Genomic DNA, 135,557 nt, shown 5'->3' with positions numbered 1-135,557 from the left:
TGGATTAGAGAGAAAGGGAGGAGAGATGGGAAAGAGACTCCCTGTGGGAGGGCCTCTGCACCAACCGGAGCTCTTGCGTCTTGCATTGGAATTCTGGAAAACAGGAGAGTTGGGGATCTACTGCATCGCTACTTAAGTTTGCAGGGGCCAAGCTTGAAACAAAACCTGAGATCCATTCATCCTGATTATATTAGCATACTACCCTGTTATCACATTGTCTCATTTAAAATAGCAAACAGTTCGTTAGCAGGTGAAGCAGGAGGTAAATTCTCCTACTATACATCCTTACCTCTGTGAAATGCTGCCAAATGCTGCAATTTGAATAGGTTATTATCTTAGTCCAAATCAATAGCTTATTATGTTTTTAAATTTCTTTATTGATTAAGGTATTATATATGTGTCCTTATCCTCCCATTAATCCCATCCCCCCCAACTCATGCCCTCACCACCACCACCACCCGGTGTGGTGTCTGTGTCCATTGGTTGGGCTTATATCCATGCATACAAGTCCTTTGGTTGATCTCTCTCCCTTACCCCCACCCTCCCCTACCTTCCCTCTGAGGTTTGATGGTCTGATCGATGCTTCTCTCTCTCTGGATCTGTTTTTCTTCATCAGTTTATGTTGTTCATTATATTCCACAAATGAGTGAGATCCTGTGATATTTATCCTTCTCTGACTTGCTTATTTCATTTAGCATAATGCTCTCCAGTTCCATCCATGCTGTTGCAAAAGATAAGAAGTTCTTTTTTATAACAGCATAGTATTCCATTGTGTAGAGGTACCACTGTTTTCTAATCCACTCATCTGCTGATGGGCATTTGGGCTGTTTCCAGATTTTAGCTATGGTGAATTGTGCTGCTATGAACATAGAGGTGCATATATCCTTCCTAATTGGTGTTTCTAGTTTCTTGGGATATATTCCTAGAAGTGGGATCACTGGGTCAAGTGGGAATTCCATTTTTAGTGGGAATTCCATTAAAAACTCCATACTGTTCTCCACAGTGGCTGCACCAGTCTGCATTCCCACCAGTAGTGCAGGAGGGTTCCTTTTTCTCCTCATCTTCTCCAACACTTGTCATTGGTGGATTTGTTGATGATAGCCATTCTGACAGGTGTGAGATGGTACCGAATTGTCATTTTGATTTGCATTTTTCATTTGATTTGTTTTGAGCATTTTTTCTTTCTATTTTTTTAATCAATCTTTATTGTTCATATTATTACAAAAGTTCCTCATTTTTCCCCCCTCCACCAGGTTCCCACCCCACCCTCTGCCCTTTACCCCCCCCCCATTGTCCTCATCCATAGGTGCACAGTTTATGTTCAGTCTCTTCCTGCATCCACTACTCCCCTTTTTCCCGAGAATTGTCAGTCCACTCCCCTCCCGTATCTCTGATTCTATTATAATCAACAGTTAATATTGTTCATCAGGTTTTTTAATTTCCTTGGTTTTTTGTTGTTGTTTTTTAAATTAATAAACTTTTATATTTTTAAGAATAAATTTTAAAATCTAATAATTTTAAACCTTGTTTTTTCTGCCCTGGGAACTGAGAAGCAAAGGCTATCAAAAGGCATAGCCATTCAAATGTAAATGAATGCATTGTTTAAAGATAGCTGCTGGTACCTGTTCTGGGTGGGAAGGGCTTGTCCTCCCCTTTCTCCATTAAAATTAAGGTGTTAGCTTTAAAACCTCTTTTTGGCAAGAGACCTTAAACTTTCAGAACTTTAAATTTTTCAGGTAACAAATCAATTACTTAGGATTTTCTCAAATCAATAATACCTCCACATTCCCAAGTATACATTTCAAACAAAAGACACATCCAAATAGATCAACCAACCTCATCCCGACCCCACACAAGGCACTCACAGATCAACACCCCAGCGCTACAACAACTCACTCAACACATCCAGATCTAAGCCTTCATCACTTGATTCAGCAGACCCTCAAGTTCCCGCAAAAGTTTCCAGCCATGTCTGAGAGGCAGCCCTGGGGCATGGGCAGGTGAGGAGAGAGCTGTTCCGGGCCAGCTGCTCCGGGCCTGGCCTCTGTTGCTCCAGGCCACTCCACGCCCAGCTGCTCCGGGCCTGGGTACTGCTGCTCCGGGCCTGGCTGCTTCCGACCTGCTCTGGGCCCTGCTGTTCTGGGTCTGGCTGCTCTGGGCCCAACTGCCACTGCTCCTCGCCCAGCTGCTCCGGGCCCGGCTGCTGCCGCTCTGGGCCTGGCTGCTGTTTTAAGCATGTTTTCAATATCTCTTGGCCTTCCTTCTGTCTGCTTTCAAAAAGTATCTATTTAGGTCCATTGCCCACTTTTTGATTGGATTTTTTATCTTCCTTTTGTTAAGTTGTAAGAATTCCCTGTAAATGTTGGAGATTAAACCCTTATCGGTGATAACATTGGCAAATATGCTCTCCCATGTAGTGGGATTTCTAGTTGTTTTGTTGATGGTTTCTTTTGCTGTGAAAAAGCTTTTTATTTTGATGTAATCCCATTTGTTTATTTTCTCTTTAGTTTCTATTGCCCTAGGAGCAGTATCAGTGAAGAAATTGCTTCAGCATGTGTCTGAGATTTTTCTGCCTGTGGATTCCTTTAGTATTTTTATGGTTTCCCATCTTATGTTTAAGTCCTTTATCCATTTTGGGTTTATTTTTCTGTATGGTGTAAGTTAGTTATCTAGTTTCATTTTTTGCTTGTATCTGTCCAATTCTCCCAACACCATTTATTGAAGAGACTGTCTTGACTTCATTGTATGTTCATGCCTCCTTTGTCAAATATTAATTGAATAATGAACTTACAGAAAGAGAGACTAAAAAAGCAATACTACTTACCATCGCACCAAAATAATAATAATAATAATAATAATAATAATAATAATAATAAGATACCTAGGAATAAACTTAACTAAGGAGGTAAAAGACCTATATGTGGAAAACTACAAAACACTGAAAAAAGAGGTAAAGAAAGAAATAAACAGCCCTGATCGTTTTTGGCTCAGTGGATAGAGCGTCGGCCTGCAGACTGAAGGGTCCCGGATTCGATTCCAGTCAAGGGCATGTACCTTGGTTGCAGGTGCATCCTCAGTAGGAGGTGTACAGGAGGTAGCTGATGGGTGTTTGTCTGTCATCAATGTTCCTAATTCTCTCTCCCTCTCCCTTTCTCTCTGTAAAAAATATCAATAAAATATATATTGTTTTAAAAAGACATAAACAGATGGAAGAATATACTGTGTTCATGGACTGGTAGAAACAACATCTTCAAAATGTCTATACTACTCAAAGCAATCTAGAAATTCAATGCACTCCCCATTAAATACCAATGGCACATTTCACAGACCTAGAATGGACTTTCCAAAAATTCATCTGGAATAAAAAATAAAAAAAAAGACCCTGAGCCCTAACCAGTTTGGCTCAGTGGATAGAGCATCAGCCTGTGGACTAAAGAGTCCCAGGTTTGATTCTGGTCAAGGGCATGTACCTTGGTTGCAGGCCATTCCCAGTAGGGGTGTGCAAGAGGCAGCTGACTGGTGTTTCTCTCTCATCGATGTTTCTAACTCTCTATCCCTCTCCTTTCCTCTCTGTGAAAAGTCATTAAAATATTAAAAAAAAAAAGACCCCGAATAGCCATAGCAATCCTGAAGAAGAACAAAGTAGGCAGGATCTCAATACCAGATATCAAGCTGTATTACAAAGCCACTGTTCTCAAAATGGCCTGGTACTGGCACAAGAACAGACATATAGATCAGTGGAATAGATTAGAGAACCCAGAAATTGACCCAAGCCACTATGCCCAATTAATAGCTTATTACTGAAAATAATAGTCAATGCAATTTTAAGGCCTGTGAATATTCCCTATGCATAAAGAGAAACAGACTAATAATTACTGAATTTATGACCTTCTGCTTATTTTTAAAGTGGATATTTTATTCCATGATAGTTTATTAGAAAATTTGATTGAGAATCACCGATTCAGAATGTATCGATCAGGCAAGCTAAGCCATGTTGAATGTGTGTGTGGGAATACAGACACAGATTGGAACGATGATGAGGATGGTAATACTGAGCAAGAGAGACTGTGTGTTAACTCCAGAGATGGGGCACTTAGGAATGGTAGGAGAAGTTGAAGGAAATTGGTATATTAAAAACAACCAAGACCTGCCAGTGTGGCTCAGTGCTTGAACATCAATCTATGAACCAGGAGGTCAGAGTTCAATTCCCAGTCAGAGCACATGCCTGGTGCAGGTTCAATCCCCAGTGTGGGGCATGAAGGAGGCAGCCAATCAATAATTTTCTCACATTATTGATGTTACTATCTTTTTCTCTCTCCCTTCCTCTCTGAAAGCAATACAATTTTTTAAAATAATTATTTTTAAAAACCACCAAATGACCCAAATTTGTCTCAGTGGTTAGCACATCTGCCCACAGACTGAAGGGTCCCAGGTTTGATTCTGGTCAAGGGCAATTACCTTGTTTGCAGGCTCAATCCCCAACCCAGGTAGGGCATGTGCAGGAGGCAGCTAATCAATGTGTCCCTCTCACATCGATGCTTCTCTCTCTGTCTCTCCCTCTCTCTTCCACTCTTTCTAAAGATCAATGGAAAAAGATCCTCTGGTGAGGATTAACAACAAAAATAGCAAACAAAAAGCCCCACCAAATTTTCAACATCCTCAAACAGCTAAAAATAACTGAGCAAGAAGCAGTTTCCCATAAGCATCTCTTCTCAGTTAGGCTGTGACCCTCCGCTGTGACTCTGGGCTTCCCCCGCCCCACTTCTCAGGTGAGAGGGGGCTGGAGGAGGTCAAGTTTCCCTTTCTGTCCTCAGCACCTGCCATTCCAATGAAGCTGCCTCCTGTTCGGTCCCCAGAGGTGCAGTAGTGCACGGGGGCCGCCAGGTGGCGGCGCCCGGCTCGGTGAGCTGCTGGTGGAGCCCGGCTGCTGGTGGACAGACTCCAGACTCCCCTTCCAGGCTTGGGTGGCAAGGGGTGCCCTGCCCACTGCAAGTTCTCTGTGTGTTTTTATGAAGGTAGCGTGTCGGGCTGAGAAAGGGTGAGTTTTGTCCTGATGTATCCATGTTGACCAAGGTTCTCCCAAACAGCAGGGACTCGCTGGCTGTTTTCCAGGGCTGTTAGTCACATAACGGACACAGGTTCATTTGCCATCTTTTAAAGGGGAAACATGTTTCCTGGAAGGCTTAGAATGAAGAAGCATTAAAGACATCCTAAAAAGAAACACACCAGACTCTTCAGGACTCCCCAAAATATGGCAGCAGGATCCTGTACCCCAAACCTGCCTCCCTTCTCCCACGCCACCTGGGGAGGGCCTGGAGGGCAGGGGCACTGCCTCCTGGCAGCAAGGGCTACCCCCCTCCCACACCCCCTACCCCCCACCTTCCACCCACCCCCGATCTGGGGACGCATGGCAGCTTCCTTTCCTGCAACTGGACAGGGACTGGACAGGAACCTATAGGGAAGTCCTGGTAAGAACAGGGCGGATCTGAACCTGCCTCCTGGCTGCCTGGGCCCCGCCCAGCTGGGGGGGGGGTGGAGAGAAGGGGAGGGAGAAGGGCAGCGGGACCCCAGGCAGAATGACAGGGAAGAGGCCTCGCGCCCTCCTGGCCTGGTGAGGAGACACCATTCTCATGGGTCTCGGCTACACAGCAAAGAACATCCTGGCTGGCGCCTTCTCTGCCTTGGAGGGCGCAGGGTGCTGCGGGGGGTGTCAGAGGGCATGGGTGCTGGGGGAAGATTGAGGGGGGCCCACGGGGGTGGGAAGTCCAGGTCCAAATCTGGGCGCCTGTGTCCCACGTGATTGCCACAGTGGCCTCCTCAGAGTGGCCTATTACAAGGACAAGGACTTCCCTTTTTTCTTTCTTCTTCCTTCCTTTCTTCCCTTTCTTTTCTTTCTTTTTCTTCCTTTTTTCCTCTCTTCCCTTCCCCTTCCTTTCCTTCCCTTCTAACTCCTCCCCTCTCCCTTCCCTCTCCTCTCCTTCCCCTCCCTTATTTTCCCTCCTCCCCCCTGTTCCCTTCCCTTCCTTTTCCTTCCCATCACTTGTCTTCCCTTCCTGAATTCCTTTCTTCCCTTCTGTTCCCTTTCCCTCCCCTATTTTCCCTCCCCCTCCCCTATCTTTTCTACCCTCCCCTACCATCCCCTACTTTCCCTTCCTCCCTTCCTTCCTCCCTCCCTTCCTCCCTTCCTCCCTCCCTCCCTTCCTCCCTCCTTTCCTCCCTTCCTTCCTCCCTCCCTTCCTCCCTCCCTTCCTCCCTTCCTTCCTTCCTCCCTCCCTCCCTCCCTCCCTTCCTCCCTCCCTCCCTTCCTCCCTCCCTCCTTTCCTCCCTCCTCCCTCCTTTCCTTCCTCCCTCCCTTCCTCACTCCCTCCCTCCCTTCCTTCCTCCCTCCATCACTCCCTTCCTTCCTCCTTTCCCTCCCTTCCTCCCTCCCTTCCTCTCTCCCTCCCTTCCTCCCTCCCTTCCTGCCTCCCTTCCTCCCTCCCTTCCTCCCTCCCTTCCTGCCTCCCTTCCTCCCTCCCTTCCTCCCTCCCTTCCTGCCTCCCTTCCTCCCTCCCTTCCTGCCTCCCTTCCTCCCTTCCTTCCTCCTTCCCTTCTTCCCTTCCTTCCTTCCTCCTTTCCCTCCCTTCCTCCCTCCCTTCCTCCCTTCCTTCCTTCCTCCTTTCCCTCCCTTCCTCCCTTCCTCCCTTCCATCCTCCCTTCCTTCCTCCCTCCCTTCCTTCCTCCTTTCCCTCCCTTCCTCCCTCCCTTCCTCCCTTCCTTCCTTCCTCCCTTCCTTCCTCCCTCCCTTCCTCCCTCCCTTCCTTCCTCCTTTCCCTTCCTTCCTCCCTTCCCTCTTCCCTCCCTCCCTCCCTTCCTTCCTCCCTTCCTCCCTCCCTTCCTCTCTCCCTTCCTTTCTTCCTCCCTTCCCTCCTCCCTTCCTCCCTTCCTTCATCCCTCCCTTCCTCCCTTCCTTCTTCCCTTCCTTCCTCCCTTCCTTCCTCCCTCCCTCCCTCCCTTCCTCCCTTCTCTCCCTTCCTCCCTCCCTCCCTCCCTTCCTCCCTTCTCTCCCTTCCTCCCTTTCTTCCTTCCTCCCTCCCTTCCTCCCTTCCTTCCTCTCTTCCTTCCTCCCTCCCTTCCCTCCTTCCTCCCTCCCTTCCTTCTTTCCTTCCTCCCTCCCTTCCTCCCTTCCCTCCCTTCCCTCCTTCCTCCCTCCCTCCCTTCCTCCCTCCCTCCTTCCCTCCCTTCCTTTGGGCCCTCCAGGAAGGGAACCAGGGCGGGAGTAGGGTGTCCTCGTGGCACAGCCAGGCCCTCTCGCCCTGACCTAGGACCAAGGACAGCGGCCTGGGAGGAAGGGGAGAGATTTAAATTGGGCTGACAGGACAGTTTAACCCGTATGGTTTCCCTGACAGAAGGAAAGGCTGGTGGGGCAGAGGGTGGGAGTGCCTGGTGGAAAACCAAGCTAGGGAAATTAAATGGCTCATGGTCAGACCTCCCCTGGATGGAGACCTCCCATGTACGTCTACTGGAAACTCATCTCGGGTTACCTTGGAGATGCGTTCCCACAGCATGACGTATCGAGATTTTCACCGTCAGTTGGAACCCACCTCCATAAGGACCTTTGTCACTCACATGGAGCACATACACAGCAGTGATGAAGTGACACAGTAAAAATTTTTTAAAGAAAGATAACAATGCCTGACCTTTACTTGTGGTAAATAAGTAATAAAAAACATAAAGCACATATGTACAAATGTCAAAATGACAGAATTTTTTAAATAAATACTATAAATGGGAGATGGCGATGTAACCATGAAATGACATACGTTGAGTCCAACATAACCCAAGGACTGCCGGTAACCCTGAAGTCAGCCCCAGTCTTCATAGCCGCAAGTGAGGGGTCATTGTGAGAAACAAGCAAAGGAAGAGAAACCGGGGGGGGGGGGGGGGGAGGAGGCTGTGCCAGCTGGAGGAGGGAGGTGGGGCCACAGCCAGGGGTGGCTCTGAGGGACCAGAGGTGGGTAGGTGGACAGACAGACAGACAGGCTGAGATAGCCAACATGTGGATACTCACCATGCAATTCTTTCAACTCCTCTGTATGTTTGAGACATTTTATAACAAACTAGTGGCCCAGTGCATGAAATTCATGCCTGGGGGAGGGATGTTCCTCAGCCTGGCCTGCACCCTCTCCAATCTGGAGCCCTTCAAAGGATGTCCTACTGCCAGTTTACAGGGATCGGACCTAAACCAGCAGTCAGACATCCCTCTCCCAATCCGGGACTGCTGGCTCCTAACCACTCGCCTGCCTGCCTTCGTGCCTGATTGCTCCTAACCACTCTGCCTGCTGGCCAGCTCACCCCCAACTGTCCCCAGCCTGCTTGTTCCCAAATGCCCCTCCACCAGCCTGCTCACCCCTAACTGCTCCCCCTGCTGGCCTGCTCACCCCCACCTTCCCTTCCCACTGGCCTGCTTACCCCAACTGCACCCCTGTTGGCCTGCTCACTCCATACTGCCCCCCCCATCCTAATCACTTTCAAATGACCCCCATTGATGGCCTGCTTGCCCCCAATTACCCTGCCCCCCACCAGCCTGATCACCCACAACTGCCCTCCTCCCTTGGCCTCTAACTGCCTCTACCTCAGCCCCACCACCATAGCTTTGTCCAGAATAACATTTGGAAGGTCTCCCAGTCTAATTAGTATATTACCCATTTATTAATATAGATAGAGGCCTGGTGCAGGGTGGGAGCTGGCTGGTTTGCCCTGACGGATGTCCCAGATCAGGTTGGGGGTTACCTTGGGGCATGGGGCAGCTTGGGTGAGGGGCCTGTGGTGGTTTGCACGCCAGCCACAGCCCCCCGGTGACCCAAGCTCCCAGCCCCTGCTTTTTTTCTTTGTTTTTTCAGCGCCTCCTTGAGCAGAGGCCAGGGCTGGCTGGAAGCAAGTATCTGGGATTTATTTATCTTATATAATTGAAACTTTGTAGCCTTGAGAGAAGCCAGGGCTGGCCAGGGCAGGCAGGAAGCTTGGCTTCCTTCATCACCAGGAGCAACCCGAGCCTCCTGCTCATTCCAGCTCTGTGGCTGCCGCCATCTTAGTTTGGTTAGTTGGCATACTCGCTTCTGATTGGCTGGTGGTCTTGGCTTGTGTGTGTAGCAGAGGTACAATCAATTTCCATGTTTCTCTTTTATTAGGATGTTGGGGAAATGAGAAAAGTGGACCAGCAGCAAAAATGCAAGTCACTGCTGACCGAGGTGCCCGCTCTCTGACATGTCAGAACTGAAGACCATTGACTCAGATGACAAGAAAATGACTCCTCTTATCTCCAGGCATGTTTTCAATGTCTCAGACATTCTGTCTCATCTGATGCTTCAGTGGCCCATGGTTTGATCAGATAGTTAGTTCCTATGGCTTAGTATTTTGAGTCAGCCACCAAGAGTTGGCCAGAAATTGTTCTATAAGAGATTTTAATCTGTTTTTAAAAAAAATTTTATTGATTTTTAGAGAAAGGAGAGAGATAGAGAGAGTGAGACATCAAAACACTGATGTGAAAGCAGAACAGTAACATCGCTCGGCTGCCTTCTGTGTGCTCCCACCAGGGATCAAACCACATCCCAGGCAAGCGCTGACCGAGAATGGAACTGGCAACCCTTCAGTGCAAGGGCGACACCCAACCAACTGAGACACACCAGCCGGGGCAAGACTTTAGTCTCTTGCCCCTATTAATTCAAGTAATTGTTATAAGTGAGCAACTGTGTGGGGGGGGGGGGGGGGCTGCCAAACATGACAGATTGGCGTGCTGTCACTTTGTGCAGGTGTGGTATAAGGCCAATAATATTGATAATACAATTACCAACCTCATTCCTCAGTCTTTCATGTATCTGAACGGTTTTGCGCTCATTTAGGGAAGGAGAGGGAAGATACAAAGAGAGAGATTTGAGGCTGTTTCGGTGTCTGCTCCCACATCTAAGCCATCCTGTGGCAGTAGGACATCGCCTCCTGCGGCTAGAGCCCCTCGGTCAGCGGGGCGACCACTTATCCCTGTGTGTGAGCCTGCGAGGTCAGAGGAGAGCAGGTGGCGTCGGTGCCACAGGCTGGCTGCAGGCAGAGCCCGCGTGGTGGAGCGGGCAGCCTGGGTCAGCCCAAATGGCTGCGGCATAGGGAACAGACTTCCTTTTCCTGAACTGGCCTGGACACACCCTCTGAAGCTTCCAGGGCACAGCGATGCCTGGAGCTATAGGAATCTCCATGGATACCCCCTGGAAGGACTCAGAGAGGAACACTCATGAGTCAGAGCCCCTAATACCACCATCCAGGCCTCTGGCACCACCATCTGGGCCTCTGACACCACCCCCCGGGCCAGTGGACACCTGGTCTTTAAAAATAAAAGTGTGAATGTTGAGGAAGATGGTGGACATGAGCACTGCACTCAATAGCACTCACTGCAGCAGTTTGTCAGAGCGCCCTGTTTGGAGCCCGGGCCAGCGGCCGCCTTGGGCGGAGAAAATAGCACAGATAAGCAAGGCTGTGGGGCGGATGAGGGTGACACGCTGTCAGAGCAGTGGGCCCAAACTTGCAGGCACTGAAGGGCCAGAGAAGAGGTTTCTGGACCTTCGGCCCAAGACCCTGTGAGATTGCACTTAGATTCTGCAGGGATGGACACCCCTTCTTGTGGGGGGAGGTGGCTTTCCCTCTGCCTCTGGTTGCTGGCTGAGAGCCGCACCCTGTCATAAAAGCAGGTGAGCAGGGAAGAGCAAATAGGAGCTAATCACGTGTGTGTTCTGTGCACCTGGGAGACACCCAGGCCCTGAGGAGCTGGGAGTGGCCCGGCTCCACCTGGAGAAACGGGGAGACTTGTTGCTTTTATGACGTTGGATCAGAGGCAGCTGCGAAAAAACAGGCATGTGGTGAGGCGAGAGAAAGATAAGAATTCTTCAAAATAAAATCTGTGGAAGCCTCCCGTCCCAGCTCCTCAGCCCTGCTGATACGGAGGCTGCTTTCTTTCTGGATCAGGGGAAGCTTTCCACATAGAGTTCTCATCTGCTTCTCAGAAAGAGAGAAAGGTAGGGGGTTCTTGCATTTACTGCTTTTCAGGTGCCTTTACCTGCAAGTCACTACGCCCACGTGGTGGATGGACGTGGCCCCCTAGCGGAGCCGAGACAGCCGGAGCAGGCTCGCAGTCTGAGCGGCCCAGCATGAGACTGAGCTGTAACTAAAATGAAACTGGCGAGAAAAGAATGTGTGACTTCAGTCCCAGAGTGTGCTCTTTACTTAGTGTCACTCTGTGTGGTCACTCTGTACCACACTCCAGAGTTAAATGACTTGTTCAGTGCCAGCAGGTGCTGAACACCCCGTACCACTGTGAAAAGTCAAACTGAGGGATATTAAAAAGTTTAAGTTTAATTGAGCAAAAATTGGTTCAAATCGGGCAGCACCAAACCCACATGGTTAGGAGCCCTCCTCAGATAGGAGCTGAAGGTACACATGCAGCCTCCGTTTCTCTGGAATATCACCCAAATGGGAAGAGTTAGAGTCATTATTGTCCCACTTTTTAAATCCACGTGTCCTTCCCAGTGTGCTCACAGTTATTTCTTAGCAGGGGCTCTCTCGGGAGTTTTAGAGGCTGGTGCTTTGCGTTGTGTGTAACCTCACTGAGCAATGCTCTGTGCACACGAGTTTGTGATGCTAAAGCAACCAGAGGAGGCGGCGCTGACTGACGGGTCCCATACCTGGCCAGCCTAGTGAGCACCCCAGGACGCAGGCCAGGCAACTCCCACCAGCGCCTGCAGGAGCCGCGGGCAGCCCGCAACAGGCAGCCAACAGGGCTTCCCAACAAGGCAGCTGCAGGAGCTGCCCCAGTCATGGACTTTCCTGTCTATGAAATCCTGGCCCAGCTCCTATCTGAGGAGGGCTCCTAACCATGTGGGTTTGGTGCTGCCCGATTTGAACCAATTTTTGCTCAATTAAACTTAAACTTTTTAATATCCCTCAGTTTGAGAGAAGTTTGAAGACCCCTGCTAATGGCTTAAAACCTTTAATATGGTAAGTTTTCAAACCACCAATAAAAGGTTTTGTTTTTTTTTTAATTGTGGTGAAAAACAAGACAACAGGTCTAAAATGGAGTTGCTCTTGCTAAGCCCGGACTTCATTAAATTGACACTAAATTACAGTTTCCACTCCCCTAGAAATGGCTTTTTTTTTTTTTAAATCAATCTTTATTGTTCATACTATTACAAAGGTTCCTCATTTCTTCCCCCCTCCACCAGGTTCCCACCCCACCCTACACCCCCTCCCCATCCCCCATTGTCCTCATCCATAGGTGCACAGTTTATATTCAGTCTCTTCCCTCATCCACCACTTCCCCTTTACCGAGAACTGTCAGTCCACTCCCCTCCCGTATCTCGGACTCTACTACAATCAACAGCTAATATTGTTCATCAGGTTTTTCAATCTTTTTGTTGTTGTTGTTGTTGTTGTTTTAATTAATAAACTTTTACACTTATAAGAATAAATTTTAAAATCTAATAATTTTAAACCTTGTTTTTTCTGCCCTGGGAAGTGAGAAACAAACTTGTTTACATGTAAACTTGCCCTTAGACTATCAAAAGGTGTAGCCATTCAAGTGTAAATGACACATTGTTTAAAGATAGCTGCTGGTTGGAATTGGATTACCTGTCCTGGGTGGGAAGGGCTTGTCCTCCCCTTTCTCCATTAAAATTAAGGTGTTAGCTTTAAAACCTCTTTTTGGCAAGAGACCTTAAACTTTCAGAACTTTAAATTTTTCAGATAGTAAATCAGTTACTTAGCATTTTCTCAAATCAATAATACCTCCACATGCCCAAGGATACACTTCACACAAAAGACACTTCCAAATAGATCAACCAACCTCATCCAGGCCCCACACAAGGCACTCACAGATCAACACCCCAGCGCTAAACTAAATTAACACATACAGATCTAAGCCTTCGTCACTTGATTCAGCAGACCCTCAAGTTCCCCCAAAAGTTTCCAGCCATGTCTGAGAGGTAGCCCTGGGGCGTGAGCAGGCAAGGAGCGAGCTGTTCCAGGCCTGGCTGCTCCAGGCTTGGCCTCTGTTGCTCTGGTCCGCTCCACAACCAGCTGCTGCTCCACAACCAGCTGCTCCGGGTCTGGCCACTGCCACTCCTGGCCTGGCTGCTGCTGCTCCAGGCCTGGCTGCTCCCGGCCTGGATGCTGCTGCTTAGAAATGGCATTTTTCAACCAGCCAATCAGGAGTCTCCTGATCAGCACAGGCAGGTCATCTGCCCAACAGATCCCTGTGGGTGAGCTGGCAACCACCAACCATGGAGCTGCACAGTGTAATCCTGTTCCCGCCCCTCCTGCCTTACAAGCCTTTCCTTCCACACAGCTCCTCGGAGCTCCCTTCCATCTGCCAGAAGGGTGCTACCCAATTCATGAATCATTGAATGAAGCCAATAAGGTTCTTAAAAATTGCTCGGTTGAATTTTGTTTAATGCCCCCAAAGCTATGAGCAGCCACTAACTGGTAGACTCAGAGGCATAGATCTCATTGTCAGAGGGAGCTGAGAAGAGGAGCAAAGGGCCCCTCACAAGAACTGGTATGGTAGCTGCTCAAAACTGCCCACCCCACCCCGCCGCCTGGCTTCCAGTTTGAGTGTCAACCCATGAACCAGGAGGTCACGGCTCATTCCTGGTCAGGACACATGCCCGGGTTGTGGGCTCGATCCCCAGGACGGGGCATGCAGGAGGCAGCTGACCGATGTTCCTATCTCATTGAAATGCACAGCCCACCCTGCCGCTGTGGATGCTGCTTCATGTTAGAAGGGAGCTGGGCCAGCCTCTCCTCAGCACCTCTTTGATGTAGCCCAGGAGAGAGGAGGAAGACCCACAGGAAAGCTGCATTGAGAGCAAAGCAAACCATCTCAGAGAGTCCAGACAGGGTTTTTCTACTGTCCACTGATCTCGGGGAAAGGAAAAATGCAGATTCACAGAGACACAGAGTATCTATTTTATTGTGTACAAAAGCAAGCATACAATAGTGATCCTAATAGCAAACATGCTGAATGTTTTCCGGCTGTTTGGAATGGTCTCTGTCCATGTCATGAATAAATAATACTTCTCTGTTACATGAAATACAGTACCACCAAGAGGTTTATATTTTTACGTAGCTGATCAAGTAAGTGAGCATAAAAGAAAGCATAAATGGGCAATGTTTATGCCGTGGAAGGTAGAAAGTCTTACGTCTTTTTGGAAAGGAAGAGGCCTGGGACCACTCCGAACGTCTTCCTGTAGCTGTTAGCTGTCACAGGCCCACAGTAGCTTCTCCCCATCTCTCTGTCTTTAGCACACAATGCCACCCAAACTTAATCGACTCAACCTTCAGCCAATTTAGTCAGTAAAGTTTTGAGAAACCATCTAAATGTAAACAATTGTAGATAATTCTGGTATATTTTTGTAGATCATTTTTATGTTAAAACTTTCCCCACTGCCTGATCTAAGCCTAACTCATTCTTCTTACATTCTCTCAACTTTTTGGTTACTTTGTTTCCCTTTGGGTTGTTTTAATTTGTCTAAATGCAACTTGTATGTAAACAACTCCCCAGATATGAGAGGCACTTATTAGAAACACATGACTATTCACTAGGAAACTCAGTGGCTTAGACTTGAACTGAATGAGCTCACACTTCCACTTTCCCACATTACCCGCTTGAAGACCACGGCAGGGCATTCATCTGTGGCATTTGGTGCATTCAGACGTGTTAGATCTGTGGTCAGAAATCATAAAACCAGCTGGTGTGGCTTAGTGGGTGAGCAATGACGCATGGGCCAGGAAGTTGCTGGTTCGATTCCCAGTCTGGGGACGTACCCAGGTTGTGGGCTCCATTCCCTGTGAGTGGCAGACAGAAGGCAGCCGGCCGATGCTTCTCTCGCGTCGATATTTCCATCTCTCTATCCTTCTCCTTTCCTCTCTAAAAATCAATAAGTAGATATTTTTAAAAAATTATAAAACCAGAAGTGTGCTCATGTTCGCTAATCACCTGCATAGTCATTAGGAGCTCTGACCCCATGGCAACAATAATGATTAAAATAAACCATCAGCCTGAGGCAAAAGGGGAAGCAAGCCAACCCACTTTTTCAGTCTTTAAAAACTGCCCTGTCATGTGACATCATGACTGCTCCCCAAATTAAGTAACCACCTTCAATTCACAGAACACATGTAACATCCGCAATGTTACCTCTAAGTTTCTTAAGTGTGATGGACCTCAGCTCAGACCGCAGGCGCCAGCAAAGTGAAGCAGGTTGGCCTCCCCCTGCAGGTGCCCGGAGACACCCACTTGGATGGACACCATGCCAGGCTAGGCATCAACTCTGCGTGAACCTTTCCATGTTAGCATCAGGAGCACACACGTGTGTCACGGGCTTACAAAGATTTATTGGCCGGAATCTCCTAAAGAGCTGGGTAAAAACCTGGCAGAGAAGGAAGCATGAGCACCTGCTGGCCTGTTTAAAGGACCCCTAACTACCGCGCTCACAGGAGCAGGGCAGCCAGCGGGGCAGGGGGTACACTCGGGAAGCCCAGGAAGAAAGGAAGGGTCTCTATGCTTTCAAACACAGCACTTAGCCTGGGACAAAAGGACGCTAGTGACTGGGGAAGTAATGTGTACGGCATGTCTGTGTAAAACGGTGTAAGATCTCAGGTAAGAGCTTGCCTTTCTCGGGGGGTGGGGGGGGGGTAAAGAATATAAGAGAGGATCTGGAAATATGTGAAAATAAAGTCTGGGAAGAAAAAAAACCTATCATAAAAATTTTATCTGTTATTTAGTATGACAAATCAGATTTAAAACAGGATCTTAATATTTAACATTTGCCTCTTATTTTAATTATGTGTATTTTGTCCTTATGCTGTTAACTTAGAAAACACCTTAGCTGACATTGACTGCTAAGGGAAAAGTCTGCAAACTATTAGATATTTTCAAATGAGAGAGCCACATTTTTCATCTGCCCCAAAGGTGAAAACATAGAAACATGTAAACAGAATATTCTTTTAAAGGGTTAAAATCAGCTACCATCATTAAACATACATGCACAGTATTAGACTAAAGTGAAATAAACCAGTCAGAGAAAGACAAATACTATATGATCTCACTCCTATGTGGGATCTAATGAGCAAGATAAACTGACAAAATAGAAACAGAGGCATGGATACATGAACAGACTGACAGTTGTTGGAGGGGAGAAGGAGGAGGAGGAGGGGGACTGGATGAGAGAATGTGAAGGGCTTAGCCTCAGAACACGTATAACTGAGGCTATAACTTCCGCATAACTCATAGACACAGGCAACAGCGTGGTGATGGCCAGAGGGAAGGGGGAGGGGGCAGGGCGGAAGTGGGCAAAGGATGAGGGGAATGGGGACATCTGTAATAGTGTCAACAATAAAAAATTTTAAAGGTAAATTTGAAAACATACTGTACAGCAAAAAGTAGTCAAACAAAGGTTTGAGAGCTATTCCCACAAACATCAGCAGGACCTCACGGCACAGTCCAGGGACACATGGATGAGGCGGAACTGCAGTGAAGCAAGAAGCCTCAGATGTCAGCAGCCACGGGGCCAGTAAGGTTGCCAGGACCTCCACCCTCACCCACTGCCCACTCTGCCCCCACCTGAGCAAGGTTCTGAAATCCTGCTCTTGTGAACTAAAAAGATCATTACTTTGAGGTCAGACAGCAGGATCTGGGCCCCAAATTAGTACTGTAATAGCTGTTACACTCCAAGTGGTTCCATGCGTTTCCAGCTCATAGGCCCTTCGTCCACAAACTCTTACCCCGTGGCGCCTCTTCAGGGTTGGGGTGCCACATATCCCATGCTGGCTCTCCACACAGCATGTCACGCTCACTCACAGACCTCCCACCCACCTTAGAGAACACAAATTTAAGATGTTGCTTTTTTAAAACTAATGTCCAGGAAAATATATGAAAACACTAGATTCTGTGGTCTCTGTATAGCAGGTGGCTTTGTAATAAATGATTTTGCTCAAAATCCATGCTCCCCAATCGACTGAGTTGGACCGAGCTTCTGCTTGGCTGGCTCATGCTGGGGACAAAAGAGAGTGCCCTGACCATCTCGGACACTAACGTCTGGCACTGACCACCTAGGACACTGCTGCCGGGCAGTGTTAGACTGCGGGCACTGTTCTCATGAAGGGCAAGTGCAGCTCAACATCTGGCTCTGCTCTCCTCAGCTGCCCACCGGCTCCGTTACCTCTCCTCGGGGAGATGTCACTTCGCTCCTTGTCATGGCACAGACCTGGGTCAGTTCTATCCAATGGCTATCATTTGCTTAAGATTATCGACATGAAGGAAGGCTTCCCAAGACGCCTTTGGTAGGAGCACACCGGAAGGGGTACTGAAGAACCAGGCGCCCCGAAGTGGCAGTCATACTGTTTCTTGACATTCACATCCTGTCACTCTCGGGGGGCCTCCATATTCAGGGTTCTGCGGGTCTTCGCAGTTCACCATCTCGGATGTTATTTGAATTTGCGTGGGTTTTGCTTTCCTCCATTTGTTTTGAGTTTTTTCTCACCGGCCAGGGAGGCCTGACCACAGTTATCTGCGCTACCCTTTTTCCTCGGATTTGCGTGTGCTTGCATTCTGGAGGCCTTGGGGGGGTCTGCTGTGTCCAGGCTCCCGGGGGGCGCCGGGCCGCGGAGATTACTGCTGCTTTCCAGCCGGCGGCTGCTGTTGCTGCTGGCCAGGTCGGAGCGCGGCCGCGGGCTCCTGCCGCTCCTCTTCTCTTCTTCCCGAGTGCCCAGGGCATGCTTCTGAGGGCACAACCTGCTGGGGCCCGGCACAGGCACATCCGGGGACTTAGCGGATGTCTCCAGCCAGCAGTAGGTCGGGTGGCCCTCGTGGGGAGCACCTTTCTTCCGAGAAGAGCCCGACCTGGGGGCGCCGTCCTGGCGGGGCTTGGACCCAGCGCTGCCCAGGGGCTTGCTTCTCCCTGGGCTCTTCAGAGGCCCCGCGGGCCCAGGCAAGGTCCCGGGCGCGGGGGACAGCCGGGCTTTGGCTGCCCGTGCTCTCTCGCCCTGGACAGTCAGGATTTGCAGCCACTCGAGCTGCACCAGCCGCTGCACGTACTTCCCCAGAAGCCCTCCTGCTCGGGGCCCAGGGACCGGCCTGTGCTCCGTGTTGGCGAGCACAGCCATGTCCCGCAAGTCCCAGGAGTTGCAAGGTGACGGGAGGAAGTCGGGGTAGTAGTATTCCGGCCTGGCGTGACCCTGGCCTGGTTGAAGGTCAAGGTCGAAGTAGACCGGGTCGATTTCCTCGGCACGCAGATGTAGGTCTGGAGGTGAGCGTGGGGAAGGGGGGACAGGGACCCGCTCCGAGTCCGAGAGGTCGCTGGCGCTGTCCTCCTCTGAGTCCTCTTTCATGAGCCTCAGCGACTGGAAGTCCAGCAGCAGCTTGTTCCCCGAGGCTCCCCGACAGCCGGCCCCCCGACGACTCCTTTCGGCTTTACCTTCTGGGGAAATGCATTCGCCAAGCTCCTCCCCAGCCAGAGGGGAGAGGCGGGGGAGGCTGCCCTTTGGCCTGGAAGGAGCAGAGAGGCTTCCGGACTCGCTCTGCCTTTTCCCTGAAGAATTCTTCCAACGTGGCACTTTATTCCAAGACCGGCCGGCTTCCATGCTGCTGTGAGAAACAAAACTGCGGTTCTTAGTACCCAGTACCAGGACAGACACTGCCTGCCTGCCCCTCCCCTCAGAACCACCTGGCCAGCAGATTCTGGCCAGGGCCAGGGCCAAAGGCAGGCCCTGCAGCTCCCTGGCAAGCAGGCCTAGTCAATTTACATCCGGTTCTGGAAAGGCCATACAATCAACACAGGTGTCACACATGCCTGCACGGATTCTATTTTATATCATTTACCAGCATTTCTTAAGGGCTCAGATTATTATCCTAGGCCACTGTGTGTACTTTGAAAACCGCTGGTATGGAAAGAATCTGTTGAAGAATTCTCAGCCTGTTCTGTTAGTGATGAGCGATGTTTAATACTGTGTTTCCCCGAAAATAAAACATCCTCCGAAAATAAGACCTACTTACAGGTTTTCTTCTGAGTGAAATATAAGGCATCCCCCCGAAAAAAAGGCCCCCCCTAGGCTCTGTCTCAGAATGAAAATTAATTTACCATAAACTGGTCACTAGGGCTGCCCCCACTGGCGTCTAGCAACCAGTGATGATACACGGAGTCCTGACGTCTCTGCTGTGTGGAGGCGGAGCGGAGGTCAGAGTGAGTGGTGAGCGCGGGGTGGGAGAGAGGAGACTTCTGCAGATGCGTGTAGAACAGGAGAATGGATTAGAGTGGACAGGACGCAGCAAAGGTGGTGAGTGCTGGTCTGTCTCTGGTGACACTACCTGATGCTCGCGGCTGCCCTCATGATGACTGAAGGTTCTCAGTCAGTGGCAGACCCTGCTCCAGCCCAGATCCAGGCCCCAGCAAGCCCAGTGACAGTCCCCAGGCAGGCCCCAGGGGGTAAATGTCTGATAAAGGGGTAGGGGGGATGTCTGGTGAAGGTGTTCAGTGGCACAGGGATGGGGGGAGGGGGATCACTTAAAATGACACAGGAGGATCAGAGGGGGCAATCAAAATGACACAGGAGGATCAAAAGGGGTTACTAAAATGGTAATCCCCCCTCTGATTCTCCTGTGCCATTTTGATTCCCCTCTCTGATCCCCCCTGTGTCATTTTAAGTGATCCCCCTCCCCCCACCTTGATACTCCAATTCCTTTTTTTACCCCTAGAAATGAGCGCAAAAAGAAAGTGGAGTACAAGAAAGGAATCGTGGAAGACTCTTGGGGCCAAAATCTTACTGCTTTCTGCAAAGAGAAGATGCTGAGTATCCGATTGGTCCGAAAATGGTGAGCAGAGTATGGTAACCTCATTGAACAAGTGGACAAGGGAAATGCTGAAAAGCACAAGTGTGGATCGGGTCGGCAACCATTATTTTCTGAGCTGGAAGACCTGATCTGTGAATGGGTTGTTGACAGGAGAGCAGAGGCTTTGGTTGTGAATAGGGCTCAGATTCAAGAATTTGCCCTTGCAATGGCACCACAGTTTGACATAGCCCCCGAAGACTTCAAAGCATCACAACACTGGCTGGATAATTTCCTTCAGCAATGTGAACTGTCTTTAAGAAGATCTACTGGTACAACATTGTTTAGGTTGGAAGATACTCAAGTTATTAAGCGAGCACTTGCATTCAAGTCCTTTATTGATGATGCTGACTTCTCTAAAAACAATACAATCTTTCCAACATGATTGCTATGGATGAAACTGCAGTGTTTATGGGCCAATCATCTCAAACAACAATTGAACAGCAGGGTGCCTCCTTAGTGTACATTCCCTCCACTGCTTAAGAAAGTGCACGTGTTTCCTGTATTTTGGCAATTCGTCTGGATGGCACTAAAATCCCACCTTTAATCATTTCTAAGGGCAAGAAGGAAAAGATTGAACGTGGTTTGAGCATTTTTATTCTTGAAACTGAAAAAGCCTGGCCACACAAGCAATTATAAGGAAGTGGGTCGATTTAATGCTGCCGCTTATTATGCGAGGGAGCCAAAGAGGTCTGCTAATCTGGGATGCAGCCAGCACTCACTGCGCTAAAGACATGAAGACATTTCTTCATGAAAGAAAAATAGATCAGATAATGATTCCTGCAGGAATGACGAGCTATCTTCAGACTCTTGATATTGCAATAAACAAGCCATTCAAAGACAATTTGCGCATGGAAATTAATGACTACATTGAAAATAGAATGGAGAGAAATAGCGTGGAAACTTTGTGAAACCTAAACTGCAAGAACTTGTGACTTGGGTGAAGAATTCATAGGAGAAAATCACTGACAGTTGCATTGCAAATGCACTGCGAGCAGGCTACCTTGACAAGAAGTACTCATTTAAAGACAGTGCTATTGCTAAACATGAGAAATTTGGTCCACTGATTCTGAAAGAAATGGAGTCATAAGAACTTCACCAGGAAATTCAGGAATTGGATTATTATGATATGTTCCAGAAGATGATGACATGATTGTCATTGAATAAATGAGTAAATTCTTGATACTGTAGGATTCAGTTTGTCTGGTTTTATTACCGTATACAGGTAATAAATTTCCTTTATTTCCATTTAACAATAAATGTGTACCGTATTCTTCTTCATAGAAAAATAAGACATCCCCTGAAAATAAGACCTAGCGCATCTTTGGGAGCAAAAATTAACATAAGACACTGTCTTATTTTCGGGGAAACAGGGTAACATTCATGAGGAAAATCCATGGCTTCCTCTTATGTGCCTGTTTTAAATGAAGTGTAAACAAGATGTAAAAGGCATATTTTATAGAATTTACTAGCTGGTGGGGAATCTGAGCCAACTTAAGTATACAATAATAAAAGCATAATATGCTAATTAAACCAGACAACCGAATGACCTTCTGGGCATCATTCCAGATGTCCTTCCAGACAAAGCCGCAGCAGCGGGGGCCAAAGCAGAGGCAATTAGGGATGATCAGGCAGGTGAGCAGTTAGGGGCAATAAGGCAGACAGCTGAGTGGTTAGGGGCAATGAGGCAGGCAGATGAGTGGTTAGGGGCAATCAGGTATGCAGGCAGAGGTGTTAGGGGCAATCAGGCAGGCAGAGTGGTTAGGGGTGATCAGGCAAGCAAGCGAGTGGTTAGTGGGGGGATGAGGTAGGCAGGCAGAGTGGTTAGGGGCAGTCATACAGGCAGGCGAGTGGTTAAGGGGGATGAGGCAGGCAGGCAGAGGTTAGGGGAGATCAGGCAGAGGCAGAGGGTTAGGGGTGATCAGGCAGGCAGGCGAGTGGTTAGGGGCAATGAGGCAGGCAGGTGAGCAGTTAGGGGCAATGAGGCAGGCAGGCAAGTGGTTAGGGGTGATCAGGCAGGCAGGCAAGTAAGTGGTTAGAGGGGATGAGGTAGGCAGGCTGAGTGGTTAGGGGCAGTCAGATAGGCAAGTGAGTGGTTAGGTGGATGAGGCAGACAGGCAGAGGTTAGGGGAGATCAGGCAGAGGCAGAGGGGTTAGTGGCGATCAGGCAGGCAGGCGAGTGGTTAGGGGTGATCAGGCAGGCAGGCCAGCGGTTAGGAGCCAGTGGTCCTGTATTGTGAGAGGGCTGTCCGATTGGCAGTCAGACATCCCCCAGGGGGTCCCGATTATGAGAGGGTGCAGGTCGGGCTGAGCCCCTCAATTGCAACAATTTCATGTACTGGGCCTCTAGTCCTATATAATAAAAGGTTAACATGCAAATAGACTGAACAGTGGAACAACCGAACAACCAAACAACCAGTCTCTATGGTGTGCACTGACCACCAGCTGATGTGTGAAGAAAATGACAGGCATTGGCTGTGGCAGGATGGTGGAGCAGGTGAGCAGGGGCACCAGACCAAGGCGGGGCACCGGTCACTGTCATTGGAGCAAGCCTCTGGTGGTTACTGAAAATTCTTTGCTCCCACACACTGCAGTCCTGCCTGGCACTTGCACCTGCTGTGGCATCAGCCCCACTTGCACCACTGCCAGTGCCGGAGCCACCACTCATACCCACTACCAGTGCCCAGCACCAGCCCAGATTGCTCGGCTCCATCAGTATGTATAAGCAGTAGATGCCAACCCCAATTGCCCCTCAGGGCTTGTCCACCTCCCCTTGCTCCTAAGGGAAGATCAGGGCTGGCAGCCACCTCTCACGCCTGCTGCTGGTGATGGCCCCACTCAACCCACAGTTGATGCCAGAGTCATCACTCGCACCTGCTGCCAGTGCCCGGCGCCAGTCCCAATTTCTTGGAGCCGTCAGCAGGTGTGAGAGGCAGCTGTTGGCGCTGATCACCCCTGAGGACTTCTCCACCTCCCTCTGCTCTAGAGGGGCGATCGGGACTGCTGATCACCCCTGAGGACTTCTCCACCTCCCTCTGCTCTAGAGGGGCGATCGTAGCTGCCACTCGCACCCATTGACGGCTCTGGCCTTGCTCACACCTGCTGCTGGCACTGGCTCCAATCGCTTCCTGCCTTCAGCGGATGCGAGCAGGGCAGGCACAATCAATGCGTGGGATTGGCAGCGGCAGCAGCAGGGCTATTGGCAGACAGGGGACCAGGGGCTGTGCCAGGTGGGGCCAGGCAGGGGTGCAGAGAATGGGCGAGACATGCCCCTGTGCTTACCACAACCTCAGGCCCACAGTTCCTTTCAAGGTGCATGAAATTATGCACTGGGCCCCTAGTCTTAATATGAAGAAGTGTAGAATATACAACCTGTACCTTTAACCAAAGGCTCATTAGCATTTAAACAGGAAACAGGAATTCTGTATTTAAAAGGATGGAGTTGCATGGTGTCTTAAGATACAATAAGAATGAAAAGACGGTTAGCACTGTCTGGTCGTGGTGGGTAGAGGGAACTTCTGAACAGTGTGCTTGGCTAGAAGAGCACCCGATTCTTCCCAGGGTAATTCACTCTAAGGAAGGATCCCATATCCGCATTGACAATATTTTCCTTTCAACTTACTTACCAAGGACATAGCATTTCACTAAGAATAATACCCTGTTTCCCCGAAAATAAGACAGTGTCTTATATTAATTTTTTCTCCCAAAGTTGCGGTAGGTCTTATTTTCAGGGGATGTCTTATCTTTCCATGCGCTAGGTCTTATTTTCGGAGATGTCTTATTTTTGGGGAAACACGGTACTTCTCAGCACCAACATCAGATAAGAGGGGCGGAGAGAATGGGAGAAAATGGGTAGTGGATATGCACCTAGTCATGTTTAAAGCCACTTGCCCATTCATTCCTGCTAGATAAAAATATAGGTGCATGTTTCTTATCCACAGACATACTATTTCCTTCCCAGCCACACACAGTCAGTCTGGAATTGACATATCACAATTTTACAAAATACAGCAGTTATATGAAAACTGTTTACCTGCTATTCTGGTGAGATTCACTCACCCTATTCCCTTTCTTGAAAAAATCACAGGGCTGGTCATCATCTAGGGTTGCTCGCGCTGTCTAAAAACCAGACAGACAGTAATAAATAACACGAACACACAAGAAATAAGCAAAAACCAGAACAAGTCTAAGTAAGATCCTCCACCGGTTACATCACCTTCTCTGTTGTGCTTGAAATATTCTTGCTCAATTTGTTAGATGATGAAAGGTGGGGAGGTGACTTCTTTATTCCTCTTATATTTTGAAGAGACTCTTTACCACTGGAACTATAAGCAACAGAAATCAGTCAATAAGTACTTTTTAAAATCATTTTTCAATTATCATTGACATACAATATTGTATTAGTTTCAGCCATATGACATAGTGATTAGACATTTATATAACTTATCAATCAAGTGATCAGCCCAGAAAGTCCAGTACCTATCTGACACCAGACATGGTTATTAGGATACTGTTGACTATATTCCCTATGCTGTACTTTATATCTCTGGGACCACTTTTATAACTTGTAGTTTGTACTTCTTAATTTCTTCCCCTTTTCACCCATCCCCCCACTCCCTTCCCATCTGGCAACTATAATTTGTTCTCTGTGTCTACAAGTTTGTTTCTAAAAATATGGAACGCTTCATAAATTTCAAAATTTGCATATGATCCTTGCCCAGGGTCTATGCTAAGCCTCTCTGCATCAGTCTGCTTGTGGATGTATGCTGCCAAAGCCAGCATAGTCAGTATTTATTGTACATGGTACTGTATCCAGAGTGGGTTGGTTTTCACTAGCTTGTTTTTAAAACTTTGTACAGCATTAAAATATTGATGGGAGAGATTGTTTTATGTTTAAAGTTTAATTTTTTCTATCTTATTTTCACAGTGGATATTGGATACCAGATCATCTGCTATAAATGCTGCAAATGGATTCACACCACACACACATACACACACACACACACACACACACAGTCTCTTTGGAAATAACACATTGAGGAAATTGTGAAGCTAAGGTCAGGTATCACTCCAAAGCTCCCATATCCAATCATTCATTCATTCACAAATAATGATAGAAGTGCTTAGAAAATGACAGGATTGTGGCAATGTCCCAACTCCCATGGAGCTTAAGCTCTATTGAGGAAGCTCCCTTTCCATTCCCACTAACACATCAACCCATTAAAAGATTATCAGTCTATTAATACAATATCACATCGTCTTATTTCTTTGTGAAAGTCTGTTGACTCAGACCACACAGTGCTGCTATTGCCTCTTATTTTGAGTGGCCTAAAGTGCCCTGATTTGAAAGTGAATACTCTAATAACAGCCGCCCACCTGGAAGGAGGTGGGTTATAAAAGGTCTTTATTTTCTTCCTGGAATTTTGCTGTGTTACTTTTCACAAAAAAAACTTTTTGGTCAGTTTACACGTGATGGTAATAAAAATCTCATCTGTGTTCTCACAATTAATGAGTTATGCCAAAATCAACAGGCTTGATTGATTTTATATATACAGGATGCATTAGCTTGGTGTTCTTTCTGCTCTGGGCAGTAAAAAGGAACCCTCTAGAATTCCTGGCCCCAAACTGCTCCAGGCTTCTGCTTTTTTGCACAAAGTTCAGGAGAAACATACCCACAGGGCCCTGAGGATGCAGAAAAAAGCTCGGGGTTGGTTCAGGCTTGCCTCGGAACAAAGCTAAAAGTCCAAGATTTGGGCTGCAAAAACGCTTCCGAATAAGGATAGCTGCATAATTCATCACGGGGTGTTAACTCTTTTCCCACATCTTCCTCCAGGCTAGGGGCTTGGCTTCTAGAGAGGAACAGCAGCAGGACTGCCCCGCCCCCCAGAAATTGGCTGGCGGTCCTGGGCAGCAAAGCATTGTGGGTGATGTGTGGATGAGACGCTTATCTATACCGCGAGGCTCCCTTAGTTCAGCCGAGGGTCCAGGCAGCAGAGCATATGTACAAAGAGCTGGCCAGCCTAGAGGCTTAACATGAGCTTGGGGGCCAGCACCTGCAACCCCTCCCTCCCAGCCACCAGTAACCCATAAACCCAAGGACCCGCAGCATGCATTTTCCTTGTCTTCCGTTTGTGCAGACTCGGATCTATGATCTATAGACGCGCGGGCCTGGCAGACGCAGACAGAAATTGATCAGACCTGTTTCTGGATCGCCGAGGACACGTGACGAGGCCGCCAGTCTTCCTTCGCAGCGCCCTAGCGGGGAAGCCGTGCGGCTGTGCACGTCCGCGGGGGCGCGCAGCCGGCCTGGCTCCCGGGCTGCGCTCTGGACCGCGGGAGCCCGCGCGGAGGCGGCGTCACGAGGGCCGGGCCGGGGCGGGGCGGAGGCTCCAGGGAAGTAGCGCCCAGACAGTTGCAGCCATGTAAGTGAAGTGGCGACCGGGGAGGTGGGAGGGGCCGCTCCACCAATGCAGCCTTCCTCTAAGAACCCTCCAGGAGACGGAGCCGCCGCACGCTCCACGGGTGGCCCCGAAAAGCTTGCTCTGGAGACAGCATTCGTCTCTTGGGAAACAAGCTCTGTTTTCGCTGCAACTAACGGGAGACCTGGGAGAGGACTCGAGGGGCGCGGCGGCAGAGGAGGGGAGGCGCGGCGGGGCCAGGGTTCCCTCGGGGCGTGGTTCCAGCGGACACCGGGGCCTTCTGAGCACGGCTGGGGACGCCGCCGAGGTATTGGAGGCGGGGTCGGGAGGCTGCCCCTCTGATTCATATCCCCATCTCCGGGGGCCTGCTGGGCCATGTCCAGAAACTCGGATCCCGCGATCCTGCCCCGCGGCTTGGGGTCCCGGAAGTCCGCCCCGCGGAGCCTCAGCTGCCTCTCTGACCTGGTGGGCGGCGCGACCCCGGAGCAGCGGCCTTGCCGGCCCCCCTGGAGCTCGGGGCGCGCGCCGCCGCCGCCACCTGCACAGGCAGGCTCAGGCTGCGACCCCAGCCTGCGCCCCATCATCACGCGGCGGGCTCACTCGCTGCCCAGCTCCCCCGAGCGCCGCCAGAAGGCCGCGGGCGCCCCTGGCGCGGCGTGCCGGCCGGACTGCAGGCAGCACCGCGTGCGCTTCGCCGACGCCCTGGGCCTGGAGCTGACACAGGTCAAGGTGTTCAACGCGGGCGACGACCCCTCGGTGCCGCTGCACGTGCTGTCGCGGCTCGACATCAACTCGGACCTGTGCTGCAGCCGCCAGGACCTGGAGTTCACCCTGCAGTGTCTGGTGCCGGACTTCCCGCCGCCCATCGAGGGGGCCGACTTCGGGGAGCGCCTGCGGCGGCAGCTCGTGTGCCTGGAGCGGGTCACCTGCTCCGACCTGGGCGTCAGCGGCTCGGTGCGCGTGCGCAACGTGGCCTTCGAGAAGCAGGTGGCGGTGCGCTACACCTTCTCCGACTGGCGCAGCGCGCTCGAGGCCGCGGCCCGGTGGCGGGGCCCCGCGGGCTCGGAGGGCACCGAGGACGTCTTCACCTTTGGCTTCCCGGTGCCACCCTTCCTGCTGGCACGGGGCTCCCGCGTGCACTTCGCTGTGCGCTACCGCGTGGCCGGCGCCGAGCACTGGGATAACAACGATGGCCGCGACTACAGCCTCACGTGCCGCAACCACGAGCTGCACATGCCCCGGGGGGAGTGTGAGGAGAGCTGGATCCACTTCATCTGAGCCCCGGGCCCGGACCCGGCGCTGCTGCTCCGTAGCCACACCTGCTGCCACTTCCTAGCGGGGCGCTCACGGCAGAGGCAGCTGCTCTTCCCTGCACTCCGTCCCCACACCTAAACCTGACCTCACGTCCTGCTGAGGGGCCCCTGGCAGTGGCTATCTGCCACCTACTTGAAACGTCTGTGTCAGCTGTAAAATGGAGCCTCGGGTGGCCAGAGGCCTAGTGTGTAACAAGCTGGGGCAGTGCGGGTGGGTAGTGCAGGGGTGTTGGTTTCCGACTGGGTTTCTGGAAAAGGCCTGCATCCTCCAGCTAGGAAGGCCGGATTGCTTTTGCATGTGCCCTGATTAGGTCTCTGTACACGTAGGTGTTACTTATTATTGAGATGCTGGGAGCTTGATCCCTAGTGGATGCCTTTCCCGGAGCATTCTGGATTTAATAAGCTAAAAGAGAAACCAGTTTGTGTATTTGTGCCCCAGTGTGACCCCCATCATGGTTCCTTGAGGCATTCCTGCCCTGGGACAAGGAAAACCTGAGCTTGCCAATGTTTGTGGACTTCTCACCGTGGAAAAAACTATTTATAGGCAAGCAATGTATGCCTCATCAGTCATCACCACCATTCCTGGGAATTTAGGCTGCCCGGGGGAAGCTGTGTCGCCTACATCCCAGCTGAGAGAGAACACACTTAGAATGTTAGAACAGCCCCTGTGTCTTCTCACGCCTCACACTTCTCTTGCACCTACTTGATAATTAGGTATCGCATGTTATCAGGCAATTCTGTTTAGGGTTGGAACTACCTAAACAGGATAAGAAACTCTGCCTTAAGTTATGAACAATTTCAGACAGATGCCCTTTTCAAATACCTTTTTGATGATCAAGATGATTCTGTCTTCTTAAGCATCAGGAGATCCCAGCACTCATCTTTCAGAAGCCAGGATGCCAAGTGGAATTAGAAAGTTTGTTCAGCAATAGCCAGAGCACTAGAGGAAAAATAATTGACAAATATTTATACTTCTTAAATGTTTTAAATTGTACTTACAGTATATGCCTAGGTTTTATTTTAAATTGTATTTATATGTACCTCGTTTTATCAGCTACCTGCCAACTTAATTCTTTGTGCCTTCAGATCAGAGTTTCTAACATTGTCGGGACTTGTTTCCCAGTTTTAAATTAAATGCTTTTCTTTCTTTCTTTTTAATATCTCCAACCAAGAAGTCAAGGCCATTGTCCCCTGCAGAGTGCCACAATGACTTAAAACTCCAGCAAGGGGCTGGTGATTGCTTTTGGTGCTGAGTGATGGTTTTTCTGACAACAGGTGCTAGCTCTCAAGTGTGAAAATCCAGCCGGAGTGGACAAGGCCTCCGACTTGTGAAGTTTAATTATGACACAGTTGAAATCTCTGAGGTAAATTGTGACAGCTGTCACCAGTTAACTAACTGAATTTTAAATGCTTGTTAACATTTGTTAAATTAGTATGTAAAGGGTGAGTTTTGCCTTTTAACCAGTTTGGTTTTTACAATGGCAACTTTTGTGTTTTTAAAATTCCAAGAGAGAAAAAAGGCTTTCTGATCTAGAGGGAGTACTTTCTGATTTAAGAAGACTGAATTTTTATTTAAAATGTCGTGATTAAATTGAACAAGCTTTGGCTGTTAGCGTTGTTCACTCCATTGACTTGCAAGAGAGAGAGAAGCCTGGTTGCATTTCCTGTTTAACAAACTGTCCAATTAGGTCAGTACGCCTGTGAGGGCCTTGGCTGCTATGTCCTTGACCCCAACCTAGATTGCAAGAAATTATCCAGAGTATTCATGTACGAAGGTTAGAGCTGCCAAATATATTGTATAAAGGCATGGAGACAATCTTATAATCAATGTAAAATTACTTGGCAAAAGGTTCTAGTCATGGAGTATAAAGTAAATATTATATCTTCAGTATTAAAAGAACCTCAGAGTGCCTTTAAAAAATTAAATATACTTGCCTAGTTGATAAAGTTCAGCTTAACGAGAACTTTCAGATTCTAAAACAGTTATATTGCTTAAATGTTAACATTTTGTAGTGGGTTGTGCAATTGTTGGGTTGTCTGGGGTGGCAGCTCGTGTGCCTGGAGCCGATCACCTGCTCAGACCTGGGCATCAGCGGGCCTGGGCATCATCAGTAAAAACAATATATTTTAATGTTTAAACTTTGAAGCTATTTCACTCAGACCTAAAATTAAATTGTATGTGCACAAATTGTTAGCTGGAATGTGTTTTACTTGTAGTCTCATTAGAGAAACATGTTAGAAACTTCTTGATTGTTTAAATAATTTCATGGTTAAGTCTTATTCTTACCTAAATAGTCAATCTTAGTATCTTGCCCCAAAAAATGTTTTTTGTGTTTTTTTTTATTGTATGTTAGTACCTCAGTTTCCATAGCACAGTTGTGCATGTCTTTGAGAAACCGAAATGCAATATTTTGTGCCAGGTCACATACGAAGAAAGCTTTAGGACAGTGGTCAACAAACTCATTAGTCAACAGAACGGCAAACCGCGGCTCGAAAGCCGCAGTTTGCCCACCACTGCTAGGGGATTGCAGGGGATGAGACAGTATTGTACTCTTGTGTGTCTGACTCCCCCCGGATTGTGCCTTGGACACAGGGGATGGAAACTAACATTCACTGTGTCCTCTCTTATTTGCCTCCCCACAGTGCTAGGTGCTGTATTTAATTCTGAAAATTACACTATCTGGTAGATAATATCCCCCTTTTTTTAGTTGAAGACAGTGGACTGCACCTAAAGTCCCACCGCTGGTAAATAGCAAAGTCAGTATTCAAACCTACCCCAGAACCCAATTTCACTATGATTGATAGAAAAGATTTTTCATCTAACAACTATGATCTAAAAACCTATTTAACAACAATTCGAATAAGATTAAAAAGAGTGATTGACTTTTTTCTTCCTTGTGGCAGTATACTGTTTACTACACAATTCTTATGCTTTTGTACAAGTGAAACAAAAGGACTTTTAACTTTTCTCCTCTGCTACAAAGTGGCAAATTGAGAAATCACTATTTAAAATTTTTTAAGTGTCTGCTATATACATTTCTGCATGGCTTGTGTATTTTACACAAGCATGATTGCTTTTATCTTTTAAACGGATACTTTAAGTGAAAACATTGTAAAAAGCCTGGAATATACTGATGCTCCTGCTCAATCAGTATCACGCACAGAGGGCCTAATTTCCCATAGGCCTAATTTCCCATAGGCCCTCTGGCATAGGACTTGGGTTCTGCCTAAGGAAGGAGGCAGCCACTCCTGCTTCTAGGAAACCCAGGCAGGAAACCCTCCCGCAGACAGGAGAGGGGCTTGGCAGCCTGGTGGGGCGGGGCCGGCGGGGCGGGGCCGGCCTGTCGGGAAGAGGGCGCGTGGCCAGCGGAGCTGGGGCAAGACTGACTCCGGAAGCCTGGGCCCTGGGCCAGGGCACAGCGTGAGGCCTTGAGGTCCGCGGGGCCTTGGCCCGTGTGGCTCTGCCGCCCTCTGCCGGCCCGCAGCGTGGGACTCCGCAGAGGGCGTGTAACCTATGCATCCTGGCAGGTTTGGCTGGTGCCCCTGGTCTCGGGCCCTGTCTAGCCCCCGCTCCTGGGTGGTTGTGGGGTTGGAGGGGCCCTCACAGGCGTCCGCACCGAGAGAGGAAGGAAGAGACAGACCGGAGAGAAGCGGAAGAGAAGCTGATGCCTCTTCTGGCTGCGCATCCTTGAGGGGCAGCCTTCCCGCAAGGACGGCGCCCGGGAGGGGTCAAGGGTCGGGGTTGGGGTCAGGGTTGGGTCGGTCGCTGCAGTCCACTTACTTGAGGTGCGGAACCACGCCCACCGCGGCCTCCTGCAGCCGGCACGTGCAACGGTTACGAGAGGCGGGACCTTGCTGGGCAGTAGCGCTGATTGGACACGGTGTGGACCACACATAGCGCTGATTGGACAGGCTCTTCCCGCCTTCCGCTGGCCGCCTCAGGCCCTGAGACACGACGCTCTGACGCTCGGCAGCCGTTGGGTCCAGACTCCACACAGACGCCTCCGAGAGCGGCAGGTTGAGCTGGGGGGCCCACGGGCGGGGGTTGGGGGGGGCGCTGACGGAAGGTGAAGTGTGAAGGAGGAGCCATTGTGGAAAAGGCCAGGCAGGCGCCATGCCAGGTCTGAGCGCGTCCAGAGGGCCTTGCGTGGCCCGCTGGGGGGAGGGGGAGGGCCGGGATGGTGAGGAGGCGCCACGGGGTCGGAGGGGCGGTGCACGCTGTGTTGGCTCAGCCTGGCCTCTGAGCTCCAACGGTCAGGAGACCGGAAGTTCGGGGCGGATGGGGACGGGCGCCCTCGCCATGCCCGTGGGTGCCTGCGCCGGCTGGGCAGGTGTGGTCTGTGGCGCCAGGGCGGGGCCGCCGTGGTTCTGAGGGCTGGCGGAGCGGTGCGAGGCGCGGCGGCGGCGGGCTCAGCACCAGGCCCACAGCGGGAGGGACTCTCAGGGCCTCCCTCCTCTGCTCCGGTTCTCCTGGACCCTCTTTTAGGCTCTGTTCTGAGGCCCGTTGTGTCCGAAGAGTGATTAGAATAAAATGCATCAGAAGGCTGAATTTCGGGGGGGGGGGGGCGTTACACGTGTTTTATCAAGTGGTGGTGTTCATATTTCAATCCTTAAAGATGGTGGTGCCCCTCCCTCCTGGTTAGGGTCTCACATTCGGAAAATGCTACGCGTAGAGAGGAACATGTATTGAACCGCGTTCACCCAGCCTTGTGAAGCCTGAGCCATTTCCGCCGCTCGCACACGCCCCTCCGCCGTCTCTGCCGGCCACCGGCGCGGGCCTGCCTGTCCACGCCGAGGCCCACGCTTCTGGCGGTTACTTTGTCGGGGCTTCCGGCGGCCCCTTGTTCCTCGATCCACGTGGTATTTGGTAAGGATATCTAAAACTGTGCTCATGATGAGGAAAGGGAAATGTGAGGCCCTAACCAGGAGGGAGGGGCACCTTTCCTTTCAGGTGAGAACGTTTGCCTTGCTGAATGGCTAGTTAGTACTACATTTTTGGCTCCACTGAATCCAGTCTTCGAGGAGGCGGGGAGGGAGGAGTCCCTGGATTGTTCAGTTTCCTTATTGCTAAAAATCTGCCTGTGTGGATGCTAATTAATTTTCCTTTTCTTCGGCTGACGTCTTGCACAAAAGTAGAATTAGAAACTAAATCAACTTGTTAGCTTTACATGCCTCTTGGCCTTCAGTAATTCTGTACTAGACCCTTGTCTCAGAGTACTTTGTAAATTACTCTTAACTTCAGATTGTTTCCACGGTGAGGGCCTGTCCCAAGAGTTATTGGACCTACGCAGAGTACAAATGGAGGCCTCTCCTGTATATTTTAAGTAATTAAAATTTTTAACGAATAAAATTTTTAATGAAGTTTTAAAATTGTGAAATAAAATGTTCTAGTCTTCAACCGCACAAATACACCACCATTGCAACAAACTAGAAAAATATATGTAAAGCTACTTTTATGGCTGACTTACAAAAATATCAAAGATAACTGAATGTATTTATTATGGCTATTTGATGATGGACTATTGAATTTGGATAAGTAATAAAATAATGATGAATTAACTGCCTAATGTAAAATGTAAAGGTTTAAAAACTACAGAAGGAAATATGTAGGATATCTCTCAGGCGTTATAATATGGTAATATTTAAGACCTAAAAAGCACAAACATGAAAACTAATAGATGTGAAGTTTTGTATATCATCTCTCTTTTACACAAATGGCTATTTAATATTTATACATTTTACATTAGGCAGTTAATTCATCTACTATTTTATTACATATTAATTATATTAACATATAATTAAAAATTACTGCCATATTTTTATCAAAATCAGTGAATATGTTATAAGCAAGACTTTTACTTATTTATTGTCCTAGTGACAGTATGATTTAAGGATTAAAACTGTATTTATTCAAAATATACTAATTTGAGTATATATTTATCAAAAATATAAAATAGATATTAAAAGTATTGTTTAAAATTCTCTGAAATATTAAAATTCTTTTAAAATTAAGGTACAATACAGTGAATATTAAAAATTATTTGAATAGCAAATTACTTTTAACACGTAAATCTTAATTTTTATATAAACTTAGTCACCATTCTAGTGTTTGCTTGCCATCTAACTGCCATTTTAAAGAGTTCATATTGTGTTCATGCAGTTATGTCTAGATTTACATAGATACAAATTAAAGAATAATATGAATTGCTTAGAACTACAAGTGTTCCTCAGTCACTATGTGTAACTGTTGCAAATATTGTGCACAAAATTGCTAAGTGTTTCTAATGCCACAACTTGGAATACAAAGAGAAGCAAGAAAATGGACATTCAACATTATTAAGAATCAGTTCTTCCATATGCAAGAATCAATTCTAAGCTTTGCCAGGGGATGGATTGGATTTAATTTCCATATTTTCTCTTACCTGAGAGCACTTAGATTGCTCAAATTATAGCATCATTCTGAAGTATAGACTAAAATATCAGTATCAGCACAATCTATATCCTTCTCTGCAATGTTTAGCCCCTCTCCACCCCATTCTTTAAACTTGTTTTTATTATGGAAGGTTCCTATCATATACCAAATAAACAGAATAGTGCAGTTCCCCTCTTTCAGAGGCATGGCCAATGGAAGTGTTTCTTTGGTATGTGATGGGTGTGAGTTGACAGTTGGAGGTGTTTATGGTTATAGAACTTGCTGAGCCAGTACTAAATACTGGATTCTGAGTGAGGAGAGAATCCTGTGTGTGTATGTAAGAGGGAGACATTGATATACAAACATTTCATATCTATTTTCATGATTTGTGCCGTTTATGTCTTAACTATTACCATATTATAAAGCCTGAGAGATACCATACTATATTTTCTTCTGTTAGTTTTTAAACCTTTACTTTTTACATTAGGCAGTTAATTCATCTAGAATTTATTTTTGTGAATAGTGGGAGATAGAGATCTAATTTTATTTTTTCCAAATGGTGAGTCAATTTTCCAATTCCATTTCTTAACTAGTTTACCTTCCTCCACTGGTTTGCAAAACCTTACTTATATATGAACTTCCAATATATGCTTGGATAGTATGCATTTGAATTCTCTTTTATTTTGTCTATTTCTATTCCTAATACTGTTTTTTAGTAATTGTTACTTTGTGATACGTTTTAATATCAAATAGGATGATTCTTCCCTTTATTTTTGAATAGTATTTTTGCTGGCTATAGAATTCTAGTTCTTAGTTTTTTTTTTCTTTCAGCACTTGTAATTTATTTTCTTGTAGTGTTTCTGCATTGACTTTGGTATTGTGGGAATGATGCTTTTTTAAATGAGTTTGGAAGTGTTCTTTTCTTCCTCTTCCTTCCTCCTTTTCCATTCTCCTCCTCCTCCTTCTTCTCTGTCTTCTCCTTTTTTCTTTCTTCTTCCTCTTTTCCTCCTCTTTTTCCTCATCCTCTTCTTTCTTCTTCATTTGAGGATTGCTGTAGTTCTTTAAATGTATGGTAGAATTCACCAGTGAAGCCATCTATCTGATCCTGAACTCTTTATTGTTGAAAGATTTTTGGTTACTGATTAAATCTCTTTTTGTAATTGGTCTGTTCAGATTTTCTATTTCTTTAAGATTGATTCAGTATTAGTAGGTTGGATGTTTCCTCCAGCTTTCATTTCCTCTAGGTTGTCCAATTTGTTGGGTTTATATAATTTTCATTTCTTCTGTGTCTAATGTGCCATTTAAACCTATCCCCTTTGTTCTTAACTTAGTTATTTTGTTAATTAACTGTTTTTGTTTCTAGAATTATTTGTTTTTTCAAATTTTCTGTGCCCTTTCTCCCCCTCCCCCTTAAGTTTCCAGTTTTCTGCCAAAATTCTCAGTCTTGTTTAATAATCTTTTTTTGTTCGTTAATCCTCATGTGAGGATTTTTTCCATTGCTTTTCAGAGAGAGTGGAAGGGAGGAAGAGGGAATGGGGGGGGGGGGGAGAAATAGAAAGAGAGGCAGACATTGATGTGAAAGAGACACACCAATCGATTGCCTCCAGTACATGTTCCAACCAGGGGTGTGAGGGTTGGAAGCAAACCCTCAACCCAGGTATGTGCCCTTGACCAGGAATAGAACACACAACCCTTTGATTCTTGGTCAAGCTCTAACCACTGAGAAACACCATCCGGGGCCTTGTTCAATAATCTTTACGTACATAGTATTTACAGTTATTTTAAGTATTTGTTTAATAACCCTACCATCTAAAGATCCTAAAAGTTTGTTTCTCACCTTATTTTGTTTGTTTGTTAATCCTCACCTGAGGATATTTTTCCATTGGTTTTTATAGAGTGTGGACAGAAGAGAGAGAGAGAAACATTGATGTGAGAGAGGCACATTGATTGGTTGCCTTCACACACGCCCGACCAGGCTCAGGGATTAAGCCTAAAACTGAGGTACATGCCCTTGACTAGAATCAAACCTGGGACCCTTCAGTCTGCAGGCTGATGCTCTTATCATTGAGCCAAACTGGCCTAGGGCTGTTTCTTACCTTTTAATAAATTCATTTAAGTCTCTGAATTGCATTTAAATAATTGCTTTGGTTGCATTCTATAGGTTTTTATGCAGTTAAATATTTTGTCATTTCCATCTTTTTACATCCCATGGACTATTCAAATGTATGTATTTTAATTTCCAAATATATAGGAAGTCTGAGGCTATCATTGTACCTAATTTCTACATTTTTATTGCATTGTAAGAACAGGGTATCTATTATGTAGATTTATTTGCATGCTTCTGTTTATGTTTTGCTCTGGTGACTTAAGATTTTCTCTTTTTTTTCTTACTCAGAAACTAGTGGCCCAGTGCATGAAATTCATGCATATTAAAAGGGAATTAACTAGAGAAAATATTTTAATATTTCTGTTCACTTCCCCCAGCCCAGCACTGGGTGGGGAGGCAGCCTCACATCCCAGGCCAGCGCAAGTCAACACCCACCTATGCTGCAAGTCCCCACACACACCCCCACCTCCCCCTTGCCTTGCACACAGCCTCCTGCTGTTCAGTCTTTACAATGTCATAGCATGATAACCATTTGCATATTAGCTTTTTATTATGATGATGATATCTGGCCCAGCTTTTTTTCTTTTTTAATGTGATATAAGTTCCTGGAAATGTAATCACCCAGCCCAGGAGCCTGAATATTTGCTACATCCTGTCAAACTATCTCCAGAAACGCTGTCCCTTATACTCCAGAGCAGTGTTATCTGTGGTCTGTTTCATTACACCCTCTCCAGTACTGAATATTGTGATTTTTAAAAAGTTCCAGGTATCTTTCCTTTGCAATTACTTTATTACCTTTTAAGTTAACTTTTCTCATGTGTATTAGTTACTTTATTTTTTCTTTAGTTCAAGGTCTTTGCTCAGGTATTTTCTTCTTTGAGTATTCCTATTTCATTTGAATTCATGGGAAGCAATAGCAGCTTCCATGAAGGAAGTTGGGGCCTAGAGAGGGAAGAGGGGTGCTGGACCAGATGTGGTTGGCAATGGCTCCTCTTAAATGTTAGATTGGAGGGGACAGGGTTAGGGAGGTGTTAGGTTCTGACACTGAAATGTTAGGCTGAGGACCAGAAGGATAGCTTTGGTCACTTTGGTCCTGGTGCAAGGCCCTGCCTCCTTCCCTCCCTGCCCACCAGCTCCTGCCTCGTGCAGCCTGTTGAATGGTCATTACTGTGACAAAGTAACAACAATTTGTATATTACCTTTTTAGATAGATAGATATCCACACAGTATGTCTAGGTGTACTTTTTCTATTTATCTTCTTTGGAATTCAGTGGATTCTTTCAATTCGTGGGTGTTTATACTTACTTTGTGAAATTTCTTGGCTATTATTCAACTGTTGTCATCCTGTGCTATTTTTATTTTATTTTTTTAATTTCTGAAATTCTAATTGAATAGGTATTGTCTGCATTTCTCCTTTATATCCCAATTTTTTTATCTTCTGTATATTCTTTGTGATATTTTGGATCATGTCCTCAAACCTGGTTTTTCTGTCCCAAGGAATGTTTTCTCCTGAAGACAACCATCCCTCTGAGCTTTCAGGCCTATGATGATATTGGTTGCTGACCTCAAATACTTATTTATCTCCATATTTTAAATACTTTCCTATCTTTTAAAAACCATTGTATCCGTGAAGCAAGTTTATACATATATTTGCGTGCGTGTGTGCCTATATAAATGCACATGCACATTTTAAGCTAAAATTTTGTAATCTGTGAAAATAATATTTTCAAACAGTACCAGGCTAAATTTTTATCTTCTGTGATGGCCTGGAAAAAAATGAAAGAGTGAAACTAAGTAGAAAATAGGCAAACTTCTTCTTAGGAATTGGGAAGGCAAAGAGTATCTTCCTGCATTTTTAATATTTTCCAGGTCAAATCTCTCTGAGTGGGATACAATGATTCTGACTGTGTAGAGGTCCTGGAATCCTTGTTGGTGTGGAATCAGCTACCACAAACCTAGATTAGCCCCTTTTTATAGTTAAACCAGAGTAAATAAACAACCAAATGGAGCAAAGCCACAGTTAGTCCTGGGTAGATTTGGATGGAGTAGCTGGACTCCTACATGTTAACTGCAAAGGATAGCTTTGGTCATTTCAGTTCCCTCACAATAACTCAAAGCTACAATTTACTGATCCCATGTTTTGGATGTCATTTACCTGCATTTTGTCAAGAATTTACTGTACTTTTAGTAAGGTATCTACACTAATAAAAGAGAAACATGAAAATTGACCATCACTCCACTATGCCTACCAGCCAATCAGGAGGGAATAAGCAAATTAGAAGGCCAAAGATGGCGGCTGCGCAGCTGCTCCAGGTGCGGAGTGGCCTGGCGGGGCAGGATGCCTGCTATGAGAGGGAGGGCGGGGGGTGAAGGGATCTACAGGAACAGCATTCCAATGCAGCAAAGTTGAAGTCTGCAGCGAAGACGAAGATGGCAGACAACATCAGGGGTCTGTAGCAAAGACGAAGACAGCAGACTCCAGCTGGAGTCTTCAGCGAAGCAGCAAAGATGGAGATGGCAGACTCCAGCTGGAGTTTGCAATTAAAAAGAAGTCAGCAGACTCTGGCCAGAACCTGAAGCAAAGACTTTGTGTCCTGGGTGCTGGAGGAAAGAAGAAGGCAGACTCTGGCCGGAGCAAAGACCTGGGTTCTGAGTGCCGAAGGAAAATTGGTGCTGGAAGCCAAGGGAAGGAAAGCCTATTGCACGAATCCCTTCGTGCAGTGGGCCTCTAGTCTATATAATAAAAGCCTAAGCAACCATTACAGCAGAACGGCCAGTTGCTATGATGTGCACTGACCACCAAGGGGCAGATGCTCAATGCAGGAGCTGCTTCCTGGTGGTCAGTGCGCTCCCACAGAGGGAGAGCCGCTCAGCCAGAAGCCAGGCTCACAGCTGCTACTTCACAGCAGTGCTAAGGAGCAGTGAGCCTAGCAGTAATGAGGAGTGAGCAAGGAGAGGTAAGGAGCAGTGAGCAGACGGGCGGTAAGGAGCAAGGGGTCCCAGACTGCAAGAGGGATGTCCGCTGAGGGGTCCTGGCTGCCAGAGGAAACAGGCTGGGCTGAAGGACACCCCCCACACCTTCGGTGCATGAATGTCATTCACTGGGCCTCTAGTTAACTAGTCTATATATATAAAAGCCTAAGCAGCTGTTACGTCCAAACAACAGGAACGACCGGTCACTATGATGTGCACTGACCACTAGGGGGAAGCTGCTCAAAGCAGGAGCTGCTCCCTGGTGGTCAGTACACTCCCATGGCTGACCTTCCATGGCTGGTCAACCTCCTGTGATCCCTCGCCCTGGCCAGCTTGATGGTCAGTGTGCTCCCACAGCCAACTTCCCGCAGTCCCTTCCCCTGACTGGTCCCTCCCTAAGGCTAAGATTCCAGGCACCAGAGAATCTGGGTCCAGGAAGCCTGTAGGAGGAAAACAAACCCAATGCTGATCAAAACAGAGTAGCAGTTCAGAGGGGGCAGAAGGGGCAAAGATGTAAAATAAGTACCACTGCCATCTTACACTGTGCTGGTCACCCTTCTGCCCCCATCAGCCACTTTTAGCTTCTCCCCGTACTTTTCTGGGCTTCCTCCTATGATGGTGTGCCACCATTGGCCAAAGTCAGCTACCTATCATGCTTGGGGGTGGAGCCCTGAGAAAATGTGAAGCTGAGTTAGGAGAGGCAACCTGACAGCAACTCCACCCCGGGGAGAGAGAGATGGGGAGAGAGAGATGCCTGATGACGAACAGTGAAATAGAGCATAGCTGGTGTTCAGGCCATTTTGAGGCACTCTGTGGTCTTTTCTTGTTTCTATCTCAGCACATCTACTGGTACACAACTAGATTGGGGCCTGCCAGCCAACCTCCTGTGGTCCCTCCCCTCTGTCCTGCACGAATTCATGCATCAGGCCTCTAATATAAATATAAATTACAAATAAAATTAAAGTCTTACTTTGACAAATAGCCAATTACAGTTCTGTAAAACTCCTTACTGCTCCTCTCCAGTGTGCCTGATAAGCATTGTCTTGAGTGGTATAGGTGAATGTCTGTCTGTCTACACACATGTACATGCATATACCTAAACATATAAATGACACAAAGTTTCTGTTTTCACTGTATCATTTAGCATCATATTTCATACAAATATCTAAAATTCTGGGCCTTTTTATTATATTTGACTACTAGAGGCCTGGTACACAAAATTTGTGCATGCGGGGGAGGGGTCCCTCAGCCCAGCCTGCATACTCTCCGATCCTGGTAGGATTGGGCCAAAATGGGCAGTGGAACATCCCTCTCACAATCCAGGACTGCTGGCTCCCAACTGCTCACCTGCCTGCCTTCCTAATTGCCCCTAACTGCTTCTGCCTGCCAGCCTTATCACCTCCTAATCACTTCCCTGCCAGCCTGATTATGCCTAACTGCTCCCCTGCCAGCTTGTTTGCCCCTAACTGCCCTCCCCTGCAAGCCTGGTCACTCCTAACTTCCCTCCTCTCCAGGCCTGGTCTCCCCCAACTGCTCTCCCCTGCAGGCCTGGGTGCCTCCCAACTTTTCTTCCTGACAGGCCCAGTCGCCCCCAACTTCCTTCCTTTGCCGGCCTGTTCACCCCTAACTGCCCTCTCCGGCATGCTTGATCACCCCCAACTGCCCTCCCTTGCAGGCCTGGTCCCTCCCAACTGCCCTCTCCTGCTGGCCATCTTGTGGCAGCCATCTTGTGTGTTGGAGTGATGGTCAATTTGCATATTACCCTTTTATTAGATAGGATTATGTTCACAAAATTAATTACCACATTGTATCTATTTATTTCTTCGTTCTCATTTCCAAATTCCATCTAGGTGCTTTTGAATCATTGCTACTCAAAACAATACTGCAAAAACATCTTTAGGCCTAGTTTCTTACGTATGTAGAGCAAGTATTTCTTCGGGGATCAGAACTTTTTCCCTGTAGTTAATCTTTGGAAATGTAAGAGATTATTTTTACTCATCCTTTTTGTTTGCCTTATATGTATATCCTCATAGACACTTATATTTCTCTATTGCCATATCTGCAAGAAAGTGGATTAATGCCTCTTGTTGTCTTATGGGTTTACAGTCTTCTATTCCTGTTGGATTAATGAATTAATTGCCTCTCTATGTTGGATGTCCTAGTGTTTCTGTTACATAGTAGATTAATTTTAAATTGTTCTAGTTGTGATATCTAGAAAAGATTGTTGTAGTTCTTTTAGAGAGCTAACCTCCAAATTGCATTTGGAAATTTTAGATACTTTTGTTAAGGTGGTAGATGGTGCTTAATTTAACCCCATTGTTTCTTGTTTCCATTCTCTTTTTAAGAGAAAATGTGTTTAGTTTATCTTTTCCTTACTCTTCTGATTGTATTTTTGTGTTTTCTCATATAGCCTGTTCTTTGGTAATATATTCCCACATTCCTCCCTTTTTAATCTTTGTATTACAAGTCTGAATATCATTTAGACATTAATTCAAGGTTATTTTTCTTCTTGTTCCCCAAATTGGAACAAATATAGCAAGACTCTAGGATGAGACATCCCGGTTTTTCTTTCACTAGTTTTGTGACCTTTTAGCAGTTTGTTTGTTTGTTTGTTTCTGTAATTCATAAACAGCAAAAGCTTGAATAAATACTATTCAGGATTTTCTCCAAAAACTTTTTTAGCTAAATTAAAATGAGTAATTTCATAAACAGCGAGGAAGTTGAAAAAACAGTATGTATTGCCTTTGGTAAAGCAGCAATGCTTATTTATGTGTATTAAGATTTTAAATATATAGAACAGATGTAAGATACAGAGAGTGTATGTTTTCTTTTATAGGTGTTTGTTTTGACCTGCCATTTTAAAATTAAATCAAAATGCCAGTAAGACCAGATCTCCAGGTATGTAGTCCTGGACCAGAAGCAAGTATTTTATTTTAGTCTCTAAAATCACTGTTTGTTCATAGGTATTAAGTGCTATATTTTTTAAGGAAGACAAGCTTTCTTGTTTTTATGAAGAAGTCAAGAGGAGAATAATTTAAATTCAGATATATTTTTATTTTTAATAGATTTGTTGTCAATATTTAAAAATATTTAAAGTATAGATGCTAATTATTTATGTGTGTATGTATATATATATATATATCTTTAATATTGAAAAGAATCATGCATTGATTCATGTATAAAATTTATGCCTGAATATTATCATATCAAAGTTTAAAATTGTAAGATACTTCATTTAGGTAAAGAGTAAGTTTTATCTATTTAATTGCTATGTGGTTCACTCCAAAGCCTGATGATCAGATTGTACTATGAAAATTACTTATTGATGATGTTTACATTAATACTAGAGATGACAGATTTTATAAAGGTTATACAGTTATGCGCTACTTAATGATGGGGATGCTTTCTGAGAAATGTGTCATTAGGCAATCCTGTCATTGTGTGAACACCATAGTGCATGTACACAAACCTAGGTGGTCTAGCTTACTATACATGTAGGCTATATGATATATAGCCTGTTGCTTCTAGGCTGCAAACCTGTGTTGCTTTTTACTGTACTGAATATTTAGGTAGTTATAACAGAATGGTATTTGTGTACAGTACTAAAAAAGGTACAGTAAAAATATAATATAAAAGATGGAAAATGGTACAGCTCTATAAGGCACTTACCCGTGTTTCCCCCAAAATAAGACATCCTCTGAAAATAAGATCTAGCACATGGAAAGATAAGACATCCCCTGAAAATAAGACCTAGCGCAACTTTGGGAGAAAAAATTAATATAAGACACTGTCTTATTTTGGGGGAAACAGTACTATGAATGGAGCTTGCAGGAATTGAAGTTGCTCTGAGTGAGTTGATGAGTAAGTAGTGAGGGATTGTGAAGGCCTAGGACATTACTGTACACTAATGCAGACTTTATAAACACTGTACACTTAGACTAAACTAAATTTATAAAACAACATGAGATTAAATCAAACATAAGAGAAAATTATGCAATCAGGAAATGTAATAAACATGAGATGTATGAGGCTGCTTGCAGGCCTAATGGCATACTGTTTTATAGCAGACATCTATAAGTAATATAGTATTACTTTAGTATACTAAAAGTATAGTATATTAAATATATATAAACTAGTAACATAGTCATTTATCATCAAATACTATGTACTGTACATAATTGTATGTGCTGTGTTTTTCTATGATTGCTACTTCAGTATGTTTGTTCACATAAATATGTGAGTAATGTGTTGTGATACAAAGTTACAGTGGCTATGATATCACTGGGCAGTAGGAGCATTTTATTTCCATTATAATCTTGTGGGATCAGCATTATATATCCATGGCCTGTTGTTGACCCAAACCTCATTATGTGGCACATGACTATAAATATGTTAATACACTAAATTGTGTGTGTGTGTGTGTGTGTGTGTGTTTGTGTGTGTGTGAGATGCTTAACTCATTGGTTGGTATAGTTTCTAAACAGTGCTTTTAATCTTCATGCAGTTTTATATTTTTTATTGATTTTTCACAGAGAGGAAGAGAGAGGGATAGAGAGTTAGAAACATCGATGAGAGAGAATCATCCATCAGCTGCCTCTTGCACACCCTCTACTGGGGATGTGTCCACAGCCATGGTACATGCCCTTGACTGGAATCAAACCTGGGACCTTTCAGTCCGCAGGCCGACGCTCTATCCACTGAGCCAAACCGGTCCCGGCTCTTCATGCAGTTTTATACATTTAAATCTCATTAAGAAGTTGATAGTCAGATATATTTAAATTTTATCCATGTTATTACTGATTATCATAAGTTTATTTTACTTCTTTCATTAGCAGGCTTTTGTTGAATTCAACATAATGATGACTTTCCAATTTAAGACATGAAGTGCAAAAATAGTAAAAATATATTTTTTCTTATATATTCAATAGAATCTTATCAAGGAAACTTAATCTGACTACATTACTCCAAATTTAAGAGTGGGCAGTTTTTTTAAAAAAAAGTGTGCATTGATATTGTGTAAATTCTGAGAATTTTCATGTGAAAACCATTCTCAAATTGCTAGATTGCATAAGGTGAATAATTTTGGTTTTGATTCAATATATGTGCCATTAACTATATTTCTCTAGCAGTTGGAAAAATGCATTGATGATGCTTTAAGAAAAAATGATTTCAAACCTTTGAAAACACTTTTACAAATTGATGTTTCTGAAGATGTGAAGATTAAATGCAGCAAACAGTTTTTCCATAAGTTGGATGATCTTATATGCAGGGTAAATATGTTTATTTTTGTTGAATGATTGTTATCATTATTAGATAGCAGTCTACTTTCCAGGAAAGTAAATTAGAAAAAATGAATAAAAAAAACTTTGGCAAGCTTGCTTATAATTATATAAATAAATCCTTATTTTACCATTTGCTTCTCTTTTTTTATTTGACAAGCTTCAAATAATATATTGGACCATTTTCTAATGTATTCAAATAGATATGTTTACAAAATTTCCACTGGTTAAAAATAGTATACATCTGGGAAGTTAAAACAATTTAATCTCTTTTTTAAAAGCCCTTAACATATTCTGCATGTTATATGGACAAAGTTTGTTGCTTGCAAATATAAAAATATATATCCAAAACCTTGGACTTGATTTATTATATGTAAGACAGGTTTATATGCAAGAAAATGTGTTTATTGACAATCTTTCCCAGTATTTGAGATTTGTTATGACTCAAAAAGATTACATAAAAATTCATTGTATTTGTTAGATGCCTAGAGCTTTTTAGAATGGGAAGTAACTTCCTATCATAGTCTAAAGTTTTTTGCATTTATACAGATCTGCATGATTTTATCCTCACTTGAGAATATGATTTTTTATTGATGAGAGGGATCAAGAAAGAAAGAGAAACCTCAATTGGTTGCCTCCCATATGTGTGCCAACTAGGGTTTAAAACTGCACTCACTAGGTATGTGCCCTGATCAGGAATCGAACCCCCACCTTTTGGAGCATGGAATGATATGCCAACCAACTGCTAGATCTGCATTTTTGTACTGAGTTTGTGATTTACTGGCTTAAGGCAAGTTTATTATTTTTTTTAACCACATTTTGTCCTTTGTCCTTGAAGATTATGATTATAGCTTTCAGGATTTGTGAGGATTATAAAGTCCTTAGCCAGTTCCATGCTATTTTGTGTTAACAGATGTTTAAATGTATAATTTTCATTTCAGGAACTTAATAAGAAGGATATCCAAACTGTATCAATCATTTTGATTTCTTTTGGAAGATGTAGCAGGAACATCAGTATTTTGGGGCAAGCTGGACTTCTAACTTTGATTAAACAAGGATTAGTCCAAAAGATAAGTATAAACTATGCAACATTCATATGAGGGAAATATTATTAAAGGTGTGCTTTCTAATAAAATAAATGCTTCAAACCACTGAAAAATAAATTTGGGTACTTTGTATAAAACTTTGAGTTAAAATAAATATTTTTATAACCTTAGTATATCACAAGGAAACTATTCTTAGGCTCCTTGATAACCATGTGAATTTAAGGTCACAACACTTTCTAGAGACTTTATTTCATTTATTTTCTCTTTAGCACACCTTAATTACTATCTGACTTTATTATTTTTTTAATATTTATTGTCTGTCTGCCATACTAGAATGTATAGTATTAATTTTTGTTTGTTTTGTCCATTGCTGTGCCCTGAACAGTATCTGAGATTTAGTCTATATTCAAATACTAGAGGCCGGTGCATGAAATTCGTGCATGGGCGGGGGGTGGGGGGGAGAAGTCACCTCAGCCTAGCCTGCACCCTCTCCAATCTGGGACCCCTTGAGGGGATGTCTGACTGCCAGTTTAGGCCCAATCCCAGGGATCAGGTCTAAACTAGCAGTCGGATATCTCTGTCAAAATCCAGGACTGCTGACTCCTAACTGCTCACCTGCCTGCCTGCCTAATCTCTTCTAATTGCCCCCCTCTGCCAGCCTGATCACCCTTAACCACCTCTGCCTGCTGGCATGATCGCCCCTAACTGCCCCCCCTACCAGCCTGATCACCCCTAACTGCCCCCCGCCAGCCTTGTTGCCCCTTACTGCCCCCTTCCCCTCTCCACCTCCCCCCCCCCCCCCACCTGCTACCGGCTTGATTGCCCCAACTATCTCCTTCTGCCAGCCTGGTCGCCCCATGCAGCCTGCTGTTCAGTCATTTGGTCATCCCTCACTAACTCTCCTGACGGCCTGATCACCCCACACAGCCTGCTGTTCAGTTGTTCATCTGGTCATTGGGTTGTGACAGCTCTTGCTTTTTATATATTAGGATTTGAATGAATTAAAATTGAAAAATACCAAAAATTATCAAATAGTAATAATGCTAAAATAATCTAAATTGTGACCACTTATTTTCATCTATTATATGAATGTACCTGGACAAGGAATTTGAAGGGGGAAATAAAGATCTTCTACCTGAAATTAGTATTCACTTTATTAATTCCCATTTAAACAATGGGCAAATAGTGAGTTACCAAAAAAAAAACAATGACAATGTTTGAAAACATAAATTTATTTTAATATAATACTGAATTTTTTTGGTGTTTCTTTATTCCTAGGTTTACTATTTATGCAAATATAGATAAGTACATTCTCAAATTGAATTTAAAATAACTAGTATATACATTTTTCTTTACATGGTTGCCTGGTTTGAAAAATCCAAGGAGATAATTTTGAGTCGAGGAAATTCAAAAGATGAAGCTACTATAAATCTAATAGAAGACTTATTTGATCTTTTGATGGTAAAATCACATTAATTAACTGATGTTTTAAAGCTTGTGCTTATTTAGTATACTGCCTAAGAGAGCACTTTATTTAAAAACAATTTGTGTTCTATACATCTTAAGCCTAAAAGTCAGTAACAGATTGACTTCTGATTTGATTGGATTAACCTATTCAGATTGTAAAGCATTTATCCTGTGTAATGTAATTAAATAATTAGTACTTATGTGGTGAGTTTAAATTAAACCTGTTATTTTAATACCATTTGTAATGGTTTATAATATAAGATAGTAAAATATAAATATTATTCCTTTTCAGGTCATATATGGCATCAATGATGAAGGTATAATAAACATTTTTTTATGTAACAGTAATTTGCAGTTAGAGTTTTAGTATAATTTTGCAATTCTTATAGCAATTTTCTCAATATTAGGAATTCATTATCTAATTCAGGGATCAACAAACTTTTTATGTAAAAGGCCAGATAGTAAATATTTTAGGTATTGTGGGCCAGAAAAAAAAATTGAGGATAATATGTAAGTACTATATCAAGAAAGAAACAAATCTTCACAAATGTTTTATTGATGCAATTCAAAACACAATAATTGAGTACGATGTTTTTGTAATATAGGTATACTAATGTGAAGAATAGCACTCTTTTTTGAGGGGATCACTTATTCAGGTTCAGAGTTAATTTTTGCTCTAGTCAAAATTGATTATATTAATTTATTGATGCTTATATATATTGCATTAAAAAATCTTTTCATGTCAGTAATGACAAATACTGCTATATGTTTATAAGCATGATTTTTAATTGAGCATATTCATCACTTAGAAAGTATTTATAGAATTGGATTAAGTTATTTTCTTAATATTTGTCTTTTAAAATGTCGTTGACTTGCAGATTAATCACTTTTAATTGAAGGTTAGGTAGAAGCTCCTCAACTGCATAATAGAATTTGACAATGGAAACTTCCCCTTGCACTTACATCGATGTCCAAAAGTGCTCTGGACCTGTAGTTGGAACTTGAAAAAAAATATCCCCTATAAATATGTGTGGGAATGGAGACGATAATTCTTGTTTTAGTTTTTGACAACCCGGGAAGTACAGAAAGAAGCTTGGCATTATTTATAATACAAATAAATTTATTTAGTGTCATTAAAGTGAATTTACTGAAGTATAAGTTTCTTATATAACACAATTTTGCCTTGTAATTTTGGGTTGAAGTCACTTAGAAACATTATCGACTCTATAGCGTAAGAAATCATTCACTGGTAACTGATGATGATGGCTAAGTTCATGAAAGTAAATGAAATTCACCTTGATGCTACTAGTTCAATAAAACATGATAGATTCAAACATTTCCAGAATACTTGTTGATGAAATGTATTATTCATCAGCAGTGGGTTGAATTTGGTTCATGGGCCATAGTTTGCCAACCTTTGAGCTAATGGAACAAAATTTTTAATAGTTCACTGAAAACTCCTCCTTTCACTTATGGCTAGCAGGTGTCTTGTGAAAAGCAGTCAGTCCAAGTTATCTATGTTGCTTGAGAAAGAATTAACTAGGATTGGTAACTGAGGTTGATGAATTATTTATATGTAATGGAACGGCTGCTATTTGCTGCCATCGCAGCCAAAATGTTAAAGATCAGTTGCTATTTTGTTAGCTGTAATTTAATAAAAATTAATGGAGTTTTCCCTATAAGGTGGGAAAACTAATAGATTTGCTTTTTATGTAGTCACCGTCTCAAAATAAGTTTACATTTTGGAAAAGTTTTAACTTGTCCCTCATGTTTTAAACATTTTTTAAAAATGTCTTTGAAAGACCATATGTACTTTTAGTTGAACTACTATACAAAGGAAATCATATATGATAGTTGAGAATTACATAGATATAAAATTTTAGGCCATTGATCATTAGCTAAATGTGGTTGTCTAGATATCAAAATTGTTTACTATGTCTTTGAGATCCAACCTCTCTGACCGCATTTGGAAACAGTGCCCCATTGATCACTGTTAATTTGCTCTCAGTGCTAGCGCTTGCCATCTCCTCACATTGGAATAATCTACCTCAGATACTCTCATGGCTCACTCTTGAATTTATTTAGCTCTTAGCCTCAAAACGCTCTTTGAAGTAGCCTTACTAAGCAATTTTCTCTAAAATATAGCCATGTACCTTCTAAAAAATCAATTACTGTTTATTTAATAGTAGCTACTACTTTTTAAAAATTATTTCTTTGCGGTCTAGCTTGAATTCTTACGTTTTTAGGGGAGAAAACAGTCTTAAACCACTGTTGATTATAAAGTGATCTAACAGCGTTTTTTTTTTTTAAGTAAATTATTATATCTTTTCCCCTAATTGAGTGATTCCCCCCCCCCCCAATGTTGTTACTTTGGAATGTTTTGTTACAGTATTGGCATTTTTAAAAATTATTGTTAATATTTGCATTATGAAATGGCATGTGGAAAATTTCTTTAAATATATTTAGTATTGATAAAGCCTCGCCTTTTGAAAATAGGGTTGGCTTTTAGGAATAGCTCAGAAGTATTGATGGTTATTATGGAATTTTTGAGTATTAGTATTAATGAGGTCAGTTTTCTAAAAAGCTCAATATAGAAGTGTACCCTTTCAAATGATATTTATTTCATCCTGAATTTCAGCCTTTTGTGCCTGAAAAAAAAAGCTGGATTTGGATTCCTTTGCCAGGATTCAGTCACATATGTTGGTTTTATGTGTATTTTTTCCCAAAGCCACAGAGCTAGTTCATAGCAGAACCAGGACTGAATTGTATGCTTCCTAATACCCAGCACTGTCAAGTCGACCTTCTAAACTGAACTAGTACTTCTTTTACATTAACTCATATAAGTAAAGACTGTCTTTTAAAAGCATTTAAAATACACATTTATCAATAACTTAACACTTTTATTCAGGTAAAAAGCAAGTAGTGGAAAATTTCATACCTCGAATTTGTGCCCTGATTATTGACTCAAGAGTGAATATTTGTATTCAGCAGGAGGTAAAGTCATTTGTTAGATTTTTTTTTTGAAACCTAAAAATGAGAAAGAAGAAAACTTGGTAGCAATTTATTAAATTAAATAATTTTATCTTGGCACTAAATTATTTATCATGTAGTATATATCTATTGACTTAATTCACTGCCTGACATGATGAATATGTTACTATTTATTGAAAATGTATGAACATATTGGCTTATGTATACATATATTTATATGAAAATAAATGATACCATCTAGATATTAGGAGTTCTTAAGTATTAAATACTAAATACTAATTTATTAAGTATTTATTAAATACTAAATACTAATTTAATACAATTTATTAAGTATTAAATACTAAAAATAACCTTAATAGTGTGTAGATGTATGTACATTTGTATTGTATAACCATAAGAATAAATATTAATAAAATAATATTTTTGCCTTCCTAGTTCTTAAAGTTATATTAAACGTATGTTGTATTGCAAAGAGTATAACTATTTTAAGTACAGAAATCATGGTATATTATTTTTTATTATATTCTATGTGTTTTTTTGTATTCACTATTTTATACTTTACTGGAGGCCCAGTGCATGAAATTTGTGCACTTGGGGGTGTCCCTCGCCCTGGCTGTGCCCTCTCTCAGTCAGGGAGCCCTTAGGGGAGGTTTGACTGCCAACTTAGGCCCTCATGAGCAGGCCTAAGCTGACAGTTGGACATCCTTAATGCTGCCTTGGAGCCACTGCACTCTCCAGCTGTGAGCCTAGTTCAGGGCTTCTGGCTGTGTGGCACTCCCCCTGTGGGAGTGCACTGATCACCATGGGGCCACTCCTGCATTGAGTGTCTGTACCCTAGTGATCAGTGAATGTCATAGTGACCGGTCATTCTGTTGTACAGTCGATTTGCATATTAGCCTTTCATTATATAGGATAATCTTTCCCCTTCTCCATTCCCTGCATAAAATGTTATGATAAAAAAATAAGCTTCTAAATGTATATACCTAGAATATTTTTCTAAAACTGTAATGTTTCACTGAATATAAAATATTGATGGCTTATCTTTTTCTTTTCTTTCTTAGACTCTAAAAAAAATGAATGCTATGCTTGACAAAATGCCTCAAGATGCCAGGAAAATACTCTACAACCAAGATGTGTTAATTCTCATGTAATAATTTTTACTATATTGCTTTAATTAGTGATTCAAGTCAAGAATTTAATGGATATTTTATAAGACAACTGTGAATTGCATTAATAATTTAAACGCATAAAACTGTTGTAGGTTTCTATTATAATTTAAGGATGTCATTTCTGTAAAAGTGTGATATTAGCCAATTGTAAATTTTAGTGAAGTCCCTCCCCCCAGCATATGGGCTTTCTATTTAATTGATACTAGTTTGGTATATAATCTATTATTTTGATTTGTAGGAATAGTATGGGAGAAAGGATTTTAGATGCAGGAGGTAAGTTTTTTTTTTTCAATAATGTTTATATTTGAAGTTATTACACACATAATAGGAAGAATTGTTTTAGCCAAAATATATAAACATTGTAATGTAGTGAGATTATGTGAGGGGATTATAAACTATAGTAAATCAATTTTAATTACTTTAACAAGTGATTATTTGTGGGACTGAAATAATAATTAAGCATGGTAATACGAGTTGTTAAATATAATTTGTACCCAAGTTGTAGATTTATGAATAATAACTTAATTTTTCAATAGATTTTAATTACTTTTGCTAAAAAGTGCCTCAAATGGTATTTTATGAAGTTAGGAGGTTAAATATTCCTGGGATTAATATATTTATTTTTAAAAAATGTGTTTATTAAAAAAACCCTCAAATTTTCTTTCCTAAGTTTCATATGAGAAACTTTTGATTTCAAAAGTTATCTATAGAATAAACAAAGTACTTTGGAATAACTTTAAATAACATATAACACAAAAGGAAAACAAAGATTCTGTGATTTATAGGCCATTGTCTGAGCTGTTTTACAGTTCACAGCTCTAATAATAATAGAACACATAGTCTTTGAATATTTGGGAGTGTGTCTTAAATAACCTTTAGAAACTTTTTTCACTTTTGTTAGTAAGCTTATTTTGTTATTTGGGCTATATTCATTCCTATAATGAGGAGCTAGTTTTAATTCATATGAAGAAAATGGTAATAGATTAGTAATTCACACTGTTTTCTTTATCTTGCTAATTGTAATACATTATAAAATATATTGACATTTATAAACTCTTAATTTTTATAATTTCAAATAATGCATTAACTTTTTTTCAAGATTATGACTTACAAGTAGGCATCGTAGAGGCTTTATGTAGAATGACAACAGAAAAACAAAGACAGAAACTGGCAAGTCATTGGTTTTCAATGGATTTTATTGCTAATGCATTTAAAGGAATTAAAGACTCTGAATTTGAAACAGTAAGTAGTATAAAAATAAATTAATAATAGTTTTTGAAAATTACTATGCTTTTAAGATATACTTTTTATTACTGACATTATTACAGATGACCCCTATTTCTCTCCTTTTGCCTCCTTACCCAGTTTCTACCCCACCTCAGGCTTTCACCCTACTATTGTCTGTATCCATGGACTATGCATATAAGTTCTTTAGCTAATCTCTCCCCCCCCTCTGAGATTTGTCAATTTACTATGCTTTTTTAAAATCTCTTTTTTTTTCCCAAAAAAAATAGGATTGCAGGATTTTTCTCAACCTTGTAAATGGCATGCTTGGAGACAAGAGAAGGTAAATTTAATGCAGATTATTTAATTTCAGGAATAGGCATGTGAGGCCGAGTGATGTAAACTTTTATCACTTTGATAATGACAGAAGAGCAGAGTATTTGCAGTGCCTGGCACCTTATAGGTGCACAGACACACTGGGTGGCTGAGTTCACATTTCCTTTATTTACTAAGGAAATTAAAGGTAGGGTAAGGGGTAAGTGCAATGAGTCATATTATATGGATTTGAATCATAAATTTCTCTTTCTGTTCTAACATTGGGTTACTCATCTCTGTTTCTTTATCTGTAAAATAAGAATACTGATAATATATATTTAATATGTTTGTTGTAAGGTTTAAAGGAGATAATTATATGGGACTATTTGTAATTATATCTCACCAAGGAAGTACTCACTTAATTCAGCCATTTTTATTAGGAGTACTAGAGGCCCTATTCATGGAATCCATGCATGGGAGGGGATGGTCACTCAATCCAGCCTGCACCCTCTCACAATCTGGGACCACTGGCTCCTAACTGCTCACCTGCCTGCCTTCCTGATCACACCTAACCACCCTTCCCTGCTTGCCTGATCGCCCCTAACCACCCTCCCCTGCCAGCCTGATTGCCCCTAATCGCCCTCTTCTGATGGCCTGATCACCCCTAATATCCCTCCACTGCCGGCCTGATCACCCCTAACTGCCTTTGCCTCAGCCCCCACCACTGTGGCTTTGTCCAGAAGGAGAACCGGACAACCAGAAGATGTCCGGTCAACCCGGTCTAATTAGAATATTACCCTTTTATTAGTATAGATCATTCACTGATCTTCTTTTCCCATATAAGTTCTGTGGGAACTTTTATTAATGGTACAAGCTAAGATGGGACTCTCTGCTCAGAGTCAGTCACTTCAGACTAAATGGTAGTTTGAGTAGAATCCTCAGTAATATGCTTTCTCTACAGAAATAAATTTCCATTAAGCTCTTTTTAAAAATAATAAAAGAGATATAATTTTATTTAAATTGTTTTAACTATTGCCTGATTTCCTTTGATACTAGACATGATTTCTATGCTAGTCAAGCTTATACTATTGTAAAGTCTAATTATTATTTTTTCTTTATTTAAAACTTTTTATTTCAGGGTCTTTACATATCCTTGTTTATCAGCATTTCTTGATAAATATGAGGTAAGTTTAAAATTAACATGTATTTTAGTTATTGGATAAATTTTGATGCAAGGCAAGGGCCAAGTGAATTACAGATTACAAAGTGACAAAAACTTTAACATAGTCATAATTAGATAAAAAATACAGTTGGCCTATTCTATATCTAAGAGACATTTTATAACATAGCATATTTGTAGCTGTAGATAAATCAAATACAAAAGGCTATATTTCAAATATTTTTCTGTTTCCTTAATTTCATTATTAATTTAAAATTCATTAATATATTCAAACTAATACTTCAACCTTTATTTGCACTTGGAATATTTGTGATTGAACTTAGCTAATTTCTGTATATAATACTAAGCAGCATTTTTTTATTCTTTCTAAATTTATTTAAATGCAGTACTTCTCTCCTCTATTCCCTCACCTTCCAGCATACACTTAAAAAAACAAACAAAAAAAACCCCAGCTCAAACCCGGTTTGGCTTAGTTAATAGAGTGTCAGCCTGCGGAACGAAAGGTCCCAGGTTGGATTCCCATCAAGGACACGTACCTTGGTTAAGGGCACAACCCAGTAGGGGGCATGCAGGAGGCAGCTAATCAATATTTCTCTCTCACTCTCACTCTCATCAATGTTTCTAACTCTCTACCTTCCTTCCACTCTGCAAAAACGTCAATAAAATATATTTTTAAAAAACTCAACCATGAATTACATGATCATAATTCTCTGTTGTCACTTTTAATAGCATAGGTTATATTAGTTTTATATGTTTATTTTATTAGCTGCAAATACCATCAGATGAAAAACTTCAGGAATTTTGGATTGATTTTAATCTTGGGAGCCAGACTCTATCATTCTATATTGCTGGAGATGATGTAAGTTTTATTCCCTCTGTACTATTTTATATGTACATATATATATATTTAACTGTGTTAATTCAATTTAACAATGTAGCCCCAGCCAGTTTGACTTTGTAGATAGAGCATCAGAACAGGGACTGAAGGGTCCAAGGTTCAATTTTAGTCAAGGGCATGTACCTTAGTCAGAGCACATGTGGAAGGCAATTAATCAATGTCTCTATCTCGTTCTCTCCCTCTTCCCTTCCTCTCTCTAAAAATCAATGGAAAAATATGGGAATTAACAACAACAAAAACACACATAAAAAGAAATTAATAATATTGATTTCATTGTGTATTTTTGTAACTATTTCAATATATTTCAGTTTTATCTCAGTGATTTCTGTCAGTATGGTAATGTGTGGAGAGTGGCTAGAGTGTTTGGACAGGTTCAAGCCTTGGACTAATGAGAGGACACAATCCTCTTGTGGTAAAGCCAAGTGCAAGTCCGAGCACAATTATAGTCAAAGGCTATAGTTGTAAGCTTGACCTTATGGTCTGAACCTGTGGTCCCAGGAGGCTGAGTTATGTGGGCTTGATATAGAGTTCAGGTGCATGTAATTGAGTAAGATTGGAAACCCATGAGAGCATTATAAACATCTTTTTTATTTTATTTTATTGATTTTTCACAGAGAGGAAGAGAGAGGGATAGAGAGTTATAAATATCGATGAGAGAGAATCATTGATTAGCTGCCTCTTGCACACCCTCTACTGGGGATATGCCCGCAACCAAGGTACATGCCCTGGACTGGAATCAAACCCGGGACCTTTCAGTCTGCAGGCCAACGCTCTATCCACTGTGCCAAACCAGTCCTGGCATTATAAACATCTTGACCACACCCTTACTTTGCCTGGTGGAATCTGGTTATAAAATAAAGACTCGACTTGCAGACTGTGACACTGTTTCTCTAAGAGGGCATCCCACCCAGCCCAAGATTTATTCTCTTATCTTCTTTAATCCTTCACCACCACCCCCCCTCAGGTTTACCCATGGCTATGTTGATGCCGCACAGTAATGTATCAAGCTAATCCTATATAATAAAAGCCTAATATGCTAAGTGTCTGGTCCTCTGGTCAGCTGTTCAACCAATCAAAGTGTAATTTGCTAATCAAAGCGTAATTTGCTAAGGCTGCTCAACTGCTCACTGTGACCACCAGGCGGTTGATTGGTCTACCAGGTGCTATGATGCGCACTGACTACCAAGAAGCTGATGTTCCAACTGATAGATTAGTTTGCTTTTGGGGTCCGGCCAATTGGGACTGAGCGAGACTGGCAGACATGCCCTGGAGCACTCCTGCATCCCTCCCTGGCCTCAATTGTGCACGGGGAAGCGAGGGAGTCCTTGGCCTGGCCTTTGCCCTCTCGCAATCCGAGACACCTCAAGGGATGTCGGAGAACTAGTTTTGGCCCAATTCCGCAGGCCGGGCTAAGGAACCCCACTGGTGCACAAATTCATGCACCAGGCCTCTAGTTAGAAATAAAAACTATTGCTGATGATTTATTGCAACAGAAAATAAAAACACTAAATTTTATTAGTAGTTTTTTAACAGCTTTTCAGAAATAAGTTACATCTTAATGTCAGATAAAAGTTAACATTCACATGAATAAAGTGAATTGAATCTAGAAAAAAAGTTACTCAAATACAGAGGCACTCAGAAATAACATTAACAGATGACAAATGCTCTTATCCTACCTAATAAAAGAGTAATATGCAAATTAACCATTACTTTCCTCCACAAGCCATGCCCACCAGCCAATCAGAGAGCATATGCAAATTAACCCCAACCAAGATGGCTTTGGCCACAGAGGCTTGGGTTTCATTGGCAATGGAAGAAGCCAAGCTTTCTGCCTGCCCTAGCAGACCTAAGCCTCCACTCCAGGCTACAAAGTTTCAATTATAGAAAGTAAACAAGAAATGGCTGCCACCATGGAGTGAGCAGAAGTCTTGGCTCTGCTCTAGGCTACAAAGTTTCAATTGTAGAAGGTAAATAAATCCCAGATACCAGGGTCACTGCGGGGTGTGGCCGGCCTGCAAACCACCACAGGCCTCTCACTCAGGCCACCCCACGCCTCAAGGGAACCCTCACCCTGATCTGGGACACCCTTCAGGGAAAATCAGCATGCTCCCACCTGTGCACCAGGCCTCTATCCTATCTAATAAAAGAGTAATATGCAGATTGACCACCCCTCCAACACATAATATGGCTGCCCCTATGTGGTCAAAGATCCTGCCTCTATGTGGACACAAGATGTTCACCACAAGATGGCTAGCAGGAGAGGGAAGTTGGGAGGTCCAGACCTGCAAGGGAGGGCAGTTGTGGGTGATCAGGCAAGTAAGGGAGGGCAGTTGAAGGAGATCAAACCTGCAGAGGAGGGCAGTTAGGGGTGGCCAGGCCAGCAGAGGAGGGAAGTTGGAGGCAAATGGGCCGGCAGGGGAGCAGTTAGACATCAGTCAAGCTGGCATGGGAATGGTTAGGGGGTGATCAGTCTGGCAGGCAGAAGCGGTTAGGGGCAATCAGGAAGGCAGGCAGGTGAGCAGTTGGGAGCCAGCAGTCCTGGATTATGAGGGGGATGTCCGGATTGGGCCTAAATGGGCAATGGGACATCCCTCGAGGAGTCCCAGATTGGAGAGGGTGCAGGCTGGGCTGTGAGACACCTCCCCCCCCCCCCCAGCCGCCACCCCCGTGCACGAATTTCATGCACTGGGCCTCTAGTTCATTCATATAATCTTCTTGAAAACAGTAAAGAGTTGACTCTTATTGGTAATATTTTGAAGTGAATTTTAGTTTTTATTCTTCTGCAGTGTTTCCCAAAGTGTGGTAAGCGTACGGGAAGAGTTTGGTGGGGGAACGCGTTGCACCAGAGTTTGGTGGGGATATGCACTGCACCGTGCTTAGCTGCACCTAATTCTACGTTTTCATGAGTACAAGGGGTACTCAGCGTTACAAAAATTATAGAAGGGGTACACATATGTCTATGGTATATGGTAGCTATGTTTAAAACCTCCATCCATGTAGTATATTTTCTACTGACCTCTTTTTAACCTGAGGAAAAGTCTTGAGCCTTTGTTTCCAAATAGCTGCTCCTTAATATTTGGTATTTTGGGATACTTTAGCTCAAACTGTATAATCACTTTGCCAAAATCTGAGCAAAAAGATGATCTGTATGTACTAATATAATTGTGGCACCTAATATTATAATGAAGCATTAGTCCTCTTAGTTAATCTCTTGTAAAATTCTTCTTTTTCTTCCAGTTCAACTTGTAAAGATGAACATTAATCAAATGCCTCTTAGGACTGCCACATACCTTTGTTTCTTTTTATCTTATAGTACTTCTTAGACTGCTTGATTAAAATAGAGTTGCAAATAATAGCACTGCTTCTCAGGGACGCACTGACAGTTTTCATTAGTTTATTTATTCCTGCTGGATTTCTAGAAATATATTGTTTATTTTTATTGATTTCAGAGAGGAAGGGAGAGAGAGAAACATCAATGATGAGAGAGAATCATTGATTGGCGCTCTCCTGCATGCCCCCCACTGGAAATTGAGCTCACAGCCCTGGCATGTACCCTGACCAGTAATCAAACCATGATCTCCTGGTTCATAGGTTGATGCTCAAACACTGAGCCACGCCAGCTGGGCTATAGGAATATTTTTAACTGGCTTTTCTTCAGAAACTGAACTTCAATTTTAGGAGAAGAGGACAGAATCTTGGGAGAAGATGACAGAATTGTATTGATATAATTCCTGCCTTCATTCAGCTTGGTTTATTAGGTGATGTAGATAAGAAAATAAGCAGTATAGTATTAAACATGATTGGGATAGCATAAAATACATTTATAAGTATTTAATGACTGTTGTGTTCCAAACAATGATCTGGAGATGCTAGGCAATTCGTTTTTCCCCTAAATAGAGTATTTGGACTCCTCTCTCCTCTGGATTTCTATAGCAGTAATACATTATCCCTGTATTATCTCTTACTTGAAGCCATTCTACATGAGCAACTGCTTAAAATCCTTCCTTTGCCTCTTTACCATGGTGTAGATGGTCTTTATGATCTCGCCCCTGGCTATTGTTCTGACAACTCAGACTGTTCTTTAGGTTTACTGTGTTCCAGCTGCATCTTACTTTTTTCTGGTCCTCTAATACAGATTATGCCCATTTTAGGTCTTTCTGCTTTTTGGCTCTTCTGCTTAGAAATCTCCTTCAGATCTTTGTATCTTAGTTCCTTCCCATTTAAATTTCAGCACAAAGTCTGCCTCTTTATAGAGGTATTCTCTGGTAACTCAACCTAAAGTAACCTCCCAGCCACATCACAACACATTGTCTTGCTTTATTTTCCTTATAGCAAGTTATTTACACTTAAAAGTCACTGTGTTTGTTTGTTGTATGCTTTCTCCGAGTTGAATATGAGCTTCATGAAATCCAGAACCCAACTTTCTCATTTATAGCTATTCATATCTATACTAGTAAAAGGGTACTATGCTAATTAGACTGGACATCCTTCTGGACAAGCCTTGGTGGCAGGGGTGAGGCAGAGGTCATTAGGGGCGATCAGGCTGGCAGGGGAAAGCAGTTAGGTCAATCAAGTTGGCAAAGGAGATCAGTTAGGGTGATCAGATTGGCAGATCTGATTTTCAGGTAAGGGAACTGAGTCTTAGTAGAGATCTGGAAGCTATCTAAATATAGATGATAAATAAAATCATGGATTTAATGAATGCCTAGATGACAGAACTGTGAAAAACACACATTTATACAGGGTAGGTAGAAGAGATTTTGGCCTGGAGGATACATGAAGAATGATCCAAAAGAGAACACAGTTAAAAGGTATGTTATGGAAGGCAAGGCATTGGTGTTTTCATGAGGAAATGGTCAACAGTGTCAAAAATGTTATCAATGAAAGAGCAGTTACACTTAAGAGACAAGGATTTAGACTTTCTTAGAAAGCTGAAATATAGAGGAAATAAGACACAATTTAAGGGAAAGAGCACAATAATAGCTCAAGTGTGATATGGATTCAAGGGAGGGATTTTTGTCAGGTACTTTCTTTTAAGGATAAGAACTTATTAAAATTGATGACTGGGATGGTAGGTTGAATGAAAAGTTGATGCTAAAAGGAAGAGAGTGTAATGGGAGGGAGAGTAGAGGGTGAAGATGAAATAAGATGGACACAATTTATTGGTAACTGTTGAAACTAGGTAAGCACATATTTTGCATTAGTTATATTATAATTTCCACTTTTTAAAAATCTGCTTAAAATTTTCCATAATATAAAAAAAATGTAAAGGGAAACAGTGAACCATGTGCCTCCATATACAAGGAAGAGTCATTTTGAAGTTAGTAGATGATAACCAGTAGGTACTGGCACAGAGTATGTCACTTGGCATGGGCCTTTTACACACAAAGAAAGAGAAAGCTGCTCAAAGCACTGGGGAGGTGATCTCAACACTTTCCTCCTGACCAGAGCTTTTGAGCTATGGAAGAAATAGCACCTAACTGGAAAGGGTTATAATGATAGTGTTGCCATCAGAGTATAGACTGGTTTCAATTAGGGAGAATTTCTATCCTATCTAATAAGGGTAATATGCAAATTACCACTCAGTCACAAAGATGGAGGTGCCCATAGCCACAAGATGGGGCACCCAGTCCTCTCAGCACCGGAGTCCCCCAGTCCTGGAGGAGGGTGGGGAGCCGAGTTAGTGGCCTCGTGGAATGCTTGCTTCATTGCCGCGGTGAAAAGGCAAGCATTCCACCCTGGCTGCGGGGGGCCTCTGGGCAGTGAGCATCAAGGGAAGGGGAAACACTTGCATTGTCACCTCGGCAATGAGACAAGCATTCTGCGCCAGCTGCGGAGGGGTCTCTGGGCCGCAGAGAGCCTCTGGCCAGCAGGCGCAGAGTGGCCAGGCCCCACAGAGAGCTACTGGTGCATGGATTCATGTGCAGGGCTACTAGCAGAACGAGAATGAGTGGTTCTTAAGTAACTACAAAACTGCATCTACCGTATTTTCCGGCATATAAGACAACTTTTGAAACGAAAAAAAAAGTCAACTGAAAATCGGGGGCAAAAGACCAAAATTGCACAAAAATTACCTGCAGATCTTGACGGCAAAGTAAGTCTTTTCTTTGAAGTGGGGAGTAGTCTTATACAGCGAATATAGGCCTAAACCTATGTTTTAACTGTAAAATTAGTGGGTCGTCTTATACGCCAGAAAATACAGTATTTTTATCACAGATTACTGGAAGGTTTTAGGATCCCATCTCTTAGGAATGGCACCCAATGTTCACTGACTTTTTATACTATTTGGTATTTTATTCAGTTGTACATATTTTCTTTTTAAATAATTTTTATTGATTTTAGAGATGAAGGGAGAGAGAGAAAGAGATAGAAACATCAATAATGAGAGAGAATCATTAATTGGCTGCCTCCTTCATGTTCCCTATTGGGTATCAAGCCAGCAACCTGGGCATGTGCCCTTGACTAGAATCAAACCTGGGACCCTTCAGTTCACAGGCTGATGCTCTTATCTACTGAACCAAACCAGCCAGGGCTATACACGTTTTCAATGAAAGTACTTAAAGGGGGAAATATTTTAGGTTATTACTGTGCATTCAATGTTTAAATCTAAGGACAGTCAACAGTGGGATTTGAGGAATGTCTGTTTCACAGAAACACTTCCAAGGAAGAATTGAAAGGCTTTGATAACATTTTTGTTGTTGTTGTTAATCCTCATTTCCATTGGTTTTTCAGAGATGGAGAAAAGGAGGGAGGGAAAGAGGAAAGGAAAGATGGAGAGAGAGAGAGAGAGAGAGAGAGAGAGAGAGAGAGAGAGAGAGAGAGAGAGAGAGAGAGAGAGAGACACCCCGAGACCTGGATGTGAGAGACACATTAATTGGTTGCCTCTTGCCTGTGGCCTGATGGGGATATGAAGCAAATCTGAAACCCAGGTACCTGCCCTTGATCAGAAATGGAACTCGAGACCCTTTGGTGCATGGGTTGACACTGTAACCACTGAACAACACCAGCCAGGGCAAGATTTGGTAATTTTTAAAGAAATATCTTGAAATAAATATTAATGGACAGTCACTTTTTGGTCAAGAGTAGAAAACCATAAAATTAATACCATTAATTCCTTTTAAGAGTGAAACAAATAAATGTGACATGTATAATGTATTATACAGTCAATAGATGGAACAAGAAACGTGTTATATCAACTGGTTATTTAGTAATAACCACTATTGTTTGTATAACTGAAAAATTGTGATTATAGAAGCTTTAAAGCAGGCATAAATTACTTGTTTTTATTTAAAACCTGTTTTTAAATTTTAAGGATCATCAGTGGGAAGCAGTCACTGTGCCTGAGGAAGAAGTACAAATATACAGCATTGAAGGTATTAATATTATTTTCTATGATTCTTTTTTTTACTCTTATCATATTGAATACAAGTTGGATTCTGTCTGGGAAAACAAAATAGGCTAATGAAAGCAAAGTCAACATTTTCATTATGTTCACCTTAATAAATTTGATGGTTATTTTTTCCCCTCCCACAATCTTCCAGCTCCCTCCTGTACTTATTTTCTTCTCTGTCTAGTCTATAGCCCATGAATAGTCACTTTCTTGTTCATATGTTCAAGGTCTTGTCTTTCCATCCTTTTTGCTTGATTAGATCCAAACAACTGGAATTGCATAACCCTGCTGGACAAAAGCAGACAGCTTGGCAGCCTGGCACCACTTCAGGTTCAGATATCAAGAGCTGTTAGTCATTGCAATTTGCATGGGGTAGAGCAGCAGTCACCAATTGGTAGTCTGCAGACCCCTGGTGGTCCATAAGTCTGAAAGGTTGGTGACTGCTGGTTTAAGGAAACCTTGGGAGCAGTGGTCGACAACTGGTGGTCCATGGAATTTGAAAGGTTGGCGACCACTGGAGTAGAGCATCATGACAGTTCTTATTTGTATTTTCCTAATGATCAGTAGTATTGAGCACTTTTTTTATGTCCTTAGTGGCCATTCAGTGTCTTTGTTTGTGAAGTATTTATTTAAATATTTTGTCCATTTTTTACTGGACTGCCTTCTTTTACTATGTTTTTGAGTTCTTACATATATTGAATACCAATTCTTTGACAGATATATATTCCATGAGTATTTTTCTCCCAGTCTATCTCTTATTTATTTTCTTAATGGTCATTATGAAATGGTTCTATTTTGCCTCTGGTAATATAATTTTCTCGGTAATCTACTTTATGTAACATTAATACACCCTTCTAGCTTTTCATTGGTTAGTTATAGCATGGCATATATTTTCTTTTATTTTTAACTTATTCGTGTGTGTGTGTGTGTGTGTGTGTGTGTGTTTAAGGATCATCTATACATATATATAGTGGGTTTCTTGTAGTTGTCATATACTGGCTTGTTTATTAAATGTAATTATTGATATACTTTAAATTTACCATCCATCTAGCTCTCATAAAACCCTGCCATTCCACCTGCCATGTATCTATTGTTCTATTTATTCCTTTATATTAATTAATTTTACATGCTTTTATTGTATCTCTTTTGTTGGCTTTACACTCCTTTTCTTACTGGTTGATTTAGGGTTTGATATATCTTTAACCTAATAGCATTCATGTTCAAGTAATATTATACCCATTTATGTAGCGTATAAGAACCTTGTAACACAATATACTTCCAACATAGTATAAAATGTTTCCTCACTTAATTTCTCTCTTTTTTTATTGCGATAAAAAAGGGGGGAAAGGGTATAATATGAAATGTACCATCTTGGCCATTTTTAAGTGTATAGTTCAGAATATTAAGTATATTTACATTGTTGTGAAATAGATCTCCAGAACTTTTGTCATCTTGCAAAATTGAAAGTCTGTATCCATTAAACAACTCCCCTTTCACCTCTCCACCTTGCCAATGATAACCACCATTCCATGTTTTATTTGTATGAATTTGACCATTAAGTGGAATTAATCTATCTCTAAAGCCTGAAAACTTAATGTTGAAGCTCATGACTCCCCTCCCCCCCCAAAACAAACAAACAAAAACTGCCAAAGTTTGAGTTAGAAAACATTGCAACTATCTTCAAACAATTAGTAATTCTTAGTTCCATCAAAGTACATTACTGTGGAAGTTTCATGACTATATAGTTGCAAAAGCAAGTAATACATTTTCAGCTGGGTAAGCCTTATAAGAATCAGAGTATTCTAGCCTATAGGGACATGTGTCCTATAGGGTAGGCCACTGAATGGCCAGCAGAGCTTTTCCTGGTGTAGGGATTAATTTTTTCTACTTGGTGTGCTCCTTTTCCCTCAAGATGATTTCCTGCCCAAAAGTATACATGGGATGTGGGGGAGAGGCAGGGGAGAAAGGGGGGATGGAGGGAAAAGTATACATCAGTCAGTAAGAAGAGAACCACTGGAAGTTGGACAGAGCCAAAGTGGAGGTTAGCCCATAATACAGGCACAGGCATTGGGTGCCAGGTAAATCTTTGATGAGTTCTTGGAGGAAGGGACGTGAATACTCTTATTAACTGGAACTTACAATATCTTTTTTATTGGATTGATAAATTCATTTAAGGTTAGCACTATATCCTTCAAAATTTCCTAGCACCCATGTTTTTAGCAATTGCTGTTTGTCTACTGTCAACATGTTTGTAACTAGTGTGGACTTAATAGAAATATTTAAACAGATGCTTATGTATAGAAATATAGTTATTTGTGGAATTAGCTCTTTTCTTTGTTTGCCTCTTTTAAATTAAAAAAATAGTGTTCTCAGATCTGTTCAAGGACTATTTATTAAGAACCTGTTGGTGTTCAGAATGTATTCAGAGCTTTAACTCATTAGTTATTGTATGACCCGGTAATTTATAGATCAGGAAATGGAGGCTCTGAAAAATAAATTGATTTACTTTTTTTAATTGACTTGATTTGTTTACATAGATACTGTTAGAATTAATTTAAATGTTGTGCAATTCTAAAAGTTAACTTTATCAAATTTACTTTTATTAATATGCTGTATACTTTTCCTATTTATAGTATACCTATAGAGTAGTATCATAGAAAGTAATCAGTGTGATTTGTTTGTGTACAGAGAAAGAATCAAAGAAGCTACTGACCATAATTCTGAAAAATATTTTAAAAATTAGTAACACAAAAGGGAAAGAATTGCTTTTGTATTTTGACGCTTCATTAGAAATCACTGTTGTGACACAAAAACTTTTTGGTGCAAATAAACATTGGGTAAGTGTTTAAACTATTTATCATAAAATCTATTATTTTCAGATTCTGGAACCTTTTGGTTAATTGGGATTATAAGTATTATTAATTTTTTTCTTTTTTAATATATTTTATTGATTTTTTTACAGAAGAGGAAGGGAGAGGGATAGAGAGCTAGAAACATCAATGAGAGAGAAACATTGACTTGCTGTCTCCTGCACACCTCCCACCGAGGGTGTGCTTGCAACCAATGTACATGCCCTTGACCGGAATCGAACCTGGGACCCTTCAGTCCGCAGACTGACGCTCTATCCACTGAGCCAAACCGGTTTCGGCAAGTTTTATTAATTTTTTCTAGAATTTTTTAAATGACAAAGAGATTTTTAGTTCTTTAAATTTGTATTGGAATAGCTATCATATAGTTAGCCATACCCTTTGAGATACCTATTAGGAAAAATTTCAGATGACAAAATTAGCAGCAGCTACTAAAAGCATTTAATGAATTCCTGCCAACTATTTAAAACATTAAATGAGACAAAGCCCTGTTTTCAAGATAATAAATATAATTTGTGAAAATTATAGAATAAACCTCAGAATATATGAGTAAGTGACATAAAGAAAATGAAGCACAGATATTGAGGGAAGAGAATGCTCTTTAGGAATCAGACTTGAAAGAAAGGCTGTAGAGATGGGTTTGAATGGCCTTTGAAGTTGATGGATAAAAGTAGGTAAAACCCTTTCTACCACTGTGAGTTAGATATTGTCTAACTGGGAATTCAAGGTGACAATTCATGTTATGTTTGGGGGATATAGTGTGTCGACAAGTTCAGGTAACAAAAATAGCATAGACTAGGTGGCTTAAACAACAAACATTGATATCTCACTGTTCTGGAGGCTGGAAAGTCCATGATCCTAGGTCCCAGCAGACATGGTGTCTGATGGGAGCACTTTTCCTGGTTCATAGTGGCCATCTTTTCACTGGATCCTCACATAGTGCGTAGGAAAGGTGAGGGAGCTCTCTTGAGTCTCTTTTTATTAGGGAACTGTCCCTTTTATGAGGGCTCTATGTTGGTTAGCTCATCACCTCCTGACTCCTAACACTATCACTTTGGGGTTTGGGCTTCAACATGAATTGGGGTGGGAGCATGTAGTGTAAAAGATTTATGGAGAGAGAGAGAGAGAGAGAGAGAGAGAGAGAGAGAGAGAGAGAGAGAGAGAGAGAGAGAGAGAGAGAGAATGAGAATATGTTTATGAGCAGCCCTTGCCAAAATGACAGACTAAGAAGGCTGTGGTTACTTGGGAGTCATTAATGTATTCTGAGAAATATATTTATATCTTTACAAAATAATGACTTGAAATAAATTGGCATTTTTTAAAAAATAAATCTTTATTGTTCAGATTATTACAAATGTGATCCTCTTCCCCCCCTCAATTGCTCCCCTTCACTAGGTTCCCACCCCACCCTCTGTCCTTTCCCCATCCCCCATTGTCCTCATCCATAGGTGCACAGTTTTTGTTCAGTCTCTTCCCGCACCCCCACTCCCCTTTTCCCTGAGAATCGTCAGTCCACTCCCCTTCCATACCTCTGATTCTATTATATTCACCAGTTAATATTGTTCATCAGATTTTTAAATTCCCTTGGTTTTTAGATTCACTTGTTGATAGCTACGTATTTTTTTATCATAATTTTTATCTTTATCTTCTTCCTCTTCCTAAATAACCTCCTTCAGCAATTCATATAATTCTGGTTTGGTGGTGATGAACTCTTTTAGATTTTTTTTATTTGTGAAGCTCTTTATCTGTCCTTTGATTCTGAGTGATAGCTTTGCTGGGTAGATTATTTTTGGCTGTAGGTTCTTGTTATTCATCACCTTGAATATTTCTTGCCATTCCCATCTGGCCTGCATGGTTTCTGTTGAGAAATCAGCTGACAATCGTATGGGTGCTCCTTTATAGGTCACTACCTGCTTTTCTCTTGCTGCTTTTAATATTCTCTCTTTGTCTTTTGCTCTTGGAAATTTAATTATGATATGTCTTGGTGTGGTCCTCCTTGGATTCCTTTTGTTTGGGGTTCTGCGGGCTTCCTGGACTTGTAAGTCTATTTCTTTCCCCAGGTGGGGGAAGTTTTCTGTCACTATTTCTTCTAGTACTCTTTCGGTATCTTACTCTCTCTCTTCTGGAATCCCCATAATTCTGATGTTGGTTCGCTTGAAATTGTCCCAGAGGTTTCTTACACTATCTTCAACTTTCTGGATTCTCTTATCTTCTCCCTTCTGCAGAGGAGTGTCCTCTGGCTCTTTGTGTTCTAAATCTTTGTCTTAATTCTTGCGATCTTCCAGTCTGTTTTTAGGACTTTATATAATATTTTTTATTTCAGACAATGTTTTCTTCATTTCTTGTTGATCCCTTATTATTTCTAGTTGCTCCCTTTTTATATCCTCATAGGTCTCATTTATTTTATCGGCCTTTTTTAGGATATTGTTGAATAACCTTATAACTGTAGTTTTGAACTCAATGTCCAATCTTTTCTTTTCCTCCATCTCCTTCCTTTGTGTCCTTCTTCTTGTCTGCATTTTAGTTGTTTCCCTGATTTGATGGAATAGCTTTGTGTGCTAGGTGTTCTGGTAGAGCCCAGTAGCACAGCCTTCCCAATTACCTGCAGTGGACAGTCTTGGTGTAGCTCTTTGTGGGCTGTGTGTGCAGTCTTGTTTATTGTTGGTATCACTGGGAAGCGTTGATCTCCAAGCCAATTGGCTGTGAGGATCAGCAGTGTCTCAGCTAGGAGGGTTTCCCTACTCTGCTTGAATAGGGCGGGGTCTCGGGGTGGCGCAGACAATCTTTGGTTCCCTGTCAGTCTCGCCTTAGAAAAGTCCTGTTCCTGGAGAGTTTTGGAAGATTGGTTGCAGGCGCGCCCACACCTCTTTGGTAAAGGCGCAGACAAGCTTTGGATTCCTGCAAGTCCCTCCTTAGAGAAAGCCAGCCTCTGGGAGAGCTTCTGTGCTCAGCCACAGGTAGGGCGGAGTCTCAGGTTGGTGCAGACAAACTTTGTTTTCCCTTTGGCTCCTCCCCAAGTCCCGCAGTAATGGCCTCTGGCTTCACACACCTCCAAGAGATCTCTGCCCACTGCCTGACAGTCTGGCCTCTCCCTGTCTGGGGCCATTTATCAGAGCAATAGGGTGATTCTGTTTAGCTCTCGGACAAGAAAGCCAGCCGCGTTAGCTGTTCGCCCTCTCCGCGCCAGGAGTAAGCCAGTAGTGAACTCAGCCCGGCCTGCCCTCTCTGCGTGCAGGGAGTAAGCCAGCAGCAATCTCGGTCCGGCCCTTCCTCTCAGCACCGGGATTAAGCCAGCGCCTTTTTGCGCACACAGTTCTCCGTACCTTCACAGTTCCTGAGGTTCAGCGTGCCTTCTCTCTCCTTCCCAGATGGCAGAGCCTCCTCTCAGCCAGCCGTCTGGCGTTTCAGGGCAATGCCTCCCCTGTTTTTCAGTTCTAAATTCAAATTTGTTGTGGTAGGCTGCATTCGGGTGTCTACCCTATGCCGCCATCTTGGTTTCTCTCTTAAATTGGCATTTTTAAACAGGTAGAAAATAATTATATTAAAATAGAAAGAGCTAGAAGAAAATGTTATCACTGAATTAATTTAATTTTAGGAGTTTACCAGCAAACAAGGTATTTCAATTGCCGAAACACCTGTGCATATACTTTTTGATGCAAGTGGATCACAGGTATGTGTCTAACTTACTTGATTTTTGGGCTAACTTTAACTCAAATAATGGCACAATAATAAAGTTCATGTTGGAGAGTAACTGTCTAAAAAAATAAATTGTCTAAACATGAAGAATGCTTTAATGAAATATAAATTATTTTTAAACATGTAATTAATGACTATTTGAGTACAGAAGATAGATATTAAGTTTTTCATCAATACCAGTTTTGATAAGTTTAAAAATTAGAAGTATATGTCTTTCCTTTAATGCCAAAGCTTGTGTTATGTCTATTAACATTTTTAAAAGTAGCTGCTTTTAGTTGAGTTATTTTGTAAGACTAAAAATTATAACAGTACATAGAATATTGAAAGAATTGACCTTTGGAAAGAATTGACCTTCAGAAGTGTGAGATGTCCAATGGTTTTGGGGGATATCCTATAGTTTGCAGTTTTAAATACTTTTTCTGCATTCCCCAACAGATTCTTGTGCCAGAAAGTCAAATCTCACTAGATGCAGAAGAACTCATTAGTTTGAAAGAAAATCCTAACTCTCCAAAGGAATTTGCTAAACCTCCAGAACGTATTAAAAATAGTACTCAAGGGGACAGAAAAAATAGTCAATCTGAGGTAAATATGGTGTCAAAATAGTAGTTTATAATATATATATAATAGATAAATAGGTAGATAGATCAAATTATTGCTATATATAATTACTGAGAAAAGCATCTGTAATATTTCAAAATACTTCCCCTGCCTTTTACAAATAGAAACAAAAGATAGAGTTTTAGCAAATTATGTTTATGTGTAAGGGTTAGAACAAGGTGTAACCTACACTTGGAAATTCCAAGTTAGAGATATAACCTTTCTGTCTTCTATATTCCCCTCTCCCTGTGCCATTGAGGATCTCCTCTAGGCCACGCCCTGTAGCACCATTTCTCAGCCTCACCCTTCTTCATCATAGCTTCTGGGACACTGGACATTGCTAGCAGCCCTCTCTTCCTTTATGTCCTCCTATTGTTTGACTTCTATGTTAGTATTTTAATTCTCTACCTCTTTCTATTACTATATCAGAAATACTGTCTCCCTACCTCCAGAAAGTAGATTTGTTATCAAAGCTTCATATCCAAAATCCCTATGCCTTCTTCTTTAGTGAGCTTCCTTCTTATGTATAATTTAAGCTCTTAAAGTTCTATAGTTATATCTCCACTTACTGTCTTAATATTTCCTTCTCCATGTCTCTTCAAGCTCTTTCCTGAAGTCTAACATATAAGTCTTTACCTTTCATCTCAAATTTGTATCTGCCTTCATCTTACATAATAAAAGGGTAATATGCAAATTGACCCTAACAGGAGAACAACCAGTTGCTATGATATGCACTGACCACCAAGGGGCAGACACTCAACATAGGAGCTGCCCCCTGGTGGACAGTGCACTCCCATAGGGGAAGCTCTGCTCAGTCCTAAGCTGAGCTGACAGCTGTGAGCATAGTGTGGTGGTGAGAGCCTATCCCACCTCCTGGGCAGCATTAAGGATGTCCAACTGCAGCTTAGGCCAATTCTCCGGGGAGCGGGCCTAAGCTAGCAGGTGGACATCTCCTGAGGGTCCTGGGCTAACAGAAGAATGTCTAACTGCCAGCTTAGGCCTGATCTGTGGGGAGCGGGCCTAAGCCAGCAAGTAGACATCCCCCAAGGGGTCCTGGGCTGCAAGAGGGCACAGACTGGGCTGAGGGACCCCCTCCCTCAAGTGATGAATTTTCATGCATTGGGCCTCTAGTACTTCCATAATGCACCATTGACAATATCCTTGATTCCAGCCTCTTCTCCTCCTTACTACAACTAATGTGTTAGGGTTGTGTTTCCTAGTATCTCCCTACTCTCTACCTTGTTCCTTTCATTCCTCTTTCACTTATATCGATTAACATATTAACCTCTTAATTTACCTTTGACAACATTGTTTCTTATGAGCTACCTTATATGGTAGAGCACTGGTTTTTCTTACTGTTAGCACTTTTCTGCTCAGAAAACTTTGTGATCTGTGTTGATCTCACTTAGTCTAACCTTTGACTCTGTTCTGAGACTACAATTTTATTCTATCAAAATGCCCTTCAACTTTAAGAAGGTCAGTTGCTTTGATCTCTTTTTATGTCATGGTCATGCTTGCCTTGATACTTTTACTTCTGTTGTTCCTGTTTTACCTCTACTCATCTAAGGTGTATGTACATTTGCAAGTCTTGGTTCATTTTTATCTTCTTCCTAGAGTTTTTTCTGATTATTTCAGTGTTTACTAATCTTTTACCTTTAAGCAACTATAAATTACATAGGCTTTTCCATGCATTTTATTATGTTTGTTAGGATTTTTTCCTTTAGTCTTGTTTCTGTCATTAAATTTAAAATGTCATCTTATGTTTCCCTTAGATGATTATATCAGAAAAGACATTTTTATGTCTTTATATCAGAATCATAACTTGAGTACCTATTAAAATGCAGTTTTGTGCCAGAATTCAGAAACTCAATGACATTCTTGGACTCCCCCATCCCCACCCATCTTATACCTCTTGAATCATATAGGACCTCTGGGAAAGATCTTAAGCACAGTAAAGATTTAAAACATTGCAGTATTGTGAAATAGCCACTATGTTTTCAGTATCAAAAGATACTGTGTTTTTCCTGTGGTTGTTTCTCATGGTTTAAGATAATTACTCCAAGAAAAAAAAAAAAAAAAAAAGTCTGATGCCTCAATAAAAGTCTGAAGCATTTATATGATTGACTAAACTATTCAAGTCCTATTTGATATACCACTAGAAACTGTCTTTTTTTTTTAAGTTATTGGTTTCATAGTTTGTTTCCTGCTTAATGTTAAATTCACTTTTCTCCTGTGCTCTCCCACCTTTCTTCCATGCATCATATGGAGGTCTCCATCAGTGTTTTTTTTCCTGTCTTAGTGGCAGGTGCCTTTTTAAAATAGCTCTCTCCTCCTCCTCTACACTTTGTCACCATCTACTTCTTTATATGTTACCCTGTAACATTCCTGTCCCATGTTGTTCCTGCCTATGCTTATCTACTTCTATGGCTCTTATCAGTCATTCCAGGATGAAGTTAAAAATGCAGCTCATCTGACCACAAGCTTGTGTGTCATTGATTTTCTGAATTCCAGTAGCTACTTTTTACTCCAAAGGCAGTTTAGTCTTTGCAAAATATTTAAACAACGTTTTAAATGTGAGAAAGTTTTAGACAATGATTAACATTATGAATGCATTCACAAACAAGTTTAATCAACATGTATTTAAATATCCTCTTCATGAAATAGAATAGGAAACTGTGAACCATTGATTAACTAGCTAACCTCAGTAGCAATAATTTTTTTTTTTTTTACATCTCTAGATGTTCTATAAATATTCTTTAAAAACAATATCCTTTTCTTGTTTTGGTTTTCTGTTCAATACCAAACATTAGAATAAAATTCTTAATGAAAGGCAGCCTAAAACAAATTTCTGGGCATCATCTTATCTAATAAAGAGGTAATATGCAAATTGATCATCAACCCAACACAATATGGCCACCCCCCATTTGGTCAAAGATGACCGTCCCATGTGGACACAAGATGGTCAACACAAGATGGCTGGCAGGGGAGCACAATTGTGGGTGATCAGGCCAGCAGTGGAGGGCAGTTGGGGGCAACCAGGCCTGCAGGGGAAGGTAATTTGGTGGGACCAGGCCTGCAGGGGAGGGCAATTATGGGTGACCAGACCATCAGGGGAGGGCAGTTGGGGGCAATTGGATCAGCAGGGGAGCAGTTAGGCATTGATCAGGAGAGTGGTTGGTGGTAATCTGGCAGGCAGAAAGGCAAGTGGTTGGGAGCCAGCAGTCTTGGATTATGAGAGGGATGTTCACTGCCCATTTAGGCCCAATCTTGGGATTGAGTCTATAAGGACAGTCAGACATCCTTTGAGGGATCCCAGATTGGAGAGGGTGTAGGCTGGCCTGAAGGACACATCCCTTCACCCCATGCATGAATTTTGTGCACCAAACCTCTAGTTATACTAATAAAGGGGTAATATGTTAATTAGGGTAGATGTCTTCTGGACATTAATCTGGACATCCATCGGACAAAGACACAGTGGCTTTGAGGCCTGGGGCTCAGGCAGCCTACAGCTTAGGTGGCCATGAGCCCCAGAGGCTGCAAGACCCAGGGTTTAGGCAGCTGTGAGCCCCGGCAGCTCAAGCAGCCATGAGCACTGTTGGCTGTGAGGCTCAGGGCTCAGGCCTCGCAGCCCCAATGGCTGGCAGTGCCAGCAGCAGCAGGGTAATGGGAGTGGTGCTTCCCCTGATTATCCAGGTTGCCTCCTGCAGAGGGAGGCCAGACTGTGGCTTAAGCCACCAAAAGGATATCCCCTGAGGGCTCCAGGATTATAGGACGGGGCAGGCCAGGCTGAGGGACCCTCCCCAAACCCCCGTGCATGAATTTTCATGCACCAGGTTTCTAGTCCTATATAATAAAAGGCTATTATGCAAATCGGCTGAATGGCAGAATGACAATTGCTATGACATGCACTGACCACCAGGGGCAGATGCTCAATCTAGGAGCTGCCCACTGGTGGTCAGTGCTATCCCACAGGAGGAGCACTGCTCAGCCAGAAGTCCTGAGCCAGGCTCACAGCTGGTGAGTGCTGTGCAGCGGTGATGGTGGGAGCCTCTTCCATCTGCATGGTAGTACTAAGGGTGTCCAACTGATGGCTTGGGCCCACTTTCTTAAGGACTCCCAAACTATGAGAGAGTGCAGGCTGGGCTGAGGGACCCCCTGAGTGCACAAATTTTGTGCTCTGGGACTCTAGTGTTGTTTCTTAAATGTCACATATCTTTTGTGTACAGTTAGGGTAAGTTGTTATAAGACTAGAATATTTAATTTCAAAAAATACTGTGTGTTTATTATGGTTATTTCTCATGGCTTAAGATAATCACTCCTGGCAAAAGAAAAATGTCTGAAGCTTCAATCCTTGTTACTGGTGCAGAAATATACAACAAGAGAAGTCCATTACATTTAATCAACGCATGTGAGTTTTCTAATCTTAAAAGATTTCTAACAACTGTTAATATATTTTAAATCAGGCCTTTTTAAATTCAGGGGTATGCTGGACATAATTTACCTGGAGGATATGTTGGGGATATAAAAATTGAAAACTATGAACCACTAATGTTTTGTAATTGTCAAGAAATTTCAAATGTCTAAGAAAGGTTTAATGGGTATTGACATATAAATATTATTTAAAATATTAAAATCCAGCATTAATAGTTTAATATTCAAGTGGGAGCAGCATGACATAGTGGATAAAACATTGAATTAGGCCACATTGGCTTGTTTCCCCACTCCCAACTGTGTACATGATAAAGATTATCCTCTAGTTAAGCTTAGAACCAGTTTCCTTTCTATAAAAATGTGTAGAGGTTTAAGGAAAAATCATTCATTCACATGACAAGGAATATTGTGAAACATTTGGACAGTACCTGTTATATACTTAAAGTTAAATAAAAATAAATAACCTGATACTATATATAAATTGCTATAAATACCATCTTATTTATCTTTTTTAAAAATATATTTTATTTGTTTTTTAACAGAGAGAAAGCGAGAGGAATAGAGTTAGAAACATCAATGAGAGAGAAACATCAATCAGCTGCCTCCTGCACATACCCCACTAGGGATGTGCCTACAACCAAGGTACATGCCCTTGACCAGAATCAAACCTGGGACCATTCAGTTCACAGGCCGACACTCTATCCATTGAGCCAAATAGTCAGGACTATTTAATCTTCATGACAATTTTTTGTTCTTTTTAAAGAAATCTTTATAACAAATTAGTAGTGACCTCTGTTTCTAGAATCCAATTGCCTATTGGGCTGTTGTCTAATGTTCAATAGGCTACTCAAAAGCAAGTCCAAGATAAATTCATGTTTCAACCACCACCACCCCTCGCTAATTTTTTTCTCCATTTCTTACCTTGGTAAATGGTATCAACTTACTCATTTAAACCAAAACCTGGGGACCATCTTAGAACTTTCCTTTTTTACCTTCCTCATCTAAATAGTACCTCAATAATAACAATATGTAATGTTAAAAACCCATAAATATGCCAGTCCTTCTTTCTCCTTTTTAGCAGCACCACGAAGAGGAAAAATTAAACCACCGCTACAAGTGAGGAGTTCTGCAGAGAAACTTGGTGTTTCTAAAACTGGAGTGGATAATGCTGTATCACATCAGTCTAAATCACCTGCAGAAAGAAGTAGAGGAGATGAGACACACAAAGTAACTTTACTTGGAAAGCATTTTTACAATAAGTTATTTATCACGTTATTGTAGAAATACATATAGAGTTAACTTTTTACAAGCAGTGTCTTCGTTTAAGGCATTGCTTTTTTATTTTTTATTTATTTATTTATTATATTTTATTGATTTTGTACAGAGAGGAAGGGAGAGAGATAGCAAGTTAGAAACATCGATGAGAGTCATCGATCAGCTGCCTCTTGCACACCCCCTACTGGGGATGTGCCCGCAACCAAGGTACATGCCCTTGACCGGAATCAAACCTGGGACCCTTCAGACCCCAAGCCGACGCTCTATCCACTGAGCCAAACCGGTTTCGGCAAGGCATTGCTTTTTTAAAAGTTATCACTTATTATACTTGAAAGTAAGGTCATTCTCACATACAACTCATTTATTATACTGACAATATACTTTAGGAATATCCATTTAATATAGCTCTGATTTACCCATTTGGTGGGAGAATGGACTCATCATCATTCTCTAGTTATACAAATTAGTATCTTCTATGAGGATATTCTAGTTTAGAAATATAAAATACAAGTGGACTCTGCCCTTAAGTATCTTCAGCTCTAACATGGGAATTAGATAAATTAATAAGATAATTCTACTATTGGATAAATCTTCTCAAATATACTTATAGGGTTCAGTAGAAACATAGTGGGGGCCTAATGTCTAACCCCAGAGCTGGAGGGGGAAGGGAAAATCAAGATAAGCTCTCTAAGGAGATGGAAAATGAGTTGATTTTTGAAGGATAAGTAAAGGTTATTAAAATGGACATTTAGAAGAAGGGTATTCATTTCAGGTAACTGAGGAAACAGAGCAGGGAATGGATAGGAGAAAGCTGTTCCCTGGATAAATAGGAGGTAATCAGAGGTACAGATACCTTTGTAGGTGAAGAACACCTAGTAGCTAGCTTTTGTTTCCTCTGAAGTGTGAAGATGTTGGATTTTTCTTGGGGATAAATTGATGTAGAGGGTTCAGGGACAAGTAAAGTTTTGGATAGCTACTGAGAGATAATGGAGAAGGCTAAGAATGAGTATCAGTGTTAGGCAATGTAGAGACCCAGTTTAAATTAGAGACTATACATTTTATCATAGCATTGGTTCAAAAATATGTAAAGGAGATCTAAGATGGTGGCATAGGTAAATACCTATACTTGCTGCCTCTCACAACCACATCAAAACTACTACTAAAAGACAAAACAATTATCCAGAACCAGCTGACTGAGTGGAAGATCTCCAACTTGAAGGAAAGAAAAAACGCATTGAAATTGGTAGGAGGTATGGAGGTGTGGCGGTACAGAGGCGTACATGAAATGGGCTGGAAACTGGGTGCGTTGTTTTTTTCACTTGGGAGGTAGATACAAGTTCCCGGTTGCACTGAAGTCCATTTCCAGGCAAGACTCTGGGGGCCCAGACTCATATGGGGAGAAACTGGACTGTCTAGCATCTGGCTGGAACAGAGGGCACTTTCTCTCAGAGGTGCTCACAGTGACCATTGTTCCTGCATGGGGTTGTGGGATATGGAGATGCGGGAACCTCCAGGGTACAGGGCTGACTGTCAGCCATTGCTGTTTGCTCTACCCTGGTGATTCTCTGAGACTATGCCCCACTCAATTTACAACTCCATCCAAGCTGTGTGCAGTGGTTTTTGCATATGAATGGCCTTCCTTTTGCAGCCTAAGACCTAACAAACTGCCACTGGGTCAGAGAGCTCCAAAGCTTCCCAAAAAAGGCCCAAAAATTATGAACAACAAATACATATCTATCAATAAGTGAATCTACAAATCAAGTGAATAAAAAATCTGATGAACAGAATAAACTGGTGAATATAATAGAATCAGGAGCATAGAAAGGGAGTGGACTGACAATCCTTAGGGGGAAGAGGGTGTGGGAGGTGCAGAAAGAGATTGGACAAAATTCTTACATCTATGGACGAGGTAGCTGGGGGGAGGATAAGGGCATGGCGTGGGGTGGGAATTGGGTGGAAGGGAGCTATGGGAGGGGGAAGAAACATCTGTAATAATCTGAACAATAGATATTAAAAAAATGTGTAATCCCTCAAAGTTTAGTATCTTTGGTGTTAGATTAAAAAAGAATATAATGATAAAAAAATGATTGCAAACAAAAAAGAAAAAGAATAGATGATTTTTAAAAAATTAAATGGTTATGTGGCATAAAGATAAAGGGTGCAAGAGTTGAATATATTAGAAAAAATAGTCTATAAGTGATGGTTCAAATTGTCTTGCTAAATGTTTCGTACTAGGGACACTATTCAGTTTTGTGGTGTGGTACAGAATGTTATAGGATGATAAGCATGCTAGGCCTGTGCTTGCTTATTGTCAGGGGAACCCTTCTGTCTTTATGACCACCAAAACCACACCAACACATTTTCATACTGCTCCTCTCCCACGGTAGTAGAACTACTGGCTAGAATAAGTAGGAAAGAAAGCCAGGATGAGGCAAAATATCTTGGCCTAGAGGGTATTTTCTTTTGACATATTTTTATTTTATCTGGGTAAGTGTGGGAAAAGGGAAACTTGCTATAGTTAAGAAGATGGTTGTGCAATAAGTTACAAAACATTTAATGTTCCATAATTTCCAACTCCTTTATGTATATTAGTGAAAAGACAGAATAGATGCAGGTTATGAGATCAAAACAATAGGAAATGTGCCATGAAGGTTCTAGAAATTGTCAATTCCAGATAAAGATTTAATTGTTTTACTGGCTATGAAGTGACCAGAAAATTTATAGGATTTTATGCTTTCTTATCTGCAGTGAAAGTCATTTTCTTGTATTTTAGGCTAACTGATATTCTAAAATGGGAATAACCTTAATGAAATACAGTTAATACTTGAACAACATGACCTTGAGTTCATTTACACATGGATTTTTTTCATTAAATTCTGTAAATATATGTATTTTCTCAATATTTTCTTAACATTTTATTTTCTCTAGCTTTATTGTAAGAATATAGTATAGAATACATATAACATACAAAATATGTATTAGTCAGCTGTTTATGTTATCAGTAAGGCATCCAGACAGTTGCTATTAGTAGTTAAGTTTTGAGGTAATCAAAAGTTATATGCAAATGTGACAGAGGTCACAATTTGTTTTAAGGTCAACTGTAAATAGAAATACTATCCAGCTTTTAATAGCAAAGCAAATTTATTTTTAATCTTTAATATTATTAATAATATTAATTTTTAATAATTTTAAAAGTTGTTTTCCTACAATACCTTAATTCAAATTTACTGTAACATGTTTCCTGTGTTTATAGCATATGAATAATGCTGACGTTACAGAAAAGACAGAAAATAAGGACATTGAATTCCTAAACCAAAATTTTAGTAAGTACTTTTTAAATTTAATCTTCTTTATAAAACTTCCTTTTGGCCACACTGGCTTTCTTTGATTTAAAAAAGAAAGATTTATAATAAATGTATTCAGCTTTATTCAAGGAACTTAGAAGTAACAAAGAAATATACTCTCTGTTCCCAAGATGTTTGGGTTTGAAAAGGGGAAAACTCGATTGATCAGTCTCTTTATCCCAATATTTAAACCTTGATCAAAATCTATTCCAATTTTGCCCTGCCAACTGCATGAAAAAAAATGAAAATACCTTAATTTTTGTTTTATTTAGATGACTCCAAGAATTTTGTTCTCGGTTCTCAAGCAGCAGGAAAAATAGATAAATCTGTGTAAGTATGAGAAAGCTCATCAAATTTTTTAGTGTGTATATTTATTTTTAGATGAATGTAACAAATTTAAAGGAAAAAGCTTTCTAGTTTCATTAGAGGCTTGATTCACAAAATTTGTGTGTATGGGGGCGGGGGCAGATCCCTCAGCCCAGCCTGTGCCCTCTGGCATTCCAGGACCCCTTGTTCCTAACTGCCAGCCTGCTCACTCCTAACTGCCTACCTGCTTGCTCCTTACCACTTGGTTCACAGATCCTTAGCCCTGCCTCAGGGGCTGGAGAAGCTCCCTCCACTGTGGCTGCACTTGTCAGCCTTGAGCAGGAATTCTGGCTGAGCAGGAATTCTGGCTGAGCAGTGCTCCCTCCATGGGAGCACACTGACCACTAGGGGGCAGCTCCTACATTGGCCACCAGGGGGGAGCTCCTATAGTGTCTTTTCCCGGATGGTCAGTGCATTGTCACAGTAACCAGTCATTCTGGTCGTTATGTCATAAAGGTCGCTGGGCTTTTATTATATAGATTGTTTATAGCATTAATCATCTCTCACGTATTATGATAGCACAATGGGAAATAGTCTGTTTTGTCCATAAGTACCAACTTAACTACTTTCAAATTGAGAGATTCAAATGAATGAGATTTTTAAAATAATAAAGTATCAATGTATAGAAATGTAACCTACTTTAAATATACAGTGGAACATGTAAGTTATGTGAGATGTATTTAGGTAAATATAAATATAGTAGAAATAATGGAACTTTTAAATCTAATTTTATTAATTATATGATAAATTTTAACTTTCTTTTTTTAATTTTAACTTTCATAATGACTTACTAAAATATTTTCATACTTGACTGGTAAAAATTGCTATCAATAAACACTGACTATATTTTAAAAAAACAAAGTCTTATGTCAGAATTATAGCTAATGTTTTATGATATATTAAGCAAATGAATTTATTTTCCAGGTTACCTGACGTTTCATACAACATTCATGGAAATAAAATGCCTTCTAAATGGGCATGTTGGACGCCTGTAACAAATATTAATCTGTGTAATAATCAAAGAGCAAGTACTTCACAAGGAGACACATTTCTTCAAGGTGAAACATACAGTTGCCCTAACTAGTTTGGCTCAGTGGATTGAGCGTTGGCCTGAAGACTGAAGGGTCCCAGGTTCAATTCTGATTAAGGGCATGTACCTTGGTTGCGGGCGCATCCCCAGTGGGAGTTGTGCAGGGGGCAGCTGATTGATGTTTCTCTCTCATCGATGTTTCTAACTCTCTATCCTCCCTTCCTCTCTGTAAAAAAAATCAATAAAATATATATATATATTTTTTAAAAACATACACGGTTGACTCTTTAAAAAAAAGTTTTTATTGATTTCAGAGAGGGAGAGAGAGATAGAAGCATCAATGATGAGAGAGAATCATTGATCAGCTGCCTCCTGCACATCCCCCACTGGGGATCAAATATTAAATACAGGCATGTGCTCTGACTCTGACCCAGAATCAAACCGGTGACCTCCTGATTCATAGGTCAATGTTCAACCACTGAGCCATAGCAGCCCAGCTACTGTTGACTCTGAAACAACACAGGTTTGAACTGCATGGGTCCATCCGTTTATGTGCAGATTTTTTTTCAATAAATTTTATAAATGTATTTTCTTTCTCATGATTTTCTTAATATTTTTCCTCTCATTTACAAGAGAAAATAATCTATAGTAATAAAAGGATAATATGCTAATTAGACCAGACATCTTCCAGAAGTTCTTCTGGACAAATCCATGGTGGTGAGGCCGAGGCAGAAGCCTTTAGAGGTGATCAGGCCTGCAGGGGAGAGCAGTTAGGGGAATTAGGACTGCAGGGGAAAATAGGGGGATTAGGCCAGCAGGGAAGAGCAGTTAAGGGATCAGGCCGACAGGGAAGAGCAGTTATGGGGATCAGAACAGCAGGAAGATCAGTTAGGGTAATCATGCAAACAGGTGAGGTGGTTAGGGGTGATCAGGCAGGCAGGGGAGCAGTTAGGAGCATCAGGCAGGCAGGTAAGCAGTTAGGAGCCAGTGGTCCTGGATTGTGAGAGGAATGTCTGACTGCCTGCATCGGCCCTAGACAGACAGACATCCCCTGAGGGGTCCCAGATTAGAAAGGGTGCAGGCCAGGCTGAGGAGCATCTGCCCCTCCATGCACAAATTTCGTGCACCAGGCCTCTAGTATAGTATATAAAACACATCATACAAAATATGTGTTAATTGACTATGTTATTAAGTTTTGTGAGTCAAAAGTTATACGTGGATTTTTTACTGTTTAGGGGTTGATACCCCAAACCCTGTGTTGTTCAAGGGTCAACTATAGTTTTTTCTGTATATAATAGTAGTTCAGGGGAATAGTCATTTCTTGAAATGTCTCACAAATATATTTGGTTTTAACAAAGTTTACACATTATCTGTTTATTAATTTAACTAGAGGCCTGGTGCACGAAATGTGTGCACGGGTAGGGTGCGTAGGCCTGGCCGGTGATCAAGGCTGATCTGTGGGGCCACCAGTAGGGTGATTAGAGCCCCAGCTTGCACCCACCTCAGCCTGGTGCTTCCCACTTGCTATTTCCGCCATCTCCCTCTGTGGCATGACCAGTATCTGCGGAGTGACCAGCAGAGTGACCAGGGGGTCTCTGCTCACACTTGCCTTGGCCAGCCTGGTGCAACCTGCTCACCAGCCCTGCCCCCTCACCACTTCCACCTGTCAGGGCCTGTAGGCTGGGGGCAACTCCTGCATGGTCAGTGTGTGTTGTAGTGACTGGGTCATTCCACCAGTGGTTCTGCTATTTGGTTAGTTGGCATATTAGGCTTTTACATAGATAGATAGATAAGGATTAATTTCTCTTTTTCCTACTATTGTAGATACTGCTATCAACAAAAACAAATCATCCTCTTCAGTATCTGATGATAATTCTGAAGAAACAGGAAAGGTGGAATATAAAAAAGAAATAATGCAGTGTAACAAAATAGATAAAGGAGTAGATGGTTGCAGAAGAACCAATGAGCAACTAAATCAATGTTCAAAGCAGAAAAATATTGAAAATACCAAGCAAAGTGATTGGCATATTGAATCTGAAACTACTTTTAAATCAGTTCTCCTAAATAAGACGGTTGAAGAATCTCTCATCTATAGGAAGAAATACATATTGTCAAAAGATGTGAATACTGCTATTTGTGATAAAAGCCCCTCTCATAGTAAAAATACAAAGAGTATTAGGAAATCAAGGAAAAGATTAACATCTGAATTTAATTTCTTGGATTTGAAACAAAACAAAATGGTGAGCTTTCAGTGTGTTTTATTTCTGCATACCCATAGTATGCCTACTTAAAAACAGAAGAAAGAAACTTGTTTGATTGCTGCAAATTTAACATTTGGAAATACTTTGTTCTTTCATTCAAAGTCAGAGCAAGTGCCTATTGAATTCCTGCATCTCTAATCCTGGCTCTGATAAAACACATGCCTGTGAGTGCCACAGGCATGTATGTAGAAATTGCATGAATGAACTCTGTTTTGGCTCCTTTTTCTATGTGTGAGCCACATATGTAATTTTTAATTTTCTAGTCATATTACAATTTCTATAATACATTTTTAAAGTTTACAAGAGAAATTCATTTTAATATATACTTTTACTTTTCAGTTACAGTTGACATCTGGTATTAATATTAATTTCTGCCTTGTTTCCTCCTGTTGGGTCTCTCACTCTGTCCCTTAGATTTTTTTGAACATGCATGTAGAACTGTCTGTGCCTTTGCCTCTCAAATGGTGCTTAACTTTCTTCTTAATAAATGGTTGTGTTTTGTGATTTTTTTTCACTCTAAACTATAAGTGTAAACTTTGCAAATAGTAGCTATCTGAAGTATTTTTTTGGCATCATTGCATTAAAGTTTTACAAGGTTTTTTTTAAGAAAGGATGTAAGTGGGGTGGAGGATACTATCTTCCATAACTGTTGCTCATCCCCATTGGATGCCCCACTTTCTGCAGATTAATCATCTGTAGAACAGCCCCAGGACATTTTTAGCTATTTTATACCATACTTTGAGACCTATATTTGGGCCATCTGTTTTATTCTATTCTATTTGTTTATTCTTTCACCAGTACTGCACTATACTTATAACTCTATCATTATGCCTTAAAAGTAGGGTAATGTCAGTTCTCTAACTTTGTTCTTCTCCTTCAACATTGTGTTGGCTATTCTGGGTCTCTTGCTTCTCCATGTATACTTGAGAATCATATTGTTGATATCTAAAAAATAACTTTCTAAGATATTGATTGGGATTACATTGAATCTTTAAATCAAATTGGAAAAAACTGACAATATTGACCCTTTCCATTTATTTAGATGTTTTATTTTTCATATGAGTCATGAAGTTTTCCTCATATATATCTTGTGTATATAATTTCATATTCCAATTGTTAGTTACTGATGTATAAGAAAGTGATTAGTTTTTATTATTACTTTTATATCTTTCCACCATTTCTATAATGGCTTTTTAGTTCCAGGAATATTTTTGTTGATTGAGATTTTTATACATAGATAAAAATAGTTTTATTTCTTCCTTCCCAATCTGTTTACCATGTATAGCCTTTGCTTGTCTATTGCCTTAGCTAGGACTTTAGTATGATGCTGATAGGAGTGTGAGAGCAGACATCTTTTTCTTGTTTCTGATCTTAGTGGGAAAGCATCTGGTTTCCATTAAGTATGATGTTTGCTATATTTTCTTTTTATGAACTTAATGAAGTAGAAGACATTCTCCTGTGTACCTGGTTTTCTAAGAGATATGAATGGATATTGGATTTTGTCAAAATGTTTTTGTGCATCCATTGATGTGATCATGATTTTCTTTTTTAACTCAATATGATGGATTACATTAATTCATTTTTAAAAACTGAATCAGCCTTGCTTACTTGGCTGATTCCACTTGGCTGTGGTAGACAATTCTTTTTATACATTTTTGGATTTGATTGCTAATATTTTTCAGGATTTTTGCATCTATGTTCATGAGCTGATAATGTCTTCATAAAATGAGTTAAGAAGTATTCCCTATGCTTCTGTCTCCTGGAAGATTGTAGAAAATTGTTATTCTTCTTAAATGTTTTATAGAACTCACCAGTAAACCCACCTGACCCTGGTGTTTTCTGTTTTGGAAGGTATTAACTATTGACTTAATAAATACAGGCCTAGTCAGGTAATTCTTTCATGAGTTTTTAAAGAATTTCAAGGAAATGGTCCATTTAATCTAGGTTATCAAATTTATGGGCATAGAGTTGTCTATAATATTTCTTTATTATCCTTGTAATGTCCATGTAATTACTAGTGATAGCCTCTTTGGGTATTAATAATATCTGTATTTTACATCTTTCTTTTTATCTTAGTTAACCTTACTAGAGGCTTGTCAACTTTATTGATCTTTACAAAGAACCAGTTTTTTAGTTTCCTTTATTTTTTATATGAGTTTCACTTTTAAAAAGTAATATCTACAGAGCACTTTTCACAATTATTTCTATATGTTAAAAAACTTACCCTGACTTGTTTTAATGCTTAACAAAGACCAAACTTACCGAGTAATTTTTGACTCCCTTTATTTCTTTGTGGCTATACATAGAAACCGATTTTTCTTTTACCTTTTTTTTTCTTTTTCAGCCTTTATTTTTATTTGAAGGTTAAGTTATAGGGTTTTTAAAATAATTTATAAATTGTTTCAGAGAGAAAAGTCAAAAGGGAAAATACTTGCTGATGCAGCAGAATCCTTGATAAGTCAAATTAATAAGAGATACAAACCAAAGGATGGTATACAGTCTGCAAGAAAGTTAAAGGAGTCTTTCATTAACAGGTATATTCTTACGTTTGAGACATGAATATTTTTCTGACAGATACAACTAAATTCTTTTACACTGTTTTAAGGTTAATTTTCAACAAGTTAAAATAATGTAACTTACTAGTAGAAAACACATAGTAACTTATTTACTTTTGTAAATAGTAGCTGTTTAAATTATAACTAAATTTGAAATTAGACATTCTAGTATCTTATATTTTATATAAAGTATCAAAAATACCAAATTGATGCAGCATATCATTTTAGAAATCTTTAAGATATAAACATTCTAGAAATTTTTCATTGAGCCTAGTGATGCGTAAAATGAAGCATATTTAAATATATTGCTTAAGAAGTCAACCAAAGGACATATATGCTTGCGTATGAGCATAACCAATGGATACAGATGGGGAAGGGGGAGAGTGAGGGCATGTGCTGGGGGTTGGGAAAGGCCAGGAGAGGTCAATAGGGGGAAAAGACTTATGACCCAAATATGTTCTACCTTATATAGAATGTCTTTTATGGAAAACATTCTATTGATACTGAATTACTTTCTTAATTTTGACAAAACCTTTTTTATAGTGGTCTTTCAAACAAATCTGATCTACAGCTCAGTAAGGTAAGTTTCATTATTTAACTATTCTATATAATAGAATTTGACTATAAATACTAAAATAGAATAATGGTATGATGAAATTAGATTTAATGTTTTCAACATATTAATAAAAGGATTAAACAACTGACATGTTTAGTGGCAAGTACTCAAAAGAAGCCCTCTACTCTGCTTTTCAAAGAAAATGCTTCTTTTTCATATATGAGCATGATATTTTTAGTTTTTGGTTGATGATTTAGTATATCTTTTTTTAAGGCTACCTACCAGTTTTCCATTGTTCTGTGGCCAGGTTTTAGTTTCCCACTATAATAGTAAGTGGGTCATTTATAACTTTGAGCTTATTCAGATATGACAAAGGATGGAGGGGCATTACAGTAGTTTCTACAGGCCACTATAACAAAAATAGCACTGTCTGGTGGAGTGGCTCAGTTGGTTGAGCATCATCCTGTGCTTGGAAAGGTTGCCAGTTCAATTCCTGATGATACCGAACTTTTTGGACTAGAACCCAAATTCTTTGTCCGCTGTAATTGAAGAATGATTTCATGGACAAAAAGTGGTATAGCAAAGATGGAGATTTATTGAAGAGCAAGTACATACTCCCACAGAGGGAGAGGGAAGTCCCACAGAACTGAATCCCATGTAGGGAGGGAGAAGAGTCCCACAGAATGGACTCCCACATGGAGAGGGGGGAAGAGCCCTACTGAGTTCCCTATCCTTGTGGCTTATAAAGGCTGCAGTCCTGGCGCCTTGATATTCCCCTCTGATTGGTCATTATTCCCTTAATACTGGTTACTATAGTAACTCCTGGGTTCAAAGATTGAACCTCACATGAGACATGTGAGGTTCTCCCTGCCCTTCTTTCTTGTTTTCCTATTCCCTTTGGGCTTTCTTCTATTTTGTAAATATGGATGTTTCTTGGCTATTTCTAGGTAACCTTGTCTTACATAAATATACCTGTTGTTGCCTCCTTGTCTTATGGAAATGTAACTGCACTTGACTTCCTTGTGTTATGGAAATGTACCTTCTCCCAGTCTGCAGCCTTTCCATAGACCTCAATTCTAAAGAATCTCTAAGCCAGCCTATGTTCCCCCAGAATTCCTGCTTCACTGATAAGGGGCATATACCTGGGCTATGGTTTGACATAAAGGACAAATACCTTGGGTGCATGAGGAAGGCAACTGATCAGTGTTTCTCTTTCACATCAATGTTATCTCTTTCTGAATCCCTTCCTCTTTTTAAGCATGTCCTTCTGTGAGGATTAAAAAAAAAATACTATAGATTGAGTGGCTGAAACAATAAATATTTATTTCTCACCATTCTGAATGCTGGAAAGCCCAAGATAAAGACACTGGCAGATTTGGTGTCTGCTGGCTGCCATCTTCTTGCTACATTCTCACATGGTGGAGGGATATGACTTACTATATCTTTGACCCCATTTTTTTCTAGCTAATCCTAGCTGAAAGATTTAAGTCGTTGATACCTGCGCAGGCTAAATAGCTACCTCAAATGGTGAATAAAGAAAAATTTGAATTTACTTAAGGAAAAAGTGATGCAGGATGGGAATATCCAAAGGGAAAGGCTACGTAGTACTGAGTCAAACAGGTATTGGTTCCATGATAGCAGCAAAAATACACTTAGGACAGTGAAACTGTTGCAGAAGACCAAAGAAATACCAAGCACACTTCCTAGAGAAAAGGAGGGACCCCGTTTATTAACACTAGTGGACTCCGGAATTAATTTCCAAATCAGAGTGAAGAAACATGCAGAGGGCTTCACTGTACTGTTTATAGCCTTCTGTGGTCTTTGTCTTGCAGATATGGTTCCACTCCCTTTTGTGGACTTATAGCAAGGCCCCCAGGTGTTGAGGCTCCCTAGGCCATATCCAATAATCTGTCCTGGGGCCAGCGATAATGAGCCCTCCTCCTTTGTGCATTGTTCAAAGTTTGTATGGCCTGCAAGACCAGCTTCCTCCTCATCTCCTCCCTCCTTCCCCCCCTTGCCCTACAAGCTTTTTTTAGCCTTGTGGAGCAAGGACCAGGGGCTATTATGGTGAACAGGGATGACGACCTACTTCCTGCGAGAAAGGGTCAATGACTAAGGGGTTAGCATTCCACTTCTTCCTCTCAAAGGGGTTTGTAGGGAGTTCTCCTGATTTTTAGGACCATCTGAAGTTTAAAGGCATTTGTGTCCAGTTTTCAGGCAGGCAGAAGTCAGCAGTGGTCCCACATGCATAGAATATTCCTGCAGGGGGCATCAGGGGTATGTGGGGTTTTCAGCCTTGGGGGCAGAGTTGCATAATTCATCTGGGTGTTGGCTGAAACAAATAGGAGCTGAAACAAGTAGTGCTGAAACAAATAGGAGCAACATTAGTTAGCTGCACATTATCCATCACAGGTCCTATTATTTTTTTTTCCATCCAATACAATTCCCCACCCCACATGCATTTGGTAGTAGAGTTGTAACATGCGGTAGACTGATAAGTATAGCTAACAAAAATCTGGCTTGATTGTTCCAACTCACCCTCAGGTGGTAATGTATGCACAGGTGACTGGGGTCCCTCAACCAGAGAACTGGACTTATACGGGTTGCCCACAGTACTTAATTAAAATTGACCAAGCATAAACTAAACACAGAAACAAGAGTTAGAATGTATGAATCCCAAGGTTTATTTACCAGTGTCCTGGTGGTTTTCAGAAGCCTAGGCAGGTCACCTGGAGATCCGCGCCGACAGACACACACTGGACAGTGACATGTTGCTGCAGCGTCTCAGTCAGGATCGAGGCCTCAGAGTTTTGGCTCAAAGGCAGAGTGACAGCTTCGCTCCGGCAGAGTCTCATGCAGTATTTTGAACAGGGAGAAGAGTGGGAAGAACACGTTGGGTGGAGGGCCACTTCATGGTCTCTGAACAGTGCCTCTAGGTCTCTTCTTTTATGGCCATTTCTGGGTGTTTCTTTGTTCCTTCTGGGTGCAACCAATGGGTCTAAAGTGTGTCTAATCGGGCACTCTCCAGGTACTTTTTGCCTTAGTTTCCAACTTTCCAGATAAACACTTGTTAGGGCGTCCACACAGTTAAAACTTTCCAGATAAACACATTAGGGCATTCACACAGTTCGGGGCTCAAAGTCAGTCTTAAAACTCAAGTTTTACAAAATGGATTCAAATCACACTAAATGGAGTTACTTATATAAGCCTAAAACACATTTCAAATAATTTCTTTTACTTAAAATCAGAATAAGATCAGAAATATAATTCATACTTAAACTGTAAATCACTCATAAAAGTAAATGCTTTCATTCCTATTTTAAATCACACAAATAATTATTCTCACACTGTTTTAAATCCTTAAAATATAAATCTAACATCACACTAATATAACTATAACAATTGTGTTTTCTCATGGACTACCTGGTCTAGCATATTTGGGTGGCAGGTTTCTAAGCAAGGAGCAAAGGATGGCATGACAAGGTGTAATCCAACAACTTATGATAAGGCCTTTGTTTCCTTGCTGTGTGGGGAGAGGTAATTTTATGGTGCTTCTGTGTCCAACCAAGAGCAGATGAGTTCTCCTGGTACTAGTCTCAGATTCTAATGGCACTCATAAAAAGACAAAATAAGAATTATTAGATAAAAACAGTGATTATCTAGAAATACTAGAGCATGTTACGTTAGGAGGAGATAAGAAAGATTAGTGTTAGGGAGAATTCACCAAGGTGTTTTCTGAATTCCTTGGAACAGGTTGCTCGGCCAGGTCTACTGTCTTCTTGAGGGTGATCCACAGGGGGTGTTTTTGGTCAGAGGTCATCTTCCACTCAGACTAAATGTCACTTAGCAGGTGGGCTGCTTTACCCAGGAGTGGTGGATCCAAGTGTTTAGTCTTGCAACCTTAAGGGCTGTAGGGGTGGTTAATATAACTGGATAGGGTCCCTTCCAGGTAGGCTTGAGGGGCTCCTTTTTCCAATCCTTTACTCAAACCTGATCTCCAGGTTTATAAGGATGTACAGCTGTTCCTAGAGAGATGGGTAGTTGGTCAGTAACCCAACTGTGGACCTCAAAGACAATTTTTCCAAGTCCTTGTAGTTGTTTCTGGATTTTTAAGTTTCCTATTTTTCTCAAATCTTCCTTTGGCTGAATTAAGGGAGAGGGTCTACTGTGTAGAATTTCAAAGGGAGAGAAACCTACCCTGGTCCTTGGGGCATAGTGTACCCACAGGAGTACAAAAGGCAAGATATTTGTCCAGGATAAGGTTGTCTCTTGGCATAGCTTAGCCATAGCCTGCTTTAGAGTCTGGCTCATGCGCTCCACTTTCCCTGAACTCTTGAGGCCTGTAAGCTGTATGTGGATTCCATTTAATTCCTAAAGCCTTGGCTACCTGTTGTACTATTTCTGCTACAAAGGCTGGGCCATTATCTCATCCTATGGTCAGAGGCATTCCATACCATGAAATTATATCCTTAAGCAATGCCTTAGTGACTTCTCTCGCCTTTTCAGTGCGAGTGGGATATGCCTTAACCCAACCTGAAAAAGTGCAAACAAAGAGTAGCAGGTATTTATTCCCTTTGCTAGGCCCTATTTCTGTAAAATCTACTTCTAATTTCTCAATAGGAACTTGCCCACAGCATTAAACTCCTATTGGTCCCACAGGACCCTGTTTGGCATTGTTCTGAGCACATCCCAAGTCCTGTCCTGAGAACTTAGACAGGTCAGATATGCTAGTGCTCCACTAAGGAGTAGAGGAGTTCTTGAACCCTTGTGGCAGTCTAGTCCAGGTGAACTGCTCCTTGGCTCCTGTAGTTGGGTTTTCCCATTCGAAAGCAAAGAGAGGCTGACTGGAAGTTGCTAATCAAAGCAGAAAAAGGCATCTTTCAAATCTAGGCATATAAACCATTCTGCCTCTGGTGGGATGAGTCTTAGAAGGGATTTGGCAGTGCTGAATTCAGGGTTATAACAGCCTCATTAACAGCAGTAGATCCTGCACCAGGTGGTAGTCATTAGTCCCATGCTTTTTGACAGGCAAGAGAGGTGTGTTCCATGGAGACCTGCATCGTTTAACAAGTCCCCACTGAAGCAGCCAGTCTGAGTGGACCTGGATTCCTAGGTGTGCTTCCCTTGGAATGGATATTGGCAATTTTAACAGGCTGTGTTTCATGCTTTAACTTGATTAGCACCAGGGTATGGTCCTTAGCCAGTCCTGGAGGATTCCCTCCTGCCCAGACCAGCAGAATTCCTTCTCTAATTCAGGTTCTAATGGTGAGGCCTTTGGGGGATATAAAGTCTCCACTCTTCCTCCCTCAGTACTGCTAAGGACAGGATCATTGGCGAGATCTCAGCATAGGCAAAGCTGTGCTGAGCCATCTGTAGCAAAAGTGATGTCTGCCCCCATTTTGGCTACAAGGTGTCTACCCATTAGAGGCACTGGACAGGCTGGCAAGAACAGGAATTTGTGAATTACTTGATGACCGCCAAGTTGGCATTGACGAGGGTGGCAGAATGATCTGGTTCCCAGTAGTTCCAATAATGGTGACCTCCTTTCCTGAGAGGTGCTACTTTCTGAGTGACTGCTGAGCGCTCAGCTCCCGCATCAACCATAAAGTCCACAGTCTGGCCCCCAATTTTCATTCTGACCATGGGCCTAGCTGAAGTGAGTCTGGTCTGTCATAGTCAGAATCAGCCATTGCTAGCCCAATGAGATCTGCTTCAGGTGGCTCTGGTTGATAGCAACTGGGCAGAAAAGGGGGCTCAGTCTTTTTACTTTGCCGTTTGGGACATTCATTCTTACAGTGTCCTGTTTCCTTACAATAGGCACACTGGTCTCGTCTCAGGCTTGCTCTTCCTTTTCCCCCTGGTCTGTATCCTTGCTGATCTGTCTGGGAGCCTGAGCCTCTAAAAGCTGCTGCTATTATATTGGCCTTTCCTTATATTCTCTTTTCTTCCTCCTTCCTTGCTGCACTGTCTGATTGATGAAACTTTTGTTTTAGCTATCTCTCGCAGTTCAGTAGCGTTCTGTCCTGTAAACCCTTCCAGTTTCTATAATTTTCTCCTGATGCCAGGCTAGGCTTGGCCTACAAAAATGGCATTTACCATGATTTGATTTTCTGGGGCCTCAGGTCTAAAGGGAGTGTAGATCCAGTATGCCTCACATAGCCTCTCAAAGAAAGCTGCTGGACTTTTGTCAGGCTTTTGGAAAACCTCAGAGATTTTAGCCATGTTGGTGGGCTTCTTGGCTCCGGGCCAGCCAATATCTTTCTAACCCAATCCTTCCATCTTCTGAATTTGGGTTCCAGTTGGCTTCCTCATCTGAGAAGGCCTTCCGGGCCCATCTTTCTGTATCTATTGTAATATTCCCTCCGGAGCCTGGGTCTGGAGCCACTTTCGATCCTCTGTGACTACTCTCATGTGCTCCTCAGTGTTAAAGAACACGAAAAGGAGCTGCTTGCAGTCCACCCAGGTGGGCTTCTGGGTCTGGAAAATCGTTCCTAGGAGATCTAGCATGACCTAAGGTTTTCCAGAATAAGCTGAGATGTGATGTTTCCAATTCAAGATGTCACTGGTGGTAAAGGGCTGATAATAATAGACTGACCCTCCCTCCTGCAGGTCCCATCTTCACCAACTACTTTGGCACCCCAAATCTCCCTTAGAGACATCTGACGTGTTGGCTGTGGCCTCGGCCCTTGATCGGCTAAATGAAAGCACTGCCCAAATTGGCTCTGGAGAGCCTAGTTGAGGAGAAATGGAAGGGGGCGCAGTGTTTTGGACCTTTTAGACCAGCTGGGTTAGCACTTGGTGCTGCCTGTGGTTCATATGGAGATGGTAAAATTAGCAGGACTTTCTCAGGGGATCCTGGCAGAACAAGGAGTTTGGTTCCCTTCTGAGAAACCTGTTTCTTTTCTCCTACTATTAAAACCTTATAGAACCAGACCCAAGGCAGCAAGGTTTGAGCAATTCCTAAGCAGCTGTAAGGGACCTGATCTGGCTGTCTGGGGTCTGTAATGACTACATTCCAGACCACCCTGACTAGTCCTACATCTAAAGAGCCTTCTGGGGACCAGCTGACCCCAAAGGCTGGCCATTCTAATTCAAAGAATTTCCTCGGTATTTTGGGGTTCATTTTAATACCATAGTCCTCAATAAAACCCTTTTCGAAATTTTCCAACATGCAATTGAGAACACTGGGTTTACTTTGTCCCAACCCCATGATTGGTGGCAAGAGACCGACAAGGGTGCAGGAAATTTACTAAAAGCCTGAAGGGTCTCCTTAAAGAAAAGATCCTTAATCAGGCAGGGGCAGGATAAAATCTCTCCACCCTGAGAAGCTATGAGCCCTGCCCCTGAACGTCCCAGCCGGCCAAAGAGACAAGGAAAGATGCAAATACCTTTAAATATAACCCATAACTCCAAAATTTCAACCTAACACAGCAAAATTTGAGTGTAGGAACAAAGCCCCTAGTACACAAACATAGACAGAAATTTTTCTCAACTAAACTGTTAATGAAAAAAACCATTGAAACCTGTAAAGAATTTTTTTATAAGTTTATTTGAGCCAAAACTGTCGACATATGCCGGGAAGCAGAACCTCAATGGATTGAGATAATGTTCCGAAGAATGGCGGGTTACATTTCTCTATTTATACACTGAAATCAAAGGAGGGACATAGGTGGGTTACATGAAATTCATTGGTGATGGAGTAAGGAGGCAGGAGAAAGCAAAGCAGTGGGAAACTCCTGGGATTGGATAAAAAGTAAAATGATGGATGTGTACTCAGGTGAGTGCAGGAACAATTAACATGATAAAGAAGGAATTTGAGGCATCTGTCCTGGCGCCCACCACGTTTGGTTGTTCCCCAGGGGCTCCGGAAAAAGGGAAGTTACAAGTTACCCAGATATCTCACAGATATGTTATCTTAGAGGCAAAAAGGCAAATGGGCTCAGTAAAAAGATCAAAGTTGATCTTTGTCTGGGAAAACATCTGGGACATGACTACCTACTATAACCTGTTAGATATTTAATTTTCAAACTATCCTTTGTGGTTATCTTAGGTCTCTGGGTTTGCAAGACTGCCACGCAGGCCTTCCCTGAGCTTGTCAGGTTAGTGTTACGCCCAGACTTTGTGATCCCCAAGGACCACCAGGGAGCCGAGTCTGATGCAATAAACAAAAGAGCCTTTTCCATGCTAGCAGGGGCTCTTCCCACTCACGCCGGCAGCATGGTGGAAGAGAGAGCGAATTTTGCCCAGTCCAGGGGTTTTACTCCGGTCGGTGGTGATGTCACTGCCTTGGCTAACCCTGATTGGTTGGATGAGGGCTAGGGATAACTCCGCCCTGTGGGGGCGGAGTCGGGAGCTCATCCTCGCCCCGCCCTGCCCTTTTCAGTTAGCATGTGGCTTTTTTCTTTCACAATACCTCCATGATAGAGAGCAAACGTCTCTGAGAAAACTAACTCAATAGCGCTGCTTGAGACTTTTGCAGACCATCACAGGTTCAGCCTTCAGTAAATCAAATGTTTTAACCAGATGAGCAAACAGAAAATCAAAGTAGTTTTTGCTTTCACACAGACCAGTTAATCAGCAGATAATTATGCCAAGACAGACAAACATTCGTATTCACACTCTCTCAGAAGACTAGCCTAGACTGAAGCTGAGCAGATAATGCCCAACTCCCCACATGGGCATGGGAGCACTTCTGGCACCCACGTCCCAGAACAGAATTCTCTACCAATGTCTCCGTGAGAACCTACCGGAGGAGTTAAGACTGTGTCCAGCCCCCCTTCTCGGTAGCAAATTGGCTAGTCCCACACAAACAGAAGAGTGAACCCATAATTCCTTAATCAAATCTGAATTCACTCACCTCCGGAGTCCTGATTCCTGATTTACCTGACAAAGTCCTATGACTTCCAAAGAAGTGATCAAGCTCCCCTTCCACTCACTTGGAGTGGGCTTGACTGACTGGGGCCCCTTCCTTACTGATTCTTTCTACAAATCCAGAGGTGTCTGTCCACTTTCTCCAGATGCCAGCGGGTCCTGGGATAAGGTCTGGGTTCTGGGATAAGGTCCGGGAGCTCCTGGAATCCCTCCCCACCCCCTACCCCCCGTACCCCCCCTCACACACACACACCACTGTTCATTTCTGCTAAAGTCAGCAGCACGTGACTACATGACTTCCAGAGGCCCCATCCACTCACCAGAGACAAGAGCCAAACGCAGTTAGCTTCTTGGTTCAGGGAACCAAATGTTGCAGAAGACCAAAGAAATACCAAGCACGCTTCCTAGAGAAAGGGAGGGACCCCATTTATTAACACTAAAGGACTCCAGGATTAATTTCCAAATCAGTGAAGAAACACACAGAGGGCTTCACTTTTTATAACCTTTTTGGGTCTTTGTCTTGCAGATATGGCTCCATCCCCTTTCATGGGCTTACAGGAAGGCCCCCTGGGGCCAGTGATAACATCTCCCCCCCCCCCCCCCCCCACTCCAGGGCAGTGCTTCGTTCACAGTTTTTATGGCCTGGTCTGCCTTGCAAGACCAGTTTCCTCCTCAAAATAAGGAAGGGCATAGAAGCAACCAGAAAGCCTAGGCTGGGCTGCTTTGGCACTGAGAAGTCAGAGGGAAGGGGGCCTTGGAGAGAGGTTCAGGGGTTAGCCCTGAATGAGTTGCCTCTGCCCATTTCTTTCCTGGTTTCAAGTCTCATGGGGTCCCTTAGAGGTTAGGGTATATGTTACTGAGGGGGAAAGGAGGGAGGAATAGGAATGGCAAGGGTATGCTCCTGGGAGAGAGAGTACATGCTGGGTCCTTTGTCTAGAGCAAATTTCTCTCTCTCTCTCTTGCAGGAGGAAATCTTAAGGGAGGTCTCAGGGTAGTATCTCCATAGAATGTTGTGGGATCGAACTCTGGGTTCAAAATAAGATCACCGGAGGCTGATTAATTAATTTTAAAAAAAGCAGGCAAGGATTTATTGAACTGGCCAGGACAGCCACAAGAGCACCACACGCAGGGGGACTCCAAATGACTGCACCCTTTCAGGGATAGGCAATTCCTTTTAAAGGTTTAAACCGCAAGAATTTTCCTTTTGTTTCTAAATCCTAAAGACTAAATTCTAAAGACTGGGGATAGCCTGCAGGGTTGGTTCCCAGTCACATCCTGCTGGACATTGGAATGTGGCCCTATCTTGCGATAGTGATAACACAGAAGCAGAGCTCAGTGGTTAGACTCTAAAGGTTATCTACAGTTTCTATCCCTGAAGCTACTGAGTCAGTGGGAATCAATCTCCTGTGGTCCAGGTCCCAGGCAAGGGAAAATTGCCTTAGCTTCCAAGTCTCCACCTGGAAGCTGAGGTAAGTATTCCGTGTTTAATCAGGCAGGAGCCAGACTTAGCAGGGTTAAAATTCAAAGAGCAGTTTTTACCAAACTATGGTTGCCACTATATTTCAGAATATTCATCAGTTTTCTAGATGTGCTCTTTCTGGGCTGTGTTCTCCACTGATTGGTCGGTGCCAGGGCAGGGGATCATTATTCAATGTAACAAGTCCAGGGGCAGACATGGCAGCACCACTTGTCTTGTTTGCTCCTTTTCTGGGCCTGGAGCTGAAATGACTGAGGCCTGGATGTTATCTTTAGAGAGGCAAAGGTCAGGGGTTCTAAACTATATACCTGGTGATATGCTAAGGGAGCATAGGTTACCCTGGGGACAAGGTTCTTGGTTTCCCAGTTTTGCCCCTGGTAGACATCTGGGCTTTCGGCCTGGTGAGTTTCTATACCTAGCCCATCATCCTTGCTCTATTCATGTCTGCCTAACACTATCTTCCCTGATAAGTAAAACCTTTTTAAACCCCTATTTTCGTTAATACTTATTATTCACTGTTAACGTAAAAAAACAAACTGTTGTAGCAAGATTCCGTAATCCCCAAAGACTGGCAGGGAGCCAAGTCTGATGCAATTAACAAGAAAGCCTCTTCCATGTTAACATGGGCTCTGTCCCACTCACGCTGACAGCATGGCAGACAAGAGCACGAACTTCGACAAGTCCAGGGGTTTTACTCCGGTGGTGATGTCACTGCTTTGGCTGACCCTGATTGGTTGGGAGAGGGCTAGGATCCCCCAAAATGGAGGATAGCTCCTCTGCCCTGCCCCACAAGGAGGCAGGGTTCTAGTCAGGAGTTAGCCTCGCCCTGCCCTGTCCTCTCACCACAAAACATTGAAACCTGTAAAGAATTTTTGTGAGTTTATATGCTGAGAAGCAAAACCTCAATGAGTCCTGACCGGTTTGGCTCAGTGAATAAGAGTGTTGGCCTGTGGACTCAAGGGTCCTGGGTTTGATTCCAGTCAAGGGCAGGTACCTTGGTTGTGGGCACATCCCCAGTAGGGGGGTGTACAGGAGGCAGCTGATGGATGTTTCTCTCTCATTGATGTTTTTAACTAAAAAAAAACCCACAAAAAACAAAAACCTCAATGAGTTGAGATAATGGTAAGGAGAATGACAGGTTACATTTGTTTTTTACATTGCCATCAAAGGAGGGACATAGGTGGTTTACATGAAATTCATTGGTGATGGATTAAGGAGTGGGATAAAGCAAAGCTGGGAAAACTTCTGGGATTGGATAAAACGTAAAATGATGGACACATAGTTAGGTGAGTGCAGGAACAATTAACATGATAAAGAAGGAATTTGTGGTATCTGTCCTGGTGCCCAGCACATCTTGTGCCCCAGCGGCTCCAGATAAAGGGAAGTTACAAGTTACCCAGGCATCTCACAGATATTATCTTAGAGGCAAAAGGCAAATGGGCTCAGTAAAGATCTAAGTTGATCTTTGTCAGGGAAGATACTGGCCTAGGATGTAACTGCCCACCATAACTGCGTTTAGTTTAATTTCAGATCATCCTTTGTAGTTACTTTATTATTTTAAAAAATATATTTTATTGATTTTTTTACAGAGAGGAAGTGAGAGGGACAGAGAGCTAGAAACATCGATGAGAGAGAAACATCAACCAAACTGCCTCCTGCGCATCCCTTACCAGGAATGTGCCCACAACAAAGTCATATGCCCCTGACTGGAATTGAACCTGGAACCTTCAGTCTGCAGGTCGAGGCTCTATCCACTGAGCCAAACCAATTTCCACCTTTGTGGTTACTTCAGGTCTCTGAGTTTGCAAGACTTGTCATGCAGGCCTCCAGGTCAGCATGTGGCCTCTTTGTCCACATCACTCAAGCTTAAAATATCAATTATCTTTTATTTCCTCACAATTACTTTCTCAACTTAATTTCAAATTTTGAGGTTTACATTTTGTAAATTCCTCTTGAATCTTCCCTCTCTTTCCTATTCCAGCTGCTATTTTTCTAGTTTTTGAAAGATGAAACAAAGGGCCGGAGACCAGGCTACCAGGACACAGTCTTTATTGGAAGAGAAGACCCTGCCGGCTGCCTTCCAGAGGGGAAAGAGAGCGAGTGCTGAGGTGAAGGCTACTTTTAAGGGGAAGAAGGGACAGGGCTTAGGGCACTCAGCACTCGCTGATTGGTGGTCTCATATAAGGCACATAGTTAGGAACTTGGGAATCGGGGGCTTAGGGCATTTGGCAGGTGCTGATTGGTGGTTCAATGTATAGTCCATATAACGTGCCTTATTAGGTGCGCAGGAATGTCCTTGCTGCAGCTGGAGTGTCATTCTCCATCCATCAGTTGGGGGAGGGGAGGATCTATCAGTTTTATTTCTAAATTTCTAATCCCTGGATTACTACAATAGCCTTGATGTAACACTAATGCTGCTAGTATTTCTTTGTGCTAATCCATTCATTACTAGCTGTTTTCTCTCTAAATCACACAACTTCAATCCTGTCATTGTCATTCTCTTGTTCAGAACCTTTCTTGGATCCCTGTTGCTTATAGAAGTAAGTATGGAGACTTAAGCTGGCTCCCTAGTCTCTTTCAAAGTCAGTCCTGTTTCTTAGGCAAGTTTTGTGTAACTTGAGATTCCCTGAAGTGTTTGTTCTCTTTTTCTTCCACCCTTGGAAAGAACTTGGAACTGACTCAGCAGGCTCCCACCTTCTTTTCTGATTGTCAAAACTTTATTCTTCCTTGTAGGACTTACTTTAGATTCTGCCTTCTTTACAAAAAATTTCCAAGATGTCCTGACTCAGAATCCAAATGCACAAGAATTCTGAATGTGCACAATTATTTTGGTACTTTTTGATGACTTCTTCACTATTGCAGATTTTTTGTATCACTTCTGTCTTTTACCAGAGTGTAACTGTTTCAGCATCATCTTCGTATCCTATAAAACACCTTTGCTAATTTTTGTATTTTCTGTAATACCTAGCATTTTACATTAGCATGCAAAAGATGAAATGAACAAGTGTAACTGAACAATAGTAAAAATCATATTGGAAAGGATAAATCAGTTAAAGAAATAATATCTCAAAAAATATATTCACATACTTTGAATAATTCTAAAGACAATGTTTACTAAAATACATTTCATTTTCAAAATTGAGCTATCAACTGTTAAAGTGTGCATATATTTTTTTGAGGGACACCAAATTGAGAGAGAAAATTTTTGGAATAATGCAAATCTATATAAAGCAGCTAAAAGAAATAATAAAATTGAAGATGAATTACAACTAAAATGAATATTTTCATTTTAATATTTCTAATTTACTAAATATTAACTTAGAATCTGATTATTTCAGATTAGTAATAATTTAGTGACATTATTTATTTACCTAATTATAGTTAAATATTTTATTAGAACAATAATTTTATTAAAATTTTATTTACTTTTTTTATAGCAAAGGTAGAAAATTATTAAGGAACAAGTACAGACTCCCACATGGGGTGGGGGAAAGGTTCCCACCTACTTCCTGTTTCCATAGTTTATAAGGTCATAGTTCCTGTGTCCTGATATCCCCTCTGATTGGTCAATATTCCCTTTCGAATTGGTTACTATAGTTACTCCTGAGGCCCTCCTCCCTCTTTGTCCTCCTATTCCTTCTGGGTTTTCTTCTTTATTTTGTAAATATAGACTTTTTTTTGACTACTTCCAATTTCCTTCTCTTATGGAAATTGCTGCTTCCTTGTCTTTTTTTTTTTTTTAATATATTTTTATTGATTTCAGAGTGGAGAGGAGAGGGAAAAAAAGATAGAAACATCAATGATGAGAGAAATCATTGATGGGCTGCCTCCTACATGCCCCACACTGGGAGCCCAGCCTGCCACCTGGGCATGTGCCCTTGGCCAGAATTGAACCGGGGTCCCTTCAAGTCCAAAAGCTGACTCTATCCATTGAACCAAACGGCCTAGGGCTGCTTTCTTGTCTTATGGAATTTTATTTAGCAACTTTTTTGCCCTCAATACTTTTTGATCAGGTTGAATATATTTTCAACAATTGTCTATAGGAATAATTTCACTCATATTTTTTCCTAAGAGCCCTAGTTAATTGACAAAATTCTGAGCCTTTCACTTGATGGTTTACATAAACCTTAGCCTATTTCAAAGATTCTCTATTTAAGAATTTAAAGCAAATGAGTATTTAAAAAGTGCTTTATGTGTGTATGTGTGATTCTAGAATCACTAAAATTCTGCTTGTAGAATATCAGGTCATTTTACCTATGTTCAATAAGATCTTACATTTTGTATTTGATTTTTAATACTGTTTATTATGTTTTTAGTTAATACTGAAGTCTTCAATATTTTTAAAATATATTTTTATTGATTTCAGAGAGAAAGGACGAGGGAAAGAAAGAGAGAAACATCAATGATGAGAGAGAATCATTGATTGGCTGCCTCCTGCACACCCCCTACTGGGAATTGAGCCTGCAACTCAGGCATATGCGCTGACTGGGAATCAAACCATGACCTCCTGGTTTATAGGTCAATGTTCAAACACTGAGCTACGCCGGTTGGGCAGTCTTCAGTATTTTTAAGTATGGATATTTAATGCTTTTATTTAATTCACATTAAAGAAACTGTTACAAATGTAAAATATTAGTGGAAAAACAACTTAAAGTATATGAAAATTTAATTGTGTATGTTATTTATTTTCCAAGTATAATAATGTACAAATTTGAATAGTTTTATGTAACCTTTTGTATTTAGGAAAAGGGTCAGAAAAAAAGTTATAGACAATTGAAGACTACTTTTGTTAATGTTACTTCTGAACATTCATTGTAAGTAATTTTTCATAAATTTTATAATTTATATTTGAAGAAAACAAGTTTATTATATAATGGAGTTAATATTTCTCTTCATTTTTACAGGAATGATGTTTACAATTTTAATTTGAATGGAGCTGATGAGCCTATTATAAAACTTGGGGTAAGCTAGAAATCTGTAGTTATTTTGTATTTATTCAGTATTTATTTTGTAACTATCATGCAGTTATTAGCATGTATATTTTATTTCCATCCTCAAATGAATGTGCTTTAAATATTTTAAAATATATATTCTGTTTATTTTTATTAAATTTATTGGAGTAACATTGGTTAATAACATATGAATTTAAGTGTAAAACTTTGTAATATAACATCTATATACTCCATGTGTGCTCACTACCTGAAGTCTCTTTTCAAACATTTTTAAATATTTTAATATTTGTTTAGTATTTACCTAGTTATATTTTAGTATCCTTTCAAGTCCTTCACACTGAAGTAGAGAAAAATGAGTAATTGGGACATGGAGGAACTCAGACTATTTCATCAAGAAAATCACTTTTCTTATAGATCCAATAATTTAAAATATTTAAAATTGGCTTGAAAATTTAAAACAGTTACTCTTTATTTTATTTTTAGTATATTTTACAGTTCTAGCTTTCTAAACTGAATTTTATTGTCACATCTTAAGATTATATGAAGTGATAGAAACTAGATTTTGTGTTTATTTCTTTTAATTTTTGTTTACCTTATTTTGACACTAAGAAAAAAAAAATTAATGCTTACTCACAATATAGATCCAGGAATTTCAAGCTACAGCTAGAGAAGCCTGTATGGATAATTCAATAAAATTGTAAGTGCTTTATTATTAATAATTGAATCAGATTATAATACACTTGTCTCAATTGTTCTTTTTCTTAAATATTTCCTTCCAGTTTATCTGAGAATTTTTAATACATGAAAAGAGTGAATAAAAAGCTACTGTCATGATTACTCCCATTATTATACTACTAGAGGTTCGGTGCAAGGATTTGTGCACCAGTAGGGTCCCTCCACCTGGCCTGCACGGATCAGTGGACCTTCTCGCCACTGCAGCCCAACCTTACCCTCCAGATCATCAGGCTCCAGCCTGTTGTCTGCATAGATTTCGCTTAGCACAAAGTGGCAGGCAGCCAGGGAGGAGCCTGAGCTGGGCTGGGTGCCACTCCTGCTCATCTCAGCCTGCTTTGCCTGCCTCCAGGGCGTGCAGGGGGAGTGTCCATGAGAGAGGCTTGAGCTACCTCAGCTGCACTCACCAGCTATGAGCCTGGAGTCTGGCATCCATCTATCAGCTAAGCAGAGTTCCTACTCTAGGAGCACACTGACTACCACAGGGCAGCTCCTGCATTGAGCATCTGCCCTCTGGTGGTTAGTGAGCATCACAGGTACTGGCCAGTCGTCTGGTTGTCTGATCACTTAGTTATTTTGTTTGTTTATTTTTAAATATATTTTATCAATTTTTTACAGAGAGAGATAGAGAGCTGGAAACATCGATGAGAGAGAAACATTGATCAGCTGCTTCCTGCACACTCCCCACTGGTTATGTGCCCGCAACCAAGATACATGCCCTTGACTGGAATCGAACCTGGGACCCTTGAGTCTGCAGGCCAATGCTCTATCCACTGAGCCAAACCAGTTAGGGCTGGTCACTTAGATTTTTATATATATAATTTCAGCATTTATAGTTGACCCTTGAACAACACAGAAGTTAGGAGCATCAACCCCCTATGTAGTTAAAAATTTGAGTATAGCTTTTTACTCCCCCAAAGCTTAATTACAAATACCCTACTGTGGACCCAGAAGCCTTGCCAATAACATAAACAGTTGATAGCACATACTGTGTATGTTGTATATATTATATACAGTATTATTACAGTAAAGTAAGCTAGAGAAAAAATGTAAAGAAAATCATAAGGAAGGGAAAATACATTTGCAGTAGTTATTGAAAAAATAATCTCTGTATAAGGAAATCTGCACAGTTCAAATCCTATGTTTTTGTTGTTGTTTGTTTTTGTTTTTGTTTTTTTAAATATATTTTATTGATTTTTTACAGAGAGGAAGGGAGGGAGATAGAGAGCCAGAAACGTCAATGAGAGAGAAACATCGACCAGCTGCCTCCTGCACATTCCTACCCGGGGATGTGCCTGCAGCCAATGAACATGCCCTTGACTGGAAACGAACCCGGGACCTTTCAGTCCACAGACCGACGCTCTACCACTGAGCCAAACCGGTTTCGGCCAAATCCTATGTTTTTTAACAGTCAACTATACTTCTAAAATTAATAATGCCAATTCTGTTTACTTTTTTATATATTTTTTTATTCAGAGAAGAAGGAAGAAGGCGAGAGAGATAGAAACATCAGTGATGAGAGAGAATCATTGATCAGCTGCCTCCTACACATCCCCTACTGGGGATCAAGCCTGAAACCCTTCTAGTAATGTGCCTTGGACTGGAATTGAACCCGGGACCCTTCAGTCCTTAGGCCAACACTCTATCCACTGAACCAAACCAGCTAGGGCCAGATTCTGTGCACTTTTAATATTAGTTGTACATCTTACGTGATAAAACTGAAAGGACTTAGTAGTACTTTCATCTAATCTTGTAATTTTATAATAAAGTGAAGTTAGAGAGGAAAAGTCACTTGGTTAGAATTATATAAGTGAACTAGGGGCCCAGTGCACAAATTCATGCACCTTGACATGAACTGTGGACCACTAGGCAGCAGTGGGAACAGGCGCGGGTCTCAGCCCATCCTCTGTGCCCCTGCCTGGCACTTCCCACCGCAGCCCCTTGTCTCCCCCCTGCTCCCGCCTCCACTGCTGTTCCCAATTGCTCTGATGGTGTAGAGCAATTGGGGCCAGAGCCAGCAGCAGTGCAAGTGGGGCCAGCACTGTCAGTGGGGGCGAGTGGCAGCTGTTGCCTCAATTGCCCCTCAGGAGCAGGGGAAGGTAAAGAAGCCCTCAGATGATTGGAGCTGGCAGCAGGTGCGAGCGCCAGCTGGGATCATAGCACATGGGAGCAAAGAATTTTTAGTAACCACCAGAGGCTTGCCCCGATGACAGCGACTGGCACTCCACCTTGGTCTGGTGCCCCTGTTCACCTGTTCCACCATCCTGCCACGGCCAACGCTCCACCATGTTCCATGCTCTGCTGCCTGCTGCCTATGCCCACCATGTTCCACATGTGCCCCCTGGTGGTCAGTGCACATCACAACATTTGATCTATTTGCATTAGGGTTTTATATATTTAGATTAGTAAAAAGTAAGGCTAACTGTTCAGTGAATGCTATCTTAGGAAAAAAAATATTTAAGATTAATTAAAATTAATGTATATTTTTGTTTAAGTGTTGGTTTAAGGAATCATGATGAATTTGAACCTTCTCTCAAAACCAAAGATAAAAAAGTAAGTTATAATATCCTGATATTAAAACTAGTATTTCTTTTAAAAATTTTCCAAAAATTGTCACAGAACTGGAAAACATAAATGATTAGATCATTTTTTTCCCTCAGAGCTTATCCATGTTCCCAATTTGACTTTTCTTAATGGTCTATGAACTACTGTGATCATCTAGTAATAGACGTGACAACTTTAGTTCCTTTCTTTAATGGTAATAGATTATGTATCTAAGGAAGCAAGCTGATGTGATTTAGCTTTTAATTAACACAACACAGAAAACAAAATACAATTCTCTGATATGGATTTCCACGTGACTTCTTAGATAGGTCCTTAATGCCAGATAGATTAGTTTGCTAAAATTATTAGTTTTTTTGTTTTGCTTGTGGTTTTTGGGGGGGTTTTTTGTTTGTTTTTTTTGGCTTAACTTACTTAGGATGACATATAAAGCACATTTCTTCATCTATTACAAGTATTCTTTTTTTTAATAGGTTGTAAGAAGACATAAAAATAAAAACCTCTTTAGTGATACTGACACAGAATACAGTTGTGATGACGGCAAGACTGACATTAGCTGGTTAAGAGAGTCAAAATCAAAACCACAGCTAATAGGATATAGCAGAAATAAAAGTGTGAAGAAGAAAGAGAAATGTAGAAAATCAAGTAAGATATGACTTTATAGTGAAACTAGAGGCCTGGTGCATGAAATTCATGTAGGGGGCGGGGAGGGGAGGAGGGGTGTCCCTCAGCCCAGCCTGCACTCTCTCTAATCTGGGACCCCTCGGGGGATGTCTGACTGCCCTCGAGGAATGTCTGACGGTGGGCATAAACCGGCAGTGGGACATCCCTCTCACAATCCAGGACTACTGGCTCCTAACTGCTTGCCTGCCTGCCTTCCTGATTGCCCCTAACCTCTTCTGCCTGCCAGCCTGATCATCCCCTAACCTAGGGGTGTCGAACTCAATCAGAGAAGGGGCCAAAATCTAAAATCCAGCCTAAATCGCGGGCCGAATGGTTTACTGAACAGTCATAAACTGTCATTGTGATGGAAACGCAGCGGAGTGCAGTGATGACAGCGCGGTGTGGGCCACATTGCAAGGCCTGGCGGGACGGATTTGGCCCGCGGGCCTTGTGTTTGACACATGTGCCCTAACCACTCCCATGCCAGCCTGATTGATGTCTAACTGCTCCCTTGCCAGCCTCTTTGTCCCCAATTTCCCTCCTCTGCCGACCTGGTCACCCCTAACTGCCCTCCCCTGCAGGGTTGATTGCCTCCAGCTGCCCTTCCTTGTAGGCCTGGTGCCCCCCAACTGCCCTCCCCTGCTAGCCATCTTGTGTCCACATGGGGGCAGCAATCTTTGACCACATGGGGACAGCTATTGTGTGTTGGAGTGATGGTCAATCTGTATATTACTCTTTTCTTAGATAGGAGAGACCTGGTGCATGGATAGGGGCCAGCTGGTTTTCCCTGAAGGGTGTCTCAGATCAGGGTCATGGTTGCCTTGGGGTGTGGGGCATTCTGAGCCAGGAGCCTGTGGTAGATTGCAGGCCAGCTATGCCCCCTGGTGACCCAAGTGGAGGCCCTGGTATCTGGAATTTATTTACCTTCTACAATTAAAACTTTGTAGCCTAGAGTGGAGCAAGCCTCCTGCTTGCTCCATGGCTGGCAACCATTTCTGTTTGGATTTGTTTACCTTCTGTAATTGAAACCTTGTAGCCTTGAGTGGAGGCTTAGGCCAGCAAGGGCAGGTGGAAAGCTTGGCTTCCTCCATTGCCTAGTAAACCCAATCCTCTTTCCTGCTCTCTATGGCTGTAGCCATCTTGGTTGGGCTTATTTGCATACTCACTGATTGGCTGGTGGACATGACTGGTGAGCATGGCTTGTGGGTATAGGGGAGTGATGGTTAATTTGCTTATTACTCTTTTATTAGGTAGTATGTTACAAATAATTTTACTATTTTAGCTATATAAAATGCTCTGATGGTAACTAAATATATTTTTGTATGTGGATAGTATTTTTTATTACACACCCCTATGAATAGAAAAAAAAGTGAAAGCAAATACACAAACACTATAGTGGTTTTGCTTTTCAATTATTACTTTTGTACAATGGTTATATTTAAATTGGTTTTTTAAAATGGGATCTTTAGGGACATAAAATGTGACTTATTATGATCTTTGGTTCATGACATACTGTCACTATGTGTCTGTTCTTAACCTACTGTTATTCAGTCATTGAGTATTTATTGTGAATAATTATATTAAGTTCTCATGAACCCAGCACCCTAAATAAAATCAAAACGTGGACAACATCCCCATTTCCTGCCATACCCAACACACATAAGTTTTAGGAATTGATATAGATGCAGCAAAAATATATTGAAAGGAAAACAATTTTCTTGCAGACTTATTTTTGCCCAAATCTTTTACAGAATGTTTTGCTAGCATATGGCTTCTGCTTTCTCTAGCAAATTTCCTGAAGTAGTTGAATAAGAGTTTGAGGTATGTTTTGTGATAGACATAATGACCATTTTCCTTACTTAACATTAATTTTAATGTTTACTAAACCACAAAGACTTTATATATTCTATTTTTTTAATAGAAGACAACAGAACTGAGCTATTAAATTTATATTTATTTTAAGGGAATCAGCTATTTTACTTTTAGTCATTTTTTTAATTACATTTGATATACAATATTATATTAGTTTCACATGTACACCCTAGTGATTGACATTATATAACTTATTAAGTGATCATCCTGATAAATTTAGAACCCACTTGACACCATACATAGTTATTAGAATATTATTTAGTATATTCCCTATGCTATATTTTACAACCCCATAACTATTCTGTACCAACCAATTTGCACCTCTGAATCCCTTCATTTTTTTAACCCATTCCAAAACCTTTGCCATCTAGCAACTATCAAAATGTTTTCTATTAGTCTGTTTGTTTTCTGCTTCTTCATTTATTTTGCTTTTAGATTCATTTGTTTACATATATGTATTTGTTGCCATATTATTGTTCATATTTTTTATTTATTCTTATTCTACTTCTTTAAGAATACCCTTTAACATTTCACGTATTAGGTCTAGTAACAATTAATGTCGTTTTCTAATACTTTTTAAATCAAATTTATTTAAACAATACAACAAAATTTAATCAACAATATAGTTGCCGTTGTTTTCTACTACTTGTGCCCAACCCTCAGGAAGCATTTTAATCCCTCTGTTGTAAAATTCTTGTGATTTTGATGCAAAAAATTCGGTCAATGCATTTTTGAGGCATTCTTCATTATTAAATTTTTTTCCAAGAAGAAAGTTTTGCAAAGAACGAAACAAATGGTAATCGGAAGGGGCAATATCAGGAGAATATGCAGGTTGAGGGAGAACTTCCCATTCCAACTGGCGCAGTTTTTCAGCAGTGATTCTTGCAGTATGCGGTCGTGCGCTATCGTGGTGAAGAATTATGCCCTTCCGATTAATCAGCGCGGGTTCTTTTTCTCTTAAAGCTTGGGCTAACCTTTCCAATTGGGCACTATACACTGCACTTGTAATGGTTTGGTTAGATGGTAAAAGTTCATAATGAATTCCTTTAAAATTCCACCAAACACACAACATCACTTTTTTCGCATGCAAGTCAGGTTTTGGCGTGGGCTGTGGAGCCTCATTTTTGTCCAGCCATTGAGGCCGCCTTTTCACATTAACATACAGCACCCATTGTTCATCTCTGGTAACAATTTGCTCTAAAAACGGCAAACGGTTTTGACGAGAGAGGAGCGAACTGCAAATTGTGACTCTTTGATTACGGTTGTTGTCGGTCAACTCATGAGGAACCCATTTTCCAAACTTTTGGACTTTGCCAAGTGCACGCAATTGATTGGAAATTGTTTTTTGTGAACAATTTAAAGTTGTCGCAAGCTCTTGTTGGGTAATTTGAGGATTTTGCACCAAAAGAGCTTGAAGAGCTTCTTGATCAAAATTGGACACACGGCCTCAACCACTCTTGTCATCTAACGAAAAATTTCCCTCGCGAAATTTCTCAAACCAACGCTGGCATTTTCTGGTGCTAACTGCATCTTGACCAAGAGCACTACAGATGTTTTTTGCAGCCTCACTTGCTTTTCTTCCTAATTGGAACTCGTAAAGCATGCAGTGCCGAATATGCTCTTCATCCGCCATCTTCTTAGCCCTAGTTTTGCAACAAAAACCAAACCAAACACAAACTTTTTCAAGCAAAACTTGTTAATTGCACTTCACATGTTCTGTAGATACCACGTGTTTGAAGGTTATGTCAATACAAGTCAACGCCAAGCAAGATTTTAAACGAATGTAAAAAAAACGACATTAATTATTACTAGACCCGATAATACTGGTTTGGGGTAAATCCCTTTAGCTTTTCCTTGTCTGGGAAATTCTACATATATCCTTTGATTCTAAATGATAGATGGATAGAGTAGTCTTGATTGTAAGTCCTTGCTCTTCATCACTTTGAATATTTCTTACCATGTTATTCTTACCTGAAAAGTTTTTGTTGAGAAATCAGCTGATAGTATTTTGAGAGATTCTCTGTAGGAAACTAACTGCTTTTCTCTTGCTGCTTTTAAGATCTTGAGATTTTTTTGTCTTTAACCTTTTGCATTTTAAATATGATATATCTTGGTGTGGATCTCTTTGGTACACTATGAGCTTCCTGTACTTGTATGTATTTCCTTCACCAGGTAAGGGAAGTTTTCTGTAATTTTGCAAATAGGTTTTCAACTTCTTGTTCACTCTCTTCTCCTTCCAGCACTACCATGATGCAAATGTTGGTACCCTTGAAGTAGTCCCAGAGGCTCCTACATCTTTTTATATTCTTTTTTTCTAGGAATCAGCTTTTATTTTATTTCAGGATAAAAATAACCCGTAGCAACCTGTGGGGTTGGGGGTAAGGGCGGAGAGGAGGTAATGGCTTAAAAAGAAAAAATAGACATATGGAAATGAACTTTGTCATGAGTTTAGATATGAGGCTGATTCTTTTTTTTTGTTTTTTTTTATTTTTTTACAGAGAGGAAGAGAGAGGGATGGAGAGTTAGAAACATCGATGAGAGAGTCATCAATCGGCTGCCTCTTGCATGCCTCCTACTGAGGATGTGCCCGCAACCAACATACATGCCCTTGACCGGAATCGAACTTGGGACCTTTCAGTCTGCAGACTGACGCTCTACCACTGAGCCAAACCGGTTTCGGTGAGGCTGATTCTTGAAATCAGATGAGAGTCCCATCATATGCATAAGGAAAAGAAGCAGCAGAATTATCATAAAAAAAGAGACAGAAGTATGAAGTAGCTTAGTGTGCTCAGAGGATAAAGTATTGCAGTAATTAGAATGTAGATCAAATTTGTGGGAAAATGTTCAAGGATATCCTAGATCTAGTCATAGTTATTGGACTTTAAAGTATTGGAGAAACATGAGATTCACATGTTTTCAGGGAACTTACAGTTTAGTGGGAAATTGTACAAATAAAAGACAAAGTAGATTATATATCTTGGGAAACATGAAAGATTAGAATATTGTAGTCAATAATTACTTTTAAAGTTGAACTTTCGAGTGAATTGTTTTGTGCCCTTGACTGAATAAAACCAGGGATTCTTTAGTCTGAAGGCCAACAGTCTACCCACTGAACCAAACCAGCTAGAGCAACATTAACACTATTGATGGTCTTGTTGTATTTTAAAATTGTGTTAATCATTGATTTAATCAGCAATTTAAAAAAAGTATTAATGTTTCTTTTTCTTTTTTAAAATTTTATATAATAAATTTTTATTGTTCAGATTATTACAGGTGTTCCTCTCTTTCCCCCCCTCATACCTACCCTCCACCTGATACCCCACCCCACCCCACGCCCTTACCCTTACCCCCTGCCACTATCTTCAGCCATAGGTGTAAGATTTTTGTCCAATCTCTTCTCGCACCCCTCAGACGCCCTTCCCCCTGATAATTGTCAGTCCACTCCCTTTCTATGTCCTTGATTCTATTATATATTCACCAGTCTATTCTGTTCTTCAGATTTTTTTTCCACTTGATTTTTAGATTCACTTGTTGGTAGATATGTATTTGATGTCTTTTTGTTGTTCATAGTTTTTACCTTTACCTTTTTCTTCTTCTTCCTCTTCTTAAAGAATACCCTTAAGCATTTCATGTAATCCTGATTTGGTGGTGATGAACTCCTTCAGCTTTTTCTTGTCTGTGAAGCTCTTTATCTGACTTTCAATTCTGAATGATAGCTTTGCTGGGTAGAGTAATCTTGGTTGTAGGTTCTTGCTATTCATCACTTTGAATATTTCTTATCACTCCCTTCTGGCCTGCATAGTTTCTGTTGAGAAATCAGCTGACAGTTGTATGGGTACTCCCTTGTAGGTAACTAACTTTTTTCTCTTGCTGCTTGTAAGATTCTCTCTTTGTTTTTTGCCCTTGGCATTTTAATTGTGATGTGTGGTCCTCTTTGAATTCCTTTTGTTTGGGGTTCTGTGTGCTTCTTGGACTTGTAAATCTACTTCTTTCACCAGGTGGGGAAAGTTTTCTGTCATTATTTCTTTCAATAGGCCTTTAATATCCTGCTCTCTCTCTCCTCCTGGCACACCAAAAAATCTGGATGTTGGTATGCTTAAAGCCGTCCCAGAGGCTCCTTACACTTCCTCACACTTTTGGATTCTTCTTTCTTTCTGCCTCTCTGGTTGGGTGTTTTTTGTTTCCTCATATTCCAGATCTTTGGTTTGACTCTTGGGGTACGTTGATCTAGAGTTGAGTTTCTGTGTATTCTTTATTTCAGGCAGTGTATGCTTAATTTCTCACTGGTGCTTTTCCATTTTTTTGGTATTCTCATTAAGGTCTTTGAAGTTCTCTTCAAGTTTCTCAGCGGTTTTTAGAAGATTCTTGAGAAACCTTATAAATCTGATTCTGAACTCTGTGTAATCCAGTAGGTTACTTTCCTCCATCTCTCCCATTCATGACATGCTTCTGTGTCGTGTCTCCACATTTTGGTTGCCTCCCTGTGTTGATGGAGTGGTTTTATAGGGGCTCAGCTTCCCCAATCACCTAAGTGGTTGCTCTTGGTACACCCCTTTGTGGGCTGAGTGCAAAGTCTTGGTGCAGTTAAGCCTTGATTGCTGTTGGTACACTGGGAGAAATTGACCTCCAGGCCAATTGGCTGTGAGGATCCTCTGTGTCTATAATGGAAGAACTGCTGCACTGGAGACACACTTGTAGTGCAGGCCTTGTTTCAGGCCTTGGTGCCCAATGAGTCCGCCTCTCGAATTTGTCACTTATGGATGTGAGGAGTTGAAATCTGGTGTCTCACACTGACCACTAGGTACCCTGGCTTCTGGCTCTCCAATGGGGTGCAGTTCAGCTGCTGTCTGAAGCCAACCTGCAGGAGCTACAGTCCTCTCCTCCCTGCTTGGAGCTTGGAAGTTTTGAAGCTGCCTGCACCAGGTTGCAAGTTTGCTAGGTTAAACTGCAATAGAGAACGCCATTCATATGCAAAAGCTGCTGCTTAGAGCTTGGGTGTGTTTATAGATTGTGAGGGGCAGAGTCTCAAGGCTAGGGCATGGCAAACAGGGATGGCTGGCAGTCAGCCATCTCTGCCTCTCCCCCCTTGTCCCTGCATCTTGAGTCCACAGACAGCAAACAGTTATTCTTGCGCACAGCTCTGCAAGCAAGCCACCCTCACTTTTTGACCTGATAGTAGACTAGGGGTGTCGAACTCAATCAGAGAAGGGGCCAAAATCTAAAATCCAGCCTAAATCGTGGGCCGAATGGTTTACTGAACAGTCATAAACTGTCATTGTGATGGAAACACAGTGGAGTGCAGTGATGACATCGCGGTGCGGGCCACATTGCAAGGCCTGGCGGGACGGATTTGGCCCGCGGGCCTTGTGTTTGACACATGTGTAGTAGACAGTTTAGCTTCTCCCCTGAAACGGGATTTCAGAGAGATTGTGAGATTGTCTCTCTTCAGGTTGAAGAAAGCAATACCCTCCACCAGCCGAGATCCGCCACCAGCCCATATCACGTGCGTGCCCCCATACCTCAATTTTTTAGCGCTTTTACCCTGAATGCTCCTTTCTCTTTCAATCTAGTTGTAGAGCTTCCTTTCAGCCAGCTTTCCCGTGGTTTTTGATGATAGACATTTTATCTTTTAGTTGTAGTTTTAAAATTATTGTGCACAGAAGCAGTTTAGGTTTGTTTACTTAAGCTGCCATCTTGGATCTCCTCTTAATGTTTCTAAGGATGTGAAAATCCTCATAAAAAAACAATTTCGGGCCATCACTGTTGTTCATTGGATAAAGGAAAAGCAGTTAGTCTGTGATAGCATTTTAGAGACAGTGATATATTAAAAATTCATTTAAGGCTAGTAGAGGGCAGTTCAATAAATTTAAGAAGTGTTTATAGAGTAAACAGTACATTACACATTGTATTATATATAAGAAATCTATATATATAAAAGCCTAAGAAACTTAATGACTGGTTGCTATGATGCATGCTGACCACCAGGGGTCAGACACTCAATGCAGGAGCTGCCTCCTGGTGGTCAGTGCGTGTGTGTGTGTGTGTCCCCCCCCACCCCCCCCACAGCCAACCTCCCCCAGCCAGCCACCCTCCCGCAGTCCCGTCCCCCACAGCTGACCAACCTTGTGGGGTCCCTTCCCCGCAGCCAGCAGGCCCGGATAACCCATCAGGGTCAGCCCCCAGGGTTTGGACAGGCAGACGCGGCCCCTTTCCCAGGAGGCCAAGGGCTGGCTCCCTCCTCAGGGCCACAGCCAACCTCCATGTCTTGTTCCTCCCTCTGGTTGGCAGGCCCCTATCAGCACACTGTCTATGCAGTGTGGTGGTGGAGCAGCAGTGAGGGAGGGAGGAGGAGGGGAGGCAGGGAACCACACAGTGGTGGTGACTGGTGTCTGTTCCTTCTGCACCTGGCCTGGCAACCGTGGCCTCCTCTCCATTTGGGCCCTGATCGGCCTGGCCTTGATTCTCCCTGATCATTGGCCAGGCCTAAGGACTCTACCCATGCATGAATTTCATGCACCAGGCCTTTAGTATTAAATAAAATGGAATTATTTGGGGATCTGGAATTAATCTTAATTCAATTACCTTATTTCTAATGGGGAAAAAAATGATTCAATTTTTTAAAATTTAAATCAATCTTTATTGTTCATATTATTACAAAGGTTCCTCATTTCTTCTCCCCTCCACCAGGTTCCCACCCTACACTCCACCCCCTCCCCACCTCCTCCTGATTCAATTTTTGAACAAATTGCTTCTCTAACAGCCTTCTGGAACGCATAAAGTTTGAGAATCGAGGTTCCACTATAGTCCCTAAACTGAATAGTAGCATCATGGGTGTGCTATATATACTTAATGTTATATATTGTGTTGTATGTTTAAAAAGTTTTATTATATAAAGGAGAAGAGAAATGGGTAAGTCACATCATATCAAATACTATACAGTTAAAATTTTCAAAGTCAATTTGTCCTCAACTCATCTTTAAATTTAGTTTGAATGAGTTTAAATATATATTCTTATTTTATGTGATTTCAACTTATATACAGAAATATTCTAATAAGATTTATTTACTTATTTATTTATTTATTTATTTATTTATTTATTAAATTGATTGGGGTGACATTGGTCAACATGAATGAGGTTTCAGGTGTGGGTTTCTGTATTATAAGATCTGTATATAGTACCATGTGTCCACCACCCAAAGTCAAATTTTCTGTAACCTTATAACCCCCTTCTTCTCCCACCCCCTTCCCTCTGGCAACTACCATGCTGCTGTTTGTGTTCACGAGTTTCAGTTTTATATCCCACATATGAGTGAGATCATATGGTTCTTAGCTTTTTCTAAATCTCACTGCCAATTAGGGAAATGCAAATCAAAACTGCAATGAGATAGCTTATTCCTGTTCGAGTGGCCATTATCTGATAAGTTTTAATACCATTTGAAAATTTTAATCTTATTTTCTTGAATTGCAGGACCATCTTTGGAAAGAGAACCATCAAGTCCTAAAATGGTAAAACTTGGAAGTTTGTGTTCTAACTACCCTTTAAAACCATTTTTCTTTGTCATAAAAAAAAATTCATGTGTCATCACATAGTTATATCCTTATCAGTCACTTGTTTCTCATAATTGTGTCAGTTTTTGCACCCTTACTCCTACCTTCTGCCTTTTTTATTTATTTATTTATTTATTTTTAAATTTTTAAAAAAATATATTTTATTGATTTTGTACAGAGAGGAAGGGAGAGAGAGAGTTAGAAACATCGATGAGAGAGAGTCATCAATCAGTTGCCTCTTGCACACCCCCTACTGGGGATATGCCCGCAACCAAGGTACATGCCCTTGACCGGAATCGAACCCGGGTCCCTTCAGTCCCCAAGCTGACGCTCTATTCATTGAGCTAAACCGGTCCCGGCCCTTCTGCCTTTTTTAAATGTTAGCCTCTTTTAGGTCTATTTTATTCTGTGGTGAAAAATATTTTTGACATCTCTTTTTTTCTTCTCTCTTTTATACTTAAATTAGGTAATATAAATCAGGCCTTTCAAACTTTTATTGATAGAAGAAATTCGGAGTGGAAATATAAAATCCTCTTTTTAAAATATATAACTTGAAATTTGTGCTTCTTAATCTTTATCCCCTTTGCCTTCCTCCCTCCCTCTTTGGCAGCTGTCAGTTTGTTCTCTCTTTGAGTTGGTTTCTGTTTTATTTTGATTTTGAGATTCCACATGTAATTGAAATCATACAGTATGTGATATTCTCTAGGTTTTTATCACTAAGTATTATTCTGATGTATTCCAGTCTTTTTTTTAATAAAATTCTCTCTCCAGTCATTTAAAAAATATTAATCAGAAAGCTTTTTATTTCAATAAATGTATATTAGCAAATAACTTGTGTTTCTTGTAACTCAAATATTGATATAATACTCAGGAATTTTTCTCCCAAAGACATATAAGAAGAATATCACTAAAAAGGTAGATGAAACCATTCAAGATGGGAGAACCAGACTTCCACGAAGAGCAGCAAACACCCAAAAAAATTATAAAGATCTCTCAAATTCAGAATCAGAAAGTGAACAAGAAGTTTCACACTCATTGAAAGAGAAATTGCTAGTACAGGTAAATAGAAACAATTTAGATTAATAATTTCTAAAAGCCTTTAAAATACTAAATATAGAATTTTTAAAAAATGTCAAATGTATCTGTTCACTACTTTTTAAGATTGAGAAAACTTACATAATTCTAAAAATTGATCGTAATAAGTTTTTATTAGTGTTACAAAACAGATGTTTGACTCTAGTAGAATTGTAACTTTAAGAATTTGTACTTCTTTTTGAATTAGAGAAGTACTTGATCTTTCCAAAATAATGCTTCAAGAAAGTACTAACTGATATTGATTGAAAGTAAAACTACTGAATCTGAGATTCTTCTCCTACACTGTTCCATCTCTGAGCATCCCTGACTTCTTCCTCAAATCTCATAATGTCACAGACATCCCTATTGACTTGTGCTTTTTAAAATTGTTATAAAAAATGGTGTTTAGCCCTGGCTGGTTTGGCTCAGTGGATAGAGCATCGGCCTGAGGACTGAAGGGTCCTGGGTTCGATTCTGGTCAAGGGCACATGCCCAGGTTGTGGGCTCGGTCCCCAGGGGAGGCATTCAAGAGGCAGCCAATCAATAGTTCTCTCTCATCATTGATGCTTCTATTTCTTTCTCCCTCTCCCTTCCTCTCTAAAATCTATATATATATATATATATTTAGATGTTGTTTATATTGTGCCAGGCACTATTTTAAGTGCAGATGTCCTCAACTTACAATGGTTCAACTTATAATTTTTGACTTTACACTGGTATGAAAGCAATAGAAACCATTCTTCAGGTTTTGAATTTTTATCTTTTTCCAGGCTAGCAATTTGTGGCCAGGGGCAGTCCCCAGTCAGGCACAACATTGCCAGGGTCAACAAACAACACTATAGTGCAGTCTGTTGCCAGGGTTTTTTGGATATTGTGTCTGAGCACACTTAAGGTAGTCAAGACTAATGAAGTTCAGTAGTTAGATGTAGTAAGTGCATTTTTGACAACCACATTTTCACCTTATAGTGGGCTTATGGGGACATACCCCACTGTGAATTGAGGAGTATCTATATGTACTTTGTAAATTTGACTTCTTAAAATCTCCTAAGTACTGTAGGTGACTAGTACTATTATTATTGTAATACTAGAGGCCTGGTACATGAAATTAGTGCATGGGAGGGAGGGGGTGGTGTTGTCCCTCAGCCCAGCCTTTCACCCTTTCCAATCTGAGACCCCTCAAGGAATGTCCGATTGCCCGTTTAGGCCTGGTGGGATCGGGCCTAAACAGCAGTTGGACATCCCTTTCACAATCCAGGACTCCTGGCTCCCAACTGCTCACCTACCTGCCTTCCTGATTACCCCTAACCTCTCTGCCTGCCAGCTTGATCACCCCCTAACCACTCCCATGCCAGCCTGATTGATGTCTAACTGCTCCCCTGCCAGCCTGTTTGTCCCCAACTTCCTTCCTCTGCCTGCCTGGTCACCTCTAACTTCCCTCCCCTGCAGGGTTGATCACACCCAACTGCCCTTCCTTATAGGCCTGGTGCCTCCCACCTGCCCTCCCCTGCTGGCCATCTTGTATCCACATGGGGGCAGGAAGGGAAACCCAAGCCTCCTTCCTGCTCTCTGTGGCCGCAGCAATCTTGGATGTAGTTAATTTGCATACTTGCTCTGATTGGCTGGTGGGCATGGCTGGTGGGTGTAGTGGATGTACGGTCAAATTGCATATTACTCTTTTATTAGATAAGATGTATTTTTATTGTTGATAGTATTAGAGATGTCTCCTGTTCCCCCCTGCCCTTCCTCCCAGCCTCTATTCACCCCCCAAGTCTTCACTACCCTATGCCCCTGTCCATGGGCTATGCATATAACTGTATAAGTTCTTTGATTTATCTCTTCTCATCCCCCCAACCCCACATCAAGGTATGACAATCTGTTCCATGCCTCCATGCCTCAGGTCCCATTTTGTTGGTCAATTCATTTTGTTCATTAGATTCTACAAATAAGTGAGATCATGGGATATCTGTCTTTCTCAGATTGGCTTGTTTCACTTAGCATAATATTCTCCAGGTTCATCCTCTGTAACAAAGGGTAAAAGATCCCTCTTTTTTTACTGCTGTATAGTATATATTGTATAAATGTCCTACAGTTTTTTTATCTACTCATATACTAATGGGCACTTGGGCTGTTTCCAAATCTTAGCTATTGTAAATAACACTGCTATGAACATAGGGATGCATTTATTCTTCCTGGTTGATGTTTCAGGATTTTTAAGATATATTCCCAGAAGTGGGATCTCTGGGTAAAATGGGAGTTCTATTTTTTTTTTTTTTTTAGGAAACTCCATACTGTTTCCATAATGGCTGCACCAGTCTGCATTCCCACCAGCAATGAACTAGTGTTCTCTTTACTAGTACTATTATTGACATCTCATTTTACAAATGAGAAAATTTAGGCACAGAGAGATGAAGGAATTTGCCCAAATGAGCACAGTTAGGAAGTGGTAAACAAATGGTTTGAACCTAAAAAAGTATGGCACTCTAGGTATGAGTCTCTGGCCATTACACTGTTCTGCTTTTAAATCACTAAACCTCTATATTCCTTTGTTTGTAACCTTCTTATCTCTTACCTGGAAGACATTAAGGATTTCATAACTTATCCCCATAGTTTCTGTCACTCTTGCTTTAATTTACTATACATGTAGTCAGGTCAGTCTTCCCAGGCCACCTTCTCATCTTATCCTCTTCAAAAATAACTTTAAGTATCTATCTTCATGTAGTCAGACATCCAAAGGATCAAAATACCTTTCCAAGCTTATTTCCCCTCCGCTAAAATGTACCCCCAGGGCTATGACTGTCAGAGTACCTGCAGCTTCCAAATGAAACCTGTACTTGTCTACTCTGTGTGCCAGCAGGCCTCCATCCCCTCAATACTCCATCTCTCTCCACCCTCCTTTCTAGACTTCTGAGCCCTGGAACTCAGGAACTCTCTCTGCTTTCACTAAACTGAGCATAATCTCCTGAACTTTAGAGTATTTTATTGTTATCTCTTATGGTATTTATTATAGTGTATATATTATATTTATGGTGAATTTCCCATATGTCTTTAAGTGTATTAGAGTCTTTCACTAGTGTATTAGTGCTGCATCCCCTGCTATGCTCATATGTAATAATATAAGACATTTAATAAATATTTCAATGTAATTTAAATTACTTGTATTATAATATAACTTGAAAATTATCAATACATTTAGGAGGAGAATATCCATTCCAGAAGCAAAACCATGAAGCTGCCAAAGAAACAGCAGAATGCTTTCTCTGCGGAAACACACAAGGATATATCAAAAGAATGGGCAAGCTCATCTCTCCTAAAAAGTACTACTATAAGAGACAACAGCCTTGACTTATCTTCTGTGTCTTTACCTGGAAGTCCACCCTCTATAGAAGTAATGAGATGTCAGTATCTCCTTCCTTTAGTTGAATATTTAAAAGCCTTATTATAACTAATTATATGAAAATATAATTTGAAGACTAATTTTAAGAGGTGTGTTAAGATTTTAGGTACTAGTCAAAATTTTATTTTTAAACTAGTTAATGCTCAGAACTTGGTCTTTGCTAAATATAAGTAGACTTGGGATCAATGTTACTATGACACTGAAGTTGTTCATATTTGCTCTTTTTATACTTTCAGTTCCTTTAAAGGATGTTTTAAAGCATTTCTAAATGTCTGTAATTTCAGTTAAAATTCAAGACTTATATCAGTTAACATATACACTTCCTCTACAGTGGCTATTTTGTTCTTTTCTGTAATATTTTCATAATGCTTGGGAACACTGTCATCTCAGATAACCACATACTCAAGAAGACAGATGCACATGCCCTGATTTGAGCTGAAAACTGATAATTCACTTATATTAAGATTTATTGCAGTCATGAATTTCCTCATCTATATATGAAGGATTTAAACAAAATGATTTTCCAAGTCTTTCCAACCATAAAATTCTGTGACTTATATCACAGAATTTATATAGTACTGATGTCAAATACTCAGGTTTCTCATTATAGTGCAGCTTATACTATCGATAATTTTGTTTGGAAATATTTTGAATATTCTTATGGTTAAAATTACATTAAAATGGACCCATTTAACATTTTTCAAAGTCTTATATATTTTAAACATAATTCGATCTTGATTTAGTGAAAGTTTATCCTTTTTAAATACAGCTAATACTTGAGAATTTGGTAAATTACATATTTTTAGAACTTAAATTAATCATTCTATTCTAAAGCAGACATCATTAACACCTGCCATCTCTCTTTTTTTGTGTGTCTTGTGAGGAAATATAGGCACAGAAAAAATAACAGAAAGGGATTTTACTCAGGATCATGACTGTATAATGAAATCCTTATCACCCAATACAAAAACTTCCTCACCTGAGTCCTTCAACAGTAAATATGGAGTGGAAGGTCCAGTAAATTCACTGAAAAACAGTGAGAAAAATTTACTATGTGCAAGAGAAAGTTCACCAGTTCCACAATCATGCTCTTTGGTAAGATTATAAAATATTTTCCTTAATTAGATATATTTGAAGTGGGTAAATAATTTCCCTTTAATCAAATACACATTGCTTAAGCTTTTGTGTCTGGTCTGGGGGAGAAGAGGATCCTACTGTTAAGTAAAATAGCCTCAATAAACCTAATAGACAGATTAAAGTTGCTGTTCAGGAGGAAAGTGGTGGTATGAGAAGCACAGCGTGCTGGCAAGAGTGCTGTGATAGAAATGCCTGTTTTCAAAGAGGCACTGCTTATTTGTCTTTACATCAATACGATGTACCGTATTTTCGGGCATATAAGACGACCCCCTAATTTTACAGTTAAAACATAGGTTTAGGCCTATATTCGCTGTATAAGACTACCCCCCACTTCCGAGGCAACACCAGTTCTTTTTTTAATTAAATTTTTAATGAATGACATTTTTCGAACATACCGTAACATACCGTACATTGATATGATAAATGGAAGGTCTCTTCACCAATGGCAATGCCATGAACTTGACCGAGAAACAAGAAATCCAAAAGAGAACATTAACAATGACGGCATCATCTGGAAAGAAAATTACATGAAGAACTTGCAGAAAACGCTTGTTTGTGACTGACTGGGATGATAGGTTTTTCTAGGCAGAGGAGCATTGTGAGCTTAAAATCCTTCAAAATCCTCATCATGATGTTCTTCTGACATCATAAGTTCATCAATGACTTCTTGTGGTACATTTGTAAGATAGTCATCATATGGATCAAATTCTGAATCAGATGGTGTGGCTTCAGCTTCGGCTTCCCCTTCATCTTGCCACAAGAGTCAAGCTCCATACCGTCCAAAGAATTTGATATGCCACACTTCTTGAAAGACCTGATTACTGTTTCTTCAGTAATATCATTCCAGGCTTTTATGACAAAGTTACACAAAACATCCAATTGTGGCACACGCATGTTTCCTCCTTTTGTGAATAACTTTTTGCCGCTAACCATCCACTCATTCCACTGTTCTCTAATGCGATCTTTAAATGGCTTGTTTAGGTACACATCCAGTGGCTGTACCAATGATGTCAGTCCTCCAGGAATAACTGCCGCATCTGTGTTTATTCTTGCCAGCCTGTTCTTTGTGCTGGTAGTTAAATGAGCCCTGAACATATCCCACACCAGTAGGCTATGTTCTTGACGAAGTCCACCTGGTCACCTACTCCATACATTATCAAGCCATAGCTTTACCCCTTCTTCATCCATCCATCCTTTTTCATTCACATGTACAAAAACTCCAACAGGGAACTTGATTTTCGGCATTGTTTTTCTTTTAAAAATAATCATTGTTCTTAGTTTGGCACCATCAGCTGTACATGCTAGTACCACTGTAAAACTGGACTTTTCATGTCCTGTTGTTTTAATTAACACTGTTTTTGCACCTTTTGGATTAACAGTTTTATTTCCAACCATATCAAAATTCATAGGAGTTTCATCCATATTTCCGATCTGACTTAATGCATAGCCATGTTTCTTGCACTGTTGTATTATATATTGATGGAAAAGACTGACTTTGCTGTCAAGATCTGCAGGTAATTTTTGTGCAATTTTGGTCTTTTGCCTCAGTACCAGATTGTGCCTTTCCAAGAACCTAGTACTCCAGGATACAGTGGCCTTAAATCCTTTGCTTTTATCTGGGTTAGATTAGGCCCACTGAAGTGCAAACATACGTATTTTGTTTCGTGTCACTACATAACCATTTTGACGATGCTCAAGAACCATGTCTGCTACATGCTTTTCGAGTTCTGGCCAATAAGAGGTACCTCGTAATGCACACTTACTCCTTGGCATACTCTTTAATGCATCTTCATTTGTTTTCCAGTCTCGGACCATCTTTTCTGTTACTCCATATTGTCTTGCCGCAGCACAGTTATTGTGTTTCTTGGCAAAGTTTACAACTTTCAGTTTGAAACTGGCTTCAAATTTCCTTCTTCTTGCTGGAGCCATGATGGGTTCTTTTCTACCAGCCATTTGTTGTACACCCACTAATCTTTTAGGCCGGGGTTATACAGTACTGTAGCTTCAGCTACACACAGAATGTTCTATTACGGTACCTTTTAACTCACTGTATGTGTCCTGATACAGCAGCTTTGGCTACACAGAACGTTCCTGTGCTGCAACTGTATGTACCATGGTGAGCCAATCACAACAAGCAAAGGTTCAAAGGTTATAATAGACCGCCTCTCTGACTCTGGCCAATCTAAGCAAGCTTTTTACTAGAACACAGTGTAGCTTCAGGTACAGAACATGTATAATTTGCATGCATAAAAAGCCTGCTTGGATTGGCTGAGTTAGAGAGGCGATCCGAGTAGTCTTGCAGTGATTGGTGCGGGATTGAGTTGGAAAATTCGTTTAGCGGCATATTGAGACGTTTTTTCGGGATATACGTGGCGTATAAGACGACCCCTGATTTTCGATTGACTTTTTTTCATTTCAAAAGTCGTCTTATATGCCGGAAAATACGGTATTTATTTTCTAGATTTCAATAGGCTTAGTCCTGCAACACTGACACTTGTTTCAGATTTTACTGTAATTTAAAGTTTGTAACCTTTAGTTACTAAATCACAAGTTGACAAAGCAAAATTGCCAAGAATTGCAGTTGAAAATAGTATGACTGGGAGAGAACCAAGATGGCAGCGTAGGTAAATGCCTATACTGGCTGCATTCCACAACCACAGCAAAATTATAACTAAAATACAGAACAACAATCATCCAGAACCACTGGAAAGCTGGCTGAATAGAAGTACTACAGCTAGAGAAGTAAAGAAGGAAGCACAGTGAGACTGGTAGGAAGTGTGGAGGCGTGGAAGAGGCTGGTGGAAGGGGTTGGTCCAGCATACACACCCGCCACTTTTTTTTAATAGGGAGGGAAGCCACTGGGAGGAGCAAGGGGTCTCAAGACGCCCAGCCCAGGGTCCCAGAGCTGAGAAAATAAGTCCCTAAAGGCAGTAAGAACTATGATCTATAAAATCCAGTGCAGCTGGAGACCCAACTGCTCCTCTTAAAAGGCCAACACCATGAACTGAAATTACAATCTCCCACTTCCTCTGAGTTTCAGTGCTGGGCGAGGCTGTGGAGGACCCAGACACATACGAGGAGAAACTAGACTGTCTGGACTGTCAGGAACTTGGGTGTGGCTTTCTTCCAGATGGAGGAGCTTGCAGCAGTTATTGTTCCAGTGCAGAGATCTCCCCAGTTGCAGGATTGACTGGCAGCCATTTCTGTTTGGTCTGCTCTGGTCATTCCCTGAGATCCTACCCCACCCAAATTACAGCCCCATCCAAGTTATCCGCAGCAGCTTTTGCATATGAATGCCCTGTCTTTTATTAGGCTAAAAGCATGTCAAACAAGCTGCACCTGGGTTAGGGAGCCCCAAACTTATCAAAAGGCCCAAGACCCACTATGTTCATAGCAGCACAATTTACAATAGCCAAGATTTGGAAACAGCCTAGGTGCCCATCAGCAGATGAGTGGATCAGAAAACTGTGGTACATCTACATAATGGAATACTATGCTGCCATAAAAAAGAAGGAATTCTTACCATTTGCAGCAACCTGGATGGAATTGGAGAACATCATGCTAAGTGAAATAAGCCAGTCAATGAAAGAAAAATACCACATGATCTCACTCATTTATGGATAATAAAGAAAATTATAAACTGTTGAACAAAAAGATAGATAAAAAGATAGTAAAGCATCAAACAGAATGCCAAATTACAGAAGGAAGGTTAGGGAGAGGTGGAGGAGATAATAGATCAACCGAAAGACTTTTGTGCATGCATATAAGCATAACCAATGGACACAAAACTCTGGGATTGAGGGCATGTATGGGAGTGGGGTAAGAGGGGCAATGGTAAGATAATGTATACATATAATACCTTAATAAAAAATGGAAAACAAAAAAAGGCCCAAGACCTGGCACCAGCACCAGCCTGCCTTGCTTCACACCTGGGCTTCATCTGGGCACTTCCAAACCTGATACAAAGAGAAGGAATCTGCAGATCTCTCTGTAACTCCTGCTGGATCTCCCCAGGCAGTGGCTGACTTTGCACCTCCCTGGAGACCCAAGAGCCAGTGGACCCACTGGTCAGTGTGAGACCATACCAAATTATAACTCTATACATCCACAAGCAACATACTCAAGGGGCAAACTTAATGAGCACCAAAGCCCCACTGAAGCAAGTACTGCCCTATAAGGGTGCTCTCCCACCGTAGTCTCAGCTGGTCCCCGCAGCCAATTGGCCAGAGGTCAATTTCTCCCAGTGATACCAATAGCAATCAAGGCTCAACTGCAGCAAGACTATGCACACAGCCCACAACACAGCCTACAAAGGGGTGCACCAAGAATGTCCACTTAAGGTGATTGGGCAAGCTAAGCCACAGAGCCGTACAGGACACCTACTACACAATGCCATTCTATCAACTCCAGGAGACTTAGCAGCTACCCATTACATAGAAACAAACACAGGAAAGTAGCCAAAATATGGAGTCCAAGAAACATGTCACAAATGGAAGAAATGGAAGAAAGCAAACTACTGGATATAGAGTTCAAAATCACAGATATAGGGTTACTCAAGAATCTTTTAGAAAACTCCAAGGTACTTTGTGAGACTTTAAGGATCTTGGAATGCCAAAAAATGGAAAAGGACCAGTCAGAAATTAAGCATACACTGACTAAAATAAAGAATAATATACAGGAATTCAACAGTAGATAAGAGGATCCTGAGAATCAAATCAGTGAGTTGAAATATGAGGAAGCAAAGAACACCCAACCAGAAAAACAAAGAAAAAAAGAATCCAAAAATATGAAGTTAGTGTAAGGTGCCTCTAGGACAACTTCAAGTATACCAACATCCGAATTATGGAGGTGCCAGAAGAAGAGAGAGAGTAAGGTATTGAAAACCTATTTTGAAGAAATAATGACAGAAAACTTTCCCTACTTGGTGAAATAAAGAGATTTCCAAGTCTAGGAAGCACAGAGAAACCCAAATAAGAGGAACCAAAAGAGGACCACACCAAGACACATCAAAAGTAAAATGCTAAGGGCAAAAGACACAGAATCTTAAAAGGAGCAAAAAAAAAAAAAAGCAGTTACCCACAAGGGGGTACCCATGTGACTATCAGCTGATTTCTCAACAGAAACTATGCAGGCCAGAAGAGAGTGATAAGAAATATTTAAAATGATGAATAGCAAGTACCTACAATCAAGATTACTCTACCCAGCAAAGCTATCATTTAGAATTGAAGGTCAGATAAAGAGCTTCACAGACAAGAAAAAGCTAAAGGAGTTCATCATTGCCAAATCAGTATTATATGAAATGCAGAAAGGTATTCTTTAAGAAGAGGAAGAAAAAGGTAAAGATAAGAAATATGAATTAAAAAAAGTGGCAACAAATACATATCTATCAACAATTAAATCTAAAAATAAAACAAAAAATCTGATAGAATAAACTAGCGAGTGGAATAGAATCAGGGGCATGGAAATGGAACAGATTGACAATTCCCAGAGGGATGGGGCTTTTGGGGGGTACTGAAAGAGATTAGACAAAGATCTTATTTGCATGTATGCATTACCTATGGACACAGATAATAGGGTGGCAAGGGCTTGAGGTGAAGTGGGAACTGGATAGAGGGGAGCTATAAAGAGGGATGTCTGTAATAATAACAATAAAGATTAATTTTTTAAAAAGGGAAGGAAAACAGCATTACTATAGTATTTGCTTTAGAGTTTCATAAGGAACTTTAAAACTGGTAGGTAAATACTATTTAATATATTGAAAATTCCTTTTATGTGTGTTATATGTACTATTTCTTTTTTAATTGATTTTAGAAAGGAAGGGTGAGAGAGAGAGAAACATCAATGATTAGAGTGCATCATTGATTGGCTGTCTCCTGCCAATCCCTCACACAGGGGATTGAGCCCCCATGTGCCCCAACCAGAATGAAGCCACACCTGGCTCCATTATTTGCTGCCTATGTAACATTTTGCAAATTGATAATTGCCTCTGCACCTCCGTTTTCTCATCTGTAAAAGGGGGCTGTGGAAAATTAAATAGGCTGATTATGTAAGTATACTACCTGATACATTGTAAATATTCAAATATTTACATAGTAAATTCTCTTGATATGTACTAACCTCTGTATATAAAGTGGAATTAATGACAATTCAGAACACCTATAGCCAAGATCTACAACCTCTAATTAAAACAACCTTGAGTTTTACCACTTCAGTGTTTTTACTCCTAGAATGCTTTAAGGTCCCTTTATTTTGTTTAACCAGTAGTTTTCAAAGACCATATTTTTCAAACAGAATCTTATATGAAACCTCCAATGTGCCAAACAGATAAAAATGAATTATGCTGTTTAGTGTAGATAGGAGATCTAAACCTTAGCCTACTCAGCCTCTCTTCAGGAAACCCAAAGGACTTTTGCAGTGCTCTCTTTTTGCGTACCATAATTTGAAAAACAGTTTCCAACTAGCTTATCATTCATGGTCCTTTGTCAGTATTACTCTATCAGCCTTACTTTCACGGAATCCTTTATCCTTTCTGTATCCTGTTCTTCAAATCTCAAAACCGAGGAAATCACCACCCACTTTCATTGATGCTACTCTGTACTAGATGGAATTTAAGTTGTTACATATTTATTGGCTGGACATTTATATGAGACATTTTGTTTCCTACTTACTGTGTACTCTTAATTAGGTATTGGAAATTTGCTCTATCAGTTAACTATACCAGCTTGCTTACTTTACCCTCACCAACAGTGCCCATTTCTCTATATTTTCATTAAATGGCTATTACAAATGTTTTTATTTTTGCCAGGCTAATGCCTGGGAAATGTCTCTCACTTTAATATACATTTTCCTGATTAACATTAGCTAGTATTTTCATATGTTTTTTGACCATTTTGTGAATTGCCTATTTTTTCCTGACTTTTAAATTGCATTGTTTGATTTTCCTTACAAATCTATAGAAGTTCTTTAATATACTCTGGACATTAATTCTGTATTAGTTATATACAACACAAACACATTCTTTTTTCCAATATTTATCTTGCTTTTATGTCCCCCACAACTTTGACAGTTCTATCAGAAATTGCCTAGATCCTCTTGGATTTTGCATATAGCCAATCAAACTGTTATTCCTGATAATTTTGCATTCTATTCCACTCCTTGTACTTTCTGGGGGTTTTTATTTCTTAAGGAGGCTATGATCTCTGGAGCAATGTTAAATAGATATTGTACTAGCAGGCATGCTTAGCCATAGTTTTTAGTTGATACTTGTTATCAAATTAATGTTCTAGTTATCTAAGGATTTCTTTTTTAATTTTAATAGATGTCAAGTTTTAGCAGCAAATGAATTATTCCCTCAAAATTTAAATAGTTTTAATAGTTTTGGCTTTAAATATTTTTTTCAGTTTCTGTTATGTCTTACTCATCCATAGCCCAGGTATTAAAAATAATACTATTGTAAATAGAAAAAAAAATTAAATTCTGTGGTACTTAAAAAAGAACCATAAAACCACAATAGCTATAAAGATGTAAGCAAGTATAGTTCAGGGAAAAAAAACAGTTTATGGATATTAAACCTCTAAATATCAATGACAATCATATGCAAACCAAAAGGGAGAGAGATGTATGGTACTATGGCCATAAAATTTTCCCTAAACTAAGGTAGTCTGATAAGAATCAATTATTGACCTTTAATAATTATTGTAATATTTTAATATTTTCAACTATTATCTATAAGTCTCATGTTTAAAATATGTAGGATAATTGGATCATAGAAAACTAAAATTTTTATTTTCCTTTTTTTTAACAGAATATAATTGTGTGTGTGTGTGTGTGTGTGTGTGTATCCTGTCTAATAAAAAAAGTAATATTCAAATTGACTGTCATTCCAACATACAAGTTGGCCATCCCATGTGGTCAAAGATGGCTGCCCCCCATGTGGACAGAAAATGGCCACTAAAAGATGGCTTGCAGGGGAGGGCAATTGTTGGCAATCAGGCCAGCAGGGGTGGGCAGTAAGGGGTGATTGGGCTGGCAGGGGAGGGTGGTTATGGGGGATCAGGCCTGCAGAGGAGGGCAATTGAGGGGGACCAGGCTTAGGGGAATGTTGGGGGGTAGGAGGGGGAGCCAAGCCTGCAGGTGAAGCAGTTAGGGGCAATCCAGCTGGCAGGGGAACAGTTAGGCATCAATCAGGCGGGCAAAGGAGTGGTTAGGGGGTGATCATGCTGGCAGGCAGAAGTGGTTAAGGGCAGTCAGGCAGGCAGGTAGGTTAATGGTTGGGAGCCAGCAGTCTTGGATTGTGAGAGGGATGTCCAACTGTCTGTTTAAGCTGTCAGACATCCCTCAAGATGTCCCAAATTGGAGAGGGTGGAGAGGATGCAGGCTGGGCTGAGGAATACCCCCTTCCCATGTACAAATTTCATGCACCTGGCCTCTAGTGTGTGTGTTCTCAGAGAGGAAGGGAGAATCATTGATTGGCTGCCTCCTTCATGTCCCCTGCTGGGGACAGTGTCTGCAATCTGGGCATGTGCCCTTGACTGGAATTGATCCGAGGACATTTCAGTTTGTAGACCAATGCTTTACCCACTTAGCCAAACTAGTTAGGGCAAAAAGCTGAAAAATTTTAAATGAGAAGTAGTAAGGACTTATATATTTATAACTAGGACTTTCTGGCTTCATGATTATATATCAATTTTGTTAATTTTTTGTCACTAAAATGTCCATCGCTCCATCAACAAAAATATTTTAATAATCTGTAAAATACAGAAAGTTAAAACAGAATTTTAAAGCATGGAGGGGCAGGGATTCGCCCTAGATCTAAATGGAGAAAGAACAGTAGTCTAAGTAAAGGAAGGGAACTTGAAGTGGACACACACACTATCATGAAATTTGACTGGAAGAAAGAAACCTCTTTGTTGAAACAGTAAAACACAAGATTAAATGAAAAAGATGTCTTAAAGATATAGCTTGGAAAAAGTTTAGAATTATTTCTATATTCCCCCAGTTTCTGACTCAAATAAATTAAAGCCCTAATAAGAAAGAATTGAAAAGCAGGAGCAGATGCAAAAGCCAGCTCAAAATTATTACTATAGTTTAAGATTGAGGTTCACCTAGGAATTTAGATTAATGCATAATAGTGTCAAAGATGAAAAGACAGGGAGAGAAACAAAACAATCTGGAAAAAAAGAATTACAGCTTTTGTAATTTCCTGGCTTTAGGATTTTGAGAGATGGTCAAAGGTGAGTCCAAGAATATTTATGGTATTTTTTTCAATTTTTGATATATATTTTAGGAAAGTCATTCAGCATCTCTACTATCCCTGTCTAGTGAAGAAGGAGAGAAAATAAGATGTGACATACCCTGTGACTCCACTCATGTATCAGGTTTGAATCACAACCTTGATTTTGTTTCTAAGTTAGTTACTGAAATGCTGTGCAAGTTTATCTAAAGGAATTATATATCTTAAGTCATACTAAATTATTCATTAGTTCATGTCAAAATGAAAACAAGGAACTAGATGGAATTTAATGGACAATTGCCTAAAATGACATAAATATTTAATGAAACAAATGCTTTTTTCATAAAAGCAAGAACATATTAAGTATTTTAATCAAGCTTTGTAGGAATCTCTTTCACGACCCGTATGGAAAAAGTTCCAATTCAGGGTTCGGGTTCTGGAGAAGGGCAGCACACAAATGAAAAGACTTGAGACTTGAAGAAATTCAACTTGGCCATATGGGTAGTCCAAGTCTAGTGGGAAAACTACTCACTGCTCTGGCCCTGCCATCCCCTTTTATTGAGGCTTTGGGGAAAACATCTCAGACAGCATAAACAGAAATTTACATGTAGCCCTTAGGCAGGAAATAACAGAAACTTACACAGGACAAACAAGGTGGAGGCTGCTTCAGCTAACAATATCTCAACTAAAGGTTAGAGCAATTAAGGTTGTTGACCAGTCTTCCTGGCTTCCTGTCAACATCTCTTTTTTAGTGAAACTGATTTGTTTTCCAGTAAAGCTTATAGCACTATTCATTTTTAACTGTTTTTAAGGTCCTACACTCCATGTTAATCGCAAACGAATGTACATAGAAAACATTAATCCTGATGAAGTAGGATTGGAAGAGGAAGAGGAAGGTAGAGCAAACTTGCTTCATCAAAAACTGTCTAAAATGGAAAATGCAGATGATCACAGTCACAAAAGTAGGTAGATCAAATGTATTTGTCAAAATGCAGCTATTTGGGAAGGTAATGTCTTCGATCTTGAGTGACTCAATCTACAAAACAAATCCTTTGTAAAGACAACTTTGGTCAAGTCCAAGGAGGGTCATGTTTTGTCTCAAGTGTACTGATATGAATAGTATAGTAAAAGTCTTTTTTACTTGTAAATATCCCTCATCTTTTTTATTACTGATTACCTCATACAAATTGTACTAGAGTGTGAACTTACTAAGAAAGTGGTGTGTTACTAAATACTGGGGAATATGGAAGTAGCTAAAACCATTAAAAATAATCTAAAAATGTTCCATTTTAATGTTACCATTTCTGCTTTAAATACCATGCCAAAATTTTTTTTATAAAACGACTTTTAAAATTAATAATATGTCTACCTTTTTTTTTTTTTTTTTTTTTTAACACATAGAACCTGAAAATAAGGTTTTATTCTCAGCTTATGACAAATAAGGCTACATTTTTTAAAGTGTATTTTAACTTTGGTTGTTTGTCTTCATTTTTTAGTGTCTGAAAGTACATCTCCATTGTCTGCAAATGACTTTTCTATTCCTGAGAAGAGCTGGGGAACTGAAATTTCAGATGTAGACATGATGTGTGAGCAGTTCAATAGAGAATTTAAGAAGAAATATAATGTGAGTTATTTAAATTATAACATTATAATATATCCCACTTTCTACTAGACTATCCATTTTTTTGGTCTTTTGACAACAAAACACCCATTTGTAAGTTCAGCTGTCCTCATGTACTGGTGAAAAATTGGAATGCTTCCTAGGTGAAAAATTTTTATCTCATGAGTGAATTTCTCTTCTAAAATCTGTGCACTATTCCTATTGTTTCTTTTTCTACAGATTCTTTCTCTTTGTCCTATTTTCCTTTTTAATTGATTTAACATTTTGACTTTTCTGTGGTGTTTTGTGTTGTTGTGTTTGTTTGTTTTTTAATCTCGGAAGTGACAGCTAGTGAGGGTACTAAAGGATGAGCAGCCTGTCAGAGAAATCCCATTTCACTTTGACCAGCTCTGTACTTATATATCTAATAGAAGCTGGGTGCACAAAACTCGTATATTGGGGATGGGGGGAGGCTGTCCCTCAGCCCAGCCCACACCCTCTCCAATCGAGACCCCTCTAGGGATGTCCAAGTGTCCTCTCACAATCCAGGACTGCTGGCTTCCAACCGCTCGTTTGTCTGCCTGATGCCTGATGCTCCTCTGCTGGCCTGATTGCTCCTAACTGCCCTCCCCTGCAGGCCTGATCCCCCTCAACTACCCTCCCTATCAGGTCTGGTTCCCTGAAGCTGCCCTCCTCTATTGGCCTGGTCATCCCTAACTGCCCTCCCTTGCAGGCCTAATTTCCCACAATTTCCTTTCCCAGTTGCCACCTTATGGTGGCTGTCTTGTGCCCAGATGAGGGCAGCCATATATGACTACATGGGGGTGGCCATCTTGTGTGTTTGGAGTGATAGTCAATTTACATATTGTCTCTTTATTACATGTTATTGAGGCTCCAGTGTGGTCATGTTGATTTATCTGAGGTTGACCTAAACTAAATAGAGAAGACCTGACTTATATATAGGATGGGGCAAAAGTAAGTTTACAGTTGTGAGCACTCAAAAAACAGTTTATTATCCGTATGCACAACTGTAACCATACTTTTGCCACACCCTGTACTATACATCTGTGGCTAGATGTGAATATGTTTTTGTGAAAAAATGGTAATAAATCTGACTCTGACTTTGAGGCTGAGTTTCTGAAGAGAATTGTAATCACTAGCATTTTTTAAAAAAAAAATTGTAGAGTGTGGTGTCCTTATGAAAATGAGTAGTTGCCAGTTCAGACTTTAGTCAAAACCTTTCTGATGCTGCCAAAACCAGTTTGGCTCAGTGGTAGAGTGTGGGTCTGCGGACTGAAAGGTCCCAGGTACAATTCTGGTTAAGGGCATGTATATCGGTTGCGGGCACATCCCCGGTAGGGGGTGTGCAAGAGGCAGCCAGCCGATGTTTCTAGCTCTCTATCTCTCTCTCTTCCTCTTGTAAGAAATCAATAAAATATATTTAAAAAAAAAACACACACACACACAAAAAAACGAAACAAAACAAAAAAACCTTTCTGATGGAAACAGACACTGTTCTGCCTGAACTTACTTTTCATTAACACTTTCGGCTCGATCACTGTGTTGTTAACTTTTCACTTTTCTAAGTTCTTAGACATTTACATTTTGTGGAAAAAGCTTTGTTCTTTGTTTATTTTGTTAAGAATAAATATTTTTCAGAGTCACCACAAGTTGATGGATAATTTTACTATGCAGTCTTGGAAAACAGCTCAACAACATCTGAAAATAATGAACCATCATATTCAGGAATACAGGTATGTAATAAAATCTTTTCTGAACGCTGTATGTTCTGAGTGGTATAGTTTTTAAAAATAATCTTATTTTATTTCCTTAATAGGATAAAAAAACTTGATAAATTCCAGTTCAACATCATAAAAGAGTTGGAGAATTTTGAAAAAGATTCACAGACCTTAAAAGATTTGGAGAAGGAATTTGAGGTTTGTGTTTTAAGAATGTAGAAATAATTATAAAACCTCATTTTTAAAGAGCTATATTCAGGAAAACTTCTAGTGTCCTGCTTTTAGAGCCATCATAAATATTTTTAGTCAGTTTCTTATAAACTACTTAAATTACAGACTTTCAATTTATGATGAGGAAAAAATCAAGAGAGATTTTACTTTCAGTATTTTTTTTTTCTAGAAAGAGTTATGACATCTGGAATGTTTTTAGCATGTAGCCAGCTTGTTTACTTAAATTAGAAATAGAAATATAGTAAATTCTACTGTCAATTTCGAATATTTAATACTATTAAAGCATAACTAATTTTTGTATTAAAATTTAAGGACTTTGGAGAAAAGATGGTTCAGAAGTTCAGTGTCTATAAAAAAAGTGAACAAGAGAGGTTAGTATGACACTTTTTATTATTATAATCTATAAAATTAGTTCATATTAATTATAATGTTTAATTTATATACTATACTATAGTGATTTAATTTGACTTCCTGATAAATACCTTTGTACTTGTCATTATTTTACTTGTTAGGATTCACATTTTGAAAGCTTCCTTGGACAAAAATGTCTTCTATGGTACGGATCGAGAAGAAACTATTTGTACATCTGAGGTATCAATTTCATATTTTTTACATAATTTTAGTATTGGTTAGTCTATCTTTGTGCTGTGAAAATTTTATAGTAAAGTTCATGGGGCAAATATGTTTGTTGATTTTACAGATGTGTTTCATGAAAGAAAACATGAAAATTCTGCAAGACAAGCTTCTTAAGAAAATGGTAAATCAATTATCTGGCATGGGTTCTTCAAATGGAATAAATATGCCTTTATTTCTTTTAACGGGAAATTACTTCACAGGTTTTCTTCTTTTTAGATTGAGAAAAGGCAGTTTTAACTTAGTTGACTTTGGTATTTAAATTAGAATAATGGGAGCATATTTATAGTAAAATAATAGAGGTGATGTAAAAGAGACCCTCCTGCCCTGCCAATGTGGCCCAGTGGATGAGCTTGACCCATGAACTAGGAGGTCACAGTTCGATTTCCCATCAGGGCACTCACCTGGGTTGGGGGCTCAATTCATCTCATCATTGATGTTTTCCCTCTCCCTCTCTAAAATCAATAAAAAAATATATTTTTAAAATAAATTAATAAATAATGAATAAATAGAGACCCTCCTAAAGGAAAAAAAAAGACTATCAGTTTGCCACTTGAACAGTTCTCTAGAAGAATGAGTCTAAGCCCTATGCAAAGTAATAGAACTCTGCCTTCTCAAGGAGAAGGGGTGTCAGGAAACCCCCCCAAAATTATTGTCCACTTGGACAATAAGACTTTATCTACATAGATTTGGGAATAAAATTAAGTGACTTCTTACGGGTCTAGTAGACCAGGGCTGGTTCTGGGGGGAAAGTACAGTTGTGTGGGGTCTAAAGGCACTCCTCCAAGTGAATGTGTCCGGTTTTTTTCTCAAAGAGAATAGACATGTTTTTGTATACTTTAGTAGTAATCCTTTTACATAGGACATACTAGTAATAATGTATTTAATAAGTTTTAATAGAAGCTAAACATGCTGAAATAGTTGAAGATCAGGATGTTGAGCTTGAAGCAGACAAGCTAACTAACTAGATTGATCCTTTTTGAAATTGTTTCCTAGCCTATACTTAATTTATTTTCTTTCTTTAAATATTAAATATAAATTTAATTGATTTGGGACTGAAAACACTGAAAGTCTTCTCTCAATTGGTGATCAGTGATGATCTCCGAGTGCTGTAGATATCTAAGACTAGATGCTGGGGGAGCAGATAGAATGAGTGCATTCATTATAGCTTTATGGAAAGGATTGTTTTAAAATGAATCCCTAATAATAGCATAATCTTCTTTTTCTTGGCCATAGCAAGAAGAGGAGCTTCTTAATGTACGCAAAGGACTGCTGTCATTATTCATGGCTTGTGAAACAAATGTTAATGTGGAGATCTAGCTGTTACCAAGTTCTATCCAATTCCTTTTTGTATATAACAGGAAATACCAAATACAAAGAAAAAATACATGTACCCCAGGAAAGAGACCTTTGACTCTGAATTCAAGGAAATATCTTATGTATGAGAAAACAAACCCTAAACTTGTCTGTACAATATCACTCTTTTTTTTTTTTGCTTCTTTTGTAGTAACATTTGCATTAAGCAGATAATAGTGAGTTAACTATACTGAATTATATTTATTATATTTACAAAACTAATTTAATCAACTAAAATTTATCACATAAGAAGTATTTTAAACATATACAGTTTTATATATTATATTACTACTAGAGGCCCCATGCATGAAATTCATACATGGGTAGGGTCCCTGGACCTGGCCTGCGATCAGGGCCAATTAGAGCCTTCCTTCCTCTGGCTGCTGGCCACCCCCTGGTGGTCAGCACACATGATTATGTCATAGCGAGTGGTGGAACTCCTGGTGGGTTGAACTCTTGAGGGGACAATTTGCATATTAGCCTTTTATTATATAGGATGTTTTAAACTTGTCTATTAGTTAAGAATATTTATAAATAATAAAAATTAAGCTACATTTGGAGAAGTCTTTGATTTAAAATGTGTAACTAAATTGGTCCTTTCAGCACACTGTGGGAGAATATATTTATTCAATTATGTCTCCAAAATACTAAATAGCCCAAAACAATTACTATTGAAATATATTGTCAATATTTTAATGCTAGGTAGACATCTTAACTCATAGCAGGCTGTTTTGGCAAGTACTTATTAAGCTGTTCACTGTAATAATTTTAAAGATTACTTTATGAAAACCAGTACACATTTAGTTTACTTTAATCACATAGTATATTAAAGTTAAAACGAATGCTATGTCATTTGGATAAATATTATAATCATTATTTCCCTATTTTACAAACATTGGGTCACACAAAGTATCCTTCTCCAATCAGATATGCAAAGTACAATATAATACTAAGCAAATTTACTCACCATTGCTTGCCTGTTTAATGGTAGCAGAGTATATAAATACTACCAGTATTTCAATTCATTGGCACAGTGCCTTGTTCTTAGCTTCATTCAATTACTATCAGCTAAGATTTATTGATAGGATGCTAGGGGTCCTATTTCAAGAGACAGTGACAAGTATGCTACACTATTAAAGACTACTCAGGAGCTGCATTTTCCTGTTGCTTGTGAGACTTTTAGTACTCTATCTGGACATGTTTACCTCATCTGGGCAGACATACAAGACTCCTAACTCATACATCACACTTTCTCCCTTTACTGTACTATGTGTATCATCTACTCCGGGTTCCTACTTCCTCCCTGCTCTTCCGAACCTGCTGCTGTGTCCATGTCTTTGTCCCTCTGAATATCAGTTTCCAACATCCTTATCCCCTACCTTCCTAGTTCTACAGCTTTCTCTTTTTATCCTAAGAAACATTCAAT

At 41.0% G+C, this 135,557-nt stretch overlaps 3 protein-coding genes across 5 annotated transcripts; 2 read left to right on the top strand and 1 right to left on the bottom strand.

Annotated features, from left to right (window-relative positions):
- Window positions 1-14,139: 14,139 nt before the first annotated feature.
- Window positions 14,140-26,247, bottom strand: FAM217B (family with sequence similarity 217 member B). Of its 3 annotated transcripts, none has more exons than XM_045574996.1 (5): window positions 26,096-26,200; window positions 25,570-25,652; window positions 24,114-24,222; window positions 23,931-24,016; window positions 14,140-18,658 (listed from the first exon to the last, which is right to left on the bottom strand). In XM_045574996.1, exon 5 carries the CDS (start codon window positions 18,652-18,654, stop codon window positions 17,500-17,502), a length of 1,155 nt encoding a protein of 384 aa, XP_045430952.1. In that variant the 5' UTR covers window positions 18,655-18,658; window positions 23,931-24,016; window positions 24,114-24,222; window positions 25,570-25,652; window positions 26,096-26,200; the 3' UTR covers window positions 14,140-17,499. The 3 variants fall into 3 exon arrangements, with proteins under 3 accessions (XP_045430952.1, XP_036275931.1, XP_036275933.1); XM_036420038.2 differs by having other exon boundaries at window positions 14,140-18,655; XM_036420040.2 differs by lacking the exon at window positions 25,570-25,652 and having other exon boundaries at window positions 26,096-26,247.
- Window positions 26,248-26,327: 80 nt separating this feature from the next.
- Window positions 26,328-29,139, top strand: PPP1R3D (protein phosphatase 1 regulatory subunit 3D). Its single transcript, XM_036420042.2, has one exon. The coding sequence runs from the start codon at window positions 26,692-26,694 to the stop codon at window positions 27,592-27,594; it is 903 nt and encodes a 300-aa protein (XP_036275935.1). The 5' UTR covers window positions 26,328-26,691; the 3' UTR covers window positions 27,595-29,139.
- A 12,856-nt stretch (window positions 29,140-41,995) lies between these two features.
- Window positions 41,996-134,458, top strand: SYCP2 (synaptonemal complex protein 2). Its single transcript, XM_036420034.2, is given in 46 exon segments — window positions 41,996-42,019; window positions 44,248-44,391; window positions 45,342-45,470; window positions 46,803-46,907; window positions 47,206-47,230; window positions 49,822-49,907; window positions 50,966-51,051; window positions 51,312-51,346; window positions 52,173-52,315; window positions 52,588-52,640; window positions 53,751-53,796; window positions 54,559-54,651; window positions 62,003-62,063; window positions 64,769-64,917; window positions 68,543-68,617; window positions 69,079-69,225; window positions 73,549-73,648; window positions 74,750-74,898; window positions 78,200-78,269; window positions 78,563-78,620; window positions 79,581-79,726; window positions 81,511-81,926; window positions 84,354-84,481; window positions 85,046-85,082; window positions 100,150-100,220; window positions 100,311-100,368; window positions 101,000-101,055; window positions 103,586-103,643; window positions 104,126-104,297; window positions 113,656-113,693; window positions 114,624-114,794; window positions 118,003-118,204; window positions 119,096-119,298; window positions 120,982-120,992; window positions 126,768-126,801; window positions 126,804-126,884; window positions 126,887-126,958; window positions 128,627-128,717; window positions 129,385-129,534; window positions 130,069-130,196; window positions 131,832-131,926; window positions 132,010-132,109; window positions 132,455-132,513; window positions 132,655-132,733; window positions 132,843-132,899; window positions 134,012-134,458. Coding segments are annotated over 46 exon segments (4,575 nt in total). The 3' UTR covers window positions 134,096-134,458.
- Window positions 134,459-135,557: the final 1,099 nt, after the last annotated feature.

This window comes from Pipistrellus kuhlii, unplaced genomic scaffold (genome assembly GCF_014108245.1).
Source record: "Pipistrellus kuhlii isolate mPipKuh1 unplaced genomic scaffold, mPipKuh1.p scaffold_m20_p_60, whole genome shotgun sequence".
NCBI lineage: Eukaryota > Metazoa > Chordata > Mammalia > Chiroptera > Vespertilionidae > Pipistrellus > Pipistrellus kuhlii.
This window is presented reverse-complemented; position numbering and strand designations above follow the sequence as displayed.

Bases quoted from the DNA above. Each gene is read 5' to 3' on its own strand.
- PPP1R3D (XM_036420042.2), top strand. From the start codon at position 26,692: ATGTCCAGAAACTCGGATCCCGCGATCCTGCCCCGCGGCTTGGGGTCC.
- FAM217B (XM_036420040.2), bottom strand. From the start codon at position 18,654: ATGGAAGCCGGCCGGTCTTGGAATAAAGTGCCACGTTGGAAGAATTCT.